We start from the raw sequence: 144,179 nt of genomic DNA on the forward strand, positions 1-144,179 counted from the left end.
TCAGACTACATACCAAACTCCATCACTAATTATGTACATTTTTATGTCTGGTGTTATTAGTAAATTACTCACTTGGCAGGATTGTATTATATGTTAATAATAATAAGACATCAGGGCAGGTTTTGAGTTCTTGGGTAACATTTTGCCATGTAGTGGCTGTGGCTACAATGTAGCTGCCATCACCAGTGTGTGAATGTGTGTGTGAATGGGTGGATGACTGAATGTGTAAAGCGCTTTGGGGTCCTTAGGGACTAGTAAAGCGCTATACAAATACAGGCCATTTACCATGTAGTAGTAATAATAATATTAATATCTGTCTGGAATGAAGTTAACGGTTTTCCAAGAAGGGTTGGTTGTAGAAGCTCCGCCTGTATTTGTTTATGAGGTCAGCGATCAGGCTAGGCTGTTGCCAAAGAGTGTTTTCTAACTTCAAGTCGACCCAGAGTTTTCCAATCTGGTTTTGAACTTGTTCACTTGAAAGAGGCGATGTTGAAAACATCAGACCAATTTCAAACATGGACAAATATACTGGCATATTGGAAATATGGGACAAGATTTAACCCCCAGTACAGACTAAAAGCACTGACAGATTTCTGTCATTTATTCCAGCAGCTTTTCTTTATCGTGTAGAAAAACTGAGACATTTATTGAGCTGAAGATATCGCACGGATTAAATATGCAGTTTACACCTTTACACTTACAGGGGAATTTTCAAGGTCCATATGTGGGACACCGTGTAAAATGAGTTTGACATCTGTTGTACTAGTTTCTTGTACTCATATGGCTTCCAGCAAATCTCATTCTACTAGAGGACATTTGGGATGAGAATAAGAGATTTGCATGGTTGATGTGCAGCTGACAAATCTGAAGCAATGACATGATGACAAATCTTAGATGTTTCCTGCACTTTGGTAAAACTATGCTGCAAAAAATTTAGAGTTCTGAAGGCAAAAGCGGGGTCCAACCTGGTACCAAGTTGTACCTAATAAAGTGGCTGGTCAGTGCATATCTTGTGTCATAATGACGAGGCTTGTTATCAACGTGATCTCAGTGCAGAGAGATATTGAGCTGAGACTGTGCAAACAGTGACAATCCCATGTCTGAACAGTCTGAGACCAAACAGTGGGGTTTATCAGAGATGGAGTGGCCACCTGTTTGTTAAGCTAAATAGAACATAGGATTTCATGCTGGAAATTTTCAATTCAACTCAATTTTATTTACACAGCACCAAATCACAACAACAGTCGCCTCAAGGCGCTTTATATTGTAAGGTAGACCCTACAATAATACATACAGAGAAAACCCAACAATCATATGACCCCCTATGAGCAAGCACTTTGGTGACAGTGGGAAGGAAAAACTCCCTTTTAACAGGAAGAAACCTCGGACAGAACCAGGCTCAGGGAGGGGCGGGGCCATCTGCTGTGATTGGTTGGGGTGAGAGAAGGAAGACAGGATAAAGACATGCTGTGGAAGAGAGACAGAGATTAATAACAAGTATGATTCAGCAGAGAGGTCTGTTAACACATTCAGTGAGAAAGGTGACTGAAAAGGAAATACTCAGGCAAGCAAGAATATCAGTAGATCTTGTCCAAACAGGATGAAGTTCTTGAGTTTCCAGATGGTACTCTTCAGAAAATAATTTAGTTAAATATTAAATAAGGAGGGATCATTAGCGGGAACTGAACCTTTTGAAAGACAGAATTCAGTTAAGGTATCTGGCGGTTAGACTCTGATCGCAGCAGAACAGAATTCCAGCGGTGATGGGGATTAGGCCAGGAGCCCCCGGAGTTCAGACGCTGGTGGTAAAGATGAAGATGCAGGATTGAATGGAGCCTGAGTGACGAGGGGGGGAGGGGGGTTGCATAAAGGCATCTGTAAGGGAGAAAGGCAGTGCAGTGAGATTTAAGGTATGCAGAGTGGAGACCGACTGGCCTGAAGAAAGCAGCCAGAGAGATGATTGGAATAGACTAGTGATGTCACAGTGAGCTGCATGAGGAAGTGGAACTGATGTAAAGCTTAGATTAGCCACCAACAGCTGGGTGTAGACAGATGTGTAACTGTAGATCTTCCTTTTTGAACCCTTTGAGCCCTGGGTCATTCCATCTCAAATGCTTTTTAGAACATTTTCTGTTCATTTTCTGTTAAATCTATAATTTTTTATAAATTTTACCTTTATATATGAGAGGTGTTTCATTGGGACAAGCAAGGCAAGCACTGATTGTCCAGTCAAATTAAATATGAGATTTTACAGGAATCCTTGAATTTTTTTTTTGGTGTTTCATACTTTAATTAGCCAATACACAGACATTTCTGATGTATCTTTAATAGGTTTTTAAGATATTCATGTTCAGATGTTACCTCTCACTTCACTTCGCTAAATAAAGGCCTGAAAGTAGGTCGACTTTGCTGTGAAAAAAAAAAATCTAAAAGGTAATTTCACCGGAATCATTATAAATGTAAAAATTTTCTACCATAACATTTTTATGCAAATCAAAGAGGGCTTGGTTGATTTGAATGGATCAATATGTTTATTTAGATGTCACTTATCCAATCTAACAAACAATGTCGAGTCGACTGTCCACTAAGTGGCAGGCCATGCAGATGCTAAGGTGTGTAGTGAGCAGAGGTTGCCATGCTCTCTTTCTCTGTCTTTAGATTTGTATTTCTTGGATTGACTTTTGGAAAAACACCTTTATATTCAGTTCATGTCACAGAGTAAGTTTTTCCCTCCAGGCGCGATGAAGTTGGCTCGTCTTGGTCAAACTGCAGTCTCATTTCACAGACATGATCCAGTTTCTGGAGAGCAGAAAATCCGCTGATTGTGCTGTGGATGTGTACTGGAGGCTCTTACTGTGGACGTTTCAGTTACCTCAGCTGATTCTACCTTTAAATTCCTAAAATACACAAACACATTTGTACAGTCATTTCACATGTAAATCAACTGGGTCCAGTTCTCTTGAATGGTGAATGGGACCACGTGATATCTGCATGGTACCTGATACCTGGTGCCTTTTAGAGAGCAGAGCTGTTATGGCATCACCATGTGTAGCATTTCCTGTGCTTGTGGGCATCCTTATTTTTTCATGTGGTATAAGACGTGTGCTGCCACCATCACCTCCATAAGAGTTGCAGCCGTGGTACATGTGCTGCCTACATTACCTGTGGTACCAGAAAAAGAGGAAAAGTCAAACTGCATCATATGTTTAGTTTTTATGCAATCTGAACATAGAAATCAAAATGTAATCTTGGTTGTAGTTTGATATGGTTTTGTCATTTTTCTACATTAAGCTGTTCCGTCTTCAGTATCTGGCATCTGTTTGTCAAGCTCAGGGATTTCAATCCAAGCCTCTGACATTATTTTGACTCAGTATGCTCACACTGCTGCATCACACAGTCAGGAGCCTGGAATTTGACATGTTTTATGATGAAGTTGAACATTTATTAATCTGGTGCAAGATAATGGTAAACTCCTCATATGTACTGATATCTGAGCCCCAGTAAGACGGCAGCTAGGTGCTTTGATTTAGCTGGGACTATGCGATATCTGCAGATGGGTGGGGGTACCTGACACCTCTCTTTCAGAGGAAATGTCCGTTGACACGACTCATATTAAACAGACTTTTTAATTGGTTTTGGAACTTTTTTATTATGACCTCGTCAAGCCTTGCTGACTTTTCTCACTCTCTTCCTGTTGGTTGTTGCATTTCAGTTCACACATTTAGCAAATCTCCTGGACTGGGATTACAGCTTGCTAGGGATTTAGGATTTCTGCCTGCCCAACACATGTTGCACAGTTACCTTTGTGAGTTGTGCTTTCATGTCCGTTTTGCTGTCCATTGCTCCATTCTTACTGTCTTTCATGAGAAGCCAGCTGTTTTGGCTGAGTGTATCCTGGGGACTAAGGAAACAACGACACGGCACCAAAGCTGCATCTTTTTGCTCTGAAATGGAACAATATTGAGATGGCTTTGAGATGAGCAGGTTTGCTGATGCAATAACATTTGAAGATTATTGATAAACTGTTTGAAGTGTTCAGAGAGTGATTTTTTTATGTGTGCTTTTTTCTTTGCATCTGTTTTGAAGCTAAACATGAAAACAGCCACTGATATTACTGATAATAATCCTTTTGTTTTTGTGGTTAGTGGAGTTGGATGGTTTACCCGTAAAGAACGTTCACTTTAAAGAAGTTGTGACTCCTTTTTTTTGGAAACTTAATTTACCCAAAGATTACCCACATTGATTCAGATTAACTGTCTGTGGGAACATTCCTGCAACTTCAAGGCAGCATCAAAACCAATCTCTGTTATAAGTGAGCAGATCCGAGATGAACAGCATCTTCAGCGTCAGCCCGCTGTCTTCAGCCCTCGTGTGTACCACCGCTGCTGCAGCGACTGGGGACAAGCCTGGACTTTTGGCTAAAGGGGCTTTTATCACAGAAGAGGACAAAAACAAAGATGTTGTTCCCAATAAGAACCAGCAGCAGGTCTTTCTGACACATGTGGTGGAGGAATTCTTCTGGATAGGCAGCAGCATTGTGGCCTTTTCCAAGTGGAGACTGGGCTACATGGGTAAGCTTAGTCACATCTATGTTGCACAGAGGTAGTGTTTCCACAGCTGAGTGGGTTGGGTCTGTTTTAATGAACCCAGGCTGATTCTTTTATTGTGGGAAAGTTCAGAGTCAAACTTTGGTGTGGACCAATGACCAGGCTGAAGACGAGCTTCATCTACAGAATATGTTGTGGAAGCAAACAAGACCAATCACAGAACTGTATGATTTGGTTAGTGGGTTTGGCAATTCAAAAGTTAAATTAACCACTCTCTCCTACAGTCGTCCTTCATATTCTCATAACTAGTGACCAGTAATGTGCTGTTTATTAACTGCTCTAAAATACATCTTAAACTTTGTACCAACAGGAAGTTTAAACTGTAGAGTGGAAATAACCCCAACTCGAACAACAGATGATGCTGCAGCAACATTCTTTATAAGAAAACTGGTTCCCAATATTTAACATGTAGGTGCTGTTCAAACGAGATCCCTTTGCTAATTATAGGTTTACTGTGGTCTCTAATTCACTGACACAGTGACTTTGTCAGTCTTCATTATGTCTGTTGCCTCAGTTGGCCCATCTACAGATGGTTGGCTCTGGGCTTAACCCAGTGACCTGACTGAGGAAAATAGCCAAGTCCATCTCCTCGGCCCACATTGTGACTGTTGCAGCAGGTCAGTGGCCACATTCAGGTCATCCTGCCACGTCACTGAGATCCAGGCCTCAGCTTTACTTCCATTGCCACCTGTTGTCTGGTTACTGATTTAACTTATTTAACAAAGCTGCTAAGCTTTGTTAAATAAGTGATTTTCATAAGGACCACTAATGCCTGTTCAATTCAGTTTTATTTATATAGCAGCAAACTGCAACAACAGTGGCCTCAAGCTGCTTTATATTATAAGATAAAGACAAAACCCCCAACAATCATATGACCCCTATGAGCAAGCACTTGGTGACAGTGGGAAGGAAAAACTCCCTTTTAACAGGAAGAAACCTCCGACAGAACCAGGCTCAGGGAGGGGCGGGGCCATCTGCTGTGATTGGTTGGGGATGAGGCAAGGATGGCAGGACAGCAAACACGCTGTGGAAGAGAGACAGAGGCTGTGTCCCAATTCAGGGTCTGCACGCTTTAAGTACGCGTACTACGTACGGTGCGAACTATAAGTACGAGAAGTGCGGAAGTGAGAGGCTTGTGAAATGGGACGGTCTAGCCTTCGTCGTGCTGCTCAGGTTGCCTAGCAACCATGATACTAACCGCGAGAAATGTTTCATACAACATTGTTTGACAGAAATGAAGGAGAAAAAATGTTTTGTTGGTCGTTCATTTTTTTTCATGACATCACTTTGATTAGTTGAGTATCTGAGGCTGAGACCACAGGACTGTAAAACATGATTGTTGGGCTTCATTTCTGTACTGAACAGTCATTTAAGATTAGTTAGTAAATAACAATCAGCTGATGTTGTTCATGAGACTAAAATCATCTCACTGTGGTAATGTAAATATAATATGGCCAATATTATATGTATTGTCAGATTATTATGATATATATATATATGCATATATATATATATATTTGACAGCAGTGAGCTTGATCTCTGGGTCAAAGATTCAAGTTGCAGTTATTTATATTTCCCATCACCTTAAATCTTCACTCAAAGACAAGTATCTTTGACAGTGTATATATAGATGTATTATACATAAGAGACAAATATTGTTCATTTAATATGTTGGCATTATTACATTTGGCTCAATGCTTACATACATGTGTAAAAAGGAAAATATACGAGCTGTGAAAACTGTTTCTGATAGAATGAAGAGTAGACTGATATATGAAATATTCCTTTATTGGGTGAGAAAATCAGACCATGTCATAACTGCTTTAAGTCATACAGAATAGATATCAGAGCCTTAAACAGGCTGACTTCTGCTAAATGGGTCAAACTGGGCAGAAAGTACACAAACACATAACATCCTTATAGAATATGATGTAACACTATAGATCAACTTACCTCAGAATGTATAAAGCATATAAACAATTACAGCAATATGATGCAACAAACACAGCAGTGCTACTAATCCAAAATACTCAAAGCTTCATAGAACTGAAACAAACATTTATTTTTAGCTCCATTCTGCTGCTGATGCATACTTTAGGTTTCTGAATATTAAACTTGTTGCTGCCTTTCATAGTGTGTAACTTGAAGGCCCTGAGTACTTTCTCCCACACTGAAAACACTGGAATGATAACATTATTTGAACATTACCTAATAAGACTGGATCCAGTTTCCCTTTACATTCAGAGCGTCCTCTGCAATGGCCTTCTTCCCTTACCGGCAGAAAAGTGCTAAAATACCGTCATTTCACGCACTGTAGTACGCAGAAATGATTCCCGACAGTGTACCCGAACCGCCGTTCCTGTGGCGTACTTGGACTGACCACAGGCCCGGGCGGCTTCTCCCCAACAGCGTGCTCGAGCCACTGTCCTTGTGATGAGCCGTTCCCAACACAAGCCTGGGGTCTCAAACCGCCAGGATTTACCCGTCCCCGACAGTGTACCCGAACCGCTGTCCCTGTGACGTACTTGGACCGAACACAGGTCTGGTCCGGCTTCTCCCCAACAGCGTGCTCGAGCCACTGTCCTTGTGATGGGCCGTTCCCAACACAAGCCTGGGGCCTCAGACCGCCAGGATTTTCCCTCCGGAGACTCGAACTCCGGAGTCGGCCAGCGTTCCCCCCCTCGGCCAGACAAAAAACTCTGCATGACTGCATACAAGTTAGCTACAACTCACCCATCTGCAGGAGTCCCCTCAAAGTCGATAGTCTCGGTGGTTGCTGAAACACACGGCTCCCTGACTCCTCCATTTCCTTTGCTTCAACAGCTGGTAGGACAAAGGTAGCTTTTTTTGTCCACAGGACAGACGGTCAGCAGAGTTCTCTCTGAGCCTAACATGGCTCTCAGTTAAATACCTTCTCCAGGAACAAAAGGCAGTACACAGCTGTTTCACACCTTAAGGTTCACACTCCCTTGCTACCTCCCAGAGTCCTCGAAGAGACAAAAGATTCCTTCCTGTGGAGTTGTCTACTTCCCCCAACTTCCTAAATAGACCCCCACAATTTGTCTTACAGTGTTGGTGTGAGACATGTTAAAATCCAGTGGCACCAAGGCATTATACAATAAAATAATGTGATTAATACATAAGTAAAAGAAATTCCTATACACTCTTCTGTGTCCCACCGTTCAGGCTGCAGGACAGCAGGGACCAGCGGGTCTCACTCCAGATTAAGTCCATGTTGGTCAAACTCCCGACTGGACAGCCATTTATTTTTGCTTCTCATTTTAATTATAAGCTAAAATTTAATTAAAGTAAAATGCCTGTAAAAAGATGCAGTTTTTAACAATTGTATGTTTAATTAACAATATAGGTGAACATTACATAAAGATAAAAACTTAATAAAGATAATAAAATTAAACCAAAAATAATGGCTGATCTACATGATCTCAGTGGGTGTCACCATAACGTAAAACACTATAAAATGTGGACCAAGGAAGGAAGGAAAAAAAGGTGCTGTGTTTGCTTTTTCTATTTATTCTTCATAATGGTAACATTTGTGCATTTAAAGTGTTAATAATCTTCAGCTGAGATTGCTGTTGTGTTTTTTTAAAGGTAATCAGGTAAAATGATTATTGTGCTGCGTCTCAGTGATGCTCTTTTTCTTTTCACCATTATAGCTGGATAAAGAAAAGTTCTCTTCGTAGGACTTCTGTAGTGTCATTAATCATACATTCAGAGTCTGAGCCTGTTTTTTTTTTTTTTTTTATCCATTTGAAAATCCAGCACTTTAAGTGTAAGGTTGTAACCATGGCAACAAGCCCAGACACCCAGCGGTGTCGACTGTACAGCTTTTCTGTGTGACTCATGCTCTAGTTTTGTGTCTAAAAGCTGTTGTTCATGTTTAGGATGCGATTGTGTCGTGGTTCTAAGCAGGATCGGGCAGCTCTGTAAACATGTTGTTACTGTTAGAGCAGTTACATGTTGTTCCTATGAACACGCATCCCTCTCAGCTTTGTCAAAGCCGATGGTCTAAATCTTTTTTGGGTTCATTTTTGTTTCCTCTTGATTTGTCCCAGTTAGAGTTATGCAGTCCTTTTAATATCACCACATAAAGCTTAATCCTCACGCTGTGGTTGAGGGCAGATCAGTAACACCACCTGGTTGGAGTGAGAAAACAACAGAGCGGAGCATAAAGGGCGTTTTTAATAATGATGGTGTTTTTGATCAGCTGATAATGGGATTGATAACGTGCCAGGATCAGTGGCAGGATCATTTTCTCAAATTCTAATGGACCATTGGCCATCTGCATACAGAATGATAGACGAGTGGGGTTGAGTTTTTCAACTGCACGAAGAAAACCTCGATTTCTACTGGTGTGAAAGCACCGAATCACTGAGCTCTTTGTAGTATGTTGAGTTTTAATGTATAAAAACAACTAACAAGAACAGCTGTGTACCTTCATGTAGGCACAGTTTCCCTGTCATCTGATCTGTGGACTTACTGGAGCTTAGACTCCAATTGTGAACAGTTCAAACTAAACCAGCAGACTGATGCTGTGTTGATTACAGCAGCTTGTGTTACCCGGGCTCAGTCAGCCTCCCACAGGCTGTGTTACCAACAGACAGATGTATTCCTTCATCTCTGTCCTGTGAGGTCTCTGTTATTATTTTCTTACATGATTTGAGGATTTATTGGTGTCATGCTACATTTGTACATTATTTAAATGCGTGATTCAAACTGGTTGATTCATGATTTTACTAGCAGGCTGTAGCCACGGGCTACAGTGTTGAAAAGTAACATTTAATCTGGAAACCTGTAACTTTCCAAGCTATGCTACTTGTCTGTGAGCACTCTTTAGCTAACTACACCAGGAAGACATTTCAAATACTAAACTTCCCAAGGGATTTTCCAAACTTGGCCAGCTACAGGATGTCAGCAAACATATTCTTCTTTTAGCTGACCTGCAGGGGAGGGTGAGCAGAGCATGCTTTCCTTTGCTGCGCCCTCATATGTGATTTAATTGTGTTTAAGCCAACCATAAAGCTGAGTGTGTTCCATCTTGAAATGGGTCTCTTTGAAAACAGTTTGATTAGATGTGTTGAAATGAAACATGCTCACAAAAAGGACTGGCTGCTTGCTCTTCACCTTATGGACATCCTGACAGTTTCCCTCTAAAATCAGTGAAGAGCTGACGGTAGGACTCTCGATGTATGCAGCAATGACAGCGATGACTGCTAGAGTGGATTTATTTCAGACTTGACAAACGGTTGAAGATGAGGCTTTCGATGGGTTTCAAGGCATCGTTTTCAGCAGTGTGACAGTCTGCCGTGAGAGTCTGGATGCTGTGACAACAGATCATTTCATGGATAACTGCCCTCTGTTTGGCTAGAAGAGTGAAGATCCCCAGCTCTGTTACAGCTACTAGGCACTAAGAAATTTGTACTGAAGTTTGGCTGCCTTTAGTCACTTATGCCCAATTTATGCTTGGTCGATGCAGCCCACAACTGCTGTAATTGGCAGGTTCAGCACCTGGATTTAATGTTTTTCTACCAGCTGCCATTGCATATGAAACTTCGTGACATGGCCACACGACAATTAACATGTAATGCATGTTATGTCCTAGACTCTCCAAAGGTTCTGTACAGAAGTCTAAGATGGGCATTATAAGAATGTTACATGGACTAAAAGATGACCTACCTAATATGATTTTATCCTGCTGTGATGCCTCAAGCTCATGAAAGCACAGTGCACACATTCAGGCCAACTCAGAGCCATAAAACATATGTTTAAAATTTCAACAACATGCAAAATGTGTACGCTTTCTTTGAGTAGTTAACGTTGTCCTGAAACACTATGTGCACATGCTTTGATTTGCTGTAACATTTCTTTAATTCATGCATTCATGCCAAATCTGTGACGTCTGCTCAATATGTTGCAATATGTCATAGGGGGAAAGAAAAAACACATCACATTTTATCAGCTGCAACATACCAGCGGGCTTACACACAGCACACATAGCACACAACTGTGCTAGTGTTACTGTAAGTACTACTGTAAGGGTTTTATGTAGCTCTGCCATGTGGAGTACAGTAAAAATCTCACAGCTTGATTATGTTACGGGAGCAATTTGCTAGCTTGATATGGCTCGAGTCAGGTGTTTTTTGTTTTTTTTGAACAATTGAAAATATTTTACACTTGACACTTAGACTTAATGACAATACAGAGCATTAGAATGATTTGACTGTTACTGTAAAACAGACATTTAAAATTTGTATCTAAATTGTAACAAAAATCTTTCATCAGAAAAACAGAAATCAATGCTGTTTCTGGTGTGTGGCGTGAAAAATGTGTGAGTGGTGCAGCTCAATAGGCATGCTGTGATGAAGCACTGGTCTGTGGACATTGTTGTGGCTTCACTATTGATTCTTCAAAAAAATAAAACTTGTGTTCGCTTAAAGCCAAGAGGCCACTCACTTCTTCTCTGCCACACAATATTATCCAGTGCATTAGTTTCCATGATCACAGCGGGTCGTCTGTATGATCATAGCTCCGTTTCTGCTGTACAAACACCATCTGCATGTTTTTGGTGAGAATTTATAGCACAAACACTTTTAAGGACAGATTCCCACTTTCTTAATAAAAACAGTTTGCCTGCCTCACACCTTAAATGCAGCATTACTAATGCAGCAGGCATGTTAGATGTCCTAACATGGTGTGGATGTGTGAATGCGGATGTGGCCTAGTTTCCTGCATGCTGCTGTGAAAACAGTGGATGCTACAGAAAAATGAAACTGATGTGGTCAGGCGGGGTGTAACCACAGCACAGGGACATGTGGTTCCCACACCACCTAGTGTGGCTCTACTGTGATTACCACACCACTCACTTGCTTTGGAGGAAACAATTGCTTTGCTTTACAATTCTGATGGATTTTGACAAACTACACATATAACACACACACATATATAATTCATGTGCACACACACACTTCTTGAATGAAAACATGCAGTGTATGTACATTTCTGTTTCATGCTTTCCTGTGAATTTCAGTGCACATTCCAGCAGTTTCCCTTTTGACAATATTCTGTTTTGTCTTCTGTCTGTTTTGTTTTGTGTTTTCTTGCCTGCAGTGGAGAAATGCATGAGCTCCATGCAGATGGGGACCCAGATGTTGAAGCTCCGCGGCAGCTCCAAGGGACTCGTGCGGTTCTTCTATTTGGACGAACACAAGTCCTGCATCCGCTGGAGGCCGTCACGCAAGAATGAAAAGGCCAAGAGTGAGTGTTGTCTTCTTAAAGGCACAGTAAGAAAGCTGTGTGTCGCTACTGTGGGACTTCAAATATACACTGATCAAGCGTAACATTATGACCACTGACAGGTAAGGTGAATAACACTGATCATCTTTTCATCACGGCACCAGCAAGAAACTGAATAAATGATCAAAGTTCATGTTAGAAGCAGGAAAAATGGGGAGGCATAAGGATTTGGATGAGTTTGGCACAAGCTAAATAGTGATGGCTAGATGACAGGGTGTGAACATTTCTGAAACTGCAGCTGTTGTGGAGTATTCACATTCTGCCGTTGTCAGTGTCAGAAATGGTCCAATAGAGCAACCATAGTTGACAGAGTCATGGGTGGCCAAGGCTCACTGCTGGTTCTGATAGAAAGCTGTCAGAATACACAGTCCATCGTGGTTTGCACGTGGGGTTGCATAGCTGCAGACAGGAAACGCCTGCAATGGGCATGTGATTATCAGGACGTGACTTAACCTCGTGTGTGTATTACCTGGGAACACATGGGACCAGGAAGTATTACAGTAAAGAGGGCGTGCATCGTGATGCTTTGGGCAATGTTCTGCTGGGGAACCTTGGGTTGTGCCGTCCACGTTCTCAGAGTGGTTTGAGGAGAACAACAAGAAGTTCAAGGTGCTGACTTGGCCTTCAAATCAAATTCCATCATCTCAGTCCAGCTGAGCATCTGTAGGATGTCCTGAACAATCTGTGGAGGCCCCACAAAGGTGTGTTTGAGCTCACCTTTAGGGGTTTAGTGACAGCAAATTATGGACCAACATAATATTGGCAGGTGGCCTTAATGTTGTGCCTGAAGCTACCGGAACCATATTTCTAGTGAGAGGTGAGGCTTTATTGAAATTTCAGAGCTATTTCTACATGTTGTCCTTGCAAAGATATCTCAGCTCGATCGTCCTGAGTGTGAGCTACATCTTCACTGAAGGATACAACGTAAGGCCGGGCAATATGGACAAAGAATTATATTCTGAAAGATCATATATTTATAGTCTGAGTGGCAGTGTACAGTCTTTTATACAACACCAGCACTTTGACCAAATGTAACTTGTAACTTTAAGCAAATATGTTAAAAGAATATATGAGAAGATTTATTCCTGCATGTCATTCTGAAAGCTGAACACAGACCGGCTTAGTAGTAGCAACAATAGTGCTAGCACAATAGACACAAACTAAGTTCAAAGAAGAAATAAGAACTGATTTCAGGTGGATAACAAAAGAGACTTAAGGATAAGCAGATCAATGTAACTGGAGGAGGCCCAAATTGGCAGCAATACCAGAGTTTATAGAAAATACAGAAAAGTGGATATCAACAGCACAATCCATGAATATTAAGTATAAAAAAGTGAATAAGATTCATAATATTATTTCTTAGCTAAGTCTGAAGTAAACAAGGAGGAAGATATTACATGCTAAACAGCTGAAAGCTAAAACGGAGTAGCTGGTCATTGCAGAATCCAGTGCAAGGATAAAGTGTTTGAAGAGTATAAAGCATTCAAATGGCCTCAGATTGAGTCAGCAGCTTGTAAAGCATTGACTACTTATGCTCGAGAAGTGCACAGTCCCCTCAGTAAAGCTTCTATATAAGTTACGTGAAAAGTGGAGAATGACAGCCTTTGAGACTGAAGACTAAGGAGGAGGATGGGCAAGCTTTGCAAAGCTGGTCGAACAGCATAATGGATCGGCCCATTAAAAAAGCTTTGGCTGTTAATAAGAAGCCAGTTATGGACTATTGTTCCATATGTTTCTTTTAATTTTTGGCACAATAATATTATCATGTGCTTCTGAGACCTTTTGGTAATTGTTTTGCTTCCTCCATAACCAGTTGGGGTCAGAAAGGTACGAGTCACAATAGTAATATATGAGGTTACCTTTTATACATGCTCAGCGTCTCAGATCTGCTTCAGTTTAACTGCTCAGCTAGAAACAGCAGATCATCTCCAAAGATCTTTGACAGATTCATGGTTAAGTGCACATTGTTCCCCTGTTTACCTTTCACTGTTCCAGGCTTTAAAGGTCTTATAGGTTTAACTCTTGCTCCAATAAATTTCCCCAATGGCCTGAAACACTTCCAATCCAAAAGAAAACCAAAAAAAAGATTTTAGTGTTTTAGAAAGGAATCAAAGGGGATTTTCAGCAGTAGCTCTCAGTAGCAATGAGGTCTCATAGCAGCTTAGGGACTCGGTTCCCTGTTGCTCTGTCTGCTCCATCCCTGGATTTAATGAGCTTCTTAAGTCAACTTAATTATTCATCAGCTTTAATCTGCCCGCAGAGTGTCCTACACACAAAATAACACACATGCTTCCCTGGAAGGTAAAAACAATTAGAGCTTTATTTATTTATTGATTTATTTGTTGTTTTTTGGAGGGGGTTGTGGTGGTGGGAGAACATCCTTTCTAAAAAACAAAACAAAAAAAAACTTTTTCAAATTAAATAATGCAGTTTTTCATTGGTTCAGCTCGGGTGCTCTGCTCTGTGGTCTACAGCAGTGACTTGCCCACAGACACACCCACTGGTTCAGTGTCACATGCTGAAGCCAATCAGCAGACTGTTAGGCTAACAGGAGTAGGAGTAACGTGTAAAGTACCACTAACTTTAAGCATCTTCTGTAACTGATTATGGGGATGTATCATGCTGTATCATACCGTCCTTGTATTCATTTTTACTGACAAATCAGTCGATTACATGGTGTCAGCGTGTCTTTAGCCCAAACATGGCTCAGAGCAAGAGCCACCTGTCAGCCTCTGATGACAAGAGGTCAGGCCTCCACCAAAGCACAATACTGTTTAAAATATGCCAGGAAGCTGTTCCTGCTGAGAGTAAAAACACCAGACTTGTTTCAGCACTAGTGGCATAAACAATTACAAGTGCAGCCACTCAACACTCAGCTGAGGATTGCTGCACTCCATATTACAGGAAGTGCAAATGCTTCATAGAAGTTACTGATGTGGCTGCATGGCAGAAGAGATGGGTTGAAGTAAGTGGTAAAAAAAAGCCCCATCCCACGTAGAAAGAGTTTTATTTATGTGACGATACTGTGCAGGCTCCTAACGACGTACGAGGTTAACTTGCTGTTATTTATAAACTAAACATTTAAGCACTCGTGTTGTACTTCACATTTCCAGGGAAAACACTACTAAGGCTACATTTCTGCTTACATTTCCTATATTTACTTTATGCTGTGTCACTAAAGTTGCACAATAGTGGACAAAGAAAATGTCATTAGCCCCAATGGATGTTCCCAGCAAAGACGTTTCTCTTGCAAAAAGTGAACAAGCCACACAAATTCAGTGTCTGAGTGGCAAAAACATGGGAATATGCTTACAATGAAGTTAGCAGTTAACCTCAGAACAAACCAGAATTAAGAAAACAAAGAAATGCAGCAGACAAAATTACAGGAGAAGATAAAATAAGTGGTTCCTTCCATCAGGAAACTGAAGTCATGTGACGCTCTGATGCTCCTATTTCTGCATCAGAGCATCTACTACAGATCTAAGTTGTTTTACGAAGCAGCAGTGTGACGACCTGAGGACAGAGATTCTGTCTGTGATGTGGTCAGAACTAAGCATCATTTGTTTAAAAAGTGCCTGTTCTATCAGAGAGCACAGGCACTTAACTGAACTTTATTTGTTTCGGAGTTTAAACCAATCCTGAGCTGTTAAAATGCTGAACTGTAGGTGAAATACAGCCAGCTGTACAAGTGTACAAATGGAAAAGTTGTGACCTGTCCTTCTTCTCCGAGGACCGAACAACTGACGTTATCATCGCCATCATCAGCAACAGACAGTGATTCCAGACGTTCTCCTGATGCTCAACACTCTAGACCCAGTTTACGCTCGTGCATAATTTATAAAATTATAGCAATAAGAAGAAGAACTTGAATTTGTTATAGTAACTCCCCCTGTGAGGTATGCAAAGAACACTAACAACCAGATGGGAGCATACACAACCCAGCAAGAGCAAGGCTCAAAATAGTTAGAAAAACGATACACAAGAACAAATGACTCAACAGCCAGAGTACATCAAATTATTATTATTATGAATATTATTATTATACCTCATGGTCAGTTTACTCCCATACTGTGTTAAAGTTACCTTCTACCGCTAACTTACCGACTTGTTGTGTCCTCCAATAGTTTCCATCGACTCCATCCGGGAGGTGTGTGAGGGTAAGCAGTCTGAGATCTTCCAGCGCTATGCAGAGGGCAGCTTTGACCCAAACTGTTGCTTCAGCCTCTACTATGGAGAACACATGGAGTCCCTGGACCTGGTGTCCACGACTGGTGAGGAGGCACGCACTTGGATCACAGGCCTCAAGTACCTGGTGGCTGGGATCAGTGATGAGGACAGCCTTGCTAAGAGGCAGCGCACCCGTGACCAATATCCTTTTCATTGTACTGTTTACTTTCAGCCTCTTCACCTGTATCGTGTAACTGCATATGTTACATACTGTAGAATTTCAAAACATTAATAGAGGGCAATTTAAAGCATTGACAGGCTGAACTGACCTATTGCACTGACGTTACACTGCTCTGGTTATAAACGATAAATGTGGTGACTTTCCTTAACCAGAGTGTCACCACATGGCTAAAGCAGACCTTCACAGAGGCTGATAAGAATGGTGATGGCAGCTTAAGCATCAGCGAAGTTCTCCAGCTCCTGCACAAACTCAATGTCAACCTGCCCCGACAGAAGGTCAAACAGATGTTCAAGGTACAGAGCAAATTAACCTGAGTGACCTCCAGACTCAGGAGGACCGTACGGGTCACAAAGGCATGTGTGGGCACATGGTTTAGTGAGGTGTTTAAAGACCAATAGCACTTTGATTTATTGTAGCACTGTGAATGGAAAACGTGTCCTCTGTCAGCAGCTGCTGAAATCAATCTTTCTCACAGTCAGAGCAACAGTGGTCATGTGCTAACCCTGTGGCTGGGCCTCACCTCCATCAGTCACTGAACTGGACTCATGGAAAGAAATCTTTACACAAGTGTAAACTAACATTTACAAATATGTACATCATCATTTGACTCATAAGTGCGTGCTTCAATCCACACACAAATATGAAGCAAAATTGCAAAAACAATTTTAAAAATGTGTACAGCCAAACAATAAATACTGATCATGTACGTACGATTTATTAAGTTCAGCTCATAAATCTGATAATTTTACCTTCTGAAAACCGTACAAATGTGTAAAACTACACGCAGCATCTCTCTCGGTCACTTACAAAACCTTAAATATGTGTGGACGGATCGCCTGATACGCACAGTGTCCACCATCTGTTTTGAGACAAATTTAATGCTGCCATCTTCTCATGATCCACATATGGTAAGATGCATTCAAATTCCAGTGTAAAACTGGGACATCTGAGCTTCCACTGCATCTTAGTTTGGGGTTCTACACCTTGGTTTATCTGAGGCACTTCTCCAAATCTCTTTGTGCTGCTGGTTCCTGTTAGAGCATTTTAATGCAAGTAACTGACAAATAATATGGCTTCCTATGTGGTCCAAGATATCTGTGCTCCATTACTGCTGAGTATTAAGTAATAATGAGCAGCTATGTATGGCAGGGAGTGACATCATATTTACATCTATGGGCACTAATTGTGGTAACTATGACTGTTATAAACCATCTGATACTGCAAAGTGTGCTTTCTTTGCATTTGCACAGTCATCAGACAGGTAGTGTTTTTTGAGTTGTAATCAACCAATAGGATTGCATGGTCAAAGATGTTGTTAACACTGCTAAGAAAGTTTGGAAACTCTGCATTTCATTGTTTTAAATGGTCACCTGTTTACAATCACCCTGAACTTATCAAGCCCAGCACTGGTGTAGTGGAGCTACTTCAGCCTTGGATGGCACACTTCCACCAGATCTGTCCTGTGAGTGACGGTCTGTAAAACCCGTCTGAGCTTTGGCCTGTGTTTTGTCACAATTTAAAATACAATACTTTCTTTCTCAGTACTTTTGATGTAATACTGGAGAGCCAGAGACTCATAGTTCTGCCTGTGGGGAAAATTCAAGTAAAAAATTTTACTGAGAGCTGAGAGCTAGGGGGCAGATTATGCTTTTAGATTAAAATGTCCACATTTAATATTAGTTGGTACAAATTAATTCCCATGTATAAAGTGAACGGTTGTAGTATTCCTTTAAAGAAAACTCACTCCAGAGGCTGTTGGTTAATTTACTTACAGCAATGCAACAGCATCTACAAGTGGATGTGATCCATGACTTACTAAGCATGCTAGTGCAAAGGCTAATGCAGCTTGTAAAATGTGTAAAATATGATCCACTGTCAATCCAGGTCAAGAAAGGTGTTACTAGGTCACGTGAGACAGCAGTATGTGAGTGAACAGGGAACAGACTGTGACTAATATAGATGTTGGCTAAAGGATTAGTGTGCTGAAGGTTGATTTGGCCCTTTTAGCCGGATTCCTGTCACTAAGTCAAGCGATCTATTGACAGTCAGCCATATGGTGCTGCTGGGACACAGATGGCCTCCGGCGTATTGCAGGTGTGTCCTGACACTGATGAGGATTTGTGTGTTAACGATCTCTAAACTCATTCTTTGGTTTAATCTACTTACAATGCAGATAAATAATAGTGTCCTTACCTCTTTCTCAGTGTGTAGCGATACTACATATGATCACATTCCACACGTTACTGAATATACTTTACCACACTAAGAATGAACAGTAAAAGGCACACAGAACAGATAAAGCAGTGCAGTCATGTAAATGAGGTAGACCAGTGCACCACAGACTTCATCATCAAATCTAACCATAAATAATTAAACATTTCCATGGATGTATTAGTAGTATTGTATCAGACAACATTACTTTTCTCTACTTAGGAAACTAGCAAGTTAATTTTCAGTAAAACTTGTTAGAGGGAAAAAGTTGCAGTGAACCACTGTGGAACAGGGCAGGTGGGTGTGCATCCATTTAACTTTTTCCATACGAACACCATGGATCAAGGTATTTGCTGATATGAGTACCACTACATGCCCGGGTTACAAATGAATAAGCTCTTGTCCTTAAAGACAGCGTTTATTTACCCAGTGGGGCAATTTTTCACTACTTTTGATTTTACCTTTAAAAACTGTTTAGCTTGCCTTATTTGATATCATTCTTTTCACCACATCCTCACATGTCTAAATTTATAGTTACATATACATACTGTAGAGAACTAAACCACATAAAAAACAAAATATCTGAGTAGGAAATGGTTAGATTTTTCTTTTACTATAAAAACCACAAAGATGTTTATTGAATCATCTTCATAACTTGAAATGCAACTGTAATTTGTAAATTAAAAAACTTCTGCATAAAGTAAGCCAATACCTCAAGTCTTTTTTTTTTTGGACAACCATTTAAAAATATTCCTACCGCTAAAATTATAGAACAATTAAGATGCGACGCAATTTATTTGTGCCACTCCAAAAATAGTTTCTGTCCACCACAAGACAGAGGAACACGTCACAGGGCTGAAACCTGCCGGCCTCACATCTCAAAACTCGTTATCGATATCATTCGCTCTCTCTCTCGCCGTTGTCACTCCTAAAACGTTCTTCTCTTCAAGCATTCGGCTTGGTCTGCTGATCTGCTGCGTCCAAAGTCCCACTAGGTAACCAAGCCCAGTAGGACTCCTCCTTCAGTTTGATGGCTCCCTTCTCCCTTCACCTTTTTGGGCTCCTTGTAGCAGCCTCAACAATAGAGGTGCAGAACGTGGTCCATTTGGACTTAATGTCCCCAGCCATTTCAGAATGCTGTTGATGTTTTGCTGGAGGTGGGAGTCGAAGATCTCACGGACCTGGTAAGATAATACCAGCACATCCTCTGTGCTGGTAATAAATGCATGAACTAGTTTTTCAGCGTCACTCTGAGACAGGATATTTCTAATTTTAGTGATGTTGTGCAAATGCAAGAAAGCAGTCTTACATATTTGTTTAATATGTGCATTGAAGGACATGTCCTGGTCAAAATGACTCCAAGGTTTCTCACAGTGTTACTGGAGGCCAAGGTAATGCCATCCAGAGTAAGTTGTTTTTGTTTTTTCTGGATAGCATTACCTAAGATTTTTCGGGCTGGGTTTTATCTGAATTTCAAAGCAGAAAATTAGAGGTCATCCAGGCCTTTATGTCTTTAAAAACATTCCCACAGTTTAACTAATTGGTTTGTTTTATCCGGTTTCATGGATCGATAGCATGAAAACTAACTGTACAGCCAGGTATGAGGTTGTGCTGAAAAAAATGATGCCAAAGAAGGTCAACTGTTTTTAAAACCGAAAAATAAATGTGAAGTCAAGTTAGTGAAAAACTGCCAATTTCATCCTGGACCCCAAAGGATGAATGGCACTGGAAAAATCCAAAAACATCATTTTCATAAAGCCCTGATGTGTCTTTTGTCCTGTCCTCCTCTTTTCACCCCAACCAGTTGTGGCAGATAGCTGCTCCTCCCCGAGCCTGGTTCTGCTGGAGGTTTCTCCCTGTTTAAAAGGGAATCTTCTCGTTCCTGCTGTCACCAAGTGATTGCCAGAGGGTTTTCTCTGTATTGCTGTAGGGTCTTTACCTTACAATATAAAGGGCAGTGAGTAGTTGTGATTTGATGTTATATAAATAAAATTGAATTAAATTAACCATGACACACATGGTTTATGTAGCTGAGCCACAGTCAGCAAGCCTGAAAAACACAAGATTCATTGACAACCATACAAAAAAGCTGCTGCAACAGGCGTCCCATCGGATCTAGCCTTGTTGTGTATTTGTTCCAGGAAATGGAGACCTGTATACATTTGTAGTGACAAAGCAGAGCTACATCGTTATTGACACAGGTTGGATGTAACAGCTGGAGGTGTTATTGTACTAAATAAAATGTAAAGAAGCACGGCTCTTCAGCAGGGGATTTGCTCAATGATTAATCACAGTGGAGTCTTGCACATGTGTATGTGGGGTGCAAGCTTTGTAGGAACAAGAAGCGGCTGGACTGATTGGTGAATTTGTCGATATTAGCTGTCGAGTATATTGGTTCATAAATAAGAAATGGGAGTCAGTAAGGCTAGAATGATGATTTCTGCCTGCCTTTAAGCTGCATTTCCCCTACTCTGCTATACTGCTAAGACTATCTGGAAAAGGAAGATTACGTGCTGTTGTCACTGTTTACAAAGAACAACACAAATATTATTTAATTTACTGCATCACACATGACAGACTTACCTTAAATGCTGGACCTAAATTCATTTATTAGACAGATTTTATATAATCCCACAAATTTACTTGTTACAGCAGTACAGACTGAAGGAAAGGTGAATTAGAAAAAAACCCTACGTGGCCCTGTGTGGGAAAAGTGATTGCCCTCGGTTATAACACAAATGAACTGTGCTGTGTCACATTTTTGGAAAGCCACACCCAGGCCTGGTTACTGTCACACCTGCTCTCAGTTACTCAAACAGGGCCTGCCTGATAGAGTGGAATATTCAGGAACAAGTGAGAAACTAATTGAGGTTATAAAGCTGTGGGACTCCAGCAAACCACAGTTTTAATATTTCTTTTTAATATTTAAATGTGTGTCATGATCTGAAACATTCAAGTGTGACAAACATATAAAAAAATAGGAAATCAGGAAGCGTGCAAAGACTTTTTCACACCACTGTATCCTAGAAAAATTCAATTTCAACATAATTCAGTTTTGTTTTATATTGTCTATAGCGCCTTTGGGTCAGAGAACAGTTTAGGATAATTTAATTATTTTTTTTAATAATAATAATAATAATAATAATAATAATAATAATAATAATAATAATAATAATAATTATTATTATTATTATTATTATTATTATTACAGGTTTTAATAATTGTATCATCGGTGGTGAGTTGGATCATGTGGAGATTAAAGATGCAGAGCTGTCTTGGCAGAGGCCCCAGTCCATAAGATGTTCAGCTCCCACTGCACAACTTTGATGGGACTCTAACGGAGGCTCGGTACATTGAGTCTGAACATATTATTTGGATAAAAGTCTTGAATTTACATCACTTAAGACATTTGGAACAAACTGATTTCTTTTAAGTAACGACAAAGAATGATTTCTTTGTCGTTACTTAAAAGACAAAAAATGTGGCAGCAACAACCCAGGCCTCGAGGCCCGGTGTCCTGCAGGTTTTAGATCTCACCCTGGGTCTACACACCTGAATCAAATGATTAGTTCATTACCAGCCTCTGGAGAACTTCAAGACATGTTGAGGAGGTCATTTAGACATTTAAATAAGCTGTGTTGGCTCAAGGACACATCTAAAACCTGCAGGACACCGGTCCTCGAGGCCTGGAGTTGCCCACCCCTGCCATAGAAGCATGTGTATAAGTCTCTAATGTTGTGAGCCCAGTGTGCATGAAGCTGCTCTGCAGACAAAAGACAAAATCAGCTGTAAATATCACAATAATCAATTCTGATCTTTTATTATTATCTAGTAGGCAAACAAGGAAACCCTGTAGTCCTGCTTGAAGCAGTATAAAGAGTATTAGGTACTGCAGTATTACAGTATTAAGACAATTTTCTAACACTGTAAATTTGTCTCGTACCTGATGCGTAGGAGGCAGACACAGATGACACCCAGGGAACTCTGGGCTTTGAGGAGTTTTGTTCCTTCTACAAGATGATGTCGACCCGCAGGGATCTGTACCTCCTCATGCTCAGCTACAGCAACCACAAGGACCATCTCGACACTGATGACCTGGCCCGCTTCCTGGAGACTGAGCAAAAGGTACAAACTGGTTCTAATGGGACTCAAAGATACTTTGCTTATTGAAGCGGCTCTTTTTTAAATTTGTTTTGTTTTGTTTTTGTTTTGAATTATTTCTCGTGGTGTTCTTTACTGTGAAAACCCACAATGCGACTCATCTGCAGACTTAGAAAATAGAGTTGCACCAGTTAGTTTACTGCTGATCAGAGCCAAACTAAGATGTTTCTGATTGTGCTTTAAATCCCATATCCTGCACTACAGCAGGTGGGCACATCTCTGTGAGTCTAGCTACAAATTATCACCTCAAACGTCTACACACAATACACAATAATGACAAAGTGAGAAAAGTTTGCTTGAAATTATTGAGGATGTATTAAAATAAAAAGCAACAGTAAAGTGTGTACATAAGTATTCACAGCAATGTTCCCTCTAAGCTGCGCACGTGCGCAATTGCGCACTGCTGGCACGGTCTCTGCGCACAGAAAATCTGTGTTGCGCACCAAAAAAAAATCTAACCTGAATTGAAATTAAAATTAATACTTTAACAATTGTGTTCTGCAGTGTTAGTCAGTAAGTGACTGGCTGCTCCCATATGGGATTAGAACGATGCCACCTTATCCCATAGTCCAGCCAATGATGCGATTCACATTCGTATATACGCAGCTAATCAACGTCGTTGACAGGCTATGACAGCGTCCTTATGTGCAGACACCGGTGTTTTAGCTAGCAAAGCGGCGTGGCTGATGTGGAGTGAAGCCACGTTAATGACAACGTGTACAACCATTGGAGATGTGAGCAGGACAGACGGAACAATTGGCGGAAAAAGTGTGGACTTTATAGCAGTTTTTAAATTGTGTTGATAGGTCACGTAAAACCAGAGTTATGATAAAAATATATGCAGTGTTTCTTTGTTTTTTCCTGAATACTATCGTTGTTTTTATTTACTGCGGGAAGAAACGGTAAAAACGGTGTTTTATAAGGAAAACACTCGAAAGCACTCTCCACCTGTGAGCAAAAATAAAACCAAAAAATCCCCACCCTTTCCTATTGGTCGAAAAATTTACCATGTCGACCAATCAAAAAATGATATGGCAACATGGCATCTAGCTGTTAAGAAACGGGGGGAAGTTTTAGGGGTGACGGCGTGTTTGAGATGTGAGAGATTTGAGACGTTTAGCGCAAATCTTGTGTAGTTAGTGTGTAGTTAGTGTGTAGTGTAGTCAATAGTTTTGTTGTGTGTGTCAGAACAATGAGGCGACTGCTGAATGTTACAGGTGTTACAGGAGTGATACATCTCCTGCTGTCATGCCTGCAGGTATCAGGCTGTTGGTCTCCTTTATCTCATAGTGGACACAAATTATTTTTTGGAGTGGCACAAATAATTTGTGTGGCATCAAATTTAATGCAGAACAGCTGATTGTTCTGTAAATAGTTTGAAATGTTTATTTAAAAACGTCTTGGCTGCATTTAAAAAAATAAATAGCTGCAAAAAACTTTGTTTGCCAAACTGAGTTACTTTTGTGAGGAGTAACTATTTAATTAATTGCCCAACATTGGTCATTATATACTATATTTTGCAGACAGAGTTACAGGACTCTCTGCCAGACCACAGACTCATAATACAAGTTAGAGCTTTATAAAAAAAAAAAAAAAGAAAGTTGTGTTTTCGAAATTGGAGTTCAAGTTATTTTTACTTCCAATAGTGTTAACATACTACACAGGTCAATGGTTAGATTCTTTTTACATTTTCATTGTAAGTGGGCTAAAGCAGTTAATTAAAAGTAGTCTAACATAAATGTAAATGCTGTAATTTGATTATTTTAATAAACCATGTAACTTGGATGGATTAGATGCTGGTGTGACCACAGTGCACACGTCTGATGTCGCTCACAGTGGTCCAAGGGACCGCTCAGGGAGTTTGTGTGTTCGCTCAGACACATGAAACATTAGAGGGAACATTGATTCACAGCCTTTGCCATAACAGTCAAGACTGAGCTCAGGTTCATCCTGTTTCCACTGATCATCAGTCGGATGTTTCTAGAATGTGATTGGCTGTAGTAAAGTCCAGCTGTAGTAAATTCAGTTGATCGAACACGATTTGGAAAAGGCCCACACCTTAAACCTGATGGAGCTTTTTTTCTTAGCTTTGATGTTATGGGTTGTTGTGCATAGAATTTCCATCGATGCAGACTCCAAACGTAAAGGTCCCGGCCAGATGGTGGAGTCGAATTCAGGACCTCCTTGCTTTGAGGCAACATTGCTTACCACTGTTCCACCATGTACAACAGGGGTCTCGTACTCCAGTCCTCGAGGGCTGCTGTCCTGAAACTTTTCCATGTGTCCCTGTTGCAACACACCTGACTACAATTAGTATGTCATTAGCAAGACTCTAGAACTTGACTGCATGCTGAGGAGGCAATTCAGCCATTTGATTCATGTTACAGCAGCTCATGAGTGAATGAATGTTAGGGGTTGCCACCTCAGCATGCAGTCAAGTTCTATAGTTCAAGTTCTATACTCTTGCTAATGAGCTACTAATTGTATTCAGGTGTGCGCAACAGGGACACATGGAAAAGTTTCAGGACAGCGGCCCTCGAGGACTGGAGTTTGAGACCCCTGATCTAACAACATGGAGTCAGTTATCTTTCAGTGCAGCTGCCTGATAGTCTGAGGGAGTTCTTTTTTATTTTTTATTTTATTACACATCAACTTGAGCCAGCTGTGACGTGATTTGGGGCTATACAGATAACATTTGATTGGAGTGGAATGAATTGAAATGAAAGTAAGTGCATTCTGCATTTGTTCCAACTCTTTTTCTGTTGACATTTTTATTTTTATATGAAATGACACAAAAAAGCTGAACACAGCAATACCACAGCCAGCTAGTGTTTCTGAGCTGTGATTACAGGACAACATACAGAGGAAAACAGAATTATTAGTCCCCCTATGAAAATATATACACACAAAAACGCTTGATGTCCTGTTTAATGCAAGATTATTATTTTTTTTACTTGTTGTTTCCAATTTCCAATTTTTCAGTTCAACTTTGTCTTATTTTTGGACTTTTGTTTAAAGACACCTTTAACACACATTGTAAAAATGTCAGGTGGAAATCTGATTGACCAATGAGGACAGCTGCCAAACAGCTGATTCCTGAAGCCAAGATAAAAATAAAAACGTGCAGCAAAATCACCAATTGGATCAAAGAGGTATTTGTGACATGAATTTTTTACATTTTATAGATGACCAAAGTGAGTAAAGACCACTGCCTGGACATCATCAGCAAATTTGAGCCGTGCTCTGAGAACCAAAATCAAGACGTTTTGGGAATTGATGGTAAGTTCCTCTTGAATTTTTGAATACTCTTAGTTTTTTTTCTAGTAAATGGCTTCCCTGTTGCATTATACTGCATTTGAAGTGCAGTCTTATAGTGAAGAACCAGGCTGTGGTTGATGTGTTAAAGACCTTCATCTTCAGATTCTAGCAGCTTCTTTTCATTCAGTGCTTACATCGTTTCTGGTTTTAGGCAGTGATGGGAATAACGGCGTTACTTTTTTCAGTAACGAGTAATCTAACTAATTACTATTCCTATCGTTACAACACCGTTACTGTCACTAACAAGAAAATGCGGTGCGGTCGTGTTACTATTTTTCAACAAGCAGACGTCGAAGCTGTGTTCAGCTTACAGCATCTTATATCAGTTGCACGGAAGTAGCTGTCTATGCAAGTAATCTGGGCGCTACAGCTTTAAGCAGGTGCGCGCTCCCGCGGACGGTAATCACTTTCTGCCCAACGATCACTTTTTGGCACAATACCTGGAGCTAAGGGGGCAAAACAATGGTGCTGCTGTTTGACTGAGGAAGAATAAAGTAGTCGTGGTAAGCCAATCACATGACCACTTAAAGACAAAGCAGCAAGGTGATATATACCAGTTTTTAAATTGTGTTGATAGGCCACGTAAAACCAGAGTCATGATAAACAATATATACACGTGTTTTTTCCTCAATAGTTTCGTCACGTTTACTGTCTAAGGACAGCGCTAGCAAGCACTCTCTGCTTATGAGCAAAAAACAAAAAAAAACAAACCAAAAAAACAGCCCGTTGGTGTTGGTGGAAAAACGCACCATGTTGACCAATCAAAAATGATATGGCAACATGACATTTGGTTGTTTAGGAAGAGGGGGAAGATTTAGAAGTGACGGTGGGAGAGAGAGAGAGAGCGAGAGCAGAAAAAGAGAGAGCGAGTTTTGATATGTGAGAGATTTGTGACGTTTAGCGTGTTTGGAGTGTGTAGTTAATGTGTTGTCTTGTGTAGTTAGTGTGTAGTGTTGGGGATAGTTTTGTGTTGTGTGTCGGAACAATGAGGCGACTGCTGTCTCCAGGTAGAAACAGGAGTGATACACCTGCTGCTGTCAGACCTGCAGGTATCAGGCTGTGATGTTCTCCTTTATAGTGGACAGAAATTATTATTTTGGAGTGGCACAAATAATTTGTGTGGCATCTTATTGAAGAACAGCTGATTGTTCTGTAAATAGTTTGAAATGGTTATTTAAAAAACAGTAAAAGGTAAATGGCTGCAAATAACTTTGTTTGCAAAACTTGTGCATAGGATTTTTAAATTGACAATTTATATTTGCATTTAAAGTTATGAAATATGATTCATTAATGTTTGTGGTTGTTACAGTAAAAAATAGAACTTTTTCTACTCGGATTTTATGTTTTTTGTCTGATTTTAGAGCAATTGTGTTACTACAGTATGTCAAAATGAAAACATAACTGCAAATTCAGACACGTGAGGTTGTGCTGATGATACCAAACAAGGCAAAGCAAATAGTTTTTAAATGTGTAATGTAGAGGGAAAATCAAAAGTAGTTAAAAATGGCCAATTAAACTAAAGTAACACAATAGTTACTTTTCAAGTAATTAATTACTTTTAGAATCTTGTAACTCAGTTGCTAACTCAGTTACTTTTTTGAAGAAGTAACTAGTAACTATAATTAATTACTTTTTTAAAGTAACTTGCCCAACATTAGTTTTAGGAAATGCCACTGAAATTTGATTTTGGGCAAAATGACCAATCATGTGTCAGCTAAAGGTCTACATCAGCAAAAGACCAGCTGATCTCCAAGAAGCATAAAGTTAAAGATGAAACACTAAGAAGCAGCATGCAAGGGCGAAAAAAAGTGATTTTTTGCAATAGAAATATTTAGTTTAAAACTTTAGTGTAAAGCCATATTTTCTATCATCATAGCAATATGAGGGAAATGCCGCAATATTTTGCTAATATAATGCAAAACTACAAGCAGTATAATCCAGCTATGTCAGCATCTTTTGTCTAATACTGAAAAGTATTTTTGTTCTCTTAATGTTGTGATTTTTTTTCACTTTTGTTCTCATTTTCTTTTAAATAAAGGAACGAAAGTTTTATAATATTTATCTGTATTATATGTCTTGATAAAAATATTGCATTCACTAAGTTCTATATTTTATGTTTTAATTAAGCATTGTGAATGACATATAGAATCTGAGTCTTTAAAGTTAACATATTTCCCTGTTTCCAAACTCAGAGCTATACCTGTGCAGAACATACTACTACATTAAAGTACTAAGATTTAACAACTTCCAATATAGTTGAACCTACACTTCAGACTAGACCTGAGACCAAATGATTGGATAAATGATTAGACGAACCCTGTAGGAAAATTCTTTGTCCAACTTCGTTCCAGGTTTTACAAATTATATGCGCAGCCCAGCAGGGGACATCTTCAACCCAGATCACTACAGCGTGAACCAGGACATGACCCAGCCCCTGTGCAACTACTTCATCGCCTCATCACACAACACTTACCTGATGGGTGACCAGTTAATGTCACAGTCCAGGGTGGATATGTATGCCTGGGTGCTGCAGTCTGGCTGTCGCTGTGTGGAAGGTTAGCATGCACTCATACATACACTCACAGTACACAGGTACAACTTAAATAGTGTCATACTCTTAAAGGCAGGCAGTGGTCCCAATTTTTGGATTGCCTTGTTTGTTTAATTCAACAGTTTACAGAATCTGACTCAGACAACACTGTAACACCAATTAATGTAATAAGCTGTGTTCTTAATTCAGCCTGAGCATTGCACTTTCTTGACCTTTAGGGCTGGGGCATTGTGTTGACACACCCCTCAAAGCTCCAGACCAGCAAACTACCAAAACTAATGCTTTTATTGGAGTGGTTACACTTGCTGTGTATTACGTGTCAGAGACTTTGGGTTTTTGTAGTTTTTTTTTTTTTGTTTTTTTTTAGTTAGTCATTAGTCATCTGGGTCAGCTCTGTTGATAAAAGGTTACTGATACAGTCTTCTTAGTTATATTACGTTATATTAGTGTGTAGTGTAAACTCACATTCAGGGTGCTGTGTGTGAACTTGCCTGCAGGCTTATCTTAGTTTTGTCATATAAACGAATAAATGGTAATTAGGGGACACGTTGTCCTTATCTTGTCTTTTAAACTCTATCCCATCATTGTCTTGCTTTAGTAAGTTTTGCACATTTCAGTGACAGCTTTGTCTCTTCTTTGCTGTCTACAGTTGATTGTTGGGACGGTCAGGATGGCGAGCCCATTGTCCATCATGGCTACACCCTAACCTCTAAGATCCTCTTCAGAGATGTCATTGAGACAATCAACAAGTACGCCTTTGTCAAGAATGAGTATGTTTGCTCTCACTTATCCTTCCATAGTTATCCTTTTTAACTGACTTGCACTGATGACCGGGTTGTGCCAGTGAAAAAATTGCCAAATCTTCTCTGCTAATGCCAAACACCTTCTGCTGCTATTGACTCTTGTTTTGAGAGTCTGGTACCTCAGGTTCTGATTATCTGGAGACTGTTTGGTACCTTATTAGCAGCACCTGTTAGCATGGACTCTGCTAAAGCAGTCAGTTAGTGCATGTCATGTTCAATTGATCTGGATAGGGCCTGTGCTATACGGCAACTTCAAACTGGTGTTCTGCAAAACCAAGTTGCAACATGATGTGGAGTGACCCCTATGACCATCTCCACATTGAAGGCCAAGTTCCATGCAATGAGTGATTTCAAAGACAGACCATGAAGTGGGCATCGCAAGAGGACGACAGCACAAAAAGAGAGTTTCCTCATCTTATCAGTACTCGGGCTCTCTACCCTGACAATCTGGAACAGACTGCACAAAGCCTTTTCAGTCCAATAGAGAGGCCTGCCATGACTGCCCTTCTCCATCGGGGCCTGATTGCACTGGTGCTGGCAATGTGTACATTTGAACCTGGAGATGTGGAGGAACCTTATGCTCAGCAATGAGTCCAGATTCTGGCTATGGCAGTTGGACTGTAGAGTTAAGAAGAAGACATGGAGACCGCTATGCTGATTGCTGCACCGATAGTGTAACAGCTTTTGCAACATAAAAACAAAGCCACACCTCTTGGCATGTAACACCCCCACCCATTAAGAACCAAACTTGGGGTTTGGTGACATATCTAAATAGCACCGGAGAGTCTGCTACAAAGTTTTCCGAACCTTTTTTGTGACAGATGTCGAGAACATAGTTCTGAATAATCAGTGACCAACGCATAAGCCACTGGTTGTGATTATACATCCTAGAGAGGAAAACCAAAGGGTGGTGATCTGTGAACTCTGACTTGACTCTATATAAACTTCAAAATGTTGCAACGCCCACAGCAAAGCAAGTGTCTCCTTTTCAATGGTAGAATACCTGAGCTGATGTTTATCAAACTTGTGAGAGAAGTAACTCGCAGGATGGTCAATGCCCTGGGTATCCTCCTGGAGAAGCACTGCTCCTGCCCCAACTGCACTGGCATCTATTTCCAGTTTGAATGGTAAAGATAAGTTAGGAGCAGACAAGACAGGAGTGCAACAAAGTAGGCCCTTAAGGCTTTCAAAAGCTTGTTGGCAACCCTCAGACCAAACAAAAGGCTTTGAGGGACTGGTTAAGTCATTGAGAGGGGCAACAACAGAGGAAAATATTTACAAAATCGCCGGTAATATCCTGTTATCCCAAGGAAACGGCGCAGTTCCCTCCTGGTGGTTGGTTGGGGGAACGCCTTAATTGCAGAGACTTTGGCATCTGCAGGGCACACTTTTTGTAGACCAACCTGCTGGCCAAGGTAGAGAACACTGCCTCTAGCAAAGTCACACTTGGCAAGGTTCAAAGCGAGGGATGCATTTTCTAGGCTAGTGAAGACTTCTTTCAACGTAGCCGTGGAGGTTGCCCAGTCACTACTATACACAACTATATCATCTAAGTATGCTCTACAATTGGGGATGTTTCCCAAAACTTTGTTGACCAGTCTCTGAAAGGTTGCAGGAGCATTACAAAAGGCATAACCGTGTACTGCAGGAAGTGGTCAGGAGTTACAAAAGCTGAAATGTCTGATGCTTCCCGTGTCAAAGGCACTTGCCAATACCCTTTTAACATGTCAAGTTTAGCAATGTATTTTGCAGGCCCAATTTCATCAATGCAGTCATCAATAAGAGGTAAGGGATGTGCATCTGGCACAGTGACAGAGTTTACCTTTCGAAAGTCGGTGCAGAATCTTGGAGTTCCATCTGACTTTGTGTCTAAGAGACATGGTGAACTCCAAGAGCTGGAGCTTGGCACTGCAAATCCATTCTGAAGAATATACTCAACTTCCTGTTTTATGATTTCCCTCTTTGCTGGGCTAACCCAGTAAGCGCGCTGTTTGATTAGTGTAGGTTTAGTCAGCAACACATGTTTTATAACAGTGGTTTGAGATGGTACGTCATTGGAATCCCAACATGAGTGTTATGATATCATTGCTCTGTTCATCAGGAAGGTGGGACAGGTATTGTGGTAGTGTTGACAATATCAGGGAATTACCTAGTCGAGCACTTTGAGGCTCAGCACCCCGTAACACCAACCCTTCTTCATCTGGAGTAACGTCCACCTTGGAAACAGAAGCCATTGGGGATGTAGCCACTTGCTCTTGGACCACAGACGGCACAGTTGAAGGTTCACAAGAGCTGTACAGCTTCATCATGTTGACGTGACACATTCTAGTAGGACGTCTAGGTTTGGGGTCTGAATAATGTAGTTGGTCTTGCTGAGCTTTTTCTCTACAACATAAGGACCAGAGAATTTAACAGAAAGAACTGAGCCAGGATAAGGCAGGAGAAGGAGCACTTTGTCACCTGGCTGGAATGAACGGTCGACTGCCCTCTGCTCAAAGTGTCTCTTCATCTTTGCTTGTGAAGCGGCTAGTGCATTCCTTGTTAGGTTAAAGAGGGCTTTTTCCCTGTCATTTAGTGTTCTGACATACTCCAGAAGGCTCTTGGTGTTGTCAACCGGATTAGCCAGCCTCTCTTTAAAAATCTTTAAAGGACCCCTCATCTCACGCCCAAACCCCAGTTCACCAGGACTAAACCCCAAAGATTCTTGGGTCGCTCCACAGCAGGCAAATAACACCAGGGGAACACTTTCATCTCAGTCCCATTGAGAACTGTAACAGTGTTTTCGCAACATGGACTTCAAAACTGTGGTTTGCCTGCACCAGTGTGTGAATGTGAGAGTGAATGAATAGTGGAATTGTAAAGCGCTTTGGGTGCCTAGAAAAGCGCTATATAAATGCAATCCATTATTATTATCATTATTCAAAGTCTGATGAAACCTCTCTGGTGCCCCCTGACTCTCAGGATGGTGAGGACTAGAGGTTATGTGTTCGATGCCTAATGTTTTAAGGGCTTGGTCGAATACTCTCGACTTAAAGTTGGTGCCTTGGTCTGTTTGCACAACCTTTGGCAGACCGAATGTTGAAAAGAATCTCACCAGAGCTGTAATCCTCTGTAGTGGGATTGCCTCAGAAACCTAGTTGAAACACACATCAACAGAAACTGGTTTCCAGTTTTAGATTTAGGTAAAGGCCCCACACAGTCAACAATCACTTTTTGAAATGGCTCCTCTACTACTGGGATAGGACAGAGGGGAGCGGACAGAGGAATTATTTCATTTGGCTTGCCAGTTATTTGGCATACATGGCATGTACGGCAGTATTGAACAACATCCGATTTCATTCCTGGCCAGAAGAAATGTTTCAGATGGAGATATGGAGATGAGACTGCAAACAGTGGCCCATATTTCCACAGTCCGGGACCAAATGTTACTCTCCAAGATGACAATGTTCGGCTCCACAGAGCGGGGTTTATTAGACACTACCTTCAGAGTTTGGAAGTGGAGAGGATGGAATGGCCTGCCTGCAGTTCTGCTAATACCTAACAGAACCATACTGGCCAACTCACAACCAATGCTGGTTGAATAAAGTGATGCCATCCCATGGCAGTGGGTGACCCAGCTGGTGACCAGTATGAGGAGGAACTGCCAGGCTCTTATGGTTGTCTATGGTTCTTCCACATGCTACCAATATGTCTTGTTTCTTCAGACTTCAGTCATCCAATCCAGGAAACGACACCAAACAAGTCAATAGCAGAAGAAGCTGTTTGGCACTGATGGAGAAGATTTGGCAAGTTTTTCATGGGCGCAACCCACATACTCAACTTTGCTGCTCAACCCACCCACTGCTAAATCCACTTTCCTTACAAATGTAGCACCAATGAAGGGGAAATAAACAGGCTTTCCAGTGGTATATGGTTTATTGCCAACAAGCACTGTTATAACTAAGAAACACAAATTTACTTACTTTTTGTGCTAAGTTTACACACACACACACACAGGTCTGGTCTAACACGCTACCTTTCGTTGTGCTTTGTGAAAACTATATTTTTCTGCTAATTTACAAACAGAGTCATGCGGAGGCATTGCTTCAGTTCCTTCACTCACAGCCTCACTTTACTTCCAGAGATCTGAATACAGGGAAAATAATCTTAGAATATTCTCAGGAAGTAGGTTGTTAATAGCTCTACATGTAACTTGTGCGGTGTGAAAATGAACTAGATCTGAATGAATTTTAGTATTTTTGATTTTAAGAATAGAGAATTTTTATCATCTCTGTATTCAGTGTTATGTGTTATCCTTCTGGTCTTTTATGCAGTATGTGTAAAGATGATAGTGAACATTTAAAAGTATTGCCCCAAACCTCTTCACAGAGACTCAAATAAGGTGAAATCACATTGTTGTCCAGAATACTCTCAGTATTGAACTATAATGTATTAGACTTCCACTTTATCTCTTATCAATTAGCATACAGACTTCTGCTGTTAAATTGATGAATAACTTGTTGTACATTTTCATGGTGTGATTACTGTTCATCACTGTAGTAGCACCAGTTGTTGCTGATGTTGAAGAAATTCTTCTCTGGGTCTGTATCCTCCCATAAAGAACGTTATGGTCCATGTATAAAAATGTTCTCAGTTCCTCCACCAGGTCCAGAGTGGCTTTTTGCTGCAGTGTGACCGTAGTGATCTCCTCTGTCATAAACTCTGTGACTTTTTAATACCATCACCTTACTGCGCTCTCAAGCCCACACTGAGAGACGCTCTTGTAGCGTTACCCTGGAAACCCGCCAGCTAGTTTTCAACTAGTGTCCTCCTTACAAAATACTGCAAGGACTAATAATTTAAACTAAGTAGTGTTAAAATGGGGTTGGTATTAGTCCACCAGCTGTAATCCAAAATTAAACCTCAGTAACACAACAAATACTCCAAACCGGATACAGAGAGTAGTGTAAACAAAAACAAACAGGCATCGTCAAACAGTGAACAACACTGTTACACAGCCATGTATGTGCCAATGCTCTGTCATTACTGTAATTTACAGTATTCTTTCACCTGTACTGACGGTAAAATCAAGAAAACTCAAAGTGTGAAAAGTGTGAAATAATTAAGCTGTGCTGTAACAACCAGCTGAGACAGCTCTCTTTCTCCAACCTGTGTGATTGTCTGCTAGCTACCCAGTGATCCTGTCTATAGAGAACCACTGCAGTGTTCCCCAGCAAAAGAAGATGGCTCAGTACCTGACTGAGATCCTGGGGGACAAGCTGGATGTCTCCAACATCAAAGCTGATGAATCTGGGCAGCTGCCGTCCCCAGAAGCACTCAGGGGCAAGATCCTTGTGAAGGTAAAATCCCAATATGGATGTTTGAAAGTGACAGATTTTCTTTGGTGTGAGGAAGCAGTCCTCCGGCAATTATCTCAGCTTACTGCTTTTATTATCCAGAGTCTGAACCTCACAGAGTAACTTCAAAGGTATATGATATAATGGGGTGATCAAAGTATTGAGACAGAAGCAGAGAGTGACATATGAAGCCAATAGAAAGAAAACAAAAATCACTTTGGACTATTTGTGTGTGTGTGTGTGTGTGTGTGTGTGTTAACACTAGATGGTAGCTGGATTATTATCTGGGTGTTTGTGTTATTGTACAACAATATCTTAAGAGCAGACTCTGCAGATAACTGGTTGCAGGTGCACTTCTGGGTCATGAGCTACATTCAGATCTCTGAAAGCTCTGAGGGATCAAATGTTGATAGAGATGTGCTTCCCTCATTTATTATCAGATTAAATGTAATTTATGACAGCTGAGACGGCGCCCTTACAACCCTTAATAGAGTAGATACACACAAACTGCAGTAGCCTTCAGAGCCAGCTTTTTCTTCAGCAGTGGAGTCTTGTGTGATGCATACAGGCCATACTTATTGCTTTCTCTGAGACAAATGTACCTGCTGATTCCAGGTCTTTCTGTAGCTGTCCACAAGTGCTCCTCTGATTATTCACTCCTCTGTCTGAATCTTGCAGGGCGCATGTGGTCGTGGTGGGTTTATGATGAAATTATGTTTTTTCCTCTTCTTCTGGATTATTGCCCCAACAGTTTTCACTGGAACCTGGAACAGTTTAGAAATTATTATCAGTATGTTTTGCAACAATAAGGTTGTAAAGATCTTGAGAGAGATCACTGGTTTTACCCATCATGAGATGTTTCTTGTTAGACACCTGGTTAATGAGCCCCTTTAGAAATAGTTCAATACTTATTTCATATGTACAAAACAAAACAGTATATATACTGCATGCTTTGATCTAGAGCATGTATCAGAGGGAGCGGCGGGAACAGGTTGTGACCAGGGTGTGATGGTCTGCAGAGCTGATGTCTGTTCGTTTCCCGACTCTTGATTTGTACTGAATCAATTTGGCAGCAGTGATTTTTTTTTTCTGCTGTCCTCACTGTCCTCTATAGTCTGTCCTTGTCCTGTTTGGTGGCTGATCCAAACCATACAGTGATGGATGAGCAAAGAACTGACTGTGTTATTGCAGAGCAGAAATGTATCAACAGCTTCTAAGACTGGTTGAACTTCCTGAGCTGGCAGAGGAAGTGGATGCTCTGCCAGGCCTTTTCTGATGATTGTGTCTGTATTGGGGGACCACTTCAGATCCTGGAGGTTTCCATAGCACACACTATGCTGCTGTGCATGGAGAGGGGTTCCTCCTGAAGGCCACAGTTCTGAGCGTATTCACCTCGAGGTTACTCTGACTGCACCACAGAGCCACCTCTGTATGCACATTCACTGCCGTCCTAGATGAGTCTAAATGCTGTCATGTGATCTGCAAACTGTACTGTGTACAGGGAGAAGAGCAGAGGAGAGAGGACACACCCCTGGGGGGGATTGGTAAACCTGCAGTGAAACCCACTGAGGTCGTCAGCCAGTTGATGGTTTCCACACTGTGGTGGGATGGTCATGTCCTGGAGAGCTCGCTACACTGACGCAGCTGAAAACCTATTTTTCTGCTTTTCAGACAAAAACCAAACTTTGGGGCAGTCTTTTTCAGAACACGTAGTCCACCTGTCTGAAGTTATTTAGGTTAATTAATTAATTAACTAGGTTAATTTAATGTTACTTTAACTTACTTTGAATTAGACACGTTTTAGCCACAATATCCAATTAACCTCCAACCCAGTGCTCTACATTAAAACCACCATCGATGTGTATACTACATTGACATGCACATTGTGATCATACTATACGGTGAATATCTCTTCTGTGTCAGAATATAAGAATCTCGTGTGATTTATTTTGTCCACTCTGACAGGGAAAGAAACTTCCTCCCAACATAGACGAGAATGCAGAGGAGGGAGATGTGTCTGACGAGGACAGTGCTGATGAGATGGAGGATGACTGTAAGCTGATCAATGGGGATGTATGTACCTATCTGGTATCTATTTGTTCAGTCTAGCAAAACAATTTGCGTCCTTTTGTCCAGCTGATGAAATGTGAGGTATGCTTGTATTTCTTGGTGCTAATGCTTCATGTCCCTCTTCCATTTTGCACTGGTTCCTTAATGATATCCAGATTCTGATCTGACTATATGTATAATTCATATTATTATACAGAGTCTTACTCCCACATCTGGAATGTGTTACATCACTAACATGAATTATGTAACGTTATGTATCGCTGCTGCTCCTTGTTTGAAATATGGGTTTCTGCATGATGGGGTTGTTTTTCCCCGTCTGCTCAGACCTGGTTATCGTTATCCAAGTATTCTTACAAATGACATAATGCCTGTCAACCTCAATGAACACTCACAATATAATCTTGTTTTTACCTCCTGAGACCTGAACTCTTTCATGGCATGCATTTTTAATTTCTCTTTGATATTTGGGCTGATTGGGACCTGATGAATGGAAAAACAAAGAATTACCAGATTTTTTATTTTTTTTTACCTGATTTTTGTTTCTAAGAAAAATGAGAGCCACATATGAAGATATTCGTTTAAAATTTCGATAGAACAGTAGCAGTATAATGTCCTCGAAAGTGGATATCAGGCCCTTGTAGAGCAAAATTTAATATTTTGGTCTAAATAACCCAAAATGTGATGTCCACATATGTGGACGGCAGGTCCTAGGAGGTTAAAGACAGTATATAAGAATGACATGTTACACCACTTCTGGAATGGGTTATATCACTGACACAGTTGGGCTCATGATGAAACCTGACCTTTGGACGGCCTCTGGAGGAATGCTGCTGTGCTCTCTCTCTGCTTAGACTGATGGAGCTGTTGGACTGCAGCTTAATTCTCACTTGGTTCTAGTAAAACTGTAGATTCAAACCTTGAGTGAAGATTTTAAAGAATAGCCATTACTTGATGTTTAGTAGCTGCTCTAGGTGGAGCTGAAATTTGTTTGTCGTTAGGAAGTTAAGGTAGTTCTTTGATAATTCTGCTCTCAGCATGACCGATCTGGAGAGTTTGGCAAATAATTTTAGAAATAGGTTTAAAATGTTTTAATTATATTTTATGTCTTAACAATTCCATTCTTAATTAATATGTTGTTTTATAATATAAATATAAAATGTATGCCCCTTTTATTTTTATTTTATGTTTTATTCATTTAGGTACATCTGCAAATGTTTAAGGTTCATGGAAATCTTCACAGTCCAGTGTTTTAGTTTACAAGGAACTAGAAAGAAGACAATATTTGTGGGTTATTCCTTTAAAAATAATCAAGCGAGTCCCTTTGAACTTTGGTTTGAAATTTCTGCATTTTAACTTCCCTTATTTTTCCAACACTTTTGTTCCCTGATAAATTCCGAAGTATATAATTCAGTGCTCAAAAAAGAAAGGAACAGTTTAATCAGAAAATGACATCAGGTCCAATAAACTCTGTTCAATATCCCAATTCTTTGATCTTTGGGCTGAAGGAAGAATAACACTCTGTGTTTAATGCTCAATCAACAATCTCTTTATTCCATACAACACTTTGAGCATAAACGTCTGGATGGGAGATGTGGACAGGAGCGTGTCCGCCAGATCTCGAAGTGTCTGACCGTTTCTCACATTCTTATAGCTTCAGCCCCCCTAAACATCATAAAACGTCATAAAACCTAAACATCCACATTCTTTCTCTCTCAGTGAGCCGAAGTTATGGCTTTCGCTTCATGTTCTGTTCTTTCTAATCAGACAAATACAGCCATGATTCTCTGAAAACAGTATTTCTTATAAATCAGCAGTATAATCCATCATAAAACAGTGTAATGATTTCACAATCTTTAATCCAAGGCATAATGTGGCCTATAGCCGTATAATGATTCAACAATTCTTTGATTAGAAGTATAAGGTGGCATAAGATAGTATAATAATCTCACAACTCCTAGGATGTTGATTTAATCAGTTAAGTAGCAGCCTGGGTTGTTTACAAGTTTCACCATGTGCTGATGGAATTAAAAGCACGTTAGTTTCATTAGAGGAGCAACAATGAGACCACCCTCTAAACAGGAATGGATGCACAGGTGGAGGCCACTCACATTTATTCTCGCCGTCTGTTCTGAACCTTTTTCACTACCTTTGCATTTGGCTAGGGTCAGTATCAATACTGGTAACACGAGGCAGTACCTGGACCGTACAGAGGTAGCACAGGTAGTCCGACTCCTCCTTCAGCATGTGCCATTCCCAGAAGTTTTCCTTTGTCTGCCAGCACAGTCTCAAGACCATGGAGGAGATTCCAGGAGACAGCCAGCTACTCGAGGCAGCTGGACAGGGTCAGAGAAGGTCCTTAACCCTCAGCAGGAACAGAATCTGCTCCTTTGTGCAAGGAGTCACAGGATGAGCACTGCAAGAGCTACAAACTGACTCCAGCAGGCTGCTGGTGGGAATGTCTCTGACAACCCACCGTCCTCTAGTGCGCCCTGTGCTCACTGCTCGGCACTGTGGAAAATGATTGGCATTTGCTCGTGGTGGCAGGTCCACTGCTGGTGTCCTGTGCTTTGTACAGAGGAAAGCAGGTTCACCCTGAGCACATGTGACAGATATGAAAGGGTCTGGAGAAGCTGTGGAGAACATTATGTTGCCTGTGACATCACTCAGCATGATCAGTTTGATAGTGGGTCAGTGGTGGTCTGGGGAGGCGTATCCAATGGAGGGGCCCACAGACCTGTATAGGCTGGGCAATGACACCCTGCTTGTCACTAAGATGAAATCCTGGGACCTGTTAGACCCTACACTGGTGCAGTGGGCCCGGGTGCACGAACATCCTCGTGTGATGAGAGTATGCAGACAGTTCCTGGTGGTCGAAGGAATTGAATGGGCGTTTAACAGCCAGCATGTTCGGCTGACCTAAATTCAGTAGAGCACCAGAACTGTTTTCAAAGTGAGCAGTGTTAATGATACTGATGTGTTACTATGTTATCAATATTACTGATACCATAATGCTTAAAGGTTGTGACAGGGAAGAAAATGATACATAAAAACAAGAGTGCAAACAGCAACAAGAGTGACCTTAAAAATGTCATCGCAGACCTGTGTACTTTGAGGTCCTCTGGGAAAGTGTCACAAAATAAATTAATGTCCACATTACATATCCTGTAATTCATTACAGATTATATAAATCTATCTCAATAAGACAGTTTTAGAGTTGCTGACTTTTTCACCTGTTGTGTCACAGCTGAAATGATTCTGTTTAACTCCTCCTCCAGATGTCAGCTGACAGAAAGCAAGTAGAGAACATGGCCAAGAAGAAGCTTGACAACTTGATGAAGGAATCCAAGATCCGAGACAGAGAGGATCCAGACAGCTTTACCATCACAGCCCTCCCTCCTGCTGGGAAGACCATGGATAAAACTGGTAGTAAGGTAAACACAGAGAGCAAATATTTTGTCTCAGTATCCATTTCAACCACCCACAGAGGGCGCCATAGGGGTCGGGTGAAGTGTGTGCTTGGTGGCAGACTGATTACTAGCTTCCAAGTCTAGCGACTGGGACATGGAACGTCACCTCTCTGGTGGGGAAAGAGACTGAGCCTGAACCGAGCTGTGTGTGAGGTTGAGACGTACCACCTAGATATTGGCTTGGGTTCTGGAACCAGCCTTGTGGAGAGGGGCTGGACTCTGTCCCAGTCTGGGTTTGCCCTCGATGAGAGGCAGCGACTGGGGTGGGATACCAAGATTGGAGTTTTTGCCAGTGTCCAATAAGGTTTGCTCGCTGCGCTTTTGGGTCAGGGAACGGGTACTGACTGTTCTCTGTACTTATGTGCAGAATACCCGGCTTTCTTGGAGTCCCTGGGTGGGGGTGCTCGAGGGTGCTCCACATGAAGACTCTGTTGTCCTACTCAAAGATTTTAGCCCTCACGTGAGACCTGAAGGGGCACAATTGGGGGAACGCCCTTCTTGGCAATCCAAATTGTTCATAACGAACACCATGCTCGAACATAAGGGTGTACATAAGTCCTCGTGGCACCAGGACACCTTAGGTCACAGGACCGCAGGACCTCCTTAATCCCACTGACATGTCTTCTTTAGAGAAACAGACTCATCCATCACTGGGGGCGAGGTCACTGAGGCAGTTGAACAACTTTATCAGGTGGCCTCCAGTTCTCCCTGGAGTGGTTCACAGCTGAGTGTGAAGTGATGGGAAGAGAATCATCACCTCCAAGTCGGAGGCCATGGTCCTAAACCAGAAAAGGGTGGAATTTAAGTATCTTGGGGTCTTGTGAGTGAGGGTGAGTGGGACATTGACAGACAGATTGGGGCTGCAGTGGCACTGATGTAGTCGTTGCACTGGTCTGTTCCGGTGAAAAGAGAGCTGAGTGTAAAAGCAAAGCTCTCGATTTACTGGTCGATCCGAAGGGTGACTGGCCCCTGCCTTAGAGAGAGGGTGAGGAGGTATGCTGTCCGGGAGGGGCTCAGACTAGAGCCGCTACTCCTCCACAACGAAAGGAGCCAGTTGAGGTGGTTTGGGCATCTGGCAAGGATGCGTGCTGGGCACCATCCCACCAGGAGAAGCCCGGGGCAGACCCAGGACACACTGGAGAGATTATATTCAATGCAATTTTATTTATACAGCGCCAAATTACAACAGGAGTCACCTCAAGACTCTTTATACTGTAAGGTAAACCCCTTACAATAATACAGAGAAATCACCAACGATCATGTGACTCATATGCACTAAAAACAAGTTATTTAGTGCATATGGGACAGTAATCTGTGTATGAATTGCACTCAAATTCTAAAAATCTATTGAATTTATGGGCCCACAGACCAGTGAGTACAACAAAAAAGTGGATACACCAAACAACTAATAATTTCACTGTCTCATGTTTTCTGCTGATCTGGAAGTCCAAATGAGACGAGTAGGAAGAGGAAAGAGTACAACGTTGAACCGTGTAACACCTTCCAATAGGGTCGAAACTTTGTGGGAAACCAATTCCGAGGCAAGAGAACAATAATTTCATGTTTGTTAAAATAAGAAGGCTAAATCAAAATTATCTCCAAGTATAAAGTCATGATTGACATTAAGTTTGATTACACACAGCTTTTTTTCTGGGTTTCTTGTAGTTTGCGTGTGAGGTTGGTACACACGCAGTGTCTACCCAGTGGTACCCAGTGGTTGGGCACCACTGGGTAGAAATCAGTGCTCTCCGACTTCACTGGCATAAATGTAATAATTCATGTTTTCTTCCTTTAGAATCTTTGAGATGCACCTAAACCATCACTCCATTTCTATCATGAGCCACAGTTTTGATGGATTTTTTTCATCTCTTTAAAGTTGAGATTGTGTTCCACCTCAACTTGTATTGTATTGTATTTGCCTTCCAGTATGAGGTGGAAATGTAGAACAGGTTTAAGCTAGTGATACCTTTATTTTCTTTATTTCTTTAAAACATACATTACTCCTGTCTTGTCAGGGTAAACGTAAGGATGCGATGGACACAGCAGATGAGGCTTTTCCAAGCAGCAACAAGCGCTCAGGCCGCTCCTTCATAGAGAGCTTCTCTAAACGCAAGGTAAACTCTCCTGTTGTCTCATTCAGTTTTCTGCTTCTGTGAGGACGACAAACACTGACACTGTAGAACTGACCTGTTGAAACAGAGTTTGCATTATTATGAGTTATTGCTTATTAGTGAAATGATTGGTTCAGGTGAAGACAGCATATCTAAGCATATTTAAATATATGCACACTTATTCAGAGAGTTGCTTTTTGTTAGTTAAAGTAGGATTCAATTAATCAATTAATGTCATCTTTATGTATTTGATATTGACTAGACTGATCACTCTTACAAAAGATGGTTAACCAGCATTAATTTATTTGCATCCTTTGTTGTGATGACTAAAAGACTTCTTTAAAATTAAGTTTATGTCTGTTATTATACATTTAATCAAAAGCGTCCATGATGGTTTAAAACGTCGTCTTCTTGTCTTTTCAAAATGAAAGAAAAACTTGGAACAGTCTCGTGTGCTTCCTCACAGAAAAAGGCATCCAAGCTGAAGAAGGTCTCAAGCTTTGAAGACACAGACACAGACCAAGAAAGCACAAGTAGTGCTTCACGTGCCCCGCTGCATCACAGGTATGACACACCAACGCACCAGTGTTTCGTTCAGACACACAGTCTCCATGCAGAAAGGTTAACAAAGAAGTGCTGTCAGTAAAAAGTTCAGACTGAAATTTTGAGTCTGTTATATATTCAGATCATATTTATTTTGTAACTGTGGGTAGAAAAATCTGATTATCAGACAAATCTGAAACTTACCAAATGTGGCAGCTTTCAAAGGGTCTGAACATTTTCAGAATGCTTCACTGTGCTGATCACATACAGGCATACCCACTGCAACACAGCAGTGCTGCCAGTGTCCAGTCTCATCAGGTTATTTTGACGAATGCTAAATCACCAGAAATATCTTTTTTTTTTTTTGTAATAACCCACCTAATAATGATTATGAAAACCAAAATGGGTTTATAGCTCTTCCTCACAGTCTTTGAACATACTTTTGAATATCAGTCAGGGTTGTGTTCTTATTGTTTTCATTTGGATGGTGGTCTGTAAAGTACTGGCTCCTTTCGATGTTGAGGAGCAGCGGCTCTACTCTGAGCTCCTCCCGGATGGCTGAGCTTCTCACCCTATCCCTAAGGGAGAGGCCAGCCACCCTTCGGAGGAAGCTCATTTCCGCCGCTTGTATCCGCGATCTCGTTCTTTCGGTCACTACCCACAGCTTGTGGCCATAGGTGAGGGTAGGGACGTAGATCGACCGGTAAATTGAGAAATTCGCTTTTACACTCAGCTCGCTCTTCACATGACGGACCGGTGCAGCGGCCGCATCACTGCAGCCGCAGCACCAATCCATCTGTCGATCTCCAGCTCCCTTCTCCCATCACTCGCGAACAAGACCCCGAGATACTTGAACTCTTCCACTTGGGGCAGGAACTCATCCCCGACCCGGAGTGGGCACTCCACCCTTTTCTGGCTGAGAACCATGGCCTCAGATTTGGAGGTGCTGATCCTCATTCCCGCTGCTTCACACTCGGCTGCGAACCGTTCCAGTGCGAGCTGTAGGCCATCACCCGATGAAGCCAACAGAACCACATCATCCGCAAAAAGCAGAGATGAGATTCTGAGGCCACCGAAGTGAAAGCCCTCCACCACTTGGCTGCGCCTAGAAATCCTGTCCATAAAAATTATGAACAGAATCGGTGACAAAGGGCAGCCCTGGTGGAGCCCATCACCCACCGGGAACGAGTGACTTATTGCCGGCAATGCGAACCAAGCTCTTGCAACGGCTGTACAGGGATCGAATGGCCCGTAGCAATGGGCCAGACACCCCATACTCCCGCAACACCTCCCACAGGACACCCCGAGGGACACGGTCGAATGCCTTCTCCAAGTCCACAAAACACATGTAGACTGGTTGGGCAAACTCCCATGCACCCTCAAGTATCCTTGAGAGGATAAAGAGCTGGTCCAGTGTTCCGCGACCAGGACGAAAACCACATTGTTCCTCCTGTATCCGAGGTTCGACTAGCGGATGAACTCTCCTTTCCAGCACCCTGACATAGACTTTCCCAGGGAGGCTGAGGAGTGTGATCCCCCTGTAGTTGGAACACACCCTCCGGTCCCCCTTCTCAAAGATGGGGACCACCACCCCGGTCTGCCAGTCCAGGGGTACTGCCCCTGATCTCCACGCAACATTGTAGAGGCGTGTCAACCAGGACAGCCCTACAACGTCCAGAGCCTTCAGGAACTCGGGGCGGACCTCATCCACACCAGGGGCTCTGCCACCAAGGAGTTGTTTAACTGCCTCAGTGACCTCGCCCCCGGAAATTGGCGGGTCATCCCCTTCGTCCCCAGACTCTGCTTCCTCCTCGGAAGATGTGTCAGTGGGATTAAGGAGGTCCTCGAAGTATTCCTTCCACTGTCCGACAATTTTCTCAGTCGAAGTCAGCAGCGCTCCGCCAGCACTATACACAGTGCAGGTAGAGCACCGCTTTCCCCTCCTGAGACGCCTGACAGTTTGCCAGAATCTCTTCGAGGCAGTATGAAAGTCTTTTTCCATGGCCTCTCTGAACTCCTCCAACACCCGAGTTTTTGCTTCAGCCACTGCCCAAGCCGCATTCTGCTTGGCCTGTCGGTACCTGTCAGCTGCCTCCGAAGTCCCACAGGCTAACCAAGCCCGATAGGACTCCTTCTTCAGCTTGGCGGCTCCCTTCACCTCTGGTGTCCACCATTTGGTTCGGGGATTACCACTATGACAGGCACCAACCACCTTGCGGCCACAGCTCAATGCAGCAGCTTCGGCAATGGAGATGCTGAACATGGTCCATTCGGATTCAATGTCCCCAGTCTCCCTCGGAATGCTGTTGAAGCTCTGCCGGAGGTGTGAGTTGAAGATCTCACGGACTGGGGCCTCTGCTAGGCATTCCCAGCACACCCTCACTACGCGTTTAGGTGCACCGGGTTTGTCCAGCGTCCTTCCCCGCCACCTGATCCAACTCACCACCAGGTGGTGATCAGTTGACAGCTCAGCCCCTCTCTTTTTCCAAGTGTCCAGATCATATGGTCGCAGGTCTGGTGATACGATTACAAAATCGATCATCGACCTGTGGCCTAGAGCGTCCTGGTGCCACGTGCACTTATGGACACTCTTATCTTCGAACAAAGTGTTCGTTATGGCCAAACTGTGATTTGCACAGAAGTCAAATAACAAAACACAGCTCGGGTTCAGATCAGGGAGGCCGTTCCTCCCAATCACGCCCCTCCAGGTCTCGCTGTCGTTACCCACGTGAGCATTGAAGTCTCCCAGTAGGACAACAGAGTCTCCAGGTGGAGCACCTTCCAGCACCCCACCCAGGGACTCTAAGAAGGCTGGGTACTCTGAACTGCCACTCGGCGCATAAGCGCAGATGACAGTCAGGACTCGTTCCCCGACCCTAAGGCGCAGGGAACAAACCCTCTCATCCACCGGGAAGAACCCCAACGTACCGGCAGCAAGCCAAGGGGATATTAGAATACCCACCCCAGCCCGCCGCCTCTCACCAGGGGCAACTCCAGACTGAGACAGAGTCCAGCCCCTCTCCAGGACACTGGTTCCAGAGCCCAAGCCATGCGTAGAGGTGAGCCCGACTATATCTAGCCGGTACCTCTCAACCTCACGCACTAACTCAGGCTCCTTCCCCACCAGAGAGGTGACATTCTATGTTCCAATTGCCAGTCTTGGTAGCCGGGGATCAGTCCGCCAGGGCCTCCACTCCTGGCCGCCGCCCGGCACACAATGCACCCGACCCCTACGGCGCCTCCTGCGGGTGGTGGGCCTGCGGGAGGATGGGCCCATGTCCCCTTTTCGGGCTCTGCCCGTGCCCCATGGACTAAGGCCCGACCACCAGACGCTCGCCCTCGGGCACCGTCCCCGGGCCTGGCTCCAGGGCGGGGCTCCGGTAACCCTATCCCGGGCAGAGTAAACTGTTCCCTCGATGTTTTTCTCATAAGGGTCGTCTGAATCGCTCTTTGTCTGGTCCCTCACCCAGGACCAATTTGCCATGGGAGACCCTACCAGGGGGCAAAAGCCCCCAGACAACATAGCCCCTGGGATCCCTGGGACACACAAACCCCTCCACCACGATAAGGTAGCGATTCACGGAGAGGAGATTAATAACAGGTATGATTAAATACAGAGATGTCTATTAACACATAGTGAGTGAAGAAGAAACACCCAGTGCATCATGGGAATGCCCCGGCAGCCTACGTCTATTGCAGCATAACTAAGGGAGGATTCAGGGTCACCTGGTCCAGCCCTAACTATATGCTTTAGCACAAAGGAAAGTTTGAAGCCTAATCTTAAAAGTAGAGATAGTGTCTGTCTCCTGAATCCAAACTGGAAGCTGGTTCCACAGAAGAGGGGCCTGAAAACTGAAGGCTCTGCCTCCCATTCTACTTTTAAATACTCTAGGAACAACAAGTAAGCCTGCAGTGTGAGAGCGAAGTGCTCTAATAGGGTGATATGGTACTACAAGGTCATTAAGATAAGATGGGGCCTGATTATTTAAGACCTTGTATGTGAGGAGCAGGATTTTGAATTCTGGATTTAACAGGAAGCCAATGAAGGGAAGCCAATACAGGAGAAATCTGCTCTCTCTTTCTAGTCCCTGTCAGGACTCTTGCTGCAGCATTTTGGATTAACTGAAGGCTTTTCAGCGAGTTTTTAGGACATCCTGATAATAATGAATTACAGTAGTCCAGCCTGGAAGTAATAAATGCATGAACTGGTTTTTCAGCGTCACTCTGAGACAGGATATTTCTAATTTTAGAGATGTTGCACAAATGGAAGAAAGCAGTCTTACATATTTGTTTAATATGTGCATTGAAGGACATGTCCTGGTCAAAAATGACTCCACATTTGCTGTTTTACAGCTAACTGATCATTGTAAATAACTAATACAGCTGGGTCAAGTCATGGCTTTTTAAGTAACATCTTAATTACTGCCAGCTTGAAGGCCTGTAGTATGCAACCGATTAATAGAGAGGTAGGCTGATCATATGGTCGGAAATAACAGCAACTGGACCTCTTTAAGTTTCTTGAAGACATTGCCCCTCTACTCTGATCACATGGAAAAAGGGGCTCACACAAAAAGGGTGTGGGTCGTTATCAACAGAAGCTTCATGTGAAACCATTGTGAGACTTTGCCTCACCCTGTCATGTGACCTATTGAGATCACCTGATTTCAAAACTGGATTATAGATGGCAGACAGTTAGTGTCATAAGCTGTTCAAGGATGGTCGTCCACAGTGGATATAGAGGCTTCTTTCACTCCTCTTTCAGTCTTCTCTGTCCAAAATGTGAACATTGGATTCCTTTGGCCTTTAGATGCAGATGGACAGCTGAGTTTTGTCCTGTTGAGGTGGCTCTTCTATGTTGTGCTATGTGTTTATAGAGTAGCTGTTTGGTTTCTCCAGTGTAGAGGTCTGAGCATTCCTCGCTGCACAGCACACACTGTGTTGTTTACTTTGTGTTTGGGAGTTTTGTCTTTGGGATGAACCAGTTTGTGTCTGAGTGTGTGGCTGTTTGTCATTGTTCTGTGTGTCCTACTGTTTCTCCCTAGTTGCTTCTTTCCCACCACTTTACTAATTTGATGAAAACCCAATTGAGCCCAATGTTTTAAGAGCTTTCTTTACATGTGTGTGTTCCTTTTATTTCCCTTCTAGCTCTTTCTGACTGAGGGAACAGTTTTTCCCCTATGTTCAGGGTTCTGATGATTTTGTGTTCCAGAGGTTGGTGGGAGTCAAAGAGTAGGTACTGGTCTCTGCGTGTTTGCTTCCAGTTAAAAAAAACAATTGAATCGTCTGATTATGTAGACGAGAGGTTATTTTGTTGAGAAGATCAAACACTTTATAAAAAAAGTCCTGAAAATCTGTAATGCTGCACCACTCCCCAATTTTCCTGATTTTTAGCTGAAATCAGCTGATTGTAGTGTAAGTGTGCAGAAGCAAAAGCCACTCAGTCTGTGTGAGGTGTGTCTAACTGGTTCCCTTTGTCTTTCTGTTTATGGTCCAATATCCACAATTTTCTAGATAGAATTTCTAACATTTTGTGTGATAGTAGATCAAAAACAGCTTGAGCTGATGTAATTTTGTTGAAAATCAGGTCAAGATCACACCCAATGTGAAAATCAGCAAGAACTTTATGTTACTGACAATTTTTTATGGATTGTTTTCAAACTTCAAAACATATACCAGGCCTCGAGGGACACGAACACCTTGGTTGGCTAAGCGTTTGACTCTGACTGTCATGGCTGGTGCCCAAGTTCAAAGTTTACCTCAAAAAAAGAAACTATATCGAGTAAAATATCATAAGAAAGGGTGTAGAGAGGGGTGTACACCACACTTTCTCCTTTTTCAATACCATGCCTAATACTAGCCTTTTGGGATATTACATCTTTGTGTGGATCTAAACAGACTGTCAGCAAGAACAGTCAATAATTACACACAGGGACAGCGGTCCAAAAAATAAATGAATGAAACTACAGGAACACACTTTAGGTTTGAACCCTGTTCAGCTCTATCCTATGATGAAACATTTCTATCCTGATGGGAGGGGTCAGGGTGACAGTGCATCGCCTGGAGGACCTGAGCGCCCACTAAACGGTTTCAGCTCAAATGAACACCTGTGTTTCGCTGACATGTTCACCAACACTTGAACCAGCCACATCCCCTGAGACTTGCAGACTCAAAACCAACTCTGTGTGATGTTTTTTTCCTTGTCTTGCCAGCTGTTTCCACACGTGTCACCTTTTGTCTTTTGTCTATTCTACAGAAAGAAGAAAACCATGAAGCTGTCCAGAGCTCTGTCAGATCTAGTCAAATACACGCGGTCTGTGGGTCTCTATGACATCGAAGCACAAGGTTAGCAAATGTATTTTCACTGCACAAAGCTTAGTTTATGGTGACAGTGCCCTATAAGTAGGGATGGGGAATTGATAAGATCATTATCAGCTATCGATTAGATTATTTATCAGTTCTCTTATCGATTCTTGTTGGCTCTGCTGTGAGAGTGAACCATTGCTAAGCAGCATGTCAAAGGGATTACATTTGTACAAATTCATTGCTTGCTGTGAGGTCAAATATCTGTGCATGTTGGAGGTAGTTCCACTCTTTGTTGTCGGTCCTTACTCAAAAAAGTAATGTATTACACAGAACACCTTTCTTAAAAGTAATGCAGCATGTTACTTAATTGCTCCCAGAGAAAAGTAACTTATTACACTACTCAATACATTACTTTCCTGTGAAACGCACTGTCTCTTCATTACTATTTAACAGTATAAAGCTGTACGCTACAGTCCCACACACCGACACAAATCTCTATCCTAATGCTATTTTGTTGATAGCATGATGCAGAAATGAAAACCAGGGCAAAGTGATTCTACAGTAGAAACATGAACAGGTAGAAACTGAGGCTGCAGCCTGACTGCTCATCACTGCTGGTTTTACCTGTTGAAGTTGAGGGTCCGGCTGCTGGGCTGTGATCGGCAGCTTTAACATCACTCTTGGTTCTTGGCTAGCTTAGCCAAAGTTATATTAGCAACATAATGCAGTTGTTTCTGTGCTCTATGCACTCGCATCCTTTGCGCAGTAAAAATAAAATAAATGTCCGTATCCACTCTATGCACCATGTCGTGATTTTCCGATTCCTGCACATGAACTGAAGTGCAAGTGGAACTGAGATCAAAAGGCAAGCAGTCTAACAATTCCAAGGAACTGAACCACTGGTTCTCTACAAGAACCAGTTCTCAGTTTCCCATCCCTAACTATAAGTGTAATGTACCTACTACTGCATTTTCTTTACTTGGAAAGTTTATGAGCCTCAGGAAGAAAACTGTGCTATCCTTGGCAGCTAACTGTGGCTGGCAGGTATCATCTCTGAGTGAGACTAAAGCCCACCAGGTGATGCAGCAAAAAGCATCGTCCTTCATTCAGTTCAACCAGCGGCAGCTGTCCCGCATCTATCCTTCCTCGTACCGTGTGGACTCCTCCAACTTCAACCCTCAGCCCTTCTGGAATGCTGGGTGCCAACTTGGTATGAATGTTGAAACTATATTCAGTATGGCCAAACATTTAGTGTAATAGCAGATTATGAGTGATGCTTTCAGTTTGTCATGACTAAACTAATGTAGGTGGTGCTCATGCCAAATGGTTTTCCCTCAGTGGTTGTTACCCAGCACATTAAAGGTTTCCAATCTATGAACAATGAAGTGAAATGCTTTGATTTCAGTTGCACTCAACTACCAGTCTGAAGGCCGGGTCCTCCAACTCAACAGAGCCAAATTCTATAGCAATGGCAACTGTGGCTACAACCTCAAACCGGCCTTCATGTGCGAAGGTATTTCACTAGTTTGTCATTTTTCAGTGTGTTATCAGTTTCATTGCCTTTCATTAGTTTTGATGCTTATTTTTGGTTAATGTGAGAGTGGAGGAAGATGGAGAAAGAGATATCATCCATAACTGTACAGGACATGTAGCAAGAAGAAGAATTAAAGAGGCTGTGCATCTTTCCATGTTTGTTTTTGTTTTTAACTGAGCAGGTCCCTAACTGCTCCTAATTTTACAGTATTTAGTATTTAGTTTATTTAATGCTGTCCCTCTCCTCTACTGTTCTTTAGTTCACTTGAGTTTTCCAGTGTGTTGTGTAGAGAACCAGGTAGGCTCAGACTGGATGTGTGTGTCCTGCTTTTTATAATATCACAAAGTAAAGTTTAAAAAATTCATAGTTGAAGTGGTTGACATTTGTCATTTTATTACAGTAAGTGAAGAATCACAAGTAGCGTGTAATCATTTTACCCACTGCAGGTGCCTTTAACCCCAACGTGGAAGACCCCATGCCTGGTCAGATGAAGAAACAGCTGGTGTTAAAGGTCATTAGTGGACAACAGCTGCCCAAACCCAAAGACTCAATGCTGGGAGACCGAGGAGAGGTAGGACCACAGACTAGATTTATAGGATTGAGCTTCCACGTTGAACTGAATGAATGTGGGATAAATCTGTAATCATCCTTACAAGCAGCACCTCCTCAAAATGTCTTTTTGCGGAGAAGGCTCCTTACTTTTAGTCTGAATGATTTATGGGCAGGCCAATGTTAGCTATTTGCTGATCTATGGGTATTTGTAGGGCTGGGTATCACCACTGATTTCTACAACTGATTCAGATTCACAAGGTTTCGATTCGATTTATAATCCTGATCATTTATCTTTTATATGTACTGTCGAGAGAACCCTTTAAACCTTGTAAATTAATGTTACGTCCCTCTGCAGCCACTAATCTCTTCAGTGGGTTGAGCTGTTGCTAATTGACCACACCTGGTCAGGTGTGGATAAAAGGATACCTGGGGCAGGCTTTCAGGAAGCCTCACTAGCCCTGGCTGGTACCACAGCCATGTTAGCCAACCTGCTATGCATTTTAGGATTAAAACCTCTTCTCACCTACAATCTGGTGTTCGTCTCCTTATTTATGTTGCGGCTTTTGAGACGGGTCGTAACAATTAAAAATGTTAAATTTTAAATTATTTGACTGTTTTTTCTGCAATTACAAACTCAGTGTAAACTATCGATGTATAAAAACAAAGCTGACACTGTGAGACTTCATCAGAGGTGTGAGGATCACAGCAGATGCCTTTGTGTCAAAGTAACTGTGGATAAAAACAGAAAAACATGAAGGAGATTTTCCTGGCCTGACTTTTTATAGCAGATAACCTAAATTATTCTGCAGTAAATCAAAAACTGAAGAATACCATGAATCAACATCTGAACATTACCTGCTGCTGAAGTGAAGCAGAGCAAAGTTAGAGGTTTGATTACAGACACAGCTGAGCAATCATTTGTAAAAGTTTAAGTTTCTTAGGTATTGAACAGCAGAAATGAGATTTCATGGTCCCAACTTTGTGGGAACAGTTTAGGGATGGCTCCTTTCTGTTCCAACATGACTGCACAAAGATATGGATGAGAGAGTTTGGGGTCGAAGAACTTGGTGGGCCTGCACAGTCCTGACCTCAACCTGATTAAAAAAAACCTTTAATTAAAGCAGAGACTGCAAGTTAGGCCTGACCTCTGACTGCTGAAAGAATGGTCAAAATTGTAGATGTCTTAAAGCTGTGCAATGTCTTTCTGACAGATCATTGATCCCTTTGTGGAAGTGGAGATCATTGGCCTCCCAGTGGATTGCTGCAAGGAACAGACCAGAGTGGTGGATGATAATGGTGGGTCTCCATTTAGTCATGAAATGTCAATTGAATTTAAATGGTGCATTTCAATTTCTCAAACTCAATGTGCTTGACACACAGAAGAAAACGACATAAAAACCGATGTAGGTTTACAATGAAAACAGCAAAATAAACTTTACAAAGAGATAAATTACATATAAATATATACAGCTAGAGTGATGCTGTCCATTGATTTCTGAAGTCTTGACTTCAGCACTTCTGCCAAGGGGCGGATCTGACTGAGAGACGGACTGCATGCTTATTAGCCGATGACTGATGATTGACAAGTCGTTAGCCAATGAGTGTGTGGTTTCATACTACAGGTAATCATCCATCTTAAACATGGTATAACCAAGAAAACAAACAGCCTTTTCTTATTTAGTATGAGACAGAATGAGTGACTCAGCCTATAAACTCAGCCAAGAAGAAGTGTTTAAAGAGGTTAAGTCACGACTGGAAGTCTTTTTGCAACCACAGCTGTTTCCATCTTTTGGATTTTAGATAAAAACAAGTTTCCACATGACATCCCAACATGAAGCTGTTTATGGACTCCAACTGTTTTCACCTTTTAAATTCTGCAGAATTTCTGCTTCCTGAGCCTTTGATGCCATAAATGCAGTACATAGTTAAGTATTTGGTTTAAATCTGATAAAGTTCAGACCTGTGTCCCAGCATTGCTAAACAGAAATGTTAACATTTGGGGCCCAGCTCTTCTGTGATGTCTCCGTAGTGTTTTAAACATGGGATTGAATTCATTTTGAAAGAGTGACCTTAGCCTCAGTATTGAAAGGCTTTATGTGCTTTGAAAGACATCACCGTGTGTGTAAAGGTAACTGCAGTTCAGACATATTAAACTGAATGAACTCATTCATACAGCAGTTTGAAAATACAATATCACCAGGTGGTGATAGGGCAGGGATAGCTCAGTAGCTCATCGGTGGCCCCATGATCGGAAGGTCGGGGGTTCGATTCCCCTGAACAGCTACCCCGAGGCACCCCTGAGCAAGGTACCGTCCCTACATTAAAGGTTTCCAATCTCCCGGGCGCCCAATGGCTGCCCACTGCTTCACTGAGTGAATGGGTTAAATGCAGAGAGGAATTTCCCCACGGGGATCAATAAAGTACACTTTCTTTCTTCTTTCTAAATAATTACAGGAACACGTTCAGAAAGCTGAATGGGATCTCATTAGACAGTTAATGGTGCTCAAGATTGCTTTTGTGGCGCACACAGGCAAAAATTATATATATAAAAAACAACAGAGGAGCTTTGCTATCAGTGATGTCGTTTCTTGCTGATAGATGCTGGGTTTTTTTTGTTTGTTCTTTTGGAACAGCTAACTAGTTTTTGCTGACCTCTAGTGGTGTGAAAAGCCATGTCAGGGTGAACTTGTAGGAGTAATGTCAGGAAATTCATATAAACATGTCAGCTGAAAGCACCGTGCAAATGAAGCTTACTGTAAGTTCAACCTTGCAATTCCTGTGAGGCAGGCGCTTCTTGCAGCTTCTAAAAGTAGTCGAGAGTTTTCTGTGGACACTCGCAGTCACGTCAATGTCCAGGTGTTTGCATGTAGACATCTGTGGTTTGTTGTTGTGCTTTGTACATATGAATATGGTGAATCTGTGTGTATAGTTTGACAGGTTTCTGATATATACTTGAGGAGCCCAGCAAGTATATAATTGATGAGTGCAAAGATAATTTGCTGCCCTGTCTCTATTACTCTTTTAAATGCCCGTTTGCCAAAACGCTGTCCTCTTATCTGCCTTACTCTTATTGTGCTATCTATCGTATTATTTCTCCTATCTGCTCTTCCTTTGCACTCACCTCCCACACATATCTCCCCTATCCCATCCCCATTTGGGATGGTTCTGTAGGTTTCAACCCGATGTGGGAGGAGACTCTGGTGTTCATGGTTCACATGCCCGAGCTGGCCCTGATTCGTTTCCTTGTGTGGGATCATGACCCAATCGGCCAGGACTTCATTGGCCAGCGTACCATTGCCTTTAACAGCATGATGCCAGGTAAGACATGGTGCTGCTTTTGGATGGCACTAACACTCCTTCAAGGTTTTCTACTGTGTTTTAGTGATTATATACTTAAACAAGGAACTCGAACCGGAAACTCACTATACAAACTCACTATACATCTACTATATATAACTAATTTGGTGCTCTTGATTCCGAGTCTCTGCTAACATCATGTCGATTGATAGTTTTGCTGCTGGTTGAGCTGGTATTTATTGGGCATTTGGCTACAGCCATTCCTTTGTGGCTGTTATATTTGAGTCCCTGATAAGGCAGCTGTCTCTGACATTTTTGTATGCAGGCTATCGCCATGTGTACTTGGAAGGAATGGAGGAAGCTTCCATCTTTGTTCATGTAGCTGTGAATGACATCACTGGTAAGGTGGGTATTACTGCAGAAACCAGCTTAAAGTCTTGCTCACCTTTGCTCTCAAACAGAAATGTTCATGAAAGCGTTGTGCACTGACAGCTTTTACAGATGTTCTTGTAATGAATATACAATAAACTTTACCTTAGATTATTTCACCAAAAACCAAATTATAATACCAAAATTTGTGTTTTGGTATTATTATTATTATCACTACTACTACTACTACTACTACTACTACTACTACTACTACTACTACTACTACTACTACTAATAATAATAATAATAACGTAAATTGTTATTAAACTGTTTTTCTACAAAAACTTCTTTTCATTTTCTTTTTGAAATATTGTTTGAAAATGCAAAAAACCTAGAAACAAAACAAAACTTGTCAGTAATTATGATTAGGAGACTTTCTAATAGCAGAATATCCACTCCAATCTTAGCCACTCGTTCTCGCCTCCTTTTGTTTATTGCTTTGTGGTTATTTCAGCAAAAACTGAACTATGAACTATGTAACCTAGACCATATTCAGACATGTAAAATATATACATCATTATTTCAGTTTTCTGTTCATAAAAATATACTGACTGCACCTGTTTTTGCAGATCACACTAGCTTCAGTGTTATTCCTCCTTCAGCCCATATTTTCGATGCACTCAGCTATCAGTAGCTATTTAGTAAATGACCACTTTGTTGTCCACATTGTCCTTGTTTTGAAGTTGCCTTTCTTGGAGTTGCTGTGTGACTCCTGTTTGAATGTCTCCTAGCCCCAGCCCACCTATTTTTTCTCCTTTTATCATTCTCCTCTCTGATTTCCACTCTCTCCCCATGTCTGTTTGTGATTGCAGTGGACCTCTCTTTTATGAAATGCTCAACATAGAAGCAGACAATGTTTAGGAGTCCTGAAGCTGCCACTCAAAACTTGGGTGTAGTGAGATCCAGTCAGAATCTTGCATGAGCCACATACCCTGCATCATTCTCCTCAGTGCACACCCCCTCAAATTGTTCAACTGTCCATTAAATTAAAGTACTGAAAATTGTAAGGTGGCAGAATGCGATTGTTCTGGTTCCACTTTTTTTTCCCAGCCTCTGCAGTTTTTGGTCTAGGCAGTGAAATTCTTTCAGTATAGGTGTCTATGTACTAGACGTTCCAGAAACTTAAAGAAGCCCAGTTGCTTTCTTTCCAAACTCTCTAAGAATTAATTGCCTTGCCAAGAACTCTTTCTGCAATAGTCAAGATCCCGAAAAGATGAGGTGAGTTAGCCTGCTGACATGGTCTTTGTTCCTTTGGTTATACAGTGCTGTCCTAGTAATTTGACTAGTCAGCAATGTTCAGCACTTAAATCCGTGGTCTAAAAATGATCTTCACAAATTATGATCTCTAGGCTGGGGCTGTTTTTGAATTTACAGCCATCTTGATGGAGGTTAATTTTAGTTAGTTTAGTTAATTAAGACCCCGAGACACTGAGTTTCACAATCATCACGGCCACAGTATCCTTCTTTTGTTCCAGTCATTGTAACCTTTGACCTTCTGTTTTAGTGAAAACATCCATGCAGTGTTGAGAAGGTTTTTGTTCAACTTTGCCAGTTACCTTCAAGCATGTATACATGTAACTGATATTTTGCTACAGGATCTTCAGCTGGTTGCTTAAAATGTGTAACACTTTGAATCCAAGTGGATTTCAAAGCTAGTCAGCATGGTTGCAGCTGGATGATCATGTCAGTGTGATCTATGAGAGATCAGTCACACATGTGCGTTTCTGTAGGAAATGTGGATTTAATTTACTTTCCTCATTTTAAGCATGCTCATTATACTAATCCTATGTATGTACTACTGCAGTAAATTCATTGGGTGCAATGAATTTAGTGTAATATGGCAGATTTTTTTCAGTATCTTCAACTTATTTGTGAATTGTGTTTGGCAATGATGTCCTGCTGTGTTTTTGTCAGGCAAGAGCAGCCAGCGGCATAAAAGGATTGTTTCACAGAAACCCAAAGCAGGCTTCCCTGGACAGTCACACTACTGTACAGCACAGCCGTAAGAACCCATTTGGGGCCCACCTCCTGCGCCGCACGGCCAGTGCACCTACCAAAGGTCAACCCAAAATCAAGAAAGGTTTACCAGACATTGCAATTGACACCAAAGACTACAGCTCAGAGGGAGCTAGTGAGGAACGAGAGTCCGGGGAGGGAGAAAAGGCCTCTGCTGCTACCTCTCAGCACCACAATGGGGATTCACTGGCACCCCAACAAACCAAGGGACCGTGGAACCATTCTGACACTAATTTTCATCCCGAGGAAGGTAAAGGTAAGCGCTCATTCTACACTCAGCGACGACCAATGAGTGAACCTCTCAAGCGCACCATTCGGCTCCGCATTCATGATCCGCTGGACATGAAGCCAAATGTGTTTGCCCGTTTCGCTGTTAGCAGCTCGGGCAGGGTGGGGATGTCCTCCAACTGCATCACATGTGTGACTGGCTCAAAGGGGAGCCCAGAGGCTGAAAGAGAGGGTCAGGTTGAGCAAAAGTCCAAGGTGACAGATGGGGAGAGACCAAAGACAAGTAACCACTCCTCCTCATCAAAGAGACAAGTCCAGTCAGAACCTGATGCCATGCCCCGGTCCCTAGGTGCCCAGCCCAACGTACAGCAGGTTCCTCCCACACCCAAGACTTGCATGGAGGCCCAATTTCAGTACTCGCCCATGCCATTCCCCAGATCTAAGTTCAGACAAACACTTGGTGCCCAGTATATCCACAATCAACTTGGTACGTCACAGAGGTACACCCGTTCCTGCAGCATTCCCCGCAGACGATCCTCCAATGCTGTTACACCAGCACCAAGCCTCGCACCAGACTGCAGGAGCACTCACTGTTGGCAGCAGGCGACACCACCCGACTATGGTGCTGTTTATGGCTCTGTACTCACTAAACTGACATACAGTGACATGAATTCAGGTCTCTTGCTCAGTGACAGTAGTAGCTGCCAGAGCTTTGGCAGTCTGAGCAGTTTGGAGTCTCTTCCTACGCTGCCCCCTTGTTCTATTCTTGACACCCGGAAGAGGGCTGTGGGTACCCTTCAAAGAGAGATGAATGCCCTGTTTGCTCAGAAAATGGAAGAGTTGCGCCATAAGTCTCCAATGTTCTTTGCCGGTAAGATGTATCTGAGGCAGATGTAGAGCTCACCAGGTAGATGCTGTGCTGTAGCAGTATTAGTAGCACGGGCTGTCAGCTTTCCCTTTTGCCGTAAGTTAGATCTGTGTTGTGCAACATGCCTCTGATAAAATGAAGTCAAATCCAACCCCATCAATGGTTTCTTAGAGTTCAGCTTTGAGTTTTGTAGCTTTCATCAAAGCCTCATGATTGAAATTGTTTCAAATTTGCTTATGTCGTTAAAATCCTCTTACTTTACCCACATGCTTGACAGATGAGAAAAATGGTAAGTTTTTGTCTAGAAAACAAAAAAAGTTTTTGCACTATAAGGCGCACTTAAAAGCCTTTAATTTTCACAAAAATTGACAGTGCTCCTTATAATCCGGTGCGCCTTATGTATGAATTCTGGTTGTGCTTACTGACCTAGAACCAAAAACTCTGTCAAAAAATGTTTTAGTACGACTTTGGTAAGCTACGAAGCCGCACCGCTTAACCCTCCGGTTGTGTTCAGCCCCACCCTCTTACTTTAGTGCTCCCGGTCAAAATTGACCGGGAGGGTATGTCAACTCAACAGCTCTTGAGTTGACATAAGAAATGTTTTTCACCACCAAATTCTGTTCAGTGGGTGGGTCAGTGGGTCGTTCAGTGGTCATTCAGTGGGACATTCAGTGGGTTGTTCAGTAGGTTGTAAAAGTGGGTCTTTCATTTTGTCATTCAGTGGCCCATTCAGGGGGTCAGAGGCCAAAGGGGGGGTGGATTCCCTTTCATTTTCTATGGCGGCCACTTTTGACCGGGAACACCACAGATGTAACAAAGTTGATTAAAACACCCAAAATTCAACGAAAGAGGTGCTCATCACTTTTATATGTTCAAGTGCATAGTGTTGAGGATGTCATAAGGCCTCGAGGCAATCGGATGTAAAACACAATATTTATGAGTTTTTTAATTTGTAAATTGGTCAGATTTGACCCAAATACGACAGGAAGGTTAATGGATTGTCGGAGCATTGTCGGCTACCATAGTTAGGAGCCTCGCGGAGTAATCTGGGTCCTAAACTCCGTTAGCCTCAGGTCCCAAAGTCAATCACTGATAGTTAAAAACTGTCTAAATTTTTTCATCTTTAATAAAATGATCAGCGTTGCTGCTTTACCAGGTGTAACAATTAAGTTTACACCCAGGCATCCATGAAAACAGAATTTATTACATTTATGAAATTTAACATAGTTAGAAGTTAGCAGGAAGTTAGCTCGCTAGCTTCCACCTAAACATGATATAGCATGTTCTGACTGAGAGATTTCTGAAACAAATTCAAACGTACAGCTCTGCTATCACTTCCAACATAAATGAAGACAGGAAACTAAACAGCAGTGACGTTTGTAGGGTTACTGAAGTTGGGCTAGCTGGTATATAATGATGTGCTACGTGATTGCTAGCGACACAGCTATGTTAGCATAACATAAACAGTGAAGCTGGAGGATGAACGCTAACCTTTTTCCACTCGATAAAAATTAACGTGAGGGTTCCTGATGGTTAGGAACAAATGCAATCGCATGGCAGGATGCTGTAAACGGACCAAACTTCAGTCAAGAGAACAACTGAGATAATCCATCCACAATACGAGGTTAGTCATTAATATACTGCAACAACATGGAAATAGAGCAGCTGCGAGAGAATTCAACATTAATGAATCAATGATACGGAAGTGGAGGAAGCAAGAAGAATGAGATGAGTAAAGTTTGACTTAACTGACTGTTTTGTTTCATTTAATGCTCCTTATAATCCGGTGCACATTATGGTCTGAAAAATATGGTTTGTGTGGATGCGAAAGAAATTATTTTTTGAACGGGCAAGGATTGCCCACATTCATCTTAGAAAATGTTGTTCAAGGAGATCTGGTGCTTCAGAGATGTGTTCTTCTATTTAAAATATAGAAATACAAAGAATTTGCCACCGGAACAACTATCCATGGAATGTTTCATGGGTATTTGTTTCGGATACTGGATTTTGCATTGAATCGTATAAAACCCTTTACTTCACCGTTGCATTTGATAGCAATCAACGTATATTCAACTTGAATCCTGAAACCGAGAATATTTTAGGTACTTAATTGACAACCGCTGAGTCCTGCGAGTCACGAGGTACTGGTGTCTGAGTTATGTCCACACAATTCCCCTTTGAGCCACACATTACATTTTTCAGAGGAGTTGACTTCCTTATAAACACCAGCTGTTCTACCTAAACTGACTCCCCTTGAGCCCTTTGCAGTTCATCATGTGATTGCCATTGCTGTTTGATGAACCTTATGGGGGAAGCAAGTTTGTGTAGGGAGCTGAATTACAAGTTTTCTGGCCTGATTACAAGCTGACATCTGTTAAGTCATATGATGCTGGCAGATAAATCCTTTCTAGCAGCGTTATCTACTATCTTTCTTTTCAGTCTAACATGGAGAGAGATTTGTTCTGATATGGAGACCAGTTTTTGTGAGGATGTTTTTTCTTCTGTCCAAAAAGCTGTTTCCTTGCTTACAGTCTCTCTCTTCTCAGTTTGTCTAAATTACCCTTTTCCCTCTGTGTCCCTTTTTGCATGCTCTCTTTCCATCCTAGTGCAGAATTGAGAGGATGACCAAAGTCAGGTAAACTTTGTTAAATGCATGCAGCCTCTTAAATTCATCCATCACCAACTTGTTTCTCTTTCTCACCATAGTTGGTTGTTCTCGTCCTGTTCTCAAAAATACTGTACCTCACCAATGCACCAGTTCAGCTTCATCTGTGTTTAGGGGTTAAAATAGAGACTTGGTGTGGACAAGTGGAAAAGACAATTCATTAAACTAATGTCACAGGACCTGCATGATGTAGTACAAAAAAACTTAAAAAATTAAAAATTTAAGTTGGATTGTAATTATCATTAAAAAAAAAAGTGTAAGTGGCTAAAATATTTGAGTCCTTATATATTTCCTGGAGCTTTTAAGGTTATAGTGAAGTTGATGAGCATTAACATCAAGCTATGGGAAAGTGTTATTGAAGCTAGGTTAAGAGGAGAGGTGATCATCATATCTCTCCTATGGATCGCGTTGAACTTACATGGCTGTAAGACCTAGATACCAATGGTGGTCTGGGATTGGAATATTTAATGCAATAGAGTCACTGCAGTGGGGCGTGATTTGAGCAGAGGGTCCATGAGCACCCCAGGACGTAGGAATAAAGAGAGACGACCACCCAAGAGCCAAGCGCTCTTTTTCAGGTGTGCTACAGTAAGTCTAACACTCACAGTTTTCAGCTGAAATACACCACAGGGTGATCAGCCCTTTTTCCTGCTGCGACAAAACTATCCCCAGCCCTGTGTGCAAAGCATCAGTCTGCAGAATAAACAGGAGGGAAGAAGTTAGGTGTGGAGCAGGGTTTCACACAAAACACCACCTGGCATTGCTGCATCCACAGGGTGAGGTCTGTTAAGGGACTGGTCTGCTCCCCAAAGTTAGCCAGCCCCAAAACTGCCTCACCTCCGTTTTGGTTTTGTTACAGACAGGATGCTGCCCTCGCCATCTGAGGGCGCACCTGTCTGCCTCTCAGGTGGTAACCCTCATACTGTACCCCCCTTCAACTGCAAACATTTTCAGGTTGGCCATGAACCCTCCCCCCCCCCCCCCCCCCCACACACACACACACACACACACACACACACACACACACACACCTCAGCAGAGACTCCATGACTGCAGCCACCTGCTGCACATGCTCTGCACAGGTGTTACTGTGAATGATAACATCATCCAGGTAGGTGCTGCTGCATCACCCGGGCCAAGAAGAACTGGAATGTGACCATGGCTCCATACACAACCATATGGAGTAGAGAAGGCTGTTTTTTCCTTAGACTCTGGAGACAAGGGAATCTGCCAGTGGTGCTTGGTCAAATCAAGTATTGTGGAAAATTGAGCAGTTTGTCAACCTGGAGTATGGGATACGCATCAAACTGTGACACCACATTTCCCTTGTGCTAGTCTACACAGAACTCTACAGAATCCTCTTTTCACCACAAGAACCAAGAGGCCACACCATCCACTGTATGGCTCTTCTATTACTCCCAGCATATCAGCCAATAGCATTTGCCTTTGTTTGTAGGTAATTTGTAGGGCAGTGAACACATCGTCATGCCAGGGTGAGTTTCAGAATGAGAAACTCACCCTTCCTTAGTTAGGTCCAACACTCCCCCTGGCTTAAAGGAATAACATCTTGTGGAGTCCTGGGATGATAGATGCTTGTCTGAATAGACTTAATGCCCAATAATTCAGTGCACCAGTGTTTGCCACACTGGCCAGCCAGTCTCCGGACACCTACATGATTCTGCTGTGGCATTAAAGATGTCCAGGAATGCAGATAATCTGTCTCCCATCTTGTCCAGCATGATAGCTTGTGCTGTGGGGAGCTGTGAGGGTGGACCCACATCAAGCCACCAGGTTGTCCAGAACCTGAGTTTCACACTTGGCCTGGGCCTGCAGGTTCTCCAGCTGCTTAAGCTGCACTGCCTCCTACTGTCAGTGTATCGAAGCCAGTTCTGCCAACACCTGAACCAATGTGTGCACCAGCTGCACGGGCTGTCGGTCCAACATCTTCATGTGGGGGAAAGTTGGGTGCCAATCTAGCAAATTGCTGCTACAGGAGCTCCCAACACATGCACCATCACACACTGTGTCTTTGTTCAGTGCTTTCTCTTTTATTTTCACACAATTTATTTTGTACTGATGTTTGCTTTACATCACTGCGCGCCAGCTGTGGTCACTCTCCTCTTCTGCCAGTTCCATTTCTTCTACTGCATAGCAGTCCCACACATCGGTCCCTACTATTGTATACATATGAGAGACATGGTTAGGCAACTACTGACAGAAGTGTCTCCCAGCCTTCCCTGGCAATGCCCCTGAACCCACCTCACTGCCCCTCCCCTGCAGTTAAGCCATAGACCAATCCTGCCACCACAGCAGTAGCACTAACAACAAGACAGGAGGCGGAGCTAGAGGAAGCAGAATGATCAGGATTAAGAATGAGTACATCAAAGGGATAGCTTAGGTTGACCAAGTTGGAGAGGACAGGTTGAGATGGTTTGGACATGTGCAGCAGAAGGATAGCAGATACTTTGGCCAAATTATGTTGTATATGAGGCTGCCAGGGGGGAGGAAAAGAAGAAGACCTCAGACAGGGTTCATGGGTGTAGTGGCAGATGTCATGCAGACAGAAGATGATGCTAGTGACATAATGAGATGGAGCCACTGTGGTGAACCGTAAAGGGAGCAGGCAAAAGAACAGTGCAAAAATTCAGGTCTTACACTGGGACGCCATTATTCTTGCTAGTGTTAGCTAATACTGAGATTGTAACTTTAGCTTTCTGTCATTTTACTGGCAACATTGAGAGTAAGCCATTGTGCCACACAGCTAAGATACAACTACCTGGTTATTGTTGTTTGACATCTTTAGTGCCTTTAAAATCATTTCTGAGCAGAAATGAGTAGCATGCCAGATTATTTCATCAGCTTCATGGTACTGACTTATGTATGATTTCAAAAGCATTTATTTTAGCCAATATTAAATTATGCAATATACAAATCATTAGCATGTCAATATTCAAGCTGACACCAAATACATCAGATCAAAAGATCTCTAGTTTTCAAATTGATTAGGTTTTATCGCCACTAGGTCAGTATTGTGATCAAACTTATAGAGTTCCTTCTTTTTTCGACAGATTGTTCTACAGTACACAGACCAGATGCCCCTCTTCCATTTCTTGCACTAAATCCCAGAAGACACCGAGAGCATCCGTTCGGTTCATCCTGCCTCCACTCAGGAAGAGTATTCACATCACTCCTCATTTACATCAGTACATTCAACACAGCACACTATTCCTTCAAACGGGATGGTACACAGTCCTATTGTGGTGAATGGAGATGCTATGAAACCTTCTACAGTTTCCAAAACCACATCCCTCTTCCTGGCAAACCCTGTTGAGAAAATGTTACTATCAGGATACAGTAAAGACCCCAAAACCAACAAAAACACTTATTTTTACATGGAGCACAAATCGAACCAAACCAGGACACTATAGCAGAAACGAAAAGTGATTCAAGAGTTAAAGTCTGATGACCAAGCAGAGCTACCTCCTCATGCAACCGTGTCAGCTAGAACTCCTGCAGTCCCTCCAGCTCAGATTAGGAGAGCTTCTTTTAGCCAAGTGCCATCTCACACTCCAATAAGAAGAACAAAAAGTGAGGGCCATGCTCGAGGAGATGTCACCTCAGCTAGGTTGGCTCAGTCAGCAGTACCAGAGATCTGTGCAGATGCTACCGTGAATGATCGTTTTTGGAGGAAACTGGAGGCAGGCAACCACCACGGCAGCATATCATCCTCCTCTAGTGACACTACCATTGAAATCTATCTAACCTGGCCAGAAAGAGTCTCAGCAGTCTATCTACAGCCAGCAATACCTGTGACGCTTCCTGGGCCAGCTGCTGTCACCCAGCGTTTGTCTGCGATGATGCAAGAGCAAGTCAAACTTCAATCTTTAGCAAAATGAGTGCCCCAGAGATCAGCTTAATCTCTGCCTTCTGCAGAACCACTGGTGGAGTGAGCCAGCAGACTGACTCAAAGGAGCCACACCTGGAGCCAGATCTTCATAGAGGAACTGAAGCAATCTTCATCCCCTCCAGCTACATCCACAACAGCTACAGCTTCTTTGTCCAAAAAGCCTTGGAGATCTGACCTCTGATGACATATGGTGCAACTTTGATAGTAAGTACCACAGCATCATCTGCAGTTTCACTGTTAGGCAAACCAAAGACCAATTCCCAAATGGCAGCCCACAGAACTCAGCCAGTGACTTTACAGAACAGTTACGGAAGCTGACTGATGTGGAGCCCCTGACTGCTGGAGATTTTGCTTCACGGGTCTAAAGAATTCCCAGAAGAGCAAGGTGATAAGACCCTGGTTCGAGGGACTGCCTCCAGGAGCCAAAGCAGAGTGTGGTACATTACAAACCGGGCCAGGGAGGCCCAGGAAAGACTGAAGCTTCAAAGTGTTCCAGTACAGAGGTGCAAGCTTTAGGCTTACTCTTAGCACTGGTAGTAGCCCCATTGAGGAGCTTGGGATCCCCGAAGGTGCTTGTTCCATGTCCCAGAGTCCTTGCAGATGCCTAGACCTGCTGAGTCAGCACATGCCTCCCCTATACAATCCCAAACCTCCACCGACCCTGAAAACATTACAGTTTCTTTTTTGCTCAAACTCTAAGAACTGGCTGACTTTAAACTGATTGTAAGAGAGTAGTAGTAGTAGACTAGTATGGAATAAATTTGCTCCAGCAGAAAACTTTTTATTTTATTTATATTATTAATATTTTCTTTCTTGTAGAAAAGCTGCACATCTTGCAAAATACTGGTCTAAAGAAAGGTGTTTTACCACTTATTAGTAATCCATGAACAATCTGTTTGACATTTAAATGTTGTACATTTTGAACCAATGATGTACATTTTTTTTGTGCAATCAGGAAACGTCTTGAAAATGTTCAACAAATACTGAAATCTGTTTGCACAAAATGTTAGATATTTTCCAGAATGTGTTTAGTCACAAATACCAGGAATTTTTTTTTTTTAATGTTGGTTTCGTTGGCTATCATTTGCACTCATGTTCAAGGGTTTTATTCGTTGTTTTTTTTTTTTTTTTTTTTTACAAATACAGTAGCGATAGATCTACCTGGAAGTGAGGGGTTTTTCAAAGACATGTTGTTTTTATTTACTTGAACTGGAATAATTTACATTGGCTGTGGTAAAAGTTAGATACTATATGCATTTTTATAAGCCCGTTAATCCACTAGCAATATTTTTTAAATTGATGGCATGATATCATTGTGGAAGATGATGTGTAGTTTAATGCTAAAAGCCAAGGTTCATCTCATGTTTTTGCTGAAGAAAGGAACGATTCTTAAAGTTCTTCATTTCTCTTTGTGTAGTAGTTACAGTGTAATTTGACCAGGTTTTGCTAACATTCTCATCTGTGGCATGCCGCAGCATTTAGATGCTGTGTTTTGAAGCAGTGCTGTACTACTCTGTACCAAGTTTTAGCCCTTTTATGCTGACTGCATGTCTTTTATGTACTGTAACCTTTATCCGAATCTTGTGCTTTTTTTGCAAATATATTTTATATGAAAATTAATATTCTAAACACTGTTTTTATCGTCTAATGATGATCAAAATGGCATCATGTTTGAAACCCTGTGTTTCCAGTAGTTTGTGATACTAAAATAAGATGAAAATTATGCATTTCCAAGCACGTTTATTCATCAGCATCCTGTATTGTTTGTTTGATTTAGACATTGTGAATTAATGATCTGAATAAATCTTACATTAATAATACTGAAGATTTCACAGCTCATTTATTTAATTTGTACTTAATCTTGTCTGCAGCCGTCTTAGTTTTTTGACAAAGTCATTAGCTGGGTTAATTCAGCCTTGCACAAGGTGACATGTAAAAGCCCTTGGCCTTGGTTTTGGCAGTGTGCTGGCTTCTCTAATTATGGACTCTGCTTGGGTCTGTGTTTACCAGCCATCACCCCTTTCAACCTTTGGAGGGGAAAAAAAGAACTAGACCCCCTGCAGGAAGACAAAATGTTCCTTGAAGCTTCACAGAGAGACAAACTTGTTAAGAGATCAGATATTTAAAAGAGACAATACTGTGCTTTTGGACTGGTTTTGGAATCAAGTTGCTGTGTAACTATGGCTATTTTACTTTTAGCTAAAATTTACATTTGCACACAATCATAAAGTTTCTGTTTGAAACACTTCCTAAATTTGGATTTGTGCCTGTTGCCTTGAGACTAGCGTTTTCACACTCAAACAACTTTTTTCGTCACAAGTTGCTAGCCAGTGAGTTAGGAAAAGGTCGTGCTTTCTGTAGTAAGGTTGAGACCCTACAATATTAGAGTTAAGACCCTACAAAACACCAACTCTACTTACCATTTTTAAAGATTAGAAACAAATGCTGGTCTTTGTTTTGCCCCCAACTCCCGTGTTAGGATGCCAAAAATGGCATTATAATAGTTTAAGTTCGAGAGCCGAGTTGGTGTACTTGGATCTCAAAGTGTTAGGGTTTGACTCTCCAGAGCTGAGAATCCATGCATTGTTTTCATGGTTTCTCAGGACACTGGCATGTCAGTCAAAGGTTTGTCCATTGTCAGGACTGTGATTTCCAAAGCTGACAGCCACCTCTGGCGAGCTGTCAGACACTGCTAGGCCTCTTTCTCAGCTCTGTAAGACTTTGTGTAGCTCGACATGCTCATTTTAGCGCTGCAGACTCTGCTCCAGCCAGCACACAAATACAAAAGACAGCTTCATTAGGATTCCAAGAGATCTACTGAGTCCCTCTTAAAGCTGTATTTATCTCGACAATTTGGCAAGTTTTGGCCTCTCAACTGAAACCTCCAGGCCCTGTCTAGCACTTAAGGCCTGAGAGAATGGTTTTTGTCTCACAGAATGAATGAAGTCTTTCCTTTCAAGATGAAATCACTGCCTGTTTTGTACAAATAAATCAGTTTGGTTTGCAGCTTATACGTAGACATTTTTGAGACAAAGAAACGTGGTAGGGAGTGGGTGTTTGGATAGTTTTAACAAACTGCTGAAGATTAATAAAACATTTGTCCTAGCAAATTAAACAGAGGACATAGCTTCACAGTCACCTCTGTTGCTGTTTTAAAGGAGAGATTGAATTTATGATGATGAATCCCTCATGGTTGGTCAGGAGTGAGAGAAAATGTGCTCCAAAACAAAATCCCCCTTCCTCTGAGCCACTGGGACATTCCAGTCCATCCATATGTAAAGCTTGCCCCACCACCACACTGTTAAGCTCCCAAACCCTTGACCCATACTCCCCCTCCTTTGTTGTTAAAGATCCTGTTGTGTAACCGTGCAAAAACACATGGTAACTGTTTAAAAGTCTGAAAATCTAAGACATAAAGTGATTCTGCCTCAGAAAAACACACCCAGCTCGAGGAAATTGGATACCTCTCAAGACTTTGTAGTTTTTTTTGGCCCAGCAGTTGTGGGTTTATCTCCCTGTGAGCCCTTATCTCCTCCCTCTCTGTGTTTTCCATATAAACCCTCCACTACTTTCAGCCGCACAAAGTCTTTCCAGTGGCCTGCTCACAAGACTTTTTTAATTTCTTACCCATTTTCTTGGACTCGTCCCGTGTCCACAATTTTTTTTTGCATACTGTGTCTGACTGAGCAGAGGTAAGGAAAGAGGTAAGGGTTTTTTTTCTTTGTGTGCCAAGTAAAAACAACTGCAAAAAAAAACATGGTTAAAAGTGTCGTGTCTGCAGATAATTTCAGTGTTAAATCAAAGACATCGCTCGTCATAAACATGATCATGTTTTCACAGAAATTTAAAGTAGTCTGTGTCATTTACAGGACGGAAACATGAAAGTCTCCATGGCTTTATTCGTTTGTGTGGCAGTCCTGACTGCATGGTTCTTCACTGCAGGTAAGAATAATGCTACATCTGAGAGATGTGCAATCATTGGAATCTGCCATTAGTTCATGAGTTGCATTAGATTTCTAAGCAGTTTTTAAATAATGTTACCTATGATCATGAAACCATGATCTCTTCCTCACTCTTACAAAGAGGTTTTGTTACCTGAACCAAACCAAACAAAGTCTCAAAAATAAAGCAAAGTCTGAAAATGACAGTTTAACGTGGGACACAAACCCAGGTCTCCTGGTTAAAGGTCTGGTAACTGACTGTGATCTTTTACAAACCCTTATTTGATGTGTAGGGATGTTTTCTGACGAGGCAAAATGTTCTAAGTAAGAACAAACAACACTTCAGCTATCAGGGAATTATACATGGGCACTTGTTATTGCTCAATCTCTGCTCTCCTCTTGCTCAAGTTGTGTTTGCTAATCTCACAAAGTTATTTTCATGTGCACGGGGCTTTTTCAAGTGCTTGACCACATTCTTGTCAGATTTATACATTTTTCTTCCCAGCTTTGTAAAAAGTAGCTGGTACACAAGATGAGGTCTGTTACTTACAGATATTTCCCTTAGAGTCGCGTGCAAAGAAGTTTCTTCCAGAGCTAATAATCAGTGTCAGTACATTGTCTTTGTTGTGCCAAGCTTGAAATAATGGTGAGGTACTGATGGGCTGATTAATCGGCACGTAGTCAGAGTTTGTGTCTTAGATCTCCAATTGTTTTTCATTAGTTTAATGTACCTGGAGGCAACTATATAAATAAAACTGAATTGAATAAAAGAGTTAAATCCATCCAACTGTCCCTTAATTATTGCAGCCCCACCCCACAAATGAATACTGGGTATAAACATTTATAATTTCGAAAAAAAAAAATCAAGATCTGGGCCAACTTTTGATACTTTGTTAACCATGATGTTCCCCATCATCCATTTCTCCATTAGGTTTTATTTTAAACAAGCATTGAAAACACCTCCACGCCTTCAAGAAAAACATTATCTGATTGGACTCTTAGCATTTTATTCCAATTAGCATTAAATTACAACTTTTAATGTATGCTATAACCAGTGATGGGAATAACGGCGTTACAAGTAACGGCGTTACTAACGGCGTTACTTTTTTCAGTAACGAGTAATCTAACTAATTACTATTCCTATCGTTACAACGGCGTTACAGTTACTAACAAGGAAACGCGGTCCGTTACTATTTTTCAACAAACAGACGGTTGAAGCTGTGTTCAGCTTACCGCATCTTGTATCAGCTGCAGGAAGTAGCTGTAAGTAATCTGGACGCTACAGCTTTAAGCAGCTGCGCGCTCCCGCGGATGGCAATCACGATCACTGTCTAGCACAACACCTGGAGCTAAGGGGGCAAAACAATCACATGAGTGCTGCTGTTTGACTGAGGAAGAATAAAGTAGTCGTGGTAAGTCAATCACATGACCACTTAAAGACAAAGCAACAAGGTGATATATACCAGTTTATAAACTGTGTTGATAGGCCACGTAAAACCAGAGTCATGATAAACAAGATATACACGTGTTTTTTCCTCAATAGTTTTACCACGTTAGCGCTAGCAAAGCACTCTCTGCTTATGAGCAAAAAACCAAAACAAAACGGGAAGTTTTAGGAGTGACGGCGAGAGAGAGAGAGAGAGAGAGAGAGCAGAAAAAGAGAGAGAGAGAGAGAGAGCAGAAAAAGAGAGAGCGAGTTTTGAGATGTGAGAGATTTGTGACGTTTAGCGTGTTTGGAGTGTGTAGTTAATGTGTTGTCTTGTGTAGTTAGTGTGTAGTTTTGTGTTGTGTGTCAGAACAATGAGGCGACTGCTGTCTCCAGGTAGAAACAGGAGTGATACACCTGCTGCTGTCAGACCTGCAGGTATCAGGCTGTGATGTTCTCCTTTATAGTGGACAGAAATTATTTGGAGTGGCACAAATAATTTGTGTGGCATCTTATTGAAGAACAGCTGATTGTTCTGTAAATAGTTTGAAATGGTTATTTAAAAAATCAAGGTAAAAGGTAAATGGATGCAAATAACTTTGTTGTTTGCAAAACTTGTGCATAGGATTTTAAAATTGACAATTTATATTTGCATTTAAAGTTATGAAACATGATTCATTAAACATGTTTATGGTTGTTACAGTAAAAATATAACTTTTTCTACTCTGATTTTATGTTTTTGTCTGATTTTAGATCAATTCTGGTTATACAGTATGACAAAATGAGAACATAACTGTAAATTCAGGCATGTGAGGTTGTGCTAAAAAGAATGATACCAAACAAGGCAAAGGAAATAGTTTTTAAAGGTAATATGTGGAGGGAAAATCAAGAGTAGTAAAAAAATGGCCAATTATACCCTGGACCCCAGAGTTTTTTGTTTTTTTTAAAGTAACGCAATAGTTACTTTTCCAAGTAATTAATTACTTTTACAATATTGTAACTCAGTTACTAACTCAGTTACTTTTTTGAAGAAGTAACTAGTAACTATAATTGAATTACTTTTTCAAAGTAACTTGCCCAACAGTGGCTATAACTAAAATTCTGTGGCAGGATTTAGACTGCTGGAGGCCTATCAAACTTCAGACGGGGGTCCAGTCCACACTGACAGACTCCTATTTCTCACCAGTGGAGGGGCTACTGCCCTACTGTGCTCCAGAAAGCACTGTGATGAATCAATTAACTGTATGAGAGGAGGACTCAGCAGGCAGGCAGTGAAGTGACAAGCATCTCCGCAGATTGTAGGTCCTGCCATCATCACTAGAGGAGACTGGCATCGTGTCATCAGCTTTATATTACCCAACCAGAGCTGCTTTTGTTGTGGTACGCAATTATGAAAAACTTGCACCCCTAGCACCTCTGCATGCCCCACATCCCCGACCCCTACCCTCCCATCATTTTCTCTTCTCTGACAGACCTTGGCAGGGCATGTTAAGTCCTGGCATGCCACTGCTCACAGTTAGAGCAAGAAGAAAACAACTGTGAGTGTCATGAGTAATGATGGGATTGGCTGGGGGTTTTATCCCCTGATTACATGGTGAAAAGAAGTTGGTCAGTGGTGGTGGGAGGGGATGGTTAGATTAGAACAGGAAAACACATCCTTTAAGACCTCACTTTGATCCCCTCAAATGAGCCTTGTCCCCCCCACCTATTGTATCTCGCAACCTTCCCTCACCATGGAGCCAATTTCTCAGCTCTTCTAAAAAACAACCAAAAACAAGACTGTCATTGTCCTTCACTGGCTGTTTGGCTGATTTATTTGCTGTGGTTCAGAGAAAAAACACATGAAAGGGACTCAGCAGAACAATATGCTTCATTAGGCTTTCTGAATCCATACTTTCCATAAGCCTGTAGACTTGAAACCGAACCACTAATCAGACTGAATCCTGTCATTTTGATCTGATGCTTAATTACTTTTTTCCCAAAAGTTCAATGCTGTTTTTCTTTTTTTCTGTTCTAGATGCCAAGGAGTTATCCATCACAACCATAAAGGTATTCTTTCTTTGTCTCTTGTTCCTGGCTAGAATGCCAAAGTCCAGCTGTGGTACAAAGTCAAGTCAACATTATAAGAATTTATGCCTCTTATATACAACTTTATTGTATGTTCAGAATAACTCTTAAATCATGTAATACATTATTTTGGAAGACTGGGAATTGATCTTACCCTTGTTGAACTTGAACAAACAAGCTAATTATCACTAGTTGCACAGTGTCTCTTTAATAGTTTAAAACATTGTGTTCTGGTTTCAAAAACAGACATAAACACTTGTCCTTTATATTGGCAAAGTTGAGTTTTCTGTCCTAGTCGCCATAATTCTTACTGACCCACTTTACACTTCACTGTCAAGTATAAAATAAACCAAATAAACACAGTCCATATGCCATCTTCACAATTTTCATATCAAAGGAAGTTTTGAACATATAAAGATAGACTTTAAAGTTAGCTTATATATATATATATATATATATATATATATATATATATGTATATATATATATATATATATATATATATGTGTGTGTATATATGTATGTATATATATATATATATATATATATATATATATATATATATATATATATACTCTTAACATAAGGTATTGTACAGTCTGTCTGATTAAAATATGAGTAAACAGATTTTTTTTATTAAGCAAACACAAACAAACAAATTAACATAGCACAGCATCTGCCACCTTTCAAAAAAAAAAAAAAAAATTCAACAATTCCTTGCAGGCAGTCTTTATCCATCAAACAAGGGTCCTCTACCAGAGGCCTGGGAGAGGGTCCTGCGCAGTATCTTTGTTGTTCCTGGGACTGCGCTTTTCTGGACACAGATCTTGGATGTTGTTTCTGGGATGTTCTTTAGCCAGGGCTGGACTGGTAATCTGGCATACCAGGAATTTACCCAGTGGGCTGATGCACTTTTGGGCCGATGTCCGTGCACCAGCGCTACATGCACTGATATAAGCCCATTCATTAATTTTCATTACTGATACTGTATTGCCCAATCAAATCTCTCCACACAACCAGGCGCTCCACTTGCCTTTGCTGTACGTCACACAACATGTAGAACAGAGTTTAGTGAGAAAGAAGTGGAGAAAAGCTGTGGAGCTGCTAAGACAGATAAAAAGAAACTAAAAATAAATGCAGCAAAATGTGTCAAATTAACTGACATATTAGCTGTTGGGGCTGCTGCTGCACCATCAGCAGTACTGCCAACAACAACTTTTACAAGCTCTCACAGCCACAGGAGGCTGCTGTTAATAGCACCAACAAGAAGTGCAGGAAGAGGGACAACGGTCCCAGCAAGAGAGTGATATAATAGATGGAGGATATAATTAGGAATGGTAGCAAAATAATTTAAAAAAAAAAAAATAATTCCCCGCTCGCCCCTGCGGGCGATCTATCCTTCAAGCTCGGGTCCTCTACCAGAGGCCTGGGAGCTTGGGGGTCGTGCGCAGTATCGTAGCCGTTCCTAGGACTGCACTCTTCTGGACAGAGTTCAAGTTCAAGTTCAAATTTATTTATATAGCACTTTTAAAACAACAGGTGTTGACCAAAGCACTGTACAATAAAATGGACAAGGCAATAAACATAAAAAACAGAATAGTGTTTTAGAAGAGAATAAAATCATAAAAAAGAGAATAAAATCATTAAAAAGAGAATAAAATCATAAAAAAGAATAATAGTAACAAACCCATGATGAATCAAAAGCCAGAGAATAAAAATGGGTCTTTAGACGACTTTTAAAAGTATGCAGTGTTGGGGAGGATCTGATATGCAAAACAATATATTCCAAGGTTTGGGGGCAGTCACAGCAAATGCCCGGTTTCCTCTGTGTTTTAATCTGGACCTAGGGATAACCAAAAGCATTTGATCTGCAGACCTCAAGGATCTTGGGGGAGAATACCAGGTTAGGAGATCAGCAAGCTATGTAGGGGCTAGTCCATGCAATGACTTAAAAACAAGTGTTAAGATCTTAAAGTCAGTTTGAAAGCTGACTAGCAGCCAGTGTAGTGATGCAAGAATAGGAGATGTATGATCTCGCTTGCGTGTGCCAGTTAGATGCTGCAGCGTTTTGAACTAGCTGCAGTCGGCCAATGAAGAGGTGAGACCAGAGTAGAGACTATTACAGAAGTCGAGGTGAGATGAGATGAAGGCATGGATCGCTTTCTCAAAATCTCTGAAACAGAGAAAGGGCTTAACTTTTGTAATTAGGCGAAGATGAAAGAAACTGGTTTTGACTACATTATTTATCTGTTTATCAAATGTTAAATTGCTGTCAAAAATCACCCCTAAATTTCTTGCAAAAGGTTTTTTATAATTTTCTAAGGGGCCAAGGTCATAATGGTCAGAAGGACCAAAGACAATGACCTCAGTTTTCTGTTCATTTAGATTTAGAAAATTTAGAGCCATCCATGCCTTGACATCTTCTAGACAATCAAACGGTCCCTTCAGAGGATTCACAGATTTTCATTTTAGTGGAAGGTAAATCTTAGAATCATCTGCATAACAGTGAAACAAAATTCCATATTTTTTAAAAATAGATCCCAACTGGAGCATATAAATTGAAAAAAGGACTGGACCAAGGATAGAGCCCTGGGGGACCCCGCAAAAAAGGGTCGTCTTTGGAGACAATGTGTCTCTGAATCTAACAGAGAACATACGATTAGATAAGTAGTATTTAATCCATTCCAAAGCAAGCCCTTTAATTCCGGCACATTGTTCCAGTCAAGAGATAAGAATCCTGTGATCTACTGTGTCAAAACGGTGGTGGTTCACCAATGTCGTGTTGGTCTAAAAAGGTCTGGAGCTGCGGAAGGACAATTTTCTCCAGAACTTTTGACAAAAAGGACAATTTAGAGATTGGGCGGTAATTTGATAGAACTGTTAAGTCCAGATTCTGCTTTTTAAGGATGGGTTCCACCACAGCATGTTTAAAATCAGAGGGAATAGACCCAGACTGAAGACTGCAATTGACAATAGAAAGCAGACATGTACCAACAGTGTCAAAAACATCTTTCAGTAACCTAGGTGGAATGATATCCAGGGTACATTTTGAAGGTCTCAAGTTTCTGACTACTTCATTAAGTAATGAAAGGGATACTGGCTCGAAGTGATCAAAAACAGCCAAGGTTGGAGTATAAACACCTGGGTCAGAAACGGGAGGAATAATGTGGGATCTAATATCTACAATTTTATTAATGAATAATTTCATTAGATTCTCACTTGTTATATGAGGATCAGCAGTGGGAGGATTAAGAACTGAATTTATAATACCAAATAAAAAAGAGGTTTATGACACGATCTTGGAAAAGTATTTTGTTTTAGCTGCTCTTACAGCTTTCTGGTAACTTGACAGGGATTCTCTAAGTGCCTCAAACGACACTTGGAGGCGGTCCTTTTTCCACTTTCTTTCCACTTTTCTACATGCCCGTCTGCGTTCCCTGGTGTCATTATTTAACCATGGTCGGGTTTTAGGTTTTAGATACCTAGTGGTACAAGGGGCAATGGAATCCAGTATTTCCAGACAAGCTGGGATAACCCTAACCCCCCCTGAACAGGGAAAGCAGACTATCAGTGGTCGAATGAGTGGTACTGTTAGTAGGCAATGCCTGATTACCTGGTAATGCCAGAGATCTCAGATGTTGTTCCTGAGATCTGTTGAAGCCACTCGCCTAGCTTGGGAGTCATTGCACCTAGCACCTAGCACTGTTACCTTCACCCTTCACATCTTCTCCAACTCTTCTCTGAGCCCTTGGTACTTCTCCAGTTTCTCATGTTCCTTCTTCCTGATGTCATTGGGAACAGCTACATCTATCACTTCAGCCATCTTCTTCTATTTGTCTACCTTCTGTTTGTGTTTGTCTACCACAAACAGAAGAAGGACTTCCAGGCCATACTCAGCACAGATGTTTCTGTATCCTATGCCTGCCTGCTAGCATCTTGCACCCTGTTGTTATGTGCTGGATTGTCTCAGGGGCATCTTTACACAGCCTGCACCTGGGGTCCTAGTGTGATAGACCCCAACCTCTATGGATCTTGTGCTCGAAGCTTGTTCCTGTGCTGCCATGATTAGTCCCTCTGTGCTGTCTTTCAGTCCAGCATTGTCCAGCCACTGGTAGGATTTCTGGATATCAGCCACCTCCTCTATCTGCCGGTGGTACATACTGTGCAGGGGCCTGTCCTTCCATGATGGTTCCTCCTCTTTCTTGGGTTTCTGCTGCCTGAAGTATTCACTGAGCATGCGGTCGGTTGGGGCCATCATCCAGATATATTCATGGATGTTCATTGTCTCATCCTGGACTGTGGTGCTGACCCTCACCAGTCCTCGGCCTCCTTCATTCTGCTTGGCGTACAGCCTCAGGGTTCTGGACTTGGGGTGAAACTCTCCATGCATGGTCAGGAGCTTCCTGGACTTTATGTCAGTAGCTTCTATCTCCTCCTTTTGCCAGCTTATTATCCCAGCAGGGTACCTGATCATGGGCAAGGTGTAGGTGTTGATAGCCGGGATTTTGTTCTTACTGTTCAGCTGGCTCCTCAGGACTTGCCCAACCTCTTCATGGTTCCCATTTGCCTGTGTGATCCCCAGGTACTTGTAGCTGTCTTCTATGTCTACAATGTTACCTTCTGGTAGTTCGATCCCCTCAGTTCTGACTACCTTTCCTCTCTTTGATATTATCCAACTACATTTCTCCAGTCTGAACGACATTCCGATGTCATTGCTGTATATCCTGGTGACATGGATCAATGTCTCGTTCTCTCTTGGCATACAGCGGGATGTCATCCATGTACAGGAGGTGGCTGACAATTGATTCGTTCTGTAGTCGGTATCCGTAGCCAGTCTTGTCAATGATCTGACTGAGGGAGTTCAGGGCTATGCAGAACAGCAGTGGGGACAGCGCATCTCCTTGGTAGATCCCGCACTTGATGGTGACTTGTGCTATGGTCTTGAAGTTGGCCTCTAGAGTGGTTCGCCACATTCATATTTAGTTCCTGATAAAGGCTCTTAGGGTCCTGTTGGTCTTGTCTGGGCATTCCACGATCCAGGTGTGGGGCATCGAGTCATAGGCCTTCTTGTAATCAATCCAGGCAGAGACCAGGTTGGTCAACCTGGTCTTGCAGTCTCGGCTGACTACTCTGTCTACCAGTAGCTGGTCTTTTGCTCCTCTGGTATTCTTGCCAATTCCTTTCTGTGCCCCGCTCATGTATTGAGCCATGTGCCTGTTCATCTTAGCCACCAAATGCCTGACGGGAGCTTCCAGCAGGTTATTGGCCAGTAGTTGGATGGGACTGGTCCCTTCTGGGGGTCCTTGGGGATCAGAACTTTCTGGCTTTGTGTTAGCCATTCTGGTTGTCTCTCATCGACTAGCAGCTGGTTCATTTGTGCTCCCAGACGCTTGGATGGTTGTATGGAGAACAGCTGCTTTATTCTCCTGCCTTCAATCTCCCTGGTGTACCTCTTCAAGCGGCTGGCCAAAGCTCTGAGTCATTGCTTGTCAGTTTCCAAGGCCTCAGGTATGGACGTATGTCTGTGAAGGTTCTCAGTCATCCAGGTCATCGTACCTGACTGTTCAAAACTCAGAGTGAAAAGGTTCTCAAATATTTCGGTGCAAAAAGTGAGACTGCCTTACACATAGCACTGTTTCCTTTAAACAGTCATTTACATACTACAATTTTAGGATTCATAACTTAAAACTATGCGACAGACTGGCGACCTGTCCAGGGTGTAACCCGCCTCTCGCCCTATGACAGCTGGGATAGGCTCCAGCACCCCCCGCGACCCTAAAAAAGGATGAGCGGAAGTGAATGGATGGATGGAACTTAAAACTTCACACAAACTTCAAGTTGTAAGAGCAGGTTGATTTCCTTTAAGTTTAAAGTATGAATGATCCTCTTGCTGCCTTATGTTTTGTCAGGATGAACCATATGCCATGAGCAAGGGCTCTGAGCTAGAAGGCTACTGCATTGATCTGATCTCAGAGCTCTCCAAGAAGCTAGGCTTCAAGTACAACGTGCATCTGGTCAAAGACAACCGCTATGGCGCCATGGACTCCAGCGGCAACTGGAATGGCATGATTGGTGAAGTCATCAGAGGGGTGAGTCATAGAGTTATAGAGCACTGAAATAACTCTACCTCAGTGTGTTACAGTATGTGAACACTGTAGTATGTGTCTCCAGTGTAATGTGTTTCGTTGCTCTTGTTAAATTAAGGTTGATACCCTCCTGTTCAACCTCAGACCTTGCTTTGATTTTTTGATGAATGTACACTTTAAATTTAATGCCACCAATGTCTGAGCCCACCTAATATTATACATTATAGATTATCAGAGCCACAATGTTCTTTGCAATTTTACATTAATTACATTAATTGGCAAGATTACTCTTAAATTGTCAAATTAATTTAATTTATACAGTGCCAAATCATAACAACTGTTGCCTCAAAGCACTTTACATTGTAAGGTAAGAACATAAGCTGTTACCCTATCTGTGTAGCAGTGAGCATAGGGTTCTATATATATTTCAACATTTGTTATGATGTTTTGTGCTACTTACAAACAACTGCTGACCATAAATTATTTTAAATTGTTACTCCTTTCTATTTGTACTCACATTGTACAGAGTTTTAACTTTTCTTTTCTTTTTTTCATTGATTGTGTCCCTGGTTTTTCATATGTGTTGCTATACCTTGCTTCAGGAGGCTGACCTGGCTGTGGCCCCGCTGACTGTCACTGCAGTCAGAGAGAAGTTTGTGGACATGACCACCCCCTTCATTCAAACTGGCCTCAGCTTCATTGTGCGCAAAGCAACAGACTCTGAAGACAGCACGTTCAGCCTGCTGGCGCCCTTCTCCACTGACATGTGGATTGGCATTATCATTGCTTTCCTGCTAACGGGTTTCTGCATATTCCTGGTGGGCAGGTCAGTGCAACAAAACATCCCTAAAACACTAGGGATATATACGTGTGTGTGTGTGTGTGTGTGTGTGTGTGTGTGTGTGTGTGTGTGTGTGTGTGTGTGTGTGTGTGTGTGTGTGTGTGTGTGTGTGTGTGTGTGTGTGTGTGTGTGTATATATAGCAGCTGGATAGCGTAGTGGTTAGACTACATGCCTTTGGAGCAGAGGATCGCAAGTTCGATTCCTGCCTGGGGCGTCTGTATCCAGTAAGGGTCCTAAGGCTAGACCCCCTATGCTAAGCCAGCCTACCGCAGACATGAGCGAGACAGATAAATATGAAGGCATGCCGGCTCGGACGTCGCCCGGATCAACAAGGTCCGCGTCAGGTGTTGAGGAACCAGGGCACCCTGACGACAAGTGGGCTACTGGAACACCAGAGAGATAGAAGGCAGGAGAATAAACCAGCTGTTTTCCACAGAACCAGCAAAGGTGTACTCTCAGTGGCAAGGGAACAATAAGAGAACAGCACCACCAAGGCTGGAGACGGAGCAATACTGGAAGAGCATATGGGAGAAGGACGCAACCCATAACGGTAATGCTCAGTGGCTAGTGGATAGTGGCAGACCATAGCGGGTCCAGGGTCCAGTAACCATCACAGTGGCAGATATCCAAGAAAGGGTCTCCAGTATGAAGAGTTGGACAGCACCAGGGCCCGACATGGTTCACGCCTACTGGCTGAAGAAGCTGACTGCACTCCACGAGCGTCTGGCAGCACAAATGAACCAGTTGCTAGTTAACGAGAGACACCCGGAATGGCTAACCGAAGGTCGGACGGTCCTGATCCCCAAGGACCCCAAGAAGGGACCGGTCCCATCCAACTACCGACCAATAACCTGCCTCAGTACTACATGGAAGCTCCTGTCAGGCATCATATCGGCTAAGATGAACAGGCACATGGGTCAATACATGAGCGGGGCACAGAAAGGGATTGGCAAGAATACCAGAGGAGCAAAACACCAGCTACTGGTAGACAAAACAGTCAGCCGAGACTGCAAGAGAGACTGTGCACAGCCTGGATTGATTACAAGAAGGCCTATGACTCAATGCCCCACAGCTGGATACTGGAATGCCTAGAATTGTACAAGATCAACAGGATCCTAAGAGCCTTCATCAGGAACTCAATGGGGATGTGGCGTACAACACTAGAGGCACCATCAAGTGCAGGATCTACCAAGGAGATGCTCTGTCCCCACTGCTGTTCTGCATAGGCCTGAACCCCCTCAGTGAGATCATTAACAAGACTGGCTATGGATACCGACTACGAGCGGTTGTCAGCCACCTCCTGTACATGGATGACATCAAGCTGTATGCCAAGAGTGAACGAGACATCGATTCACTGATCCACACTACCAGGCTGTACAGCAATGACATCGGGATGTCATTCGGGCTGGAGAAGTGTAGTCGGATGGTAACAAAGAGAGGGAAGGTAGTCAGAACTGAGGGGATTGAACTACCAGAAGGCAACATTGCAGACATAGAGGACAGTTACAAGTACCTGGGGATCCCGCAGGCGAATGGGAACCATGAAGAGGCCGCTAGAAAAGCTGCAACCACCAAGTACCTGCAGAGGGTCAGGCAAGTCCTGAGGAGTCAGCTGAACGGTAAGAACAAGATCCGGGCTATCAACACCTACGCCCTGCCCGTGATCAGGTACCCTGCTGGGATAATAGGCTGGCCAAAAGAGGAGATAGAAGCCACTGACATAAAGACAAGAAAGCTCCTTACCATGCATGGAGGGTTTCACCCCAAGTCCAGCACCCTGAGGCTGTACGCTAAGCGGAAGGAAGGAGGCCGAGGACTGGTGAGTGTCAGCACCACAGTCCAGAATGAGACAACGAACATCCAAGAATACATTGGGAAGATGGCCCCAACTGACCGAGTACTCAGTGAATACCTCAGGCGCAGAAACCCAAGAAACAGGAGGGAGACGAGGAACCATCATGGAAGGACAGGCCCCTGCACGGTATGTACCACCGGCAGATAGAGGAGGTGGCTGATATCCAGAAATCCTACCAGTGGCTGGACAAAGCTGGACTGAAAGACAGCACAGAGGCACTAATCATGGCAGCACAGGAACAAGCTCTGAGCACAAGATCCATAGAGGCTGGGGTCTATCACACCAGGCAAGACCCCAGGTGCAGGCTGTGTAAAGATGCCCCTGAGACAATCCAGCACATAACAGCGGGGTACAAGATGCTAGCAGGCAAGGCATACATGGAACGCCATAACCAAGTGGCCGGCATAGTGTACAGGAACATCTGTGCCGAGTATAACCTGGAAGTCCCGAGGTCAAAATGGTGATGCCCCCAAGGGTGATGGAGAATGACCGAGCTAAGATCCTGTGGGACTTCCAGATACAGACGGACAAAATGGTGGTGGCTAACCAACCGGACATAGTGGTGGTAGACAAACAGGAGAAGACGGCTGTAGTGATCGATGTAGCGGTTCCGAATGACAGCAATATCAGGAAGAAGTAACACGAGAAGCTGGAGAAATACCAAGGGCTCAGAGAAGAGCTCGAGAGGATGTGGAGGGTGAAGGTAACGGTGGTCCAGAGATGTATATGTATATATATATATGTATATATACATATGTATATACGTATATATATGTATATATATGTATATATAATATACATATAATTCTATTTATTTATTTATTTTTTCTTAAATTCCCCAGCTCAGGTCCTCTACCAGAGGCCTGGGAGCTTGAGGGTCCTGTGCAGTATCTTAGCCGTTCCTAGGACTGCGCTCTTCTGGACAGAGATCTCAAATGTTGTTCCTGGGATCTGCTGGAGCCACTCACCCAGTTTGGGAATCACCGCACCTAGCATCTACAACTGGGACCACTGTTACCTTCACCCTTCACATCTTCTCCAGCTCTTTTCTGAGCCCTTGGTATTTCTCGAGTTTCTCGTGTTCCTTCTTTCTGATGTTGCTGTCACTGGGAACCGCTATCACTATGGCCGTCTTCTTCTATTTGTCTACCACCACTATGTCCGGTTGGTTAGCCACCACCATTTTGTCCGTCTGTATCTGGAAGTCCCACAGGATCTTAGCTCAGTCATTCTCCACCACCCAAGGGTGGAAACTGAGTGTTCATGCGTGTGTGGAAACAGTGTTTCAGATGTTTCTGTACACTATGCCGGCCACTTGGTTATGGCATTCAATGTATGCCCTGCCTGCTAGCATCTTGCACCCTGCTGTTATGTGCTGGATTGTCTCAGGGGCATCTTTACACAGCCTGGGGTCTTGCCTGGTGTGATGGACCCCAGCCTCTATGGGTCTTGTGCTCAGAGCTTGTTCCTGTGCTGCCATGATTAGTGCCTCTGTGCTGTCTTTCAGTCCAGCTTTGTTCAGCCACTGGTAGGATTTCTGGATATCAGTCACTTCCTCTATCTGCCGGTGGTACATACCTTGCAGGGGCCTGTCCTTCCATGATGGTTCCTCGTCTTCCTCCTCTTTCTTGGGTTTCTGCTGCCTGAGGTATTCACTGAGCACGCAGTTGGTTGGGGCCATCATCCAGATGTATTCATGGATGTTTATTGTCTCATCCTGGACTGTGGTTGCCTTCTGGTAGTTCGATCCCCTCAGTTCTGACTACCTTACCTCTCTTTGATATCATCCGACTACACTTCTCCAGTCCGAACGACATTCCGATGTCATTGCTGTATATCCTGGTGGTGTGGATCAGTGAATTGATGTCTCGTTCACTTGATGGCATCAATGTAGAGGAGGTGGCTGAGGATTGCTCTATTCCGTAGTCATTATCCATAGCCAGTTTTGCCAGTCTGCATAGGCCTGAGGGGGTTCCTGCCTACGCAGAACAGCAACGGGAACAGAGCATTTCCTTTGTAGATCCCGCACTTGATGGTAACTTGTGCTATTGGCTTGAAGTTGGCCTCTAATATTCCCCTATGATGCCTGACAGGAGCTTCCATGTGGTACTGAGGCAGGTTATTGGTCGGTGGTTGAGATGGGACCTGCCCCTTTTGGGGGTCCTTGGGGATCAGGACTGTCCGACCTTCGGTTAGCCATTCTGGGTGTCTCTTGTCAACTAGCAGCTGGTTCATTTGTGCTGCCAGCTCACCTCAACTGGCTCCTTTCGATGTGAAGGAGCAGTGACTTTACTCTGATCCCCTCTCGGGTGAATGAACTTCTCACCCCATCTCTAAGGGAGAGGCCAGCCACCCTTTAGAGGAAGCCCATTTCCACCACTTGTATCTGCGATGTCGTTCTTTCGGTCACTACCCACAGCTTGTGACCACAGGTGAGGTAGGGATATAAATTGACCGGTAAATTGAGAGCTTCGCTTTTACACTCAGCTCTCTCTTCACCACAACAGACCGGTACAGCGCCTGCATCACTGCGGGCCAGTCCGTCTGTTGACCTCCCGCTCCCTTCTCCCTTCACTCGTGAACAAGACCCTGAGATACTTAAACTCCTCCACTTGGGGCAGGAGCTCGTCCCTGACCCGGAGTGGGCACTCCACACTTTTCCGGCTGAGGACCATGGCCTCAGAATTGGAGGTGCTGATTCTCTTTCCCACCGCTTCACACTCTGCTGCGAACCGTTCCAGTGAGTGGGAGGCCATCACCCAAAGAAGCCAACAGAACCACATCATCCACGAAAAGCAGAGATTCTGAGACCACCCAAGTGAAAGCTTTTCTCCACTTGGCCATAAAGATTGTGAACAGAATCTGTGACAGAGGCAGCCCTGGCGGAGCCCATCACCCACTAGGAACAAGTCCAACTTATTGTCGGCTGTGCGGACCAGGCTCTTGTAATGGTATATGGATCGAATGGCCCGTAGCAATGGGCCAAACACCCCATACTCTCGGAGCACCTCCCACAGGAAACTCCGAGGGACACGGTTGAATGCCTTCTCCAAGTCCACAAAACACATGTAGACTGACTTATAATTAAAGGCAACATGGATCAGCCACAACATTACCTTCCTGATAATGTGTAGGTCTTGTTCATGTTGCTCTTGGGGCATAGATACCTTCCGACTCTGCATTGACACATTAGCTTTAGATCCTGTGGTGGGTTAAAAGGGCATCCTCTGTGGATCAGGCTTCTCTTGATACATCCCACTATGATTGCGAACCCAAATTTAGAAGCTTGACAATGCCCTGGACTCTTTATCATGTTTCTTAGGCCATTCCTGGGCAGTTTTTAATATGGCAGAGTGCTTGGGGGTGCTGGGGAAGGCCATCGTTGTCAGGTGTTGCTGTTATCATGATGATGGTTGGTTAAGCAAAAATATGCATGGATGTTTACACTTCTATAAGAGAGCTACCACATAGCCAACTCACAAGTACCTGTTTTACAAACCTGAATTTGACAACTATTGTCCCTATGAGGAATTGAACAAAACCAAAAACATCCTAAGTTACTAGCAAAACAAACTGTAAAATATGTAAAAAATAATGTGATCTACATAAATACCAGCAGAACATCCTAGCAGAACATTGCAATGTTGCATTGTAACAGGATCATCCATGTTATTTTGTTCATCTCAATGATTTTGTTGTTGTGGTTGAATGTTGTATATACAATTGAATCTTGAATTATGTTATGAAAGCTTTCATTTGTTTTATCCTGCAGGATCAGTCCCAGTGAATGGGCTGAGCCAGACACAGAAGAACACAGTTTCACTTTGCTGCACAGCTTCTGGTACATCACAGGAGCTCTCACCCTGCAAGGTATTGCAGCAGTCCACTAAATTAAAGCACAGGAATGCACTCTTCTGCTGCTTGCCACTTTTTACATGCCTTAAGACAAAAATCTAGTAACATGTTTTACTGTACACCGATCATTTTGTAATACCTAAAGAAAGCGATCAAATAAGGAAAATGAAAATGACAAGTTCCACATGCATAACAATTCAATGTAGTATATTGAGACTTGTATCAATGGTAGACCACATCATCAGCTAATCAGAAGGTTGGTGGTTTAATTCCTGGCTACTCCAGTCAGAATGCCAAAGTATCCTTGGGCAAGTTAGATAGAAAAATGTGCTTGCATGAATGAATGAATGAGGCAAGTTGTTTGAAGTGCTTTGGATGCATAAGTTGAGTAAATGGTAAATGGTAAATGGACTGGTTCTTATATAGCGCTTTTCTACTCTTCTGAGCACTCAAAGCGCTTTACACAACTTGTGCATTCACCCATTCACACCGATTCGCACAAGCACATTCATTTAGGTGCTTTCTAAGTAACATTCACACACATTCATACTCCGATGGATGCATCGGAGAGCAATTTGGGGTTAATATCTTGCCCAAGGATATTTGGCATGCAGACTAGGGGAAGCCAGGAATCGAACCACCAACCTTCCGATCAGTAGATGACCTGCTCTACCACCTGAGCTACAGCCACCCTACAAAAGTACAAAAGTGCTCTCTAAAAAATCAGTCAATTCACCATCTACTTTTCATTTTCACAATGAGCTGGGGGTATTTTATTAATAAGAAACTGCAAATAAAGTTTGCATTGAAAAATAAAGCTGTTTTCAAATAAACTGCTTACTAATAACTGACAGGAGTAGTTTGTATTCCCCCTTTTCTTGTTTTTCTCAAGTTTATTTGACATGTAAAAACTTTACAGTAGCTTTAACACTTCTTTTCTCACTCTTCATGTTGCTCTCAGTAATGATTTGATTGGCTATGTGATGAATAGTGAAGAGATACGGTGCACATGACTAATCTGTGTATATACAAAGACTACTGTATAGACAAAAGGAAAAAGCTGCGCTTTTTAAAATAACCCTGCTGTAAATATGAGAGAATTGTGCAGAGTGAAACAGCATAAAATATCAGTTGACAACATATATATTTCAAGTAGCTGAACATCAAGAGTAGGCTCTGTTTGAATAATTTAAATACATTATTTTCCTTTGAAACTGCAACTCTGTTTCTTGGTTGATTTGTTTGTCACCTGCTGACTGCTTGACCACTTTCTTTGTCCTCTCAGGAGCCGGTCCTCACCCCAAGGCATTGTCTGGACGTGTAGTCAGTGCCATCTGGTGGCTGTTTTCTGTACTGCTGCTTGCCTGCTACCTCTGCAACTTAAAGTCTGCGTTGAACTCCAACAGCAAACACATGTCCATTAAGAGCTTTGCAGACCTGGCTAACCAGGATGTAATCAATTACGGCACAATTGAATCTGGATCTACTATGCTCTTCTTTAAGGCATGATCAGTTACTCCTAGTTAGCATTCATAGTCATTACTGCTGCTACATAACATATGGGAAAGGTTGAATAAACATAATAAATATTTTACTTTACTTTCCTAGAATTCCAACAACCCTGTGTACCGGCGTATCTACCAGCACATGGAGCGTAAAAAAAGCTATGTGTCCAACGCGGAAGAGGGTATACGGCGCACACAGGAAGGAAACTTTGCGTTTATTGGTGAAGCAGTGTCCTTGGACTTGGCAGTGGCTCGGTACTGTAAACTGACCCGTTCACCAGAGGTCATCTCTATGCGGTCCTATGCCATAGCAGCACCTCTAGGTGAGTTGCTTGGATCTGTCAGGATGCTGCTTTCTTTAATTTTTCAGTTTCTCAGTTTATTAAACCTGTTTTCTTAAGTTAAGTTAGTTTAACCAAAAGCATGTGAACTTCATTTTTAAAACATACTTAAACCCAGATAGCAAAATTGATATGGTCCGGATCTGGCCCACACAATGTGCTTAACCATGGCCCACATACCGCAAAGAATGACGGCCCTTTGGTGGCCCAGATCTGATTTGCCAGAGGTGGCCCACACATGGGCCAGCACAAGGCCAGTTGCAGACACACTGCTGGCCCAGAACAGTTTCAGCTTTGGCCCCAGATGTCAGCTTAATGTGTGCCTTAATCAAGCCATGTAATAACAACATGTGCCGGAACATAATAGTGCAAAACTAACATGATGAAACTCTGTTCAGACACTGAATGAACTGATTCTTATATAGCCCTTATCTAGTCTCCCGGATTACTCAGAGTGCTCTATACAACATGCCACATTGACACATTGATTGGCTGTATCCCAATTCAGGGTCTGCAGCCTTAAAGTACGCAGCCTTAATGGTCCACAAGGGCCGCACACTCAAAGACCGCTAAGGCCGGAAGTGTGAGGCTTGTGAAATGGGACGGTCTAGCCCCTGTCGCGCTGCCCAGGTTGCCTAGCAACTATGATACAAACAGCTGGAAACGTTTCATACAGCATCGTTTGACAGAAATGAAGGAGAAAAGTTTTTCTGTTAGTTCATTTTGTTTATGACATCACTTTGATTTGATAAGTATCTGAGGCTGAGACCACAGGACTGTAAAACATGATTGTTGGGCTTCATTTCTGTACTGAACAGTCATTTTAAGATTAGTTAGTAAATAACAATTAGCTAATGTTGTTCATGAGACTAAAGTCATCTCACTGTGGTAATGTAAATATAATATGGCCAATATTAAATTTATTATTATATTAACCATTATTAGTTATTACAGCAGTGAGTTTGAACTCTGTGTCAAATACTGAACTTCAGTAAGGATTAAAGTTGCAGTTATTTATATTTCCTATCACCTTAAATCTTCACTCAAAGACAAGTATCTTTGACAGTGTATATGTAGATGTATTAAATATAAGAGACAAATGCTGTTATTTTATTAAGATGGCATTACTAAATTTGGCTCAATGCTTACATATATGTGTAAAAAGCAAATGTACGAGCTGTGATAACTGTTTCTGATAGAATGAAGAGTAGACTGATATATGAAATATTCCTTTATTGGGTGAGAAAATCAGACCATGTCATAACTGCTTTAAGTCATACAGAATAGATATCAGAGCCTTAAACAGGCTGACTTCTGCTAAATGGGTCAAACTGGGCAGAAAGTATACAAACACATAACATCCTTATAGAATATGATGTAACACTATAGATCAACTTACCTCTGAGTATATAAAGCATATAAACAATTACAGCAATATGATGCAACAAACACAGCAGTGCTACTAATCCAAAATACTCAAAGCTTCATAGAACTGAAACAAACATTTATTTTTAGCTCCATTCTGCTGCTGATACATACTTTAGGTTTCTGAACATTAAACTTGTTGCTGCCTTTCATAGTGTGTAACTTGAAGGCCCTGAGTACTTTCTCCCACACTGAAAACACTGGAATGATATAATTATTTGAACATTACCTAATAAGACTGATTCAGGACAGACAATTAGTTATGTTAAACTTTCCTAGCAGTCCTTCACAAACAGGGAACAGTCTGTCTATTCTCTCCATCTGTCAGCTGCTGCTGGCTCTTCCTCCTCCTCTTCCTCACACACTGCTGAGTTTGTCCTGGTGGATCATCAGGGGTGCAAAGCCTCACAGATGATGTGCAGCAGTGGGTCCCTCAGTCTGTAAGATTAAGGTCGACTATATATATATTTAGAAGTAAAGGCTTTAAAACCAAGTTAACGCTGAAAGTACAAACATCACTAATGTCACATAACTTTGCCGACATGGGGCCAACAGTCATGTTTTAATGTTCTTCATTATTAAACATTTGCACATAAATAAGTCACATAATATTCGGTACTTACTTTTAAGAGTTTACTCTTCAGGCGCTCCACTTCAGCCGTATTTTTCGGCAAAATTATCCACACCCACCGCCGCGCTATGAAGTCTGGGATATGTTGGGCCATGGAGGATACACCAACCCATCCTTAAAATTCAGGGAACTGAAGGACGCATTTGAGGGCCTCATTTCGAGCAGCCTTTGCATTGGGAGAGCCTTCGTCACGGCGCTGTGACGTAATCGGCCTTTAAGGCTGCAGACCCTGAATTGGGATGCAGCCACTTTCTCTAAACTGAGTGCTTCCTAACTACATTTATACACATTCACACTCTTGACATGCAGACTGGAGGAGCCAGGGATCGAACCACTAACCTTCTAATCAGTAGGTGACCTGCTCTACCTCCCGAGCTACAGACACCCACTGGCAACGATAAGGTTTTGGATACAGTGTACACTCACAAACCTGTCAAACCTGCATTTGAAATGTTGGCTACCATAGCAGTATAGTACTGCAACATGGCATTTGGGTCTTCTAACTAAAACATAAAAATAGGAGCATAAAGAGTGCCATCATTGCCAGACCTGGCCCACATCTGGTTGACATACACCCTGCCATGACACCAGTCAGTCAGAAGTGCCAGCTTGATGCCGGGTCTGTGCCAGACCTGTTTTCTATGAGCCTGGGCCACATAAACCAAACCATAATCGGGCCAGATGTGGCATGCCATCGCATGGACAGCGCCATCTACACCAGGCCTGGCCCATATCTGGATGACATACGTCTTATCATGCCAGAAGTCAGCCAGCAGTGCCGGCTTGACACCAGATCCGGGCCAGACCCGTCTGCTATATGGGAAACTACTGTCCTCAAATTGTCGATTTTATGTTTATTTGAGGGTTCTAAATTAGATTTTAGGCAAGATGGGATGGGGTCTCTACTACAATATAACATACTTTTATTTAAAAAAAATTCATGAATACTTTTAAAGTCCCTTATAAAAATCATCCGGTATGCTCCGATTGGGCGCCTGATCTAACGAAACCATGGTTACTTACAAACACCAACAATAGAAATTATTTTAAAAATGAAAGAAAGAATGAAGACTGGCTCCAAAAACAATCAATCCCAATAGAACCATGTTAAAATACATAGTTGATGTGGGGGGAAAAACTGATAGAGCATAGTGCAATATTTGGCTTGGTGATATTGTATCAATACAGGGACACCAAAAGTTCATATTTTATGAAATACATTAAAATACTCTGGGAATACTACAAACAAGAGAGTTCATATCACTACTTCCCTCCTTAGACAATCTTAGCAGAGCAGATTCACATTAAATTGACTGAACTGACAAAACATTGGACACACTTAGCGTTACAAAGCTACCTCCTAGTTCAGGGGGAGCTACTGGTTCAGTCACACAAGTAAAAATAGGACAGCAACCTCCTTGCATCTGTCTTATGGCAACATTTATGGCAGATTTTATTGTCAGTGTGTGTATGCTCGACAGTTTCACTTTGTTTTCACTTTGAAACAAAACCCCCAAAAAACAAAGTGAGACAATTTTATCTGATTGAATAAAATCAGTATTGACAAAGAGGTGGCTGAGGTAGATCAGGTCATCTGCATCTGCATCGGAAGGTTGGTGGTTTGATTCCTGGCTGCTCAGGTCTGCAGGCCAAATATTCTCGGGTAAGATCAATGTGAATGTGTGGATTCTTAGAAAGCACTCAAGCATAGAAAAAGTGCTTGTATGAGTCCATTAGCATTTACAGAGTTTAACCCTCTGGGTCATAGATATACCTTTAAAATTAATTCACCTTAAAAAACTGACTGACTTTATAGGTATTTTTAAATTTTGACATAGTGTATTACCCTAAAATCACACAAAAACGAAACAAAAAGATAGATTTCTTACTATGAAAACCACAAACATGTTTAACAAATCAGTTTTCCCTTCAGCCATTAAATGGACGTGACAGGATTTAGTAATTCATACCATAATTGCATTGTTGCCTGAGACAGTGCTCTGGTAACTGTTGAGGCATATATATCCACATGTACAATGCAGCATGATTTGGCACCAGTGTTTCTGCCGTGATCAGCTTTCCAGCTGCCTCCACGCTCCTCTCCCGTCCCTGGGGTCACTAAAAAAGGGAAAAAAGTTCATCCACCTGATTACCTCCACCTGGACCTCACCCTCAGTGGCACTGCCCCTCGAGTCCGCTGTACCACCCAACCCCTGCAGCGGAGACAAAGACTGGGCAATGGCATTTTTTAAATAACTATTTACAAAACAATGAGGTGTCACAATAAGATTCCACCCAAATTATTTGTGCCACTCCAAAAAGTAGTTCCTGTCATAAGTAGAAAAACTAAACTGTAACTGTGGAAAATGGTAAACACTTATGGTAATGGGGTGAGACATTCAGAAACCTCATTCTTCACTCAAATCGCATGTTTATTTCCTGCTAGGATCCCCGCTGGTGAAGAATCTAACTGTTGCCATCCTCCAGCTCAGTGAGTCTGGTGAGCTAACATACCTGCGTGACAAGTGGTGGGCCAGCAGCTGTGTTGGCACTGGTGGAGCCCACATCTCCGAGGCACTGCAACCCTATGACTTACGGGGCCTGTTCCTCCTCCTGGGACTGGGTCTGGGCATCGGGCTCCTGCTAGCCCTGCTGGAGCTCTTATCAAAGGCCCACAACCAAGCTAAGGATGGCAAGGTAGGAAAGAATATCACAATGTAATCATGGCATGGAATGTTTTTATCCTGTAACATTTCTTCTGTTCTTTGGCAGAAATCCTGCTGCTTGGTGTTGACATCAGAGCTGAACCGGAGGTTTGGCAGTGGAGGGGCGAGCACAGAGCACGACACCTCAGACAAAAGCAAAGCCTAAAGAAGAAGCACCACGTTGTCATTTGATAAGATAGTGTTAGAGAAGTGAACAAGCTGAGAGCTTTCTGTATTTCCTTAGTAACAGTCGCATATTGTGTTGTATTTCAGTGGGTTTTATACTTTGGTGCCCAGTTTGAACAACTACCAGCAGCAGCATATTAAGCACCAAACCCACGGGTATATTTCAGACTTAATATTATAATCAGTCTGTCTTGTTAGCTGTTTAGTGTTGTTTTATTATCACATATTTACATCTCACTTCTAACACCTGAAGTTCTTTTATCACAGTTGTAACCTGGTCTTACTATTTGCTTGTATATTCCAAATAAATACTCCAATATCCTGCCTGCTCTGTTTTTGAGTGTATACAACTTTGTTCATTGTAGAGAGGAGTTTCATTTATTAGAGCAAACATTAACAACACCTAGGGCACAGGTGTCGAAGTCCAGGCCTCGAGGGCCGGTGTCCTGCAGGTTTTAGATGTGTCCTTGATCCAACACAGCTGATTCAAATGGCTAAATGACCTCCTCAACATGTCTTGAAGTTCTCCAGATGCCTGCTAATGAACTAATCATTTGATTCAGGTGTGTTGAGCCAGGGTGAGATCTAAAACCTGCAGGACACCGGCCCTCGAGGCCTGGACTTCGACACCCCTGACCTAGGGCCTGTACTAACAACCAAGTTCAACATATCCAGGACATCCAGCCTTTCCTCATCTTCATCCAGCACATGAGAGGCAATATTGAAAGAAAATGAAACAAACAGAGAGCCAGCCTGCACCTCGGTCAAAAAAAAAAATGACCACGATAAGGCTTGGGAACCTAGAAGGGAAAAAAGTCTGAGCATTTTATTTTCAGAGAGAGAGGAGGAGAGAAATCCCCACAGACCCCGACACCTGACCCAGAGGCAGAGGTCACTGGCAGAGTACAGCAGATGACATCCAAGACGATAAGAGTGGTGAAAGTGATATTTTATTTGTCTTTCACTTTAGTTCATATAAGTGCAATGGCTCATTTGTTACTGTAGCTAACTCAAAAAGTAACATTTTAGACTTTAGCCATGCTGGTTCAGTGTGCCTTCAGTTTGGAATAAATCCCCAACAGTGTCACCAGCAAAGGCTTCTCAGAAGCAGGACAGTTACTAAGTCATAGCTGACGTGCAATAAACAGGAAAAATGTGAACATGATACTGTTCCTGAACCAAAACCTCTGTTCTTCAATATTTGGTGTTTTCTTTGAAGTATTTTTTTAAAGCCACAACAAATAGCTTAGTGAAAGGGAGAACATTTGTTTTATATTTGTATTGTATTACCTAAACAGTTATTCTACCTACTGCTCTGCTTTTGTTGCTATACTTAAACAAAAAACCTAAAGTAAGATAACAAAGTATTTTCTATTTATTTAAAACTTTGCCCAAATTCTGTCCTGGCTTTTATCTAATTAATAATCCAAGGGGGAAACCCCCCCTTTAATATATTCTAAATACACTGGATACTACCTGCTCAGTACCAATCATTAGAAAAGTCATAGTGAGCATTAAACGGCTACAGAACCTGTTAAAAGTTAAAAAAGAAAAAGAAGTAAATAATAAACTTATTAAACAAAATAAACAAAAATTAACTGTTGTACTGACAAAAAAAAAGATTTCTTTAAAAAACATTCTCACTTAATTAAGAAATGAGTATACATTGACTTTAATGTACATTTTTTTAATCTTTATTTTAATTTTTTTTTACTGAGTAGGGAAGTCTGTGAACCCAAATTACACTTTAATTGAACATTTTACGATCCTGTTTGTTTACTGATGGAGCCGGAAAAGCAAAGAAAAAAAGAAGTAAAATCTATCAACATCACATTAAACATAAATCTGTAAAAGAAAAGTCTGGACTGAGTTTGCATGTCTGTATACGTGTGTGAAAGAAAAACTAACTTTCAGCACTGAAAGTTAAGTATTAATAGTATAATTAAGTACTTTTTTGTTTTTTCAGATTTGCCAGTTATATTAAATGTGAATTATTGAATTTGCAGAAACAGACAAAAATAAAGGTTTTGTTACTTGGACACTGACAGGTTGAAACTTCAAAATGTTAAACAGAAGTGCTGTAAACATAGAGCAGCCTGTGGATCCCTGACCTTTTATGAAATGTCTGCACATACTGAGCATAGGTAAAACTATTTAAATTGGTTTCCCCACACCTCACTCTTTTGTACACAACCTGATATGGGCTGATATGACCACTTGGAGGTGCTACAAGATTGTTTTTGCTGTGAAGCTCAGCAGGATTTGACTCATGCACTCCAATGCTTTTGTGAGGTGGAGTAAAGAACTGCAACTCAGTATGTAAAGACAGTATCAAAGACAGTGAATAGGATTGGATCTTTTGCTCTAGTTGATCAGATTAAATCCTTGCATGTAACATTTTTTTCCTTCTTGTTATCCTCTTGTTAGATCAGTGGTAAAACAAGTGAACAAACAAGCTCAATGAAAAGACTGCAATGGAGCGAAAATGCCAAATAGTTGTCAGGTATTGTAGACAGGTACAAATGTCTTGAGTGACCGCTAATTTCTTTACATTTTGCAAGGTAAATAAACAAAAAAAGTGTAATATAACTCAAAACATGTTATATACTTCAGATTCTTCCAAATACCCCTTGGCTTTGATTCCTGCTTTGCTCACTCTTGGCCTTCTCTCCATGAGCTTCATGAGGTCGTCTCCTGAAATGGTTTCCAACAGTCTTGAAGGAGTTCCCAGAGATGCTGAGCACTTGTTGGTCCTTTTGCCTTCACTCTGCGCTCCATCTCATCCCAAACCATCTCCACTGGGTTTAGGTCAGGTGACTGTGGAGGCCAGGCCATCTGGTGCAGCACTCCATCACTCTCCTTCTTGGTCAGATAGCCCTGACACAGCCTGGAGGGTTTGGGGTCACTGTGCTGTTGAAAAATAAGTGATGGTCCAAATAAACACAAACCAGAATCAAGCTTTATTTCTCACATGCACAATCATACAGAGTACAACATGCAGTGAAATGTTTTGTGTCTGAGCTGCAGACAGGCTGCAGATGTGTCCACACCATTCTAGGGCTTGGTTTTTAGCATGGGTGGGTCTAGACAGGACCCTTACTGGATAGGAATCGAACTTATGATTCCCTTCAAAATGCTTCAAAATGAGTGATCGATGGGGTGGCGTGAGCTGCAGGATGCTGTGGTAGCCATGCTGGTTTAGTTTGCCTAAATTTTGAATAAATCCCCAACAGTGTCATCAGCGAAGCACCCCCACAACATCACACCTCCTCTCCCATGCTTCACTGTGGGAACCATGCATGTAGAGACCATCAGTTCACTTTTTCTGCAACAGACAAATACACGGCGGGTGGAACCAAAGATCTCAAATTAGGATTCTCAGATTAGACTCGTCTAATGCCCATTTTTTGTATTTCTTGGCTCAAACAAATCTATTCTGTGTCTTGCTGTCACTGTACTGGGTCTGCAAGCCAGTATTTGGGTTTCAGATTCTGATTTAATATTCCACTTTCCACGTCTAGTCACTCTTGTCTCCATGTTCTCTCTGTCTCCCCAGTCAGTCATGTCTCTATGTCTCAGTGTCTAGTCTGTATCTTTGTCAATGTCTGTTCTACTTTGAAAGTCTTGTGTGCTATGTTAGTGTTTTCAGTGTTGCTTCCTCCCCATTTCATTATGTTTGATTCAATTCAATTCAGTTTTATTTGTACAGCGCCAAATCACAACAACAGTCGCCTCAAGGTGCTTTATATTGTAAGGTAGACCCTACAATAATACATACAGAGAAAAACCCAACAATCATATGACCCCCTATGAGCAAGCACTTTGGCGACAGTGGGAAGGAAAAACTCCCTTTTAACAGGAAGAAACCTCCGGCAGGCTCAGGGAGTGGCGGGGCCATCTGCTGTGATTGGTTGGGGTGAGAGAAGGAAGACAGGATAAAGACATGCTGTAAATAAGGGACATTAATCATTTAATTTCACAAACTATTGCTTTCTTTTTCTTTAATAACTCCCAGTGTACCCACTGATGCCATAACATTCCAGTTTTTTATTACAGTTTTTCTCGATTGCTTAAACACTATAACCAGGCCTCTAAACTAAAATTTCAAAACCATAAACGCTATTGGTCAAAAAGCTCACCCATTTCCCTGAACTATAAACACTATTCCCTGCTTTGACACATGACTCAAATTTGGTGAACTGGTACTGCAAAACTCTACACACAAATCCCTACATTTTACAGTGCTTACACCATGTAGTCATGTAGAAAGCACTAGCATGCAATAATGTTAACGTAAGTCAGCATAGCTTGAGCCCAATTAGCACACAATTAACCAGGTGGAAACACTAGGAGTCAAAATTTAGCACACACCAATCAGAACCTGCGATGGATAGATAAAAGGGCCAAAGTCAGCTCATTCAGGTTTGAAACAATGGATCCAAAGAGATGCAAAGGAAGAGGACGTGGTGGAGAAAGAGGACGTGGTGAAGGAGGAGGACGTGGTGGAGAAAGAGGACGTGGTGAAGGAGGAGGACGTGGTGGAAGAGGAGGAGGAGGTGGAGAAAGAGGACGTGGTGAAGGAGGAGGACGTGGTGAAAGAGGAGGACGTGGTGGAGAAAGAGGACGTGGTGAAGGAGGAGGACGTGGTGGAAGAGGAGGAGGAGGTGGTGAAGGAGGTGGAGGTGGAGAACGACGGCGACAAGGAAGGGGAAGAGCAAGGGCACGAAGACAGTCAGTCTCGGATGAAATTCGAGCCACTTTAGTTGACCATGTCCTTGTCCATGGGATGACTATGAGGGAGGCTGGGCAACGAGTACAACCAAATTTGAGTCGCTTCACTGTTGCCTCCATCATCAGAACCTTCAGGGAGGAAAACAGGTAGGTGTACTTGCAGTAAGACTGCTTTGTACAGTAACGTTTAAGTTACTGAATTTATGTGTCTTGAGTTTCAGTATGTTTCCATTATTTTCCTGTAAAATGAATGTGTGACAGTTACAGTAATGAGTGCTTCTATTTTTGTAGGACACAGAGACGACCACCTGGTGGAGGCAGGTTAAGGCTTTTGTCGGAGGAGCAAGAGAGGGAACTTGTAAACATGGTAATTGCAAATAATGTAATCCGCCTGCAAGAGATTCAAAGGAGAGTGATTGAGGATGATCATCTTTTTCGAGGCATAAATGCCATCAGCCTCTCCACAATTGACCGCATCCTCCGAAAGAATCAATTCCGGATGAAACAGGCATACCGAGTCCCTTTCGAACGAAACTCTGACAGAGTGAAAAACCAACGTGTGGAATATGTTCAGGTATGAGTTTTGATACTGTATAAGGTATTGTGTACCATCACAGCATGGCAGTTTATGCTGCCATTTCAGCACTCTTGAACTTTGGTTCAGGGTACCGATTGACGCTACTGTGTTATGTGTTTTGCAGAGAATCTTTGAGATTGAAGGACGGCCTGTTCCCCATGAAATGATCTTTGTGGATGAGGCAAGTTTTAACCTGACCAAAAGAAGGAAAAGGGGAGGAACATAATTGGCCATCGGGCTATTGTAAATGTCCCTGGTCAGCGTGGGGGGAATGTCACTATGTGCGCAGCCATCAGCCAACGAGGGGTACTCCACCGCCATGCCGTACTAGGACCCTATAACACTATGCTTCTCCTTGCTTTTCTTGATGGTTTAAGACAACATATGTTCCAGCTGGACTACAGGGAACCAGCACAGCCAGAGCAGCCTCACTACGTTGTTGTGTGGGATAACGTCAGCTTCCATCGCGCTGCTCTGGTTCGTGACTGGTTTACCAATAACCCAAGGTTTTCTAATATCTTTCTGCCTGCATACTCCCCCTTTCTAAACCCGATAGAGGAGTTATTTTCGGCATGGCGGTGGAAAGTGTATGACCGAGAACCTTATGTCCGTGTTCACCTCCTTCAGGCCATGGAAGAGGCCTGCCTAGACATATCAGTAGATGCATGCCAGGGGTGGATCAGGCATGCAAGAGGATTTTACCCCCGCTGCCTGGCTGGGGCCAATATAGCCTGTGATGTGGATGAGATTCTCTGGCCTGACCCAGACCAAAGACAAGATGCTGTGGTGGGATAATGTTTCTGGTGTGTGTTGTACTGTATAGTACATGAATGACAATGTGCCACTGTACATACATTGGTTGCGTCTTTTGTGTTTATCATGTGACAAGGGTTTTGAAGGGGAGAACCATAAGCAACCTAATTGTTTTGGAACTATTGTTTTGAATTAATTGTACCAGTGTGCAAAACTCTGTTGTAGTGTGTGTGTTTTTGAGGGCTTGTGTTTGATGTCTGAGGGCAAAGTTCGGTTTTTCAGCAGGAGTGAATAGTTTTGGGTGTAGAGCTTCATTTTGACCTGGAAATAGGATGTTTGGGGAATTGAGTGAGATGTTATGGATTTGTGTTTACTGTTGTGCGGATATGAGGCGTAGTTTCAAGAAATGTGTTTTAGCAATCGAGAAAAACTGTAATACACCATCTGTCTTATCATCTGTGGATGTTATGATTTTTTTCTATTAAGTTTAATAACTACTTTAACTTGTACTGAATGTTTATAAGTAGTTTTATGTATCTCTGAATTTTTACAGTTGGTTATAAAACAGTTTTTCAATCATTTTTGAGAATTGAGGTACTAAAGAAAGAGGTCTGCATTTTCTGAAGAGTTTTTATTGTTGATTTATGCAGAAGTGCAACAAGGGTTTTAAAATACCCTCAACAATTTTCAACCACTTTCTTATTGATATTACAGTCCAAAGATTTCTTATGACTTATCTTAACAATTTGAAAAACATTCTAGTTTTTCGTCTACAGCTGTGAGGAATATTGGTGAATACTGGTTTCTCTCTATCAAAGTAGATTTTTCCCTGTTGTCCCAGGATCAGTTTTCCATGCTAAATCTGGTTGAACAGTTACAAATAATTTATTAAAGCTATTGGCAGCAACCACCATACTATAGTCCTCAAGGTCACTCTCAATAAAATACAGCTGTTAAGATGAGATAGGCTCTTTTCTAGCCCCAGCTCCTCTAACACTGTTTACTAAGCCCACATTCTTTTAATATTATTTCTATCAATGTCTAATATTTTCTTCTTTATCTTCATTTTATATCTGAGTGTTTGACTTTTGACTTTCTAGTTTGATTTATTTGATTATATGAGGGTTGACATGTTTATATTATTTCTTGTATTAATTCTCTTGGTAGACTCGTTCTACATTCCTGCCTTAGTGCTCCCCGCTCCTGTGTCAAGTATCCTATAAGTTCATTCCTGCATCTGTGTCTTCTCATTTAGTTACCACTTCCTCTTTTACTTTGAGAGTTTGTGGTTCTGATGCTTGGCTTTTAGTTTTACTTCCTTTGTTCTGTCTGCTGTCATCTGCTTCCTGTGTCATGTTCTCCCCAGCTGTCTCCACTCCCCCAATCACCCTCCTGTGTATATATAGTTGCTGTCTTCCCCTTTTTTCTTCATCAGAGCATCAGTTGTGTTCCTGTTCTTGGCCCTTGGCGTGTCACCATCGCCTTGCATTGTTGAAGTTTGAGGGCTTGTGTTTCCTTGTGTTTTTTTCCCAGTGTAAGTTTCTATTCAGAATAAGTTTTTCAGTTCAGTTTTGTAGGACTGTAAACCATTTGGGAGTGGCTGTAGCTCAGGTGGGAGAGCAGGTCATCTACTTGGTTGGTGATCCCCGTCTGGTCAAGGGGTTGGAGAGCGGGGTATGTCATCTATGAAATTGTGTGGACTGACAGAGGCAACACAGATTTACCAACCTCAACCTCTGAAAACTGTGGAAGGAGGCAGAGGTTTTCTCTCTGGTGAGCATGGTGAAACAACCGTTCAGCCGGTCGTTCCCTGTTCTTTTTTGATGTCCATCTCAGGGCAGATATTGCCAAATTGCAGCGTTGCCCATAGGATGTGTTCTCTTGACTGCCAGGCTGCACTAGCCACATACAGCACCACACAGCTTGTTTGGTAACTCAACCACCTTTCAGCTCCTCACGAATCAGGTGCTGCATCCCAATGCTGCATATACTGCTCCTTGCCTGGATGATGTCATCAAACAAAAACACCTAAGTGGGGTGTAGCAGCAGGTGCTAGAGTCTTAGAGACAGGATGGTATTGCACTACTGGATAATGTTGTACTAAATGACAGAATCACTGTGGTGTGATGTTCACATTTTATTTTCAGACCTTCATACTGTTGTTTCACAAAACAACAAAGTAATGACTGAGAAAAAAAAATGTGTATTTTACCTCAGTATACCTGGTACTATAAAAATGCATCCAAGTCTAATTACCCGTTAATGACCCAGTTCTGGTATCATACCATCTCCTGGCACTAGAGATGGTATGATACTATTTCGTATTATCTAGAAATACCAGTAGAAAAGATATGTTTCGCACCTCTTTGGCTTGTGTTGGCATAAACGTGTTATCATGCACACCCTTCCATTATCAACTTCAGTAAAACTACTGAAGTCTGTATCTTTTGCTCTCTCTCTCTCTCTGTGTGTGTGTGTGTGTTCACATCTTTGACTTCTGCTCATGTTAAACAGGAATAGTCAAAGTGTTCTGCAAAAAGAAGAGAAGAAAGAGAATGAGCCAGTCAGTGAGCAAATGAAGGGAGCAAGGGAGAAAGTGAAAAGAACTAGCCTGTCAAAGTCAAACAAATTCAGAGGGATCAATGCACAGACTGTGCCTGCATATCCAAGGGAGTGCCAAACTCAAACTTCTTCAAGCTTGAAGTTCAAAGAGGTGATATGTGCATTAGAATTTCTAATTTAGATTGCATCGACAGGTCTACGGCTGACAGACCAAGTTCAGTGGAATGTTGGCCACAGTAGAGAACAAGAGAGATAGATTTATGTTCTTTTTATTTCTTCAAAAGTCTACATACTATACTGTTTTAAATGAGACCCGAATTCAAGCATACTGTAGACATATTATTTAAAAGGAGTTCATAGATAAATATTCTCTGTTTATTCGTACTAATGAGATAAACTGACAAAATCTAATAAGGTTCAATCCCTGGCTGCTCCAGTCTGCATGCAAATCAATGTCCTTCAGCAAGAGACTAAGCCCACATTGCTCTCCAATAAATCTATTGAATAGAAAAAAAAGTACTTGTGTGAATGAGGCACGTATAAAGCACTTTGAGAGCTCAGGTGGAGTAGAAAAGCACTATATAAGAACATGTTGTTTCATGGCTGGGAGCACCAACAGTACAGTGGTTCTATATTGTCTCTGACTGATTCACTGTATCCTTCAAACTCAATCATTTGTTTAGCAAATTTTAAACTGTTTTTACCTAATTACAGCTGTCATATCTGATTTAATCTTTCGTAAATCTCAAAACACTTTTTCATTAAAACATATCTTGCACAGTGATTCAGTTGTGACATATAATGGTAACCACAGGCATAGCAGAATTTAAATATAACTACAATGTTTAGCTTGCAAGATGAGCTGCGATTCAAACTATAAAAAATAGTTTGGGATATTGATGAAACGTATTTGAATTATGTCACTCTTGTGATGTAATTGTTTTCCTGTTTATGCAATGCTTACTCCCTTTTTCATTTCAGATAGATACTGACATGTCTGGAGCGCAGCTTTACTGATATCTGTACCATGAACATGAATGAATAGGAAAAATAAATGTGTGCAGTAGGGACCAAATTGATGTGACTGAGTCAGAGCATCTCCAAAACTGCAGCTCTTGTGGGGTGTTTCCGGTCTGCAGTGGTCAGTATCTTTCAAAAGTTTTACAAAGCAGGAACAATGGTGAATCAACTTCGGGAAGCCAAGGCTCAACATTTTACATGGGGAGGCATGCCATCCATGTGAATGTTACTTTGACACGTATCACGTACCTAAGCATTGCTGCAGACCACATACACCATTTATTTTAATGGCTATTGCCTTTTTCAGCAGGAATAATGTACCTTGCCACAAAGCCAAAAAGTTTCAGGAATGGTTTGAGTTGTTGACTTGGCCTCCATATTTCAATCTAATCGAGCATTTGTGGGATGTCCAATTCATGAAGGTGCCACCTTGCAACACACAGGATTTGTTGATAACATTTTAGTGCCAGATTGAGGCGTAGATGCAGCTGCTCTGCAAAGTAAACCCATGTCATGAAGCTCTCTGTGCACTGTTCTTGAGTTAATCTGAAGGCCACATGAAGCTTGGAGGTGTGTAGTGACTGTCTCTGCAGAAAGTTGGCAATCTCTGTGTGTTATGCACCTCAGCATCCATTGAGTTTTTATGGCCTACCACTTCATGGTTGAATTGCTGTCATTTGCTTCCACTTTGTTATAATACCACTAACAGTTGACTGTGGAATATTTAGTAGTGAGGAAATTTCTTGACTGGACTTGTTGCACAGATGGCATCCTATCGCGGTACCACGCTGGAATTCACTGAGCTCTTGAGAGTGACCCATTCTTTGACTAATGTTTGAAGAAGCAGTCTTCATGCCTAGGTGCTTGATTTTATAAAATTGTGGCCATGGAAGTGATTGGAACACCTGAATTCAATGATTTGGATGTGTGAGTGAATAATTTCGGCAATATAGTGTAGGAAAACATGCACAACTCGATCCCATTAAATCCTCTGTTTCCATCTTAGTAATGAAACTTAACTGCATGTTGCAGTGCAGCTCTTCACACACTGAGGTTAATTATGGAGTTCCTCAGGGTTCAGTGCTTGGACCAATTCTGTTTACATTATACATGCTTCCCCTAGGCAGCATCATTAGAAGACATAGCATACATTTTCACTGCTATGCTGATGACACCCAGCTCTATCTATCCATGAAGCCAGGTAACACACACCAATGAGTTAAACTGCAGGAATGTCTTAAAGACATAAACACCTGGATGGCCGCTAACTTTCTGCTTCTTAATTCAGATCAAACTGAGGTTATTGTACTCTGTGAAATTTCAGCAGATATGCCTTTTTTTTTTTTGCTTTTTTCCTGCTCATTTTTCTTGTGTTATTTGGAAATATAGGTGGATTTGAATTTCCATTGCTTTCCTTCTGGATGTAGCTTCCAAGAATTTCCACTGTTTTCTGTTATCTTTAAGAAGATTTTGATTTCAACTGTATTCCTGGGGGATTGAATTTCCAAGGGTTGCTGCTTTGCTGTTAGATTATATCTGCACAGAAGAGAGATAAATGTGCCGTGGCCAAGGCATGCCCACTCCCCTCCTTTCCTCTCAAAATCAGCATTAGCATAGAGTAGGTTCATTAGACAAATCTGATTAAAGTGATTACATGGTGTGATTATTTCATTTGTTGTTTGCATTTGTTTTGGCTTTTGAAATGATTTCAGCTGAAACCAGCGAATTCATACGTGTGTGTGTGTCACTAGTTAGGTCATCATGTTTAGGATTATTCTGTCCAAAAGGCCAAATCTTTAAAACACTTTAATTGCATACACATTTTCAATTCATTTCAGTGGCACAAATGCTGAAAATGCTGAAGTAATTATTTGCAGTGTTTTATCTGATTTATTAAAAGAATGTCATGCCTGATCATTTGTCTTTGGTGCTTAACTTAAATGTATCACAAGTCATAGTATGTTTTGTCTCTCCACATTCACCCCAACCCTCATACTGAATACATAAAAGTGGTGAGCATACTGCATGCCTCCACTGTACATTTAATTCAGTTAGCTGTGAGGCTCAGATGAGCACAGAGCAGTAGGGACCAAATTGATGTGACTGAGTCAGAGCATCTCCAAAACTGCAGCTCTTGTGGGGTGTTTCCGGTCTGCAGTGGTCAGTATCTTTCAAAAGTTTTACAAAGCAGGAACAATGGTGAATCAACTTCGGGAAGCCAAGGCTCAACATTTTACATGGGGAGGCATGCCATCCATGTGAATGTTACTTTGACACGTATCACGTACCTAAGCATTGCTGCAGACCACATACACCATTTATTTTAATGGCTATTGCCTTTTTCAGCAGGAATAATGTACCTTGCCACAAAGCCAAAAAGTTTCAGGAATGGTTTGAGTTGTTGACTTGGCCTCCATATTTCAATCTAATCGAGCATTTGTGGGATGTCCAATTCATGAAGGTGCCACCTTGCAACACACAGGATTTGTTGATAACATTTTAGTGCCAGATTGAGGCGTAGATGCAGCTGCTCTGCAAAGTAAACCCATGTCATGAAGCTCTCTGTGCACTGTTCTTGAGTTAATCTGAAGGCCACATGAAGCTTGGAGGTGTGTAGTGACTGTCTCTGCAGAAAGTTGGCAATCTCTGTGTGTTATGCACCTCAGCATCCATTGAGTTTTTATGGCCTACCACTTCATGGTTGAATTGCTGTCATTTGCTTCCACTTTGTTATAATACCACTAACAGTTGACTGTGGAATATTTAGTAGTGAGGAAATTTCTTGACTGGACTTGTTGCACAGATGGCATCCTATCGCGGTACCACGCTGGAATTCACTGAGCTCTTGAGAGTGACCCATTCTTTGACTAATGTTTGAAGAAGCAGTCTTCATGCCTAGGTGCTTGATTTTATAAAATTGTGGCCATGGAAGTGATTGGAACACCTGAATTCAATGATTTGGATGTGTGAGTGAATAATTTCGGCAATATAGTGTAGGAAAACATGCACAACTCGATCCCATTAAATCCTCTGTTTCCATCTTAGTAATGAAACTTAACTGCATGTTGCAGTGCAGCTCTTCACACACTGAGGTTAATTATGGAGTTCCTCAGGGTTCAGTGCTTGGACCAATTCTGTTTACATTATACATGCTTCCCCTAGGCAGCATCATTAGAAGACATAGCATACATTTTCACTGCTATGCTGATGACACCCAGCTCTATCTATCCATGAAGCCAGGTAACACACACCAATGAGTTAAACTGCAGGAATGTCTTAAAGACATAAACACCTGGATGGCCGCTAACTTTCTGCTTCTTAATTCAGATCAAACTGAGGTTATTGTACTCTGTGAAATTTCAGCAGATATGCCTTTTTTTTTTTTGCTTTTTTCCTGCTCATTTTTCTTGTGTTATTTGGAAATATAGGTGGATTTGAATTTCCATTGCTTTCCTTCTGGATGTAGCTTCCAAGAATTTCCACTGTTTTCTGTTATCTTTAAGAAGATTTTGATTTCAACTGTATTCCTGGGGGATTGAATTTCCAAGGGTTGCTGCTTTGCTGTTAGATTATATCTGCACAGAAGAGAGATAAATGTGCCGTGGCCAAGGCATGCCCACTCCCCTCCTTTCCTCTCAAAATCAGCATTAGCATAGAGTAGGTTCATTAGACAAATCTGATTAAAGTGATTACATGGTGTGATTATTTCATTTGTTGTTTGCATTTGTTTTGGCTTTTGAAATGATTTCAGCTGAAACCAGCGAATTCATACGTGTGTGTGTGTCACTAGTTAGGTCATCATGTTTAGGATTATTCTGTCCAAAAGGCCAAATCTTTAAAACACTTTAATTGCATACACATTTTCAATTCATTTCAGTGGCACAAATGCTGAAAATGCTGAAGTAATTATTTGCAGTGTTTTATCTGATTTATTAAAAGAATGTCATGCCTGATCATTTGTCTTTGGTGCTTAACTTAAATGTATCACAAGTCATAGTATGTTTTGTCTCTCCACATTCACCCCAACCCTCATACTGAATACATAAAAGTGGTGAGCATACTGCATGCCTCCACTGTACATTTAATTCAGTTAGCTGTGAGGCTCAGATGAGCACAGAGCTTTTAGCGATTACATTCCTATTGCTTCAGTACTATATTCGGCCACGGCTTCCACCTGGACAGCCTGCGTCTCTATTTTCTATAGTTCTATAGTATGTCAACCTGCCCAAGTATCTTTGTCACTAGTTTGCTTGCAGTTATTTTTATTCATTAAATCAAGCAAAAAAGGTTGTTTCCTTTACCTCTTCTTGTTTTACCCTTTAGATGAATAGAGATTTTTACATTAAATACATATTGATTCCCTTTTATAAACATTTATTATAGCTCTATTATGTAGGGAAAAAAACAATATTTTTCTCTGTTGTGTGTCACTGCAATAACACTTTTATTTTCAAAAATAACACTAGGGATGTTCGTGGAAATCAATTTCTTAATCGGCTAAACAACAGGGGGAAAAGTAAACTAACCAACTACTCTGAAACTAAGAAACACCTAAATAATACGTTACATTAAAAAATATCCCCATTCTAAAATATCATGTGACAATCTCGTTGGCTTACAGGGTGGTGATGTCATAAGGACACCTTTAGAATCTTCAATCCTTTGAAGTCTTTGCATAAAGAGGATTTAGAAGCAGCAATTTTTAGTCGGTTTGTTCGCAGCAGTTGTGTTCGAAGCCTTCAAACGTTCACGAGAGAAACATTCTGAAACCTTTTCAGAGTCACCGTGTACAGACTCCAACATGTATCCAAGAAAACACCAACAAAGACAAAAAGATTACGCCACCCAGTGGCGGTCCTAGCCTGTTTGGCGCCCCGGGTGAACACTCCCTCTGGCGCCACAACATAACCTAACAGACCTACACTCTAGTTCACAGATTCACTTTGTCTAAGGTGTATTTCTGGGATTTCACACAACCCAGGATTCAAATCATGAATACATAATGGTCTTGGATTTACAACATGAATGAAATGTGCTCTATTTGAAAGCAGGAGGGCCCCCTCCCTTATCGACGGGTTGTGTGACTTTAAATCATCAAACTGTAAATTATAAATTTTAAATTATTATTGATCCCTTTACCCCTGGTCCTAAAGTGTATATTTATTTTCTTACTCTTCTTATATTTATTGTTTGTTTACTTGCACTGCTGTAACTGGAGCCTCGTCGTCTCGTCTCTCTATATACTGGACTGTATGTAGCGGAGATGACAATAAAGTTTACTTTGACTTCAGCAGCGAGCAGGCGCACCGAGGGCTCTCGCGCTCACTTTTCGCGTATAGAATTTTGAAAAAACATCGGTGCAAATTATAAGTCTGTATCATGATGTCTGCTGTTTTCGTGTTTGTTGTTTTGTTTTTATTTTGTTTCATTTTGCGAGTTGGTTATTAGATGCTGCTCCAGCCAGCCAGAGAATCCCCCGCCGCCCCGCCCTCTCCTCCCTGTGCCGCAAGCAGCAGGCGCACCTCGCAAACGGAGGGCGCCCTTACTCCCAGCAAATGGGCGATAGAAAACCGATCGGTGCCTGTACCATTCCCAATATGCGCTGGCATGATGTCAGGGCACCATCAGTACGAGCAATTTTTTTTTTTTTTTGCCAATGCCCGTGATGCCGCCCTCCACCACGATGCCGCCCCGGGCAACCGCCCGTGTCGCCCGTATCAAAAACCGCTACTGACGCCACCTCTCCTTCCTGGCGTGGCCGGACAATTTCCCCAGATGGCATCTTATCTATCCAAGTGCATTACAGGAAAGTAGGAAGGAAAACTACCACCTACAGAACAAAATTAGACAAAGTAAAGACGAAAAACTAGAGGAGAAGTGCAGACAAATGGAAGCACAAAATAAACACCTGGAAGAAAGACAACAAAGCCAGCCCGGCATTCAAATTATTAATGAGGTCTGGGATATAATGTTTGGTCAAGCACAAGAACAGATTATGCTCCTGTTTAAAGAGAACAAGGAAAAGAGCGCTGAATCTCCAATACATGGATCAAAGAAATCAGGCGCTCCAAGGAAAAAAATAAAGAAATCCTCCGAGAGGCAGGGCAAACTCGAAGTCATGGAGGAAAACTACAGAGCGCGTAAAGTAAAGCTTGATGAAACACTGCGCCAAAATAAAGAGTTTCTTCAAGAAAAAAAAGAACCGCAAGAAAGACAGAAAGAAGAGAAACTTCTTCTCCAGAACTCTGAGAGGAAAAATGTAAAACTGCAAGAATGTTGTAATGAAATGAAGGACAAAACAACTGAATTGGAAGGAGGGAAGGAAAAACTGGAAAAACGATGCTCAGAGATGCAGCGTAGGATCAATGGAATGGTGAGAAACAACTCAGAGCTCATTAATGGGATGTTGTTGAACTTCAACAACTTGAGGTGTGAACACACTGAAATGCAGGTGCAAAAGCAACAACAAGAGAAAATGCATGAAGACCTGCAGCGTACGCTTCAAGAAATCCAGAGAAGAAATGAGCAGTTAGAAGAGATGCACAAGGAGGCAACATCCAAAGAAAAGAAAGAAAAGCTTGCAGAAAAACAAGCAGTTGAGAACCCTCATCCTGGGGAAAAAAGCACTCATGGAAAAGTGCCTGAAAAAGAAGAAAAAGCGCTTCCGCTTGTTCCAGAGGAGGGACACTGCTTCTTCCTCATCTGATGTAGCCTCGTCTTTCTCTAACTCTGTTCCATCTTAATGTTCACCTCCCCTTTCCCCCTTTCTCCCCTAACACCTCTCCCCTCCCTTCTTCATCCCTTGTCTTTTTTCACACAATTTTTTCACCGCAATCAGTCCTGGCAGTTGACTGCCCCCTCCTGAGCCTGGTTCTGTTGAAGGTTTCTGCCTGTTTAAAGCCCAACAATCCCCACTGTCGCCTAGTGCTTCCTCAGAGGGGATTGTTGGGCTTTTCTCCCCTCTGTCTCTTTCCTTCTTTCTATCCCTTCCCTCCCTCTTTTCCTCCTTCTACCTTTCCTTTACCCTCTTCTGTACAACCCTCCCCCCTTTCATTTCCTTCATTATCTCCCATTATCCTGATTTTGTATCAACTACCTGATGTAGCCTCCCAACTTAATTTTCACCTCTCCTCTCCTCTCCTCTCCTCTCCTTCCTGCACTGCATGCTGGGAGTGTGAGTGAATGGGTGTGTGAAGGTGTTTGGTGAGTGCGTGGAACTGCTGAGTGAGTTTGGGACGTTTGGACTGTTTTTTCCTGAAAACTTTGGGCTTTGGGCTTATGGGTGGTTAAAAGGTAAGGCAAGTTTATTTCATTGTGTTGTGTGAAGTGAAGAATTTTAGTTAATTGGCCAGTTTTACCGTGAGTCATGGCGTCCCTCCTCTGTGAGGGTTCGCCTCCCCTGTCTATCAGACATGGGGCCAGGGTGGTGGCACCCCAGCAGTACACTGTGGAGCAGGTTCTGCTAGCTGTTGGTGAACAGGTGGGCCATGAGAACATAACTTATGGCTCTCGGATGAACAAGGCTGTGGTTGCCTTTCTCCGTGAGGAGCGCTTAGTTCACCTGTTGGTTGAAAGGTGGATCATTTTGGATGATTTGTTTGTGGCTGTTTCGCCACTGTTTGTGCCGTCTACACGGGTCACCGTGTCCGGTGTCCCGCCATTCGTTCCGAATGAACTACTTGAGAAGGAACTGACCCGCTTTGGAAAGTTTGCTAGCGGGTTCAGGGTTGTTCGTCTTGGCTGCAAAGACGCCAGACTGCAGCACGTTCAGTCACTAAGAAGGCAGGCTTTCATGTACCTGAACGATCCTTCGCAGACACTGGAAGTGTCGTTTAAAGTACGATATGAAAACGGCTTATATACTGTTTACGCCAGTGCAGGTAGCATGAAGTGTTTTGAGTGTGGTGATGTTGGCCATAAACGCTCATCCTGCCCTCACAAAGAGCAGGAGGTGCGCCGTGAACAAGAGGCTCATGCTAGTGGAGCAAGTGAGCAGGAGCGCGCTGTAGATGCCGGTGTGTACGGGAGAACAGCCGGCTCGTAGCGGTGCGGACGAGCAGCCGTCTACGAGCAGCGCTGTCATCGGCGAGCGGCGCAGGGTGACAGAATGGAGGTCGCAGCCGGTGCTCCACAGGCTGCGCTGGAGGAATGGGTTAGTACAAAGGACCAATGAGGTGGAGGTTGGATGTGATGACATACAGGTCAGGGAAAGTGTGGAGGATAATCAGGATAGTGGACAGACCAAAGCAGCGGCAAGTGAGGTGGGTGTTGCGAATGTAGTTTCGGGTTCTTTGAGCGCAGAAAATGAGGAAGACGACTTGTTGGAAGATGATTCCCTGTCGCAATGCTCTGATATTGTTTCACAAGAAGACCATCAGCAGTCGTATTCCTTAGAAGATATAAACCGCTTTTTGGATGAGACATTTGGTATGCAGTCCGTGGAAGTCACAGAGTTTTTTCCAGATGTTGATCTTTTTATAAAATCTGTTCTGAAAATAAGACGAGTTGTTGGTTATGAACAATTGAGCAAACAGAAAAGATTCCGTCTTAAAAAGATCCTGACTAAGTTGAGGAGGGAAAAACGAGGAAAAACTCCTTTAAAAGCATAGTAAAATGTTTGGAGCACTGAGGGTGTCTTTCTGGAAGCGTCTCACTGTCTTTTCTCTTTTTCTCCTCCTCTTCTCTCTGTCTTATATGGCGAGCTTGAGAGCAGGTACACTTAACATCAATGGGGGTAGGGATAGGGAAAGGCGTGCAGTCTTAGTGGAGCTTAGCAAGAACAAAAACATTGATGTGTTTTTTTTACAGGAAACACATAGCACTGTAGATAATGAGACAGAATGGGGAATGAGTTGGAGTGGGCAGGCTTTTTTAAGTCATGGTACCAACCTCAGTGCGGGTGTAGCAATTTTATTTTCTAGGCACCTTCACCTGTCACATGTTTCTGTCTGTGAGATAGAGCAGGGAAGGGCTCAGGTGGTAAAAGCAACCATCAAGGGAATATCTTTTGCTTTTATGAATGTATACGCCCATAACTCAGCTGCCGGTCGTGTGCGATTATTTCGTAAAATTAATGATGAATTATCACAATTAAATAGTGGTTCAATAATAGTGGTGGGAGGGGACTGGAATTGCACAACCTACCCTTCAGTTGACAGAAATGCAGGAGAGGCTCACCCACCTTCGGGCTCACTTTTATCTACAATCATTCTTCAGAATGATCTGACTGATGTGTGGAGAAAGCTCCATCCCACAACCAGACAGTATACATATGTGAAAGTCTCTGAGAGCAATGTGAAGGCAGCTAGGCTTGATAGATTATATATCAACCAGATGTATATTAATAGACTGGTTAAAGCAGAGATTTCACCTTTTTCTGATCATTCTCATCATCATTTAGTGACTGCAGATATTTCTTTATTGATGCATTCTAACGTCTGTTCACACTGGCACTTTAACGTGCAGCTGATTCATGACACAGAGTTCTGTGGAGCTTTTTCTGACTTCTGGTGCCACTGGAAACAAAGGAAAACTGACTTTTGCAATTTGGCTCAATTGTGTATTGTTGACAAAACGCAGATTAAGCTTTTTTGTCAACAATACACATCACATGCAATGGCCACTGTTAAAGACTGCTTTGAGGACTTAGAAGGAGAGCTCAAGATGCTAGAGGATAAGATAATAAGTGGGACAGATAATACAAATAGTACCTGGGACGATAGGAGGAAGGCTTTGGGCAAGTTTCTTCACGAAAGAGCAAAAGGTGCTCTTATAAGGACTCGGATTTCTACTATTAAAGAAATAGATGCCCCAACAAGGTTCTTTTTTAAGCTGGAGAAAAGGGTTCGAGAATCACACCAAATGATGCACCTAAGGCTTCCAAATGGGAAGGTGACATCTGCCCAGAAGAAATGAGGAAGCTTGCCATTGACTTTTATGCCAGCCTCTGTAGTGCTGACACGTGTGACCCTGAATGTGTGACGAAGATGCTGGTGGGACTGCCACGGCTGGATGAGGCTGAATCGGCTGTGTTGGAGTCTGCTATTTCTTTTGAGGAGATGTCTTCAGCAGTTCAACAACTCAACGGTGGTCGGTCATCAGGATTTGATGGTCTTCCTGCAGAATTTTACCAGGAATTCTGGTCGCTGCTGGGAGAGGACATTCATGAGGTTTTAACATACTGTATGACCACTGGGATCTTGCCAACAAGTTGCACGAGGGCAGTTTTGACTTTTCTGCCAAAAAAAGGGGACCTGGGCCTGCTTAAAAATTGGAGACCTGTTTCTTTCCTTTGTACGTACTACAAGATTCTTGCAAAATGTCTTTCTAACAGGTTGAAGACCTATCTCGACATGCTTGTTGATGTGGATCAAGCATACTGTGTCCCTGAAAGGACTATTATGGACAACTTGTTTTTAATTCGAGACATTATTGATCTGACCAAGCTCAGAGACTTGGATGTGGGTTTTTTTAATCTCTGGATCAAGAAAAAGCTTTTGATAGAGTTGATCACCACTATTTGTTTAAAACTTTAGAAGCTTTTGGGTTTAGGAACATTTTCATGTCTTGGATCAAATTGTTGTACTCAAACGCTGCTGTCATGTTAAAGGTGGGGGGTGGGTTAAGTCGGCCTATTCCAGCTCAGAGGGGCATCAGGCAGGGATGCCCTCTTTCTGGTATGTTGTATACGCTGGCCATTGAACCCCATTTACACCATCTTAGACAGGGACTCTCAGGTTTTACTTTTGAAGAAGCAGGAAGCACAGTAAAATTGTCAGCTTATGCTGATGATGTTACGGTTTTTATAACCAGTCAAAGTGATATTAAAACACTCAGACAGACACTGGACTTACATGAGCGAGCATCCTCTGTGAAGGTTAACTGGTCAAAGTGTGAAGGTTTTATTTTGGGAGGGTGGGTTGATGAAGAGGAGCCGGTGTTACCGGCAGGAATACAGTGGAACAGGGAGGGACTGAAGTGTTTGGGGGTGTTTTTGGGAACTTATGCTTTTCAGGGGAAGAACTGGGAGGGTGTTGTTGAAAAAATTACTGCCCAGTTGTCTCGATGGACTTGGGTCCAGCCACAGTTGTCCTATAGGGGACCAACTCTGGTTGTTAACAACTTGGCCGCTTCTGTACTCTGGCACCGTGCTACTGTTGTTGAACCTCCAGCCTCTCTTCTCAAGGAGATACAAAAAAGACTGGTTAATTTCTTTTGGGGAGGGTTTCACTGGATCAGGTCTGCTGTGCTGTCTCTACCTGTATCAGAGGGGGGTCAGGGTTTGATTGACCTTTGTAGTCGCATCACAGCACTCCGTCTTCAGACGGCACAGCGGTATCTTTATCAAAAACAACAATCACCCTGGTTCAAGACTGCATCTATGCTGCTTCACAAAATAAAGGACCTTACATATGACAAGCACCTGTTTCAAGCACTACCCGACTCACTGGACCCCCTACAGTTCGCATACCGCCACAACAGGTCCACTGATGATGCCATAGCCCTGACACTCCATGCTGCCCTGTCACACCTGGAGAAGAGAGACACGTATGTGAGAATGCTGTTTGTAGATTACAGCTCAGCATTCAACACCATCGTTCCCTCGAAGCTGGACAGGAAACTGCAGGATCTAGGACTGAGCAGCTCCCTCTGCAGCTGGATCCTTAACTTCCTGTCTGACAGACGCCAAGTGGTCAGACTGGGCAGCACCACCTCATCCCCCATCACACTGAACACTGGTGCTCCACAGGGGTGTGTACTGAGCCCTCTCCTGTACTCACTCTACACCTACGACTGCACGGCCACTAGAAACTCCAACATCATTGTGAAGTTTGTGGACGACACTACAGTGGTGGGTCTTATTACCAACGGTGATGAGACGGCCTACAGGGAGGAGGTCAGCGCCCTGACCCACTGGTGTCAAGACAACCATCTCACCCTCAACGTCGCAAAGACAAAGGAGTTGATAGTGGACTTCCGGAGGTGCAGAGGAGTACACACCCCCATCACCATCAACGGCGCCGCTGTGGAGAGAGTGAGCAGCTTCCGCTTCCTTGGTGTACATCTGGCTGAGGATCTTACGTGGTCAGTACACATAAACAAAACAGTGAAGAAGGCGCAGCAGCGCCTCTTCTTTCTCAGGAGACTGAAAAGATTCGGCATGAGCCCCCGCATCCTCAGGACCTTCTATCGCTGTGCCATTGAGAGCATCCTCACTGGATGCATCACCACCTGGTACGGCAACAGCACCGCTCACAACCGCAAAGCTCTCCAGAGAGTAGTGCGGTGTGCTGAACGGATAATTGGAGGTGAGCTTCCCTCCCTCCAAGACATCTACAGGAAGCGGTGCCTGAGGAAAGCGGGGAGGATCATCAAGGACTCCAGTCACCCCAGCCATAAACTGTTCAGACTACTACCATCAGGAAGGAGGTTCTGCAGCATCCGGTCCCGTACCAGCAGACTGAGAGACAGCTTTTTCCATCAGGCCATCAGACTGCTGAACACTTCATAGACACCTCACCCTCACTACTGGAACTTCAACATTATGCACTCCATACTGTATATAAATACCACTGTTTTGCACATACCAACCTCTGTATATTTTATATATCTTATTTTATTGTTTACTTTATTTCATTTGTAAAACATGTATATACATACTATATACACACTCAAACACACACACGTAGAAAAACATATTTAGTATACACATTCAGTAATGTATATACCTTTACATATTGTACATATATTTATTACTTTTTAGATTAGCCATTTTTATATTTTGCTTGTTTTACATTATTGTATTTTGCACAACACTGTTGCTTGTGAAGCTCGCACACAAGAATTTCACTCACATGTACTGTACCAGTGTACCTGCACATGTGATGTGACAATAAAAGTGATTTGATTTGATTTGATTTCTCATAAACCTAACTGCCATAGACCTTTTCCAGACCTCTTTTTTTTGCCAGTCTGTTTTGAATGCTTGGAAGACTGTTTTCAAAGTACAGAGAGACTGTTCTCAATTGTATGGTAATGTTGGTGATGAGCCTCTATTTTACAATCTTGTCATACCAAGTAGGATGCTCAGCACTGCTAGTGTGCAGAGGTTCCTCATAAATGCTGGTCTAACCAAGCTGGTGGGCCTGCGGATGGCAGGGCAGTGGAAGACAGATGCCAAGCTGGCTCAGGAGACTGGGATCAGATCTTTGCGCTTTCTGTTGAAGCTGGTGGAAGAAGTCATGGGTGGTCTTCCTGGAGTTGTAAGGGCTGAGCTGGGGACTCGCTCGGCAGGTGGTCAACCAAGTTCAGCTGACTTTCCTTCGTTGTCTGTTTGTGCCGCAGTTGGGGAGCAGGATGAGGAGGGAGGCTCTCTTCTGTCCTTTCGAACACCTGTTCTGGGTGACCTGTCAAGGATTTCGAAGAAGGCTATATACGAGGTGGCTGTAAAGGTGCTGAACAGGGGATTGTTGGCTAGTGTTCTGGAGTCGAGGTGGTCAGGTGCGTTGGCTCCGGGGTCATCTCCAAGGGGCAGCTGGAGGTCCCTGTACAAATCTCCCATAGAGAAACACAGTACAGATCTCTATTGGAGAATAGTGCATCTGTCCGTGGCTACGAACAGTTACGTGGCACATATAGATCCAAGAACAGGGAGCCACTGTTTTTTCCGTCGGACCGAGGGAACACACAATGCAGCAACTCCAGCAACACTTAAGGGAAGATGAACAACTTTAATAATTGACCAACGCGTTTCGGCTTGTGGCCTTCATCAGGGTCCGAGGGAACACTGCAGCAACTGTGGCTTGGCTGTCCCAGGCTAGCTGGCCTTTTTTCATTGCTGCGGCAGTGGCTTGCTGGTCTTGGGATTGTTTTAGAAGAGGGTATCTTTATCCTGGGTCCGAGGTACTCTGCAGTACACGTAGGAAAGTTTGCTTAATTAATTTTTTAATAGGTCAGGCTACGGTGAGTATATGGCTCTCAAGGAGGAAGAAAATGAAGGGGCAGGATCTGTTAATTCTGAAATTATGTTTAAAGGGCTAGTAGGTGCACGTTTAAAAGTAGAGTTTGTTTATTACAAAATGGTGTCTAACATTGAAGAGTTTCTCTCTATTTGGGGAATCAGTGGCGTTTTCTGTGAAGTAACTGAAGATAATTTAGTTTTGAATTTGTCTTTTATTTTCTTTTTGAAACCCCATAAATGGTAAACTAAAAACCCTGGAATATGGTTTGAAACACTGAAGTTATTTCAGCTGAAGCCGGAAAAGTCGTGTGTGTGTGTGTGTGTGTGTGTGTGTGTGTGTGTGTGTGTGTGTGTGTGTGTGTGTGTGTGTGTGTGTGTGTGTGCGCGCGCGCATTTTTACAAAGGGCATTTCGCCTTGGTATTCACATTCTGTGTCAAGGCTGTGTGCTGGCAAGCAGGGAAAAGGACGCAAGATGCAGACTTGTGGAGGCGGAATTTAAACTCAAAGTCCACTGCTTTATTGCAGGCATAAATCAGGAAACAGAACAGAACGAGGAGGGCATGAAACTGAACTAAAAACTGAAACACACAGGCCAGAATGAGGGTTCGACGCAACACTGAACAGAGAAAAAATCAGACAATAAATACCAGAGGAAAAAAGGGGAATGAGGATCAGGTGAGGAACACAGCTGATACAATTAACAGGGAGACACAAAACTAGAAACATTGACATAAGACACAGGCTTTCAAAATAACACAGGAAATCCATAAACCAAAACTCAAAGGCACTGAACTAAACTTATATTAAACAATAGAAATAACAAATTACAAAAACAGGACCCTGACATTCTGTCCAATATGGATATATGAAGACTACAAAGGGAAATTGAGAGCTAAACCACCTGTTGAACGTAACATGCTAACATGGCTAACACTAGAATCAAGTGGGAAAAGATTCTAACCCCCAAAGCATGCAATTACTTTTATCAACAAGCAAAATTTGCGACATTTTATATTATATAATATATTTATCACACACATTTAGACTATAGACATAAGTCAAAGCTGAGATTTCAGTATAATGACTTGGAATTTGAGTTTGAACTTGAACTCTATTTTTTTCACATAACAGTTTTCTTGACCTCTGTTTGGGTGTCAATCAGCATTTGTAAATATACAAAGCCACTCCATTGGGTAGCATAGTGGTGGAGTGGTTAGCACTGTCACCATATAGCATGTAGCTGGTTTTAACCCCAGCTTGTGCAGTTCTATGTGGAGTTTGCATGTTCTCCCTGTGCCTGTGTTTCCTTCTAAGATGCTCTGACTTCCTAGCTCACTCAAACGTATCAGTAAGTAGGGTGTTTAAGTGGTCAGTAAAACTAGGAAAGTGGTCTATAAATGTGAATACATTACAGTCATGTATTCTTTTAAACTCCATTCTAAGATGTACTCCTGATGAGAATGTTCTGAAGCTGCTACTGGCCCTCTCTCCTGCTAATATACATGTCCTAGAGAGGCCCCTTGCTCTTGTCTTGCACCACCAACAGACTGACTGACAGCTATGGTTAAACAAAGAAGAGGAGGGTCTATTTGTTATCTGATACCCTTGTGAAAGGCTGTGACAGTGTTAGAGGGACCCTGCTGACACTGGGGGCACCCCACAGAGCTGACCCTAAGACATTTTTGACACCCTGCCTTACTTATTGATGTGTATAGATGTGTTTGCGCGCATGATAAAAGCCTCCACTGGAGAAGCTTCTAACACTGTTAGTCTATAAATAAAAGTGGGGGCACAGAGCAAACTCAACCTTTTGTTTGTGTGTGTGTGTGTGTGTGTGTAGTTTTAAGTCTTTGAATTTGGCTTTATTTGTGTGTCTTGATGTGTGTGTATACTTGTATATTCAAGGAGCTCCACATTGCAATATTGATGGCCCCAAGGGAGGGATGTAAGAGAGAGAGAGAGAGAGCGAATAGTGACAGCAGAGTGAGGGGAAGGACCTAGACACAGTTATTAGTGCTTTGACACATTTGGCATCCCCTACATCCAAGAATACATATATACGTCTGGTGAATTTAATTCTGACAGGTGAGGTCTCTGGAGGACAGCAGTGCAGGGTGATAATCAGATTGAGACTAAAGTGGGGCTCCAGGATGTACACTAATATGATATCTGCTGGAAGGTTTAGGAAGGACTGATGGAGATGGAGTAGACGACGACTCCATATGATCCGATTCAACTTTTTACAGAAGTAGAGTAACTATAATAAGAACGTAAATCACAACAAAGAAGGGGACACAGATTCTACTGTAATATCGCTGTACATAGCACTCTGATCTACTTGAGGTTCAAGCCTCTTATTCGAATGCTACCAAATACCAAAGCAAAAATGCAAAAAAAAAAAAGTCAAACACAAGGCTGCAAAAATATAGTCAACAAATCAAGTGGGTAATGTCACAGTGGCTATACCTAGTTCTTTGTTACAATACATCAGTACATTAATTTAGTGTTTACATGTTTGTGTTTACATGTTTATGTTGAACTGTGTTGGCTACATGTACCCAGAGAAGGTCTCCAGTGGGCAGAGCTGCATCTGTAGAGACCTGACAAGAGTGTAAATTGCCAGATTGGGCTTCTGGTAGCTACAGTGTCTTTTGGTGTTTCATGTTGAAGATTGTTTTATTTTTTCCGTTTTCCTCTCGGCCACAGAAACTCATTACAGTAAACTCTCCATGCACTGTTTTTAAGCTAATCTGAAGGTCTGTATTGACTGACTCTGCAGAAAATCGACGAATTGCACACCTCAGCATGTGAACAGAAGTGGGGAACATTCCACCAGTTAAATTCATGGTCATGTCACTTTGCTAACTTTTTATTAAATCTCAAACTTCTTTTTATTTGTTACAAAATTGTTCAAAGAGTTTAGTGGCTTCCAGGCAGTGATTTTCAACTTTCAGCACAATAAACTATAGCAGCCTTGATCCAACCATCTACAGTGCCCTTCTGTGGCAGAAAAGGAAAGCTGACTGAACAAACCTTTTTCATGTTTGGAAGAAGTCTATCATGTTCTTTTTCTTCATAACACAATAAGACCGTTGGTTCTCAGTGACATCTGCACAGTCTATTATAGTTCGATAACCACCCACAGCATGAATTGACATATTTTGTTAAGTAACTGCTGTGCATGCTAATAGCACTTGCACTGTGTATGCTGGAGCTCGAGCCTGCAGTCTCCTGGACGTTTCTGAATACCCACATCTGATCTTGCATGTTAATTTGCTAACCTTCGGGGCGCCCTGAGTGAACACCAGCGCAAGAGCAACAAAGAAGACTTCTCTGCTTGAAGTGGTTTGACCCGAACCACTGAGTTTCCAGCTTACACTCAAGTGGTTTTGATGAGTGTTGAATTCTATGAAAATTGATGGTTGGTACAGAGAAGGGGTTTTCAGGATGATTTTTCACCACGAGGCATGGGGGATACAGTGAATGGTGTTGATTAGATATTGAAATCTGCTGTGTATATGACAGGTGGCACATCAAAAATGATAGGAGGTAACATGTTGGAGTCCGTCCAGGACTCCTCATGTGTACACAAAGAAAGAAAAGAGGACAGCAGGTGAAAGACAAGAAAAGAAGCCCTTTCATCACAGTGAAGAGTACAACTAGAAGCAAATAAAAAAAACATGTAATAACTCTGTAAACTCTGTACATGATAAGCGATGATTAGTTTACAGCTAATGACAATAAGACTAAACCAAGTTTTTGTTTGTTCTTGTTTTGTATTTTACATCCTTTTGTAGCTCCTAGCAAGTCAGTCTCAACAAAACTGACTGAAAGGGCTAAAAGGCTAGATGAGAAGTGTTAATATCATGTTGCAGCCATAGACTGTATATAAAATAAGGACACAATAACCATGAGGTCACTCACTGGTTTGTGAGCTCCACACTTGAAAGCCTCAATGTTTCACCATTGTCCCCCAAAACTGACCATATCTGGATGACAGCATATTGTAAAAAACGTATATTAACACATGTGCTGTAAACTCACTGAGTCCTGCATTTGAGTCCGGCCTGCTGTTAGTTATGACAAGTACAAAAAGCCGACAAGTGTTGGACTTTAGCCTGTTCACCTGCACTAAATCACAACAACCTCAAGGCCCTTCTTATTATAAGGCAGAGGCTCTACAATGATATCGATCAAATGACTCCCTAGCAAGGGCCCAACACTTGATGACAGTGCTTGCAACTGTTAAAATTCCCTTTTAACCACAAGAAACTTCTATCAGAACCAGGTAGAACAAGGTTCAGGGAGGGGGACTCACCTGAGGTGGACAGGGCAAAAGACACTATGGAAGAGAGCCAGCGAAACTCTGGATCAGATCTCCCAGTCCCCTGACAGAAGAACCAAGTTAGTCGGACTAAATGCCAAATACCCAAACTTTTTTTGGTAGGCCCCCCTTTGTTTTATAAGAAAAATGTTTTTAAGCGTGTTTTACACGCTTACATACACACACACGCAGCTACTGTCCCTCCATTTAGAAAGGCAGAGGCGTCACGGTGTGATTATTTTACATGTAGTTGTTTTTTTCCTGTGTAATAATATTCAACATTGCTATCAATACATTTTTCAAAAAATGCCTCTCTGTGCAAAATGGGTTTAAAAACATAAACAGCTGTGGGATACTGTTTGTCCGTCATTTTGAGAGGGGGAATAAATTGTGGCAGGATCAGCCTGATGTTATTTGTATCCCACTGTAACTTTATGGTATAAAGAGCAAAATGTCAGGAGCAGTTAGTCATTACAAGAAGTGTTTGTGAACTAAAAATCAAGAATGTGGGATACTGTTTGTCCATGATTTGGAGAGCCCAGTGCGTGCTCCCGACACAGGGAAAACCAATTCTGCAGGGGAGACCTACCTCGGCACTTGTGCAGGTGAAGCCAAAGGGAAGATATGCTTCACCATATTTTCTAGTCTTTGGCTTGGAAGGAAAATTGTTCGGAAACATATTTGGCGATGCTTCATCTCCTGCTTTGCGTTTGTGTGGGAGCCCCGTCTAAAACCTGTCCATTATGCTAGCAGTGTCCAAGCGCTCTTTTTTTTTTTTTTAATTTCTCTTTTCATACTGCAGATCTGCTCCTCCAGTCCACACCTCACCTGCATCTTTTTTAGCAGCATCGTGGGCTAAAGCAGAGGAACCTGTACCCTCAGTTTCCTTTGCTTCTGTTGCATCCTCGGATTACACTGTTTTGGTGAGTGGCCCTGACTTTTCTTTTTATGCTCTTCTCTCCTCTTGTTCCAGCCTTGGTTTTGTGAGGAAACTAATTCAAAGATTGAAGTGCATTTTTCAGAGCAGACTAATAGCCTTTTTGCTTCCGAGCCGGGCTGGGTAAATCTTCAAAAAACATGATTTTGTTGTTTTGTTGCATTTGCCATTGAACAGCATGCAGATGTTAGACGGCCAAATCCTAGGAAAGTAACAGTGGACAGTGACTCAGGCAATATCCCTGTCATTGAACATTGATTATGCATAAAATTGTGCTGTATTAGGGCAGGAAATGCAGAAATCCTATTTTCCTATTTTGTTATTTTATTTTAAAAAGGTGAGAATTTCAATTCTTGGATAATAAATGATTTTGTGTATTTTCTTACAGATGCACTAGAGATCTCTCGAGTGGAAGGTCCAAATCAGATGGTATGTTGCTTGGAGTAGCTTTTGTTTATTTTTATATAATGATATTTTGTTTAATCTTAATTGACAGGAGAGTGGGGAGAAAATCTGCAGTCCAGATCAGGACGGCCAGGCATCAAATTGGTGATCAATATATTGGGAACTGCCAAAATAGGATGTACTCTGAAAGGAACTTTTACCTTTCTGGCATTTCACAACGCACATGGAAAAATTTGACCATCCACATCTCAACTTTTGTTCTCGCCTTTTCTCAACCTTGCATTGCTCCAGAGCAGCAGATTCAGCCACCGGGTTGGAGTTGGTCCCCACCTCTAGCACCAAATGAGAAAAGGCCACCTGCTTTGAGCTTTACTAATGTCAATCCACCTGAACCACAGAAAATAATAGTTCAGCACACAGTGCGGCCTGATGACGCAACAACGCAGTTGTACACTTCCCCAAGGCTCAGGCCCTTTTCTTGGCGTTGCCCTCATTCCTTGAAGGATATCAAACAGCCAGACCTCCAGAAGTCATGGAGGCTTCTAGAAAGCCTATTATCCCCTGCTATAGACATGATAAGATACAGTGTGTACTTGATTGCCAAGTTTGAAGTTGAAGATGGGGATGACCTCTTTGCAAAGTATCTCAACACCATGCAAAACCATAGCGAGGAGTCCTCAGCCTACCTACCATAACAAGATAATCAACCTCTGTGGTAGAAGAGTTCAGGTAGCTGCTCTGCTCTGTGCCACGGTATTGAAGAAGTGGATGATATATATCCTTAAATTTAGTTACAGCACTTTCAGAAAGACATCTACTGTGATAAAGTCTACTCCCCACTGCTGTGTAATCAATTACTGTAAATGTAAATGTTATCAGGAAATGATCAGACAGGAGAGGGTTTTCAGGAAACACTGTTAAATGTTCAGTTTCTATGCCATATGTTAAAACAAGATCTAGAGTGTGATTAAAGTGGTGGGTGGGTTCTTTTACATTTTGACAGAAGCCAGTTGAGTCTAATAACAGATTAAATGCCATGTTGAGGCTGTCATTTTTAGCATGGATGTTAAAATCACCCACAATAATTATTTTATCTGAGCTGAGCACTAAATCAGATAAAAACTAAGGCCTGATTAAGGCCCAGGTAGATGATAGATAACAACAAACAATACTGTTTTTTTGTATTATTAGGGTAGGGGTCAGGCTTAATGGGTCTTTAGTTGATTATTATCCAGAGTGGAAGATTGCTGTCAGACCACCTCCCCAGCTTTTGCTTTAAAGATACTAACAGTTAGTTTAACTCGAGGGTGTTGATTCATTTAAACTAACATAGTTATCGTGCTGTAACAGGTTTCTGTAAGGCAGAGTAAATTAATTTGTAGATCACTTATGAACTAACAAGGATTTAGAGGAGAGAGACCTAATGTTTAATATTCCACATTTCAAGGTTTTACTCTTGGTGCACTGTGGAGACTATTGTTCTTTCTTTATGATTTTTAAAAAAAAAATTATTTAAATCATTTTTTGCTGATTTTTGGTTTGTTTTTTTTGTTCATTTGAGAGCAGACAGTCTGTAAGGGGACATAAGTGTTTTGGGAGATAATAGGAGGAGAGAAGCTGCTTGCGTGTGAGACTGCAACTCTCTAAATGTTAAGGGTGTCATGGAAATTTCCCAACAGCTTGATGGTAAAGCAGTAGAGCTAAATTGTGGTTAATTTTGACCGTGTCCAGCCCTAAATATAGGTCTGAAAGAACACTGAACAGTGAAGCAACAAAAAGGGGACTAGTTGCATAGCTGTTGACTGCAATGTGATTTTAGACAGCAAATTAAACAAATTAAGCAGTGATGAGAAACAGAAGTAAGTGTTCTTTGAAAATATCCAACTGCATTCACGTAGTGTAATGAGACTGCTAACCAAAATAAAATCTGTCTTTATTGTCCTTCAGTCATTGTTTTACCCTGACTACATTCTTGTCTTATCATCCTTTAAAAACACAGATTAAATATTTTCTCTCATATTGTCAGAGGCATTATCTCTATCTCTGTCTCCCACCCACTCTTCTCCACACACTGTTCATATTCTTCTTCACATTTCCATCTCCCTCTCTTCCACCCATACAATCACTCAACTCCCACTATCTGAACGTACATGCTTGGTGTGTCTGCCTTCATTTAGTGGCTTTCAGGCTGTCATGCAGCTTTTAAAGAAAGAGCCTTTGAAGCTTCAGAGCAGCTCTTCCCCGCCACGTTAGCATTAGCACTGGCTAAATTGGGATAGTGGTGGAGGCTGACTTCTTGCTTCTGGAGGGAGAGTGGGAGTCTGGAAGCTGATCAGACAGCCTGACACTTGGGGGCGGAGGAGATGCCACCTCCAGCTACCAGGACACTGAGTGGAGATAGTGGTGCATATGGCAGCAAGCTCTTTAGTCACAATCACAGTGACTCATTCACACGCGGCGGGGTGCAGTCGCCTTCTGTTCTTTACATTCATTTAATTTATTCTGTAGTCTTCCATTTGTTTTCTTTTCCTATGAACTATTTTTAAAATATATTTATATATTTTTTTTTATACATTTCACATTCTGCATAATTTTGGGGGGGAATTTACGCACAAAAAAAGACTAATCACGATTTTTTCCCCTTTTCGTAAAACATTAAAATATCCAATGAATACAATCAAATGCAGTTTAGGTTTTATGATGTGTGTGTGAATAGGTGGATGACTGGATGTGTAAAGCGCTTTGGGGTCCTTAGGGACTAGTAAAGCGCTATACAAATACAGGCCATTTACCATTTAAAATAATAAATATTTTCAAGATTATAGACCAAGAGTGATATACAGTGTAGGAGATGTGCCAGTTGGCAAATACTGTTTTATTGTGTCGCAGTTGCAAGAGAACGATTCTATAGATGGCTCTTTTGATACACAGTGTACCTTTATTTACCACATGAACGTAGACACATTGATGCCACCCACTGGTTTCCAGACTACACATTTTGAATCCTTAATATCAGTGTTTTGCCACAATGTTAGTTTTTTTTAGCCAGAAGAGACCAGGTTAATACTAGAGAGAAGAGTACTACCTTCTTTTTTTTTTCCCCATTTCCAGATGCTTTTCTTTTTTTCTTTTTTTTCCCAGATATTTTTATTGAATTTTCTGCATCCATTTTTACAAAAGACAAATTGAACAATATGCTGTTTTCTTTTTGAAGAACATAAAACAATATAACATACACTCCCACCCCATAATTACAAGAGTACCAGTAGGTGTACAAAAAAAAAAGGATCCAAGCTAATAATACAAATAGTAAACCCTGGAGTACAAGATAGCAGTTCCTGAGTGTACAAGAGAGATGTGCAGAGTTTCAGAACCCACACCCCTACACAAACACAAAAAATAAATAAATAAATAAAAATAAATAAAAACACAAACATAATGAGTGGTCAGCTTAGTTGTCGAGATAAGTCAAATCTGTAAGAGAAAAGAAATGTGTATAAAGTAGATAAATAAATGCCATCATAAAGTGCAGGCACAATAGAGTCTGTATAGTTAAACATAAGATAAAATAGAATAAAGTCTGAGCTGGCTAACTGGGAGTGTTGCGGGACCGCAAAGTCTGAACATGATCAAAAAAGGGTTGCCAGATCTTAAGAAATTTGGCCATAGACCCACGCAGGGTGAATTTAATCTTTTCGAGTTTGCTAAAATGCAAAGCATCTCTGATCCAGATTTCCCAGGATGGGGGAGAAGGGGACTTCCAACATAACAATATTCTGCGTCTTGCCAATAAGATGAGACATGCTACCAAATCCACCTGGGGCGTCGGCAAGACAACTGTATCAGGAAGAACCCCAAACAAAGCAGTTGAGGGCCCAGGTTGGAGGGTTAGCTGGATGATCTTTGATAAAGTCAGAAAAATATTAATCCAGTATTGTTTGAGGGATGGACATGACCAAAACATATGTATTAGAGAGGCGGGGTTTGATGACAGCGGTCGCAATCAGGGCTAAGGTTGGGGTATATTTGAGCTAGTCTGGCTTTACTCCAGTGTACACGGTGCAAAAACTTACATTGAATCAACCCGTGTTTGGCACATAATGAGGAGCCATGGACCCGGTAAAGAATTTTATCCCAAAAGTCATCCTGAATCACACATCCCAAATCCTGCTCCCATGCCATTTTAATAGCCGAGGTTGAGGAGTTGCCAAAGGAGCATATTCTCCCATACAGACAAGAGATCAGGCCCTGTGATGAAGGGGGAGGTGACAAAAGGTTATCAAAGTCATGACAAGGAGGTCTAGATGGGAACTGGGAAGATTTCTCCTTAACAAAACTCCGGATTTGTAAATAGCGAAAGAAATGACTTTTTGGAAGGCCAAACTTCAATGAGAGCTGTTCAAAAGAGGCAAATGTGTTCTGAATATAAAGATCAGAGAAAGACTTGATACCCAAGGAGGCCCACAAATAAAAAGCACCATCAACTAAAGAAGGCTGAAAAGAGGGATTTTTCAAAATGGGTGACTGAAGGGAAAAAAAGGTCAGCTTAAAATAACGACGAAATTGATACCATATTTTCAAGGTAACTTTGACAACAGAGTTATTATAAAAACCTGCACTTGGAGGCTGCTTTTGGGCATAAATCAGGGCTGGTAAAGAGGATAAGGCACAGGAAGAAATCTCCAAGCTCAGCCACGCCGGGGCATTATTCATGCCTTCCCCCTGTAGCCAGTACCTGAGAATACGAATATTACATGCCCAATAATAGAACATAAGGTTTGGTAAAGCCATCCCTCCCATCTTTTTCGGTCTTTGAAGATATGTCTTGCGTATTCTAGGGTTTTTTTGCTCCAAATGAACCCGGAGATAATCTTGTCTAATTTAACAAAAAAGGAAATTGGGATAAATACAGGGACACACTGAAAAACAAAAGAAAATCTTGGAAGGATGTTCATTTTAATTGTATTTATACGCCCTGCTACAGACAGATGGAGTAGAGACCATCTGTCCAAATCCTGCCTAACTTTCTCCACAAGTGGGTCGAAATTAAGCTTGAAAAGATTATGAAATTGACTTGTAATTTTAACCTCTAAATATGTAAAGTTGTCCGATACAACTCGAAAAGGCAGTGCTGTACACTGATATTTCTGTGCAGCAGCATTCAGAGGGAACAGTTCACTCTTGGCGAGATTCAGCTTGTAGCCAGAAATAAGGCTAAATTGTTCAAGTATTGAGAGCACCGAAGGAATTGAGGATGCTGGTTTTGAGATATAAAGGAGCAAATCATCAGCATATAAGGAGACCCTTTGTTCCATACCATTTCTAGTAACCCCGGTGATACCTGGGTTAGATCTCAGCGATATGGCCAAGGGCTCAATTGCAATTGCAAAGAGCAATGGCGACATGGGACAGCCCTGCCTAGTCCCCCTAAACAGAGGAAAAAAGTCAGAATATGTGCCATTTATTTTGACAGCGGCAAGCGGGGAAGTATAAAGAAGTAGGGGGCAGGGTTTAATAAGAATATATTCTTCTTCCTGCTCCTTTTCACACATGGTTGCACTGCTTTACTGATAGAAAGTGAAGTTGGTTTATCTGAAAGAACTAACGGAAATTGTGTACCAAGTGTGAAATAAATAAATAAAATGAAATGAAATGAAATTCAACCAGGAGATGATTATTTTACCAAAGCCGAATTTATCCAAAACATAAAAAAAGTATCCCCACTCGACCCTGTCAAAAGCCTTCTCAGCATCTAAACTGATCACAAACTCAGGGCTGTTGGAGTCTGAGGGATTGTAAAGGACATTAAACAAACGTCTAAGGTTAGAGAAGGCATATCTCCCTTTAATAAATCCTGTTTGATCCGAGTTAATTACAGATGGCAAGACTGCTTCCACACGCATCGCTAAAAGTTTAGCAAGGATTTTATAGTCCATATTTAACAAAGAAATGGGACGGTATGAGTCACATTGTAATGGATCCTTATCCTTTTTTAAGATCAAGGATATAGATGCCTGTAGTAGAGATGGTGGGAGGGATCCAACTTCAAGTGAATGCTTATACATATTTATCATGAGCGGGGCCAGTTTAGGCATAAATTTACGATAGAACTCAACGGGAAACCCGTCCTGTCCGGGACACTTAGAACACTGCAATTTGCTGATAGCTTGCAGGATCTCTTCTACAGTTATTGGTCCCTCCAGCCGAAGACTGTGTGTTTGATCAACTGATGGGAGCTTAAGATGATTGAAAAAGGAGTCCATAGACTCAGTGCTAAATGCACACTCAGACGCATAAAGAGATGAATAAAAGTCTTGAAATTGGTCATTAATTATTTTAGGATCCGTAGAAACACCGCTTGATGTCTGAATCCGAGGAATGGAATGTGCAGCTGCTGCACTACGAAGCTGATGAGAAAGCAGTTTACTGGCCTTATCCCCACACTCATACTGGGAGTACTGACACTTCAACAGCATCTCTTCAGCCCGAGCAAAGGACAGGTGATTAAACTCAGTCTGCAAGGACAGCCTGTCGTTATAGACCTCTGGTGCCGGGCAGACGGCATACAACTCAACTAATTGCAATATGCGTGTTATGAGCTCGGACAACTTTTCTTTCCTTTGTTTTGCCTCAAAACCAGCATAAGATATAATATGTCCCCTGATAAAAGCCTTAAACGTTTCCCACAAAATGGAGGGTGATATTCCTGGTGTACTGTTTGTTTCTATAAATAAGTCTATCTTGGAAGTCACAAAGGTGATGAACTTATGGTCTGACAGCAAGCGTGTGTTCAAACGCCATGGAGCCGGTGGAGAACTTTGGCCATTGCCAAATCCAGAGTCAGCGGAGCGTGATCTGAAATGACTATGGCATTATGAGAGCAAGAGCGAATCTGTGAAGTAAGTCGACTGTCCAGTAGAAAGTAATCAATACGAGTGTATGCGTGATGAACTGGGGAGAAAAAGGTGTACTCTCTGCATGTAGGGTTGAGAAAACGCCAGGCTTCAATAACAGAAAATTCTTCAAGGAACATATTAATAATTTTGGAAGAGTTGGATTGCCTACCAGGCTTATTTGAGGATCGATCCAGCGGCCCGAGCCAACAATTGAAATCGCCACCAAGGACCAAACAGTGGGAAGACAAGTCAGGAATTTTAGTAAAAAAAGTGCTGAAAAAATTTGGATCGTCCAAATTGGGAGCATAGATGTTGGCAAAAATGAATTTAGTGTTCAAAATACTACCACTCACAATAATAAATCTACCATTCCGGTCCGCTATAACATTAGAGGAAACAAATGGCACTGATTTGTGTATTAAAATAGCAGCACCACGAGCTTTGGATTTAAATGTAGAGTGATACAGTTGGCCCACCCACCCCTTACGAAGTCTGAAATGATCTGAAATTTTTAGGTGTGTTTCTTGTAAAAACACAATCTGGGCGCCCAAAAATTGCAAATGGTGGAGGACCTTGCTCCTTTTAGTAGGTTGGTTCAGACCTTTACAATTCCAGCTACAGAACTTAAACGAGTGACCTGCTTGTTGGTTATTAATATTTAGTTGCGATACCATGTTAGAACAAAGATTGAAAAAAACAAAAGCTGACCGGTGAAAAGCACAGAAAGAACAAAGTCAGTGTACAGAACAGTACAACATAAAAAACAAAGAACACCCAAACTTCCCCCTAAATGCTGAAGCATCTTCCCAAACAAGATGCACGCACCCCCCCACCAAACACACCCCTGAGCACTTCCTCCCAACCATTCGAAGTCCCAGTTGAGTTCAAGCTCCTTACAATACAAGGCAGAGACAAAAAAAGGATTGTATTAAAATATATTAGAACAAGACACATCCTATAAATCAAGCTCACCTCAAATAAACATAAGTATGTTACTTAAAAAAAAATACAGTGAAAAAAACAAGGGAAAAAAATAGAATAAAATATTTCACAGAAGTTAACCAAGATGGACATATCAGCCTAACGGGCTAGGACACTTATGTGTCTTGAGAGGCAGGGCCCCCCAGGATCTTATTGGCAAAGTCCGTGGCAGACGCAGGATCAGTAAACTTACGTACAACTCCATCTGGAAGTGTCACCCTCAGTTCTGCAGGATAGAACAGGCCGAACATGATCCCAGGACAAGAGTGCAGAAGGCGTTTGACACTAGTAAACTGTGAACGTTTTTTAGCCACTGCAGGTGCGAAGTCTGGAAAGATGGACATCCTTCTGCCCTGGTAAAGTAGAGGAGAGTTTGCCCCCGCAAGACGTAGCAGCTCCTTGACATGGAAGTAGTGGACTCTAATGAGCAGTGGGCGAGGAGGCGCTCCATCTCTGGGCTTTGGTCCAAGGGATCAAAGCCTTCCTTCTAAGACCTTCCTTCTAAATCCTCACATTTAGCTTGCAGTTGTCTGACCTCCTCCATTAGGACACTTACAGCAGATTGAAGAGAAGTCAGGTCGTCACTGCAGGTTGTAGCTGAAAGCTCCAAATCTTTAATGTTGGTCTCTTGAGCATTAACGGTGGCCTGTAAGGTGGTTATTGTAGCTTTAAACTCAGCCTTCACAGATGATATTTCTGACCGCAGTGTATGGGTAACTGTATCAATCTTGCAGTCAAGCTTGTCGCAGATGTCCCGTTTCAAAGCCTCCAATGCTCTGGTAAATGTGACTTCGCCGAGCGGTGCGCCCGCACCCTGCTCGTGGCTGCTCTCCGTGATAGCCGCGTCACGTTGAGAGTCGCGTCCCAGCTCCGGGCTCCGTGAATCACCCGCATCGGCCTGGCCCCGTTTTCTCCGTTGCTCCTTCTTATCTCCCATTATACAAAAAAAAAAAAAGAAGAAGAGGCAAATGGTGGGAGTTTTAATGAAAGAACTTGTTTGTCCTCACTGGTGACAGAATGCAAGGGAAGCCGTCGCTCGTGGAGCCAGATATGTAAGGGAAAGGCCATGAAGATAGCAAAACCGGACGCAACCGCTACAGCCACCACAGCCAACCAGGAAGGAAACTCCGAGGCCTCAGATGCGGCCTTTCTCAGAAGTTGTCAAAAGCAGGTTTCCCGACCTCAAAGAGTGAAAAAGTAAAAATAAATAAATAAATAAGCGGGCGCCCAGTGGCAAAAAGGGTTACTTAGAGCCCACAAGGCTGATATAGAAAGTGCGGATGCGTCTTAAAATAATATTTTTGTCACTGCTTTGCAGAGCCCCGGGAAACACGTCTTCACACCATAGTGTCTAACAGCGACCCCTCAGAGTACTACCTTTTCAGCTAACTCCAGCAAGATTGTTTAGTAAGCTGCATCCATATATGAGTACAATACACAGAAAGTGTGTATAGATGTTTTCTAGTTTTTTAAAGAAAAAGTTCTTAAGGGTACAAACACACTGGATCTCTGAACACTGATTTCAGTGAGCAGAGGTGAGGTTTATCAGACAGCTGCAGGACGCCTGTGTTGGCATAGCTGTCAATAAAACGGTATGCTCCCAATTTTACAGTCAGTCGGGGGGGGGGGGGGGGGTGAATGTATTTTACTTAATAGGAATTAATTGTTTTACCAACTGATAAAGGGTCCCCTTCACCAAAGAAGTGAAAAGTCAAAGGAAAGAAGCATCTGGCATCTGTGTACAAAAAAATTGCATTTTCCCTAATAAACAGTTTCATTATATTCTCACATTGCACGAGTATTTATTTGCTGACTGTCAGAGTCCAACAATGTGAGATCCACTTCAAAGAACATTTGACTAACACTGGTTCACAGCATCAAAAACAACAGCACTTAGCACTTACAGAAAAGTTCATAATATCCTCAGCAGCTTACCTCAGTATTACTGTTTTCAGACAGAAGTGAGCTTCACCGATTCATAGCTTACATCAGCCTCCTCCAGAGTAATTAGACGTGGACACCTATTGACAGCTGAGGTAAAAAGAAGACTGGTAACCAACACTCAGAAGGACAGCCATAGTATTTTGGTTTATTGTTTATCCTACATCTAAATCTAAATGTGAGATTTTACACACTGTAATATTAAGCTATAAAAACATTCACTTCTCTGCACTTGATATAAATGGCAAAATTATGTATAGAGACCAAAAATGTTATATGCATGTTATATATTGTATTCTGCTTTAAACATTGTTTCACTGTGAAGTTGGGCAACACAGGTAATCTCTTCCAGTCATGATTAGATGTACACAAAATATCCAACTGCTGCAAAAAAAGATGATTGCATCACTATGTGCCTACAATAGATAACAAAGACAATAGTCATTGTTGCAGATGGAAGCAGTTTGTCTTCTAATACTACAGGTTGTGTAGGGGTCTGTTTCAAACTACATCTTTATTCTTTCCTAAATCCAACCAAACATCTGCAAACTTGTTCCCTCTCAGAACAGGAGATCAGGAGGAGACTGAAAGCGGTGAAACCCAGGAGACCTGCTGGCCCCGATCACATTCCAGGGGCTGTGGTCAAAGCCTGGTTGAACCAACTGGCAGGAATCCTCACCACACTGTTCAACCTCTCCCTGATTCATGCCACATTTCCCACTTGTCTAAAGACCTGCACCATCATTCCCATTCCCAAAAAGATTGGAACAGAGAGCCTCAATGACTGCAGACCTTTAGCCCTCAGGTCTGTACTCATGAAGTGTTATGAGCAGATAGTGTCTCAGCACATCAGAGAATCCCTACTGCGTTCTCTTGACCCCTACCAGTTTGCTGACCGAGCAAATCAGTTCACAGAGCACTGAGGCATCTGGAGAACAGGAAGGGCTATGTGAAGATGCTTTTCGTGGACTGGAGCTCAGCATTCAATACCATAATCCCACATATCCTTAAATCCACTAAAGTTGGACCATCATCAGATGGACCATCTTCAGATGATCCAATTTGGATCAGATCACAACTCCAACGCCCTGGGTGGACAGATCGATCCGCGCTGCAGTGAACGCCAGGACCGCCACCTACAACGCGGGTCTCGCCACTGGCAATATGAGCGCCTACAAAGCGGCCTCATACGGCGTGCAGTGAGCGGTGAGAGATGCCAAACGCCAGTACCGGGAGCGCGTGGAGTCTCGCTTCCACCAGGGCAACACATGGAGTATGTGGCACGGACTACAAAGCCAGGAACAGTGCGCCGATCAATGCCGACTCTGCATTCACCAACGAGCTGAACCAGTTCTACGCCCATTTTGAGGTTAGCCAGGCGGCTAATGCTAACTACCGCCTGACTACCGAGGACAGTGACGTCATCAGCGAGAGAGCGGTGATCGGCATCACGGAGCACGACGTCCGATCGGCACTGAGGAGAGTGAACACAAGGAAAGCGGCGGGGCCAGACAGCATCCCCGGCTGTCTGATGCGCTGCTGTGCTGACCAGCTAGCAGGTGTGTTCACTTCCATCTTCAACGAGTCCCTGGCGAAGTCTGTGGTCCCCACATGCTTCAAAAGATCCACCATCATCCCGGTGCCCAAGAACAGCAAACCGTCATCCCTGAACGATTACCGGCCAGTTGCGCTGACCTCGGTAGTAATGAAGGTGTTCGAGAGGCTGCTGAAAAACATCATCTCCTCCTCCATCCCAGACACCACAGATCCGCTCCAGTTCGCCTACCGACCCAACAGATCCACTGAGGACGCCATCGCCGACGTCCTGCACACCACCCTCAGCCACGTGGGCAAGAAACATGGTAACTATGTGAGAATGCTGTTTGTTGATTACAGTTCAGCATTTAACACTATAGTGCCCAGCAGACTGTTCACAAAGCTCAGGGATCTGGGACTCAACAGCCGTCTGTGTGCATGGGTGTTGGACTTCCTCACTGGCAGAACTCAGGTGGTGAGGGTGGGTAGGTGTGTCTCTAACAGCATCACCATCAACACAGGAGCACCACAGGGATGTGTCCTCTCGCCACTGCTCTACTCCCTCTTCACTTCAGACTGTGTGCCCGCCCACGGCTCCAACACCATTGTGAAGTTCGCTGATGACACAGTGGTGTTGGGCGCCATCTCCAACAACGATGGATACAACAATACATGGATGAAGTGAAGAATCTGGCATCATGGCGCCAGGATAACCATCTCCAGCTGAACGTTGGCAAGACCAAGGAGGGGGTGGTGGACTTCAGAAGGAGTCAGCACAGAGACTACAAGCCCATTATCATCAATGGAGCTCCAGTAGAGAGGGTGCAGTCCTTCAAGTATCTCAGTGTCCACATCTCCTCAGAACTGACATGGGCTGCCCACATTCAGGTCCAGACCAAAAAGGCTAGGCAGCGCCTGTATCACATACGACAACTGAGGAAGTTCAGGGTCTCTCCAGAGATCCTCAGGATTTTCTATACAGGCGCTGTGGAGAGCATCCTCACACAGAACATCACATCCTGGTTTGGGAACAGCTGTGTTAAGGACCAAAAAGCTCTCCAGAGAGTGATCCGTACAGCAGAACGCTGCTGCAGGATTGCTCTCCCCCCGCTTCAGGACACCTACACCAGGAGATGCCGGACTAGAGCAGCATAGATACTGAAGGACCCGTCCCATCCTGGCAACAAACTGTTCCAACTTCTGCAATCTGGTAGAAGGTTCCGCATCATCCGGGCAAGGACAGAGAGACTCAAGAGGAGCTTCTATCCCCAAGCATCCGGGCCCTAAACCAACACCCCCCTAAGGAAGAATAACCTGCACCAGAAGCTGCTGCTGGTCTTCTACCGCTCCTCATTGGAGAGTGTGCCATCCTGGAGTTTGGTACTCATGGACCACAACTGCCTTCTGCCACTCCTGGATTCCAGTCGGACTTCAAACAAACATTTTCCTCACACACCCCACTCCTGCCCACCCACCCGTTTGAACCATGGTCTGAGTATCATGTCTTGATGCATGCTCAGTCATCCAGGTAAGTACCCCAAAAGGTAGATACTGTTCATCTGGACGTTTTCAGTGGGAGAAACGTTTCGTCACTCATCCAAGTGACTTCTTCAATATCATCTGACTGCAGCTTTCCAACCTTATATACAGTACATTTGCACAATGACTGAAACTAGCACCACTGAATGAACAATGGGCTGTGAGCTCAGTTCCTTGATCATTAATATGCACATTCTCATGATCAACAATTACTGATCAAAGACCATTGATTAAAGACCAGTGATCAATGTTCTTTGATCAATGGTCATGAGTACCAGTAGTACCATTCACAGAGAGTTGGGGAATTGCTACAATCACAGCATTGCAAGATGGTGAAAGATGCACCCCTAGACCCCCTCCTTGATTCAGAGATGGTCTTTTCCTTTTCACGTAAATGCTAGTGACAGGTGACAAGGTGGCCCTAGGAACAGTGAGGGTCAAACTGTCTCAAGCTATCAGAACAGCAAAGCATGTGCACAGCGAATCCACAGCCACTTTCAGGACAGCGGTGACACGCAGCGCATGTGGCAGGGCATCCAGCCCATCATCAACTATGGGATGACGACACCTGCCTGTGCCTCCCTAACAGATGCGATAAACAACTCCTTTGCACAGGATGTCATTGGTGACAGTGATGAAGGACCCCCCTCCCCCCCTCACAGCAACCAGGCTCTGTGCTTGGCTGATGTGAGAAAAACTCTTCCAGAGTTAACCCATGGAAAGCTGCTTCCCTGGGAGAGTGCTCAGAATGTGTAGACCAGCTGACAGATGTCCTCACTGACATCTCTCCCTGTGCACTGCTGTCATCCCAGCGTCCTCAGTGTCCTGCTTAAATAACTACCAGTGTTGAGGCACTCACGCCCATCATGATAAAATGCTTCGAGAGGCTTATCATGAGGAACATTAAGACCCTGTTGCCACCCACACTAGACCCACTGCAGTTCGCCTATCACCCCAACCGGTCAACAGATGACACCATCACAATCACCCTACATCTGGCTTTCACCCACCTGGACAATAAGGACACGTATGTATAGAGGCTGTTCATAGATTTCCGATTAGCATTCTACACAATCATTCCTCAGCACTGGAAAACTGAGCTTGCTGGGCCTGAACACCTTTCTCTGCATCTGGATCCTGGACTTTCTGACGGAGAGGCCTCAGTCAGTCCAGATCAGCAACAGCATCTCCAACACCACCACACTGAGGACCGGAGCCCCTCAGGGCCATGTGCTCAGCCCACTGCTGTTCACTCTGCTGACTCACTACTGTGCAGCAATGCACAGTTCAAACCACATTATCAAGTTCACTGATGGCACGACTGTCGTGGGTCTCCTCAGCAAGCAATGAAAGGAGGTGCAACAGCTAACAGACCCATTAGCTCTTGCACCTAACAACAACCTGTCTCTGACAAAACAAAAGAGATGATTGCCGTCTTCAGGAGCACATGGAGAGATCACTGTCTACTTAACATCGATGGATCCTCTGTGGAGGTCATCAAGAGCACCAAACTCCCTAGTGTTCACCCTCTCAAGATTCTCAGCCACACTCCTAGGAGCATCATCAACTGCATTAACTACCTGTCTTCCTGCCATCCACTCGGACCTCTGCCTCCCCCCTCCAAGCCTCAGCCTCGTCCTGCCCAAGTAAGCCACTCCATTCAATCACTATAACTCCTGGCCCAACCAATGCACCCACTAATTCCTTTTCTTTCTCTCCCCCTCTAGTGTACTCTGCGAGTACCACACCGACAGTCTCCATTTTAGTGACGTGTTGGTCACGCACGAAACGGCTCTTAGAGCCGACTCTTTGAAGTGAATGACACAAGCCGGCTCCCAGTGGTTTTTTTGGGGGTTTTTTTCTTCTTTCTCTCACCCTCTCTTTCGCACTTTTTTTCGCTTCACTCCTCACGTGAGCCTTGTGCTTGCACTGAGCAGAGGGGGGAGGGGCGGTAGTTACAATAGTGCTGCAGTTTTAAGGCAGGGATGACTACGGGAGTTGCTTTTTCACTTCATATGCTTTATTTCAAAGTCAGATCATTGACAAAAACATATAGCAGCTCCTCTTCAACTCCTAGCCCTTCCCTACTGTGGAAAAGAATGACTCCAATCCCCTTCAAGGAACATACGTCAAAAGAGTTTTTCAATGCTGTCTTGTAAATATGACTACTCTGGGCAGATGAACAGTTCATGAAAAATACACCAGCACAAACAAGTAAAAACAGAAAAGAAGTGTGGGGTACCTTTGAACCAATGAACAAGGTATAACAATTTATACTTTTTAACATAACCCGACCCCATCAATATCTGTATCTCTCACAATAGCAGTAGCACAGGAACAGAGCGGGAGGGAAAGAGAGAGAGAAAGAGAGCCAGGGACAACAACGTCACATTAGAAAGGTATAGTAATCATCCACAACTATTTTCAGTTGCAGATGATAAAGGATTCAGAAAGTTTATTTATACAGTGAATCCTATGTATGCAGTTCTAAGCAGAAAAACACTCCCAAAAAATCATCCCAGGCCTGTACGACTGTGCATCCTGTTTTGCATATTTTAATTTATATTTAATTGTGTTGTGGTTTGCAGTGTTTTGTGTTGTTCAACTTTAAATTTGTTTAAAAGGAGAAATCTGAAAATTTAAATAGTTAAAAGTTGAAATATAAACAGTTGTTTTTTATATTATATGATTTATTTATTACATTTTATGTGGAGTGAGTAAATAAAAGTATATTTATGGTGGCCCCTAGAGACAAAGCAGGTACAAACTGCGAAGCACGTACAAATTCCAAAGCACGTGAAACCTCCAAAACACAACGGAAGTACTCCAGGATGCTAGGGGGCAGTGTTGAGCTTTTGTTACCTAGTGGCTACACAAGCCAGGAAGTACCAACGACCGGATTTGGTGTGTGGTAGTAACAGGTAAATGAACTTTTTTTTTAAATTATTTGAATATATATGAGTGTTTGTGTATAAATATACAAACAATACACATATGCTGTCATGAACTAGCTGTGTGAAGGCAGATGAGGGCCCAAATGCAAAACTCACGGAGACAAAAGCTGAACTCAAAATCTCTGCTTTCTTGCAGGTTTCACAAAGAAACAGAACTAACCTGGGAAAGCTAAACTAAGGAGGAATGGTGAGAGCTAAATTTTTAAAGGATAAAATACAGTTTCAAAGCAAATGAATTCATTTTCAAAATATAAAATTCAATTTCAATTTAGTGATGATCATTTTCAAACCAATAAATTGAATTTCAAATTAGGCTAATTCATATTCAGTTTCTAAAAGCATTTATTCAAGTTACAATTCAGATTCAATCCGAGCAATTCAAATTCAAATTTAACTTATTCAAATTCAGTTTCTGATGGCACAGATTTCTGCCCATACATAGCCCTTTAAGAATGTAGCCTCATGGGTAGTGTAGTCCCTTATGCAGGGAGAATGTATAGGACTGCCTCTCCCACTGTGTGTGTGTGAGCGCGAGGGAGAAAGTATGAGTAACTACCAACGAGAAATGGAAAATGAAAGCATGTAAATATAATAATAACCACTGCAGTCAAAAAGAGTGGCTGGCGAGCCCAGTTGGAAGTAAGCTGCTAAGACTTGACTGTACGCTGTGTTCGCCGCCTCCAAAACAGTAAAGTTCAGTTGGAGCAGCCTTTCAACGCCTCCCTCTGTCTCTCACTAGCAAAGTTGACCCAGACAGTAAAGCTAGTTACCGACTATGAGCCCGGCACAGAACCTGACATATTAGTCAGAGGTCTCTTTAGCACGATAACAGGATTGGCTGTTTAAGTAACCATTTAACTACAGCCAGCTTGAAGGCCTGTGGTACATAGCCGATTATTAGAGATAGGTTGATCATATTTAAGATTGAAGCATTAATTAATGGCAGGACTTCTTTGAGCAGTCTTGTAGGAATGGGGTCTAAAAGACACGTTGATGGTTTGGAGGAAGTAATTACTGAAAGATCAATTGGAGAAAAACAGTCTAAATGAATATCAATGGTACTGAAAGTAGCTGTAGATAATATTACATCTGTGAGATGATTATGAGTCATTTTTCTCTAATGATTAAAATTTTATTTGTGAAGAAGTTCATGAAGTCATTACTAGTTAGCATTAAAGGGATGGTTGGCTCAACAGAGCTCTGACGTTTTGTCAGCCTGGCTACAGTGCTGAAGAGAAACCTGGGGTTGTTCTTATTTTATTCAATCGGCTGGCAAAACCCCATCATCACCTTCTCGTGACGCTGGGAACAACGACCCATCGGGAAGTTGGCCTGCGGTGAGGGTCGTTGACCTCCGGGGAGCAACGCACCGGTCAATGTATTCTTCGGTCGCGCCGAAAGCAATGCCAACCCAAAATATGGAAACGAATACTAGGGCGTCCCCCAGAGGCAATGCCCGTCGTCCTTTTCTCACATTGTTTGGGCAAGGACGACGGGCGTTGCCTCTGGGGGACGCCCTAGTATTCGTTTCCATATTTTGGGTTGGCATTGCTTTCGGCGCGACCTGCCACCTGCCAGCGGACGGGGCATGCCAAAGAAGCTAGTCCAATTACTATGCCTCAGTACCCTGAACATTGGTACATTAACCGGACGAAGCCGCAAACTATTTGACACTCTCAAGAACCGCCGCATCGACATTGATGGCAAGGGACATTGGAGAAGGAAAAGAGCTCTTCTACAACGGCAATCGGGCTCAGAACGGAGTGGGCATAGCGGGACAGTGTGGTTGAAGTGACCCGCATGTCGATCGTCTTATGTCACTCAAGATTGACACTTAGTCCACCATCCTACGGATCGTCTCCTGCTATGCACCACAGACCAACTGCCCCGACGGCGAGAAGGAAGCATTCTGGCTCAACATTGACGACCACCTACAGTCAATTGGCCCCGAAGAACACCTGGCAATAGGCGGTGGCCTAAATGGACACGTCGGCCAGGAGAGAGACGGATATGTGCTATTCCGTGGCGGCCAAGGATTCGGGACCCGAAACGATGAAGGATGCCGTGTTCTGAACTGCGCAGAGGCACACGACCTCGCCGTGGCCAACACTTTCTTCAGAAAAAGGCCAGCGCATCTCATTACGTATTCTAGTGGTGGCAGGGACACCCAAATCGACTACTGGCTAATCCGAAGACCCCACCTGAACCTGGTCATCAACATGAAGGTCATCCCGTCAACCTCAGCCCTCCGCATTGGCTACTCATGATGGACCTACGACTCAACCTTGACCAGCAACGACGACCACCAATCACTTCAGTAGAGAAGATTAAATGGTGGCGCCTTCACGAGTGCAAAAGCCAGCTAGAGGACGCACTTGGGCACTTCGGCGTGGACCCCAATGGACCAGTAGACATCATCTGTGATAACATCGCTAGTCAGACACATGGCACGGCAGGGAAATGCGGATGCTGCGATGGTGTCTGGACCTGACACGATGGGACCACGTCATTAACATTGACATCCGAAAGCGGCTGGGCATTGTGCCAATCACGGAGAAGATGCAAGGAGTGCAACTGCGATGGTATGGGCACGTGGTCAGAAGTGACGAAAACTCGGTGGCAAGAACAGCACTGCGACTCAGCCCCCAAGGCTGGCGGCCAAGGGGCAGACCAAAAAGGCGATGGATGGACCGAATTAAAGACGACGTGACGAAGATCAGCGCCAACATGAACGAAACCTTGATCTTGCTGAATGGAGGCGCCTCTGCAGAAAAGCGGACCCCGCAGAGCGGGATTAACGCTATGAAGAAGAAGAAGTTCTTATTTTCTTCAATCAGTGATGATGAATAGTAAGATGTTCTGGCTTTGCGGAGGGCTTTCTTAAAAAGCAGCAAACTATTTCTCCAGGCTAAATGATGATCTTCTAAATTTGTGACACGCCATTTCCTCTCCAGCTTACGAGTTATCTGCTTTAGGCTACGTGTTTGAGAATTATACGAGGGAGTCAAGTACTTCTGATTTGCTCTTTTTCACCGGAGCTACAGTATCCAGAGTCGTACGGAGTGAGGAGGTAAAATTATTAACAAGATGATCGACCTCTGTTGGAGTAGCGTTCAGGTAGCTGCTCTGCTCTGTGTTGGTACAAGATGCTGATGAAGATGATAGCAGTGGGTGAATTATATTCTTAGAGCAGCAGTAGTGTCACTTTTAAAAACACAAGCAGTTACATGTCGTCTAAATATGTGTGTATGTGTTTCTTCACTTTAACAGCTTGACCCAGTCCTGCAGGAGTGCTGCTTCATCAGGTTTAGTAGTGGGTACAAAGGGCATCATCATTAGATTAGTCTGTGATCACTCTCCCCAAATAATTATCCTGCTGTCCAGGCTCCTGCAGCATCCAGACTTAATTGATTTAATGGAGTGTGCTTTCTCTCGCTCTCTCTCCCTGTCTGTCTCACTTCTCTTTTTTCTGCTTCAAGAGTTCATTTCCTCCCATCAGAGTTTAAGATTTAATTACAGAGTCATTGAGCTTAAAAAGCCCTGCTTTCCAAAATGAAAGCTTGCTTTAGACTTAGTTTTCCTTGTACTATCACAGTCACATCCATTGGGTTTTTTATTCTCGGCTGCAAAAAAGTACATGTTAACATGTCAAGGACACGTGTTACTCCTGTCCCTTGCTCTCTCGCTCTCTGTTCCCTGGGTTTTGTCAGTCTGCATCCCAGTGTGTGTGTGTGTGTGTGTGTGTGTGTGTGTGTGTTCCCCGTACTTCCTGTTTTACTTTGATAGTCTCCTGTTGGTGTGCATCTTGTTCTGTTTGATTATTTGCCAGCCTTGTTTCCAAGGTGTTTCCTCTTTGCCCTGTTTCCCTTTCGTATTTAGTGTCTGCGTCTTCCTCTGTTCGGCGTCGTGTTCTCCCTCGTTCCTCACTGTGTATTCTGCCTGTACCCTAGTTTCTAGTTTCCCCCAATATGCATTCATCCGACAATAAAACTGTGTAATCTGCCTTCTGATGTTCCCTAAAGAACACCATCTGTTCTTTAATCACTTTTTCACACAGGGCCATGTAGGTTTGGATTTCCCCCCATAATAATAAACACGTTCGTTAAGAAACTGCATTTTGTGTTGACTTGTGTTGTCTAATATTTTAATTTGTTTGATGATGAAAATAGAAAATCGATACTCATCAGTACTCTTGCTGCAGCAAGCTCAACTGAAGGCTTTTCAAGGAGTTCCAGACATGCAGAATGCATCTGTCTGCACAAGTGCACCTCCTTGTCAATGAACAATGTGCAGTAATAGCATATTAAAAAAAAGTGGGTTATAAAAGCACTTGTACTGATAAAGACATGGAATCATCAAATTTGTGGTTTAAGGACTGAATATGTGCAAGGTGAAGAGAATTATTTTAATCTTTTTTTTCTCACTTGTGCTATTCTTTCACTTATTTAATGATGACTTGTACATCCCCTTGACATTTCCAAGTTTTATTTGAATAAGTACACATTCAGCTACAGTAACCTTTGGATTGGCCTGTTTGTGTGCAAGGCCCTCACAAAAGCCCGCAGTCTTCCAGCCTGCCGTCAGATGCGACTGTCTTTCTCATATTGATTTGGCTTTTTTTAAAGACATGATTTGGACAAGACCAGCAGAAACAGACGATGTGCTGTGGTATCACCATCCATGAATATCATATAGCTGTAAACTAATGTTCAGCCTTACTGCTGGTTAATGAGCCATTAAGAGACAATCAGCGCCATTTGACCACCTCTCTCGAAACTATCCTCCACACAGACCATCAGCCGTGATTTCACCAGCTGGTGTAATTAAATGTACAGCATAAGCAAAAACAAGCCTACACATACTGAACAGGCACTCGATTAGCTTGATGAGATAATGAGGCCACAGTGCGAATGTGGAAATCACAGAGACAGGTTTGGGCATATTCAGCCCTGCAGGGCGCATGCTTGCTAACATAGCATGCTAATTGGCTGGAGCAACAGAATACACAGAGCTAAATGCAGCCCAAGGGAATAAACTGAGACAAGCTCGGCAGAGTTGGACACATAAAAAGAGGGAGCAGTAACCTCTGTGCCAATCCCTTTTATCACTAAGGATAAAATGGCTGCTAGTAGGCACTGCTTAATTTGAAAATTAATGGGCCACTACTTTTTCAACTACTTGAAACACTTTGCAGCCCCATTGTGGTTCCTTGCCTTCCCCACTAACCAGATTTTACAGTGAGACCTTTGCATACATTCCAGTAAATGCATGGGTAATTGGATTAAATACTCCAGCGTCCTTGCTGCTGGTCAGACAAGAAGGTGCCCGAGGAAATCAGGTTGAACACCTCATCATATCACCATATCCCTGACATGCGAGACAAATTTGAGATTAAAATATAGATTGTAAGGTCTTTGTAAAAGTCGTGTCTAGTGAATTGTGTTTTCTTCTGACTGTGATGACTTCCTCGCTTTGTTTTAACAATATGGTTAATCAGCCTCACTGCAGCTGTGGAAATGAAAAAGCTAATAAAATAGCTTCAAACTAACTTTATCTCTAAATAAGATTGCTAACCAATGTTAGTCAGATACTGCTGCTAATTACTTTAACATTAGCCCCTGTTTGATGTTGTGTCTAATTTGTTGATAGTGAGCTAAAGTGATTACTAAAGTATAAAACCACAACAGGGAGTAGTTAGATTTCAGTTCCACTCTTATTCCAAATATGACACTTTTCTGAATGTTGACATGAGTCATATAAAGGCTGGTATATGGGACCTCTGGAGAAAGCAAAAACAAACCAGTCAACCAACCTGTCACGGACCCGGCTCTGGGTACTCGGGGTCTGTGAGCAGTGGGGACTGTTATTATTATTATTATTATTATTATTATTATCATTTGGTGTGTCGTCTGCACTGCCTCTGATCTCTGTCCACATCTGTATGTAGGCAGGTTTGTGTGTGTATGTGTGTTGCTGTTTTCTGTGGCCAAGTTACAGGCATCTTCAGGCCTGAGGGGCGTGGCCTGGCTTGAGGACTGGCCACACCCGAAGCCCTTGCCACACACCTGCTCCTCATCTGGGCTCGTCGGGGGAGCTATTTAGAGGAGCGATGGAGCTTCCACCGACGCTGGATTATTGCGGTTGACTTCACGTCAGTCTTCTAGCTTGTAGGAAAGTGTGAGTGTATGCCTGCTAGGATATAGTATGTTAACGGCTGCCTCTATTGTTTTCCCTCAGGAGGAATGTGGAACGAGAGAGGGCAGTGAGCACGGGGAGTGCAGAGACACTGGAGCAGAGAGCACTACACGGGGACTTTTGGGAAGAAGACACAACACGGGAGTCAGGGATTTATTGTTGTTTACTTCACCACCTTGTAAATAAACACTGTTTGCACTGAAGAGTCCGGCGCTTGGGTCCTGTTTCCCCACCTCCCCACGGTCTGCCAGCTAGACCGTGACACAACCATGTCCCCCTGCCTGCCAGTGCTTATCTTTCGGTTTCAGTTCCTTTAGTTGTTTTTATAAAGCATCATTTCACATCAACAATTATCTCAAGGTGGTTTATATTAAAAGGTACAGGCCCTGCGTTAGAAGGACAACAGTGATCAGAAAAAGCCTTGTGAGCAAGGTGTTGGTGACAGTCAGTGTTGAGAAGGTTACTTTTAAAATGTATTCCATTACAGAATACCGAATACATGCCCCAAAATGTATTCTGTAACGTATTCCGTTACGTTACTCAATGAGAGTAACGTATTCTGAATACTTTGGATTACTTAATATATTATCATGCTGTTTACAACTACATGAATGTACTATTGCTGTGATTTATTACTGTTACTGAAGGTCCGCGGCTCCGAACCGTAGTAAAGGGACCTCTGGCTAATACGGTGGGTTCGTGTCGGGCTCGTAGCTGAAAACTAGCTTTACTTTGTTGTCTGGGTCAACTTTGCTAGCGAGAGACAGAGAGAGGCGTTGAAAGGCTGCTCCAACGGAACTTATTGTTTCAGAGGAAAACACGAACACAGTGTACAGTCGAGTCTTAATAGCTTACTTACAACTGGGCTCGTCAGGCACTCTTCTTGGCTGCAGTGGTTATTATTATATTTACATGCTTCCAGCTCCCGTTTCTGCTCCGTGACAGCTCGGACTTTTCCTTTCTCTCCCTCCCTCGCTCACAGACACATAACGTGTATGGTAGTCCATTCTCGCTGCAGCACGGACTACACTGCCCATGAGGCTACATTCTTTAGGGCCATGCCTGTAGCATTCTGCCTTTTAGCTTAGCACAACAACAACAACAAAAAAGCGCTCTCTCACCCAGGAAACACGCAGAGAGAGAGAGCGTCACCCTGTAACCATGGCAACCGTAACGCTGCCGCCTGGAACAACAGAGCGTAGCTGTCAAACAAACCCAAACAGTCCTGACCCCCGACAATATGAAACAGGAAAGTACTGCCGTGTAATCCATTTATTTCAACAAAGTAACTGTATTCTGAATACCA

The 144,179-nt window shown here is 42.4% G+C and overlaps 3 protein-coding genes and 1 pseudogene across 4 annotated transcripts; all 4 read left to right on the top strand.

Annotated features, from left to right (window-relative positions):
• The first annotated feature begins 4,137 nt into the window (after nucleotides 1-4,137).
• On the top strand, nucleotides 4,138-63,938 carry plch2a (phospholipase C, eta 2a). Its single transcript, XM_063463047.1, has 23 exons — nucleotides 4,138-4,571; nucleotides 11,733-11,879; nucleotides 16,043-16,286; nucleotides 16,490-16,619; nucleotides 22,492-22,662; nucleotides 25,884-25,977; nucleotides 28,368-28,571; nucleotides 29,217-29,337; nucleotides 34,538-34,709; nucleotides 36,672-36,779; nucleotides 40,052-40,207; nucleotides 42,259-42,357; nucleotides 42,821-42,918; nucleotides 49,151-49,239; nucleotides 50,228-50,410; nucleotides 50,606-50,713; nucleotides 51,181-51,305; nucleotides 52,498-52,582; nucleotides 54,458-54,604; nucleotides 54,909-54,988; nucleotides 56,927-58,413; nucleotides 60,731-60,759; nucleotides 63,858-63,938. The coding sequence occupies exons 1-21, from the start codon at nucleotides 4,328-4,330 to the stop codon at nucleotides 58,151-58,153; spliced, it is 4,032 nt and encodes a 1,343-aa protein (XP_063319117.1). The 5' UTR covers nucleotides 4,138-4,327; the 3' UTR covers nucleotides 58,154-58,413; nucleotides 60,731-60,759; nucleotides 63,858-63,938.
• On the top strand, nucleotides 62,485-66,474 carry LOC134619319 (1-phosphatidylinositol 4,5-bisphosphate phosphodiesterase eta-2-like; annotated as a pseudogene).
• Nucleotides 66,475-68,218: 1,744 nt separating this feature from the next.
• si:ch211-251b21.1 (uncharacterized protein LOC571720 homolog) lies at nucleotides 68,219-91,885 on the top strand. Of its 2 annotated transcripts, none has more exons than XM_063463046.1 (10): nucleotides 68,219-68,388; nucleotides 68,566-68,638; nucleotides 72,081-72,112; nucleotides 78,040-78,219; nucleotides 78,819-79,042; nucleotides 84,686-84,783; nucleotides 86,054-86,271; nucleotides 86,377-86,596; nucleotides 91,117-91,367; nucleotides 91,443-91,885. In XM_063463046.1, exons 2-10 carry the CDS (start codon nucleotides 68,575-68,577, stop codon nucleotides 91,539-91,541), a joined length of 1,386 nt encoding a protein of 461 aa, XP_063319116.1. In that variant the 5' UTR covers nucleotides 68,219-68,388; nucleotides 68,566-68,574; the 3' UTR covers nucleotides 91,542-91,885. The 2 variants fall into 2 exon arrangements, with proteins under 2 accessions (XP_063319116.1, XP_063319115.1); XM_063463045.1 differs by having other exon boundaries at nucleotides 68,220-68,400.
• Nucleotides 91,886-95,627: 3,742 nt separating this feature from the next.
• Nucleotides 95,628-98,047, top strand: LOC134618913 (uncharacterized). The gene is made up of 3 exons (XM_063464534.1): nucleotides 95,628-96,439; nucleotides 96,584-96,866; nucleotides 96,994-98,047. The coding sequence occupies exons 1-3, from the start codon at nucleotides 95,994-95,996 to the stop codon at nucleotides 97,093-97,095; spliced, it is 831 nt and encodes a 276-aa protein (XP_063320604.1). The 5' UTR covers nucleotides 95,628-95,993; the 3' UTR covers nucleotides 97,096-98,047.
• Nucleotides 98,048-144,179: the final 46,132 nt, after the last annotated feature.

The sequence above is a fragment of the Pelmatolapia mariae genome, linkage group LG20 (genome assembly GCF_036321145.2).
Source record: "Pelmatolapia mariae isolate MD_Pm_ZW linkage group LG20, Pm_UMD_F_2, whole genome shotgun sequence".
Classification (NCBI taxonomy): domain Eukaryota; kingdom Metazoa; phylum Chordata; class Actinopteri; order Cichliformes; family Cichlidae; genus Pelmatolapia; species Pelmatolapia mariae.

What these genes read in the sequence shown, in the direction of transcription:
- plch2a (XM_063463047.1), top strand. Translation starts at nt 4,328, where the DNA reads ATGAACAGCATCTTCAGCGTCAGCCCGCTGTCTTCAGCCCTCGTGTGT. An exon ending in GTAAGCTGATCAATGGGGAT is followed by an intron (nt 36,780 to 40,051) that starts GTATGTACCTAT and finishes CTCCTCCTCCAG; the next exon opens with ATGTCAGCTGACAGAAAGCA. An exon ending in TGAATGACATCACTGGTAAG is followed by an intron (nt 54,989 to 56,926) that starts GTGGGTATTACT and finishes TGTTTTTGTCAG; the next exon opens with GCAAGAGCAGCCAGCGGCAT.
- si:ch211-251b21.1 (XM_063463046.1), top strand. Translation starts at nt 68,575, where the DNA reads ATGAAAGTCTCCATGGCTTTATTCGTTTGTGTGGCAGTCCTGACTGCA. An exon ending in AGGAGCTCTCACCCTGCAAG is followed by an intron (nt 84,784 to 86,053) that starts GTATTGCAGCAG and finishes TTGTCCTCTCAG; the next exon opens with GAGCCGGTCCTCACCCCAAG. An exon ending in ACCAAGCTAAGGATGGCAAG is followed by an intron (nt 91,368 to 91,442) that starts GTAGGAAAGAAT and finishes GTTCTTTGGCAG; the next exon opens with AAATCCTGCTGCTTGGTGTT.
- LOC134618913 (XM_063464534.1), top strand. Translation starts at nt 95,994, where the DNA reads ATGGATCCAAAGAGATGCAAAGGAAGAGGACGTGGTGGAGAAAGAGGA. An exon ending in ACCTTCAGGGAGGAAAACAG is followed by an intron (nt 96,440 to 96,583) that starts GTAGGTGTACTT and finishes CTATTTTTGTAG; the next exon opens with GACACAGAGACGACCACCTG. An exon ending in AACGTGTGGAATATGTTCAG is followed by an intron (nt 96,867 to 96,993) that starts GTATGAGTTTTG and finishes TGTGTTTTGCAG; the next exon opens with AGAATCTTTGAGATTGAAGG.